The sequence below is a fragment of the Leptodactylus fuscus genome, chromosome 5 (assembly GCF_031893055.1).
Source record: "Leptodactylus fuscus isolate aLepFus1 chromosome 5, aLepFus1.hap2, whole genome shotgun sequence".
NCBI lineage: Eukaryota > Metazoa > Chordata > Amphibia > Anura > Leptodactylidae > Leptodactylus > Leptodactylus fuscus.
In genome coordinates this window covers 150,290,342-150,434,520 of record NC_134269.1, presented here as the reverse complement: position 1 = coordinate 150,434,520, position 144,179 = coordinate 150,290,342, and the positions used below count along the sequence as shown (strand labels likewise).

At 41.5% G+C, this 144,179-nt stretch overlaps 2 protein-coding genes across 4 annotated transcripts; both read right to left on the bottom strand.

Annotated features, from left to right (window-relative positions):
* Positions 1-81,803: 81,803 nt before the first annotated feature.
* Positions 81,804-109,246, bottom strand: EPYC (epiphycan). 2 transcript variants are annotated; one of them, XM_075274495.1, is made up of 7 exons: positions 109,156-109,246; positions 107,171-107,332; positions 91,076-91,241; positions 88,302-88,460; positions 85,417-85,619; positions 83,298-83,393; positions 81,804-82,483 (listed from the first exon to the last, which is right to left on the bottom strand). In XM_075274495.1, exons 2-7 carry the CDS (start codon positions 107,321-107,323, stop codon positions 82,313-82,315), a joined length of 948 nt encoding a protein of 315 aa, XP_075130596.1. In that variant the 5' UTR covers positions 107,324-107,332; positions 109,156-109,246; the 3' UTR covers positions 81,804-82,312. The 2 variants fall into 2 exon arrangements, with proteins under 2 accessions (XP_075130596.1, XP_075130598.1); XM_075274497.1 differs by lacking the exon at positions 109,156-109,246 and adding an exon at positions 107,502-107,522.
* Positions 109,247-118,803: 9,557 nt separating this feature from the next.
* Positions 118,804-133,008, bottom strand: KERA (keratocan). 2 transcript variants are annotated; one of them, XM_075274473.1, is made up of 3 exons: positions 132,925-133,008; positions 130,644-131,536; positions 118,804-119,575 (listed from the first exon to the last, which is right to left on the bottom strand). In XM_075274473.1, the coding sequence occupies exons 2-3, from the start codon at positions 131,527-131,529 to the stop codon at positions 119,406-119,408; spliced, it is 1,056 nt and encodes a 351-aa protein (XP_075130574.1). In that variant the 5' UTR covers positions 131,530-131,536; positions 132,925-133,008; the 3' UTR covers positions 118,804-119,405. The 2 variants fall into 2 exon arrangements, with proteins under 2 accessions (XP_075130574.1, XP_075130576.1); XM_075274475.1 differs by lacking the exon at positions 132,925-133,008 and adding an exon at positions 132,688-132,903.
* Between the last annotated feature and the right edge of the window lie 11,171 nt (positions 133,009-144,179).

Sequence of the window (144,179 nt, the reverse complement as noted above, 5' to 3'; positions counted from 1 at the left end):
GAATTTGATGCGGAAGCTGCCTCAGAATCCGCCTCCAAAAAACGCTTCCCGCGGCATCCAGCAGCAGTATTCCGCTCCGGATTAAGGCCAAATGAATGGGAGGGAGTCTTGTGCCGCGGACACCACTGTGGATTCAGTCACCGAATCTGCGTCAAGATAGGGCAGCTCGCTTCTTTTTTCCGCAAGCAGGAAAAACCACTAGCATAAAAAAAGAAGTGAACAGCACCCATTAAAGTCAATGGGAGGCATTTTTTGGAAGTGAATTCTGAGGTGGATTCCGTGTCAAAATCTGGTCCAAAAACTGTGTGAACTCAGCATAACAGTTATCAAATGTTCTCCTTCAGTAACCTAGAATGGACTATAAATTTCAATACAATGGATCCAGTCATAGCTTACTTATTTCAATTAGAATATTTGTTTTATTCAATTAAATACCCAATAAATATCCTAATTTGAAGATGTTTGATATCCTATTTGTCAATTTTAACCCCTTAGAGCAAATTGCCAGGGATTTTCTATTTATGTATTTCTATACTATGCCCCGACTGCCTTTATATTTCTGCATTAAATAATTAGTAGCTATTTACATCATGTTTTGTCTCCTTTTAAGCATCAGCTTGTACAATGCATTTTAAATCCTGAAAAAATTCATTCATTGATATCCCCAACCGATCAGTAGGTTTTAGTAGACGTACCAAAAGCCAAAAGTATTCACATGTGGTGTCTGTTATGCCCGGTTTCCATTTGTGTAAGGTTGTATTTCCGAAGAGACAAAAGCTTGGTATACTATGCTTTTGTGTCTGAAAAAAATATACAAGTGGTCACCAGGCAAAACGGACACCAAAAGTGAAACTTATGGTTCTGTTTCTTTATTAAAGTCAATAGATCCATTTTAATATATACCACAATTGTAGGCTGGTAAGGAGAACGAATGCAAGATGAACAGTGTCTAAGACACCATGCAGGTGTGTTAATGTATTCTAACCCTATCAAGGACTAACATGGCCTGACGTTTGATTTTTCATTGTGGTCAGGTGACTTATTTCCAGGTTTGGTAAGAACAGAAGTTATATAAAGGCAGCTTATGAATGGTTACTGTTATTCAAGGAAAAGGAGAAAAGAAAGTTGGAAAGTTCTTTCTAGATAGTCACGTGTACCAAAGTTTTCTACTGCAAACATCCCCTAATGTGTGTTCTTTCCATTATGTTACTGTAATTAGATCATTTATTGTTAATGAACAAGAGCAGATGTTACACTGATATGAAGAAAAAACATCTGCAATTAATCTTCGGGAACTGAACTTTATAACGTTGGAAACGATCCACTTAAAACAACTAGATAATGTTGGATTAAAAGACTTCAGTACTTAAAAAGTTGTCAAACAAAAATCTAAAGATCCCATTTGTTTCAAGATTTAAAGTTTGTTACCATCTGTTTACTTAATTCTTAATAAAATATCGGAGTCCATAAAAGTCTCTTATAAGAACTCAAAGGTTACATTGGAAAAACCATGTTATTGTAGCCTGCACAGGCTTAATGTATAAAGGTACAAATACAGTAAGTGTGAAGACAAGGCAAGATGATGTTATTTTATTTTATTAGTTTTACTTCATATCAAAGCTTTTGGTTTATTATAAACATCAAAAATACATGCGAAAAAAGATGGCAGCGCTCAGTTCTTTCCATGACTCTCATAGACCTCAATAAAGAGGGCTGCAAGAAAGTATGGCCACGTCTCCTTTGAAGTATATGGGATGTAAGGAGATTGGTCAAACTTTAAACACATATTTCTCAACCAATTATATGCACAGTATATGGATAATAAAATTGAAATTTGGTATGGGTAATAAAAGCTTATTTGTCACTTATTTCCATTCATTATAATTGAGAACTTGAGTCAATTTATTAGGATCAAATGGGTTGTTTAGCACCCCACCGTTTCATAAAAAACAATACAGTACATATATAAAAATATAGTTTAACATCTTGTGGTTCTCAAGCCCCTATCTACAGTATATTTGTCAAATATAAAACATTCATCTCTTGTTTTCTAAGCAATGGGAAGAAACTTTAGAACATATTTAATTATAATACACATTTCTTACATATCCTAACTACTGGTCTTGTTGACAATATGACCAATGTGTGAAAAGTATTATAAAGAATTTTGTTTCATCTTCATATATTAATACAGACATATTTAATAAGGCAAAATAGATCAAGTATCTTATGGTTATTAGTTTTGGTCTACGAGGGGAGTTCAATGTATTCTCGGTATCAGGGCGATTTAGTAATGATTAGAGATGAGTGAATATACTCGATCGAATACCTCTGCTGCATCGCTCCCGGTGCAAAAACACTTCCAGGACATTGAATTTTTACTGCCCCTCCTACCTTCCCTGGCACCGGGAGCTATGTGGCGGAGGTATTAGAATGAGTATATTCGCTCATCTCTAGTAATGATGAAGGTTTTTAAATTATCTCAATGTCAAAAGACACTCCCTAAGGGTATAAGTACAAATTTTTAATTCATTATGATTAGAGATGAGCCAACACTATTCAGAACAGCCGTTCTGAATAGCATGCTCCCATAGAAATGAATGGAAGAGGCCAGCACACAGACTTTGCCGGCGGCCGGTCGCTTAACCCCCCGAGTGCCGGCTACGTCCATTCATTTCTATGGGAGCGTGCTATTCGAAACGGCTGTTTCGCTCATCTCTAGTTATGATCATTAATTTTCGAGATATCCTTGTAGAAAGATGACCAGAATGACTGAAGTAACAATATTGCGAAAAATCGAGCATCGCGTTGTGATAAAATTCCTTACAAAACAAGGAAAACCCCTAAAAATCATCCACAAAGAGATGGTGGTTGTTTATTAAGATTCTGCTCCTTCATTATCCACCTTTCAAAAGTGGTCAAGTGAGTTTAAACAGGTAGAGAAAGCATTGAAGGTGACCCACATGCTGGCAGGCCGGTTAGTGCCACTACTGAGGAAAACATGAAATTTGTTGAGATACTTGTACTTGAAGATACCCCTATAAAGGTCAAAATGTTGGCAGAACTGATAAGCTATCCGTGGCTACCATTCACACTATCCTTCATGACCATCTTAACCTGTCAAAGGTCAGTGCACAATGGATGCCGTGAATGCTTTACTGCGCCTCAGAAACAAATGTGAGTCGAATGCTGTAGGGAGTTTTTGGAGCTCTGTGGTGAAAATCTGCAGACTATTATCAACTGGATTGTTACCGGTAGAGATGAGCGAACACTGTTCGGGTCAGCCGTTCTGAACAGCATGCTCCCATAGAAATGAATGGAAGCACCTGGCACGGCAACCGGCAAAGTGTACGTGCCAGGTGCTTCCATTCATTTCTATGGGAGCGTGCTGTTCGGAACGGCTGATCTGACAGTGTTCGCTCATCTCTAGTTACCGGAGATGAATCGTGGGTTCATCATTATGATCCTGAGAGCAAGCAGGAGTCCAAGCAGTGGCACAGACACCAAAGACGTTCAAAATCACTCCATTGGCTGGAAAACTCATGGCCACATTGTTTTGGGACTCAAAGGCAATTTTACTGAGTGAGTACACAGAAAAAGGTCATAGTACTACTGCCGCATCTTACATAAACACTCTACATAATTTGAAAAAAGCAATTAAAGAGAAAAGGCGTGGAAAAATGACTGCAAGTGTGTTGTTTCTCCATGACAATGCACCAATTCACAGAGGGTGTGTTGCCAAGGCTGCTGTGCAAGACTGTGGTTTTGAAGAAATCAACCATCCACTGTTAGGAGTATTTTGGTTCATTGCTTTCTATTTTTCTTACCTGGGGAGTTTTTGGCTGCGCGGTGTCTGGGGTGGCATCCTGGCCCTGCGGGGTTGTCCTGTCGTGGGTATTGGTGCACACCTTCTGACTTGCACGCGCGCACTGCTGGTAGGCAGCTTTATTTCCTGGTTGATTAGTCTGTCCTCCCATTTGCACCTGGGAGGAGTGGTCTCTACTCTGTATTTAAACCCATGCCTCCCATGGTTCTGTGCTGAGTGTCTCTTTTACACTGCTAGGCCTTAGCAGGAGGAGTAGGTGGTTATCTTGGATAGAGGAAGTTCCGTGGTTGGTTTTTGGGAGGTTTGGGTGAACTAGTTGGTGTGTGAGTTTTCCCTTCTGTGTTCACCAATCCTACCTCTGTGTGTATTGACTGTTAGTGAATTGCCTTATCCTTTGATTTCTACTCAGTTTCCCTGTGTTTATTTCCTAGTGTAAGGTACCTTCCCATATTAGTTTGGGGAAATCCTTTCCCACATTTTTCCTGTGTGCTGCTTGTGTTGTTAGTCAGCGCACACCCTTGTTAGTCCCTGTCAGTAGCAGCTTCACTTGTTCGTTAGGGGTGACCCCCTTTAGTCTCCAGTCCCTAGAGATCTTATAGGGCATTCCTTCTCCCACTTCCCTCTAGGCCTACGGTATCAGTGAGAGAGGAGCTGTCGGGGTCAGGCTTAGCCTGAGTACAGCCGACCCACACCGGTGAGGCAGGGACCGGGATAGCTAGTGGGAGTAGTGCAGGGCGAGATTTCCTACTGCTATTCCTTAGCCCCGTTGCAGCTACCTGGACTGACATAACATCCACCCTACAGCCCAGACCTGGCCCCCAGCGATTGCTTTCTGTTCCCCATCCTCAAGAAAGATCTTCGTGGAAAGTATTTTTCCGCTGATGAAGAGCTGAAGACGGCAATTAACGCACATTTTTTGGACAAAGAGGAAAAGTTAGTTTCCAGATAAAACAAGTGTATTGAGGTTATGGGACATTGAAAAATAAAATTTATTCAGAACTTTTGACTTTTTCCTTCATTCCTATACCGAGAATACATTGAGCTCCCCTCGTACATGCAGTCACTCAGTGTTTTCAATGTCATACTGTGGTTACATTCAAAACAGAAAACTTTATAGAATTTTTTGCTTTTTATTGATATAAATAGTATATAGTAATAATATATAGTAAGTCTCATTCTATGAAAAAGTTGCTTTTATGAGCCATTAGATTTTTTTTCCCATGCACACCTACTAAGAAAATTTTGAAAGAATTTGTATACTGGTTAAACTGGAAAATAATTTTACATTTTCAAATGAAATTGTGCATGACAAATAGAGGAAAGTTGAGATGAATAATAGTAATACTAATTATAATTATAATAATAATAATAGAAGCTGTGATACCAAGTGTCAGATTATGACCATTTTAACTATTTTAGATTTAAGAAACACAGTGAGGAATGTAATTTAAGAAGGTCTATCTGCAAGCTTCAATTATTATTGTTAATACTTTAGAACACCACGGAAGCCTTAGAAGAATAGATAAATAATACATTGCATATCTTAGACATATGTATAAATTTTTAAAATATCTTTATATATTAAATCGTATACATTTTATATTCAGGTCATTTCTTCACACCTCTTCAAGGGATAACTAAATGTCTAAGATACATTTTATTCTACTACAATTGTAGGCTGAAAACCTACACACACCTGGCCCTGGCACCTGGCCCTGTCCTAAACCTATATTATCATGATGTCAATAACTGTTATGATTTCCTGAATGTATTTCAGAATTTGGACATAAATAAATATACAATAAATAAACACCAGCTCTGGTCAGTTTTTTTGTACCATTTTGCTACCTTCATATTACCACCGAACTGTAAATGCAATATCAGATCTCAAAAATAGAATCTCAAAATATATTTTGATGGCGTTGATAACAGTTCAACAGGAGATCAATATTAAAATAGTGAGTATGAGCACTGTGTACACATCTGTGGGAGCTACTTTGATGCAGCTCCACTTCCAGCCCAACGGTCACATGAATAAAAGGGGCCAGGAACTGGAAGAGTTGCTGAGTCCTAAAGGATTCAGATCAGTTCGTAGCAACAGATGGGAATCTGCATTCATCCTCTAACGGAGGCTAGTGTATCAGCCCCAGTTATAGGAGAAATCACCAAAAAAAATAAATAAACAAAAGGAAAGTTAAAATGCCACCAAAAGGTCTATTATGACCTGATGGGTGGCACAATGTGTAAATAAAAAAAACTACCCCCTCCCCAAAAGAAAAAAAACATCGCTACAACACACATCACAGGTTCGATTAACACACCTAACACAATAACAATAGTCCTCATCTACATAAAAATTACCATAGTGGAGAGGGAAAAATATTTAAGGCAAAGGCCCCACGTAGTAAGCCGCAGCAAAAAAGCACTGCAGGAAAACTGTCAGAAACACATTTCGGTTTTTCCGCAGTTTGCAGACTTTTCCTCTGCGGACTTTCTGCTTCAATTATACCTATACAGAAACCAACAGCATTTACATATAAGGACAAGAAAAATTGTTATAGCCCTCAGAACTGCATGTATGATAAAATCCGAAACCAAGGAACCAAGGAAAACGGCCCTGTCCTAAAATGGTTATGGAGCTTTGCTCAATATCTCTAAAGAAAATAAGCAAATTGGCTATACTTGCAATTTACATGCCTCAGTATGTTTATTCTGTCAATTTCCACTTGTTGTTTACCTTCTAGCCAATTGAAGCCTGTTGGCTGGCACAACCACATGACCACTGGATTAGTAGATACAACACAACATATGTCTTCCAATTAAAGTTTATCTATGACAAATTTTTATATCTAGCGGTGATAGTTATTTACTATGCATGGGCACGAGCAATACAAACAGCTAGTCTATTTCTAATAGACCTTCATATACATTGATTAAACGGAAAGTAGCATTATTATATGTGACAGAGGAAATAGATCAGCAAGCCTTGCACATAGCTGCCATAGTTCTGATAAATTTAGACAGCAATGCCTTCGAGAATTTTACAGCAACACTAAAGTACATAAACATAAACCAGAGATAGATGCATAATTCAGATCCCATGCAAATGTCCTAAATTTCATTTCCTATTACATATTTATATTTGCAAATTTAGAAATTAAGATGACTTTCTTGCTGTCCAGCAAAATGCTTCCATTGATTTCAAGGAAACGTCAATGTCAAGTCTAGTCCCTATGTAATGGAATCCCAGTGCGCTCGCTTGTTCGTCTCTCTGGCATGGATCTGTCATGTTCAAACACCTGAAAATAGAAACAAGTTTAAATGTCACATATTCTTCTGTGCATAATGAAGAGTACTGACATTGGTAAAGATATTTAATACAGTGTTAAAGGAAAAACTTTTAGTATGAATGATGACATGTCAGACAAATAAAGCAAACACACTCTAAGAATTACATCCAGGAAGAGGATCACTTAGTAAAGGAGGCTCTATTTACATCAGGGGTGTCCTGAGGAATTGCAATTATGACCTAGAATAGCATGGCTCTAATCTAAAGTGTAATCCAATGAACGAAGTAAAGATCCATGATACTGTATGATACTCATAGTCTGCAATGAGGCCCATACTGTACATAAACAGCCAAAAATTTAAATACATTTTTTGCAAAACAAATCAAGAGCATTTGACATTTTGCAAAATATTAGCTTTGTGTGATATGTAAGCATGGGGTTAAAGGGGTCTACTGTCTTGAGGGTTCAACTTCCCTTGTGTCTCATCCCCTTTCCATTTCCTGGTTTTGATTTGTAAAGTGCTGCAGTTATCTCTGGATTAACATACATAGATTATAGAGGCATTGCTCAAATTCTACCCCTACTAGAGCTCAGTAGCTAAGAGAGAGAAAGAAGTCAGTATAGGTGGAAAGGAAAAGGGACTGAGTCATCAGCACAACCACTAGAGCTAGATAAAGAGAGGTCATCTGAAACCTAGAGTAACGTCTCTGCTTATTTGAGTCTCTGCACCACCCTCTGTTTGCTTGCTGTGGCTCAGGAGACGTTCGGTTATGATTCCTTACTTTTGATTTTGTTGCTCTTTCTGAACACTGCTCCATTCCCTCATCTCTGTAATTGATTTTCCACCACACCCATCTCCTTCTCCTTGGTTTTCCTCTGCTCCTCTAATAGGTAATCTTAGCCTTACCTGTGTGATTGACAGCCTCTCTGCCAATCAAGTCTGGGGCGGGTTCTGGACTACCTATATAGAGGACATCAGCCTACACAGATTTGCTGGCTATTGTGACTCTGTACTGTGACTTGTCCTTGCTAAGCTGTTCTCTTTATTGTATTGTATTACTGACTTCTGACCTTTGACTTCCTTCGTGACTTCTCTTTTGGATTGCGATTTGGTACTGCTTTGTCTCTCTGGCTGACTCCTCTTCTGTGTTGTTTATCCTGTCCTGTTTTTTGTAACACTTATTCAGAGAAGGGACTGTCACCCAGTTGCCTTGTTACCGCCTAGGGCAAGTAGGTAGGGACAGGGGCTGAGTCAAGTTTAGGACTCACTGTCTCTGTCTTTCCCTTCCTCCATAGTTTCAGCATCATTAGGGAATTTCATAACTAGCAATTCCCTTGTATAAGGGCAATGAACTGAGGAAGAATATTGAGCAGTGTCTGACAAATTGAGCAAAATAGACATTTCATATTGCATAAAACACTTCATTTAGCTTAAAGGGAATGTCTGGGGATTTAAATTTACCTGACTTCCTTTGGTGGTTTCTTCCAGCTGTACTCTGGCTCAAATGATCAAAACCAGCCTCTGATCCCCAGGTCGTTCTCCTCCCTTCTTCTCTCCTCTCCTGATTTCACAGGCAATTGCCTGGCAGGTGAGGAGAGATGGGGTACAATGTAGCAGGGTTCAGGGGCTGGTTCTGGTCATGTGACCAGAACCCCTGGATAAAGCTGCGTTTTGGCTATCTCTGGAGCTCCTATTGAAATCAATGAAATTGTGTGGGTGGTGCCTGACCAACACTCCATTCCAAATGCGAGACATAAGTACCTCATTGTCCTGATTACTGGAGGTCTAAGCTGCTAGTCTCCCCCCACTGATCTACAAGTTATTCACATTATATTGATAGGTAATAGCTTGCTTTGTGGGAAACCCCTTTTAATGAATTATTTTTTGGACTATAAGACGCACAGGACCATAACACGCTTATAGGTTTTAGAGAAGGAAAATAGGGAAAATAATTCTGAAGAAAAAAAGTAGTAAAGTATTTAATATATAGAAGTTCCAGTTTTGCAGCAGCTCTAAGACCACATTGACAGGTGGCCCTGCAGCTGTACTGGAAGGCATAGGGCATCTTTTTTATTGCTGTTTTATTGCTGTTTCTGGCCAAGTGTTTACTTGGATCCACACTGCCAGTCTCCTAATGTGTCACAGTTTGTAGATTAATTAGTTAACGACTAGAGATGAGCGAACACTAAAATGTTCGAGGTTCGAAATTCGATTCGAACAGCCGCTCAATGTTCGTGTGTTCGAACGGGTTTCGAACCCCATTATAGTCTATGGGGAACAGATACTCGTTAAGGGGGAAACCCAAATCCGTGTCTGGAGGGTCACCAAGTCCACTATGACACCCCAGGAAATGATGCCAACACCTCTGGAATGACACTGGGACAGCAGGTGAAGCATGTCTGGGGGCATCTAACACACCAAAGACCCTCTATTACCCCAACATCACAGCCTAACAACTACACACTTTACACACTCAATACCACCTCTCTGACAGTAGGAAAACACCTTGAAACATGTGTATTTGGCACTTGCAGTGAGGAGAGCTTGTCACCAGCAGTGAATTTGGCCCTTGTAGTAAGTTGAGGTTGGCACCAACATTTGTTTTGAAAATCAGGGTGGATTGAGCCTCTAACCAGCAGAGTTTGGGCAAATTCATGGTGGAGGGAGCCTCTAAAAACCCCAGTTTGGACCAATTCATGGTGGAGGAAGCCTCTAAAAACCCCAGTTTGGACCAATTCATGGTGGAGGGAGCCTCTAAAAACCCCAGTTTGGACCAATTCATGATGGAGGGAGCCTCTAAACAGCCCAGTTTGGGCAAATTCATGGTGGAGGGAGCCTCTAAAACCCCCCAGTTTGGACCAATTCATGGTGGAGGGAGCCTCTAAAAACCCCAGTTTGGACCAATTCATGGTGGAGGGAGCCTCTAAACAGCCCAGTTTGGGCAAATTCATGGTGGAGGGAGCCTCTAAACAGCCCAGTTTGGGCAAATTCATGGTGGAGGGAGCCTCTAAAAACCCAAGTTTGGACCAATTCATGGTGGAGGGAGCCTCTAAAACCCCCAGTTTGGACCAATTCATGGTGGAGGGAGCCTCTAAACAGCCCAGTTTGGACCAATTCATGGTGGAGGGAGCCTCTAAAAACCCCAGTTTGGACCAATTCATGGTGGAGGGAGCCTCTAAACAGCCCAGTTTGGGCAAATTCATGGTGGAGGGAGCCTCTAAACAGCCCAGTTTGGGCAAATTCATGGTGGAGGGAGCCTCTAACCAGCCCAGTTTGGACCAATTCATGGTGGAGGGAGCCTCTAAAAACCCCAGTTTGGACCAATTCATGGTGGAGGGAGCCTCTAAACAGCCCAGTTTGGACCAATTCATGGTGGCGGGAGCCTCTAAAAACCCCAGTTTGGACCAATTCATGGTGGAGGGAGCCTCTAAACAGCCCAGTTTGGACCAATTCATGGTGGAGGGAGCCTCTAACCAGCAGAGTTGGTGGAAATCAGGGTGGAGGGAGCCTCTAACCAGCAGAGTTGTGGGAAAGCAGGGTGGAGGGAGCCTCTAACCAGCAGAGTTGGTGGAAATCAGGGTGGAGGGAGCCTCTAACCAGCAGAGTTGTGGGAAAGCAGGGTGGAGGGAGCCTCTAACCAGCAGAGTTGGTGGAAATCAGGGTGGAGGGAGCCTCTAACCAGCAGAGTTGTGGGAAAGCAGGGTGGAGGGAGCCTCTAACCAGCAGAGTTGTGGGAAAGCAGGGTGGAGGGAGCCTCTAACCAGCAGAGTTGTGGGAAAGCAGGGTGGAGGGAGCCTCTAACCAGCAGAGTTGGTGGAAATCAGGGTGGAGGGAGCCTCTAACCAGCAGAGTTGGGGGAAATCAGGGTGGAGGGAGCCTAGTATTAGCAGAATTGTGCAACGCTTATGGTGGATGAGTATGAGGATGCAGAGGAATTGGAGAGGTTGAGTACTGACATGGAGTTTCATGTTGGGGTGCTTTACACAGGTGGGCACAAAAATGAAGGCTCTATCCAGTGGTGGTTCATTTTTATCAAAGTGAGCCGGTCGGCACTCTCAGCTGACAGACGGGTGCGCTTGTCAGTGATGATGCCACCGGCTGCACTGAACACCCTCTCAGATAGGACGCTGGCGGCAGGACAGGACAGCACCTCCAAGGCATATAGGGCAAGTTCAAGCCACAGGTCCAACTTCGACACCCAATACGTGTAGGGCGCAGAGGGGTCAGAGAGGACAGGGCTGTGGTCGGAAAGGTATTCCCGCAACATGCGCCTATACTTCTCACGCCTGGTGACACTAGGACCCTCCGTGGTGGCACTTTGGCGAGGGGATGCCATCAAGGTGTCCCAGACCTTAGACAGTGTGCCCCTCGTTTGTGTGGACCGGTGAAAACTTGGTTGCCTACTGGAGGAACTGCCCTCCCTGCCGCCAACGTCACATGCTGGAAACATCTCCATCATATTCTGCACCAATTGCCTGTGGCAAGCATTGATGCGATTGGCCCTCCCCTCTACCGGAATAAAAGACGAGATGTTGTTTTTATACCGGGGGTCAAGGATAGCAAAGATCCAGTACTGGTTGTCCTCCATGATTTTGACAATACGCTTGTCGGTTGTAAAGCACCCCAACATGAACTCAGCCATGTCTGCCACAGTGTTAGTTGGCATGACTCCTCTGGCCCCACCGGAAAGTTCAATCTCCATTTCCTCCTCATCCTCCATGTCTACCCATCCGCGCTGCAACAATGGGACGATTCGAAGTTGCCCGGAAGCCTCCTGTATCACCATCACATCATCGGACAACTCTTCTTCCTCCTCCTCCTCGTCCTCCTCCTCCATTAAACGCAGTGAAGCGGACAGATGTGTGGACCTACTCTCCAGCTGTGACGGATCGGATGCTATCCCTAACTCCTCTGTGTGATCTGAGTTATCCCTGATGTCAATCAGGGATTCTCTCAGAACACACAAGAGCGGGATTGTAAGGCTCACCATTGCATCCTCAGAGCTCACCCTCCTTGTGGACTCCTCAAAGACCCGTAGGATATCACAAAGGTCTCTCATCCATGGCCACTCATGGATGTGAAACTGAGGCAGCTGACTTTGTGGCACCCTAGGGTTTTGTAGCTGGTATTCCATCAAAGGTCTCTGCTGCTCAACCACTCTATTCAACATCTGAAACGTTGAGTTCCAGCGTGTGGGGACGTCGCACAAAAGCCAGTGTTGTGGCACATGCAGGTGTTGCTGGAGAGATTTTAAGCTAGCAGCGGCTACTGTCGACTTGCGAAAGTGGGCGCACATGCGCCGCACTTTCACCAGTAGCTCTGGAACATTGGGGTAGCTCTTTAGGAAACGTTGCACCACTAGGTTGAAGACGTGGGCCAGGCATGGAACATGTTGGAGTCCGGCAAGCTCCAGAGCTGCTACCAGGTTCCGGCCGTTATCACAAACGACCATGCCTGGGCCCAGGTGCAGCGGCTCAAACCATATTGCCGTCTCATCGAGGAGGGCATCCCTCACCTCGGAGGCAGTGTGCTGTCTGTCCCCCAAGCTGATCAGCTTCAGCACAGCCTGCTGACGTCTACCAACGCCAGTGCTGCAATGTTTCCAACTCGTAGCTGGGGTCAATCTAACAGCGGAGGAGGAGGCGGTGGCGGAGGAGGAGGCGGTGGCGGAGGAGGAGGCGGTAGAGGAGGAGGAGGAGGGGGGTGTTCTTCTCGTGTCCCTGCCAGGAATGTTAGGCGGGGAGACGAGGTACACCGGGCCAGTTTGGGAAGCAGTCCCAGCCTCAACTACATTCACCCAGTGTGCCGTCAGTAAAATGTAGCGTCCCTGTCCGCATGCACTTGTCCACGCGTCGGTGGTCAAGTGGACCTTTGTGCAAAGCGCGGAACTAAGGGCCCGCCTGATGTTGAGTGACACGTGCTGGTGCAAGGCGGGGACGGCACACCGGAAGAAGTAGTGACGGCTAGGGACGGCATAGCGAGGTGCCGCAGTTGCCATCAGGTCCAGGAAGGCGGGAGTTTCAACAAGCCGGAACGCCAACATCTCCTGGGCCAGCAGTTTAGCGATGTTGGCGTTCAAGGCTTGCGCGTGTGGGTGGTTAGCAGTGTATTTCTGCCGCCGCTCCAATGTCTGAGAGATGGTGGGTTGTTGTAAAGAAGCGCCTGATGGTGCCTTTGATGGTGCAGGAGAAGGAGATAAGACAGGAACAGGGGAGGATGAGGGAGAAGTCAACAAAGTGGTGGAGGCAGATGAAGTGGTGTCCTGGCTCTTCCTCTGGAGTGCATCGCCAGCACAGTCAGCAGTGGCAGTGGCAGAGGCAGAGGCAGTGGCAGAGGCAGTGGCAGTGGCGTGAACGGCAGGCGGCCTTTGTCCTGCCGTTGCTGCCTGCCACGGATTCCAGTGCTTGGATTCCAAATGACGGCGCATTGAAGTGGTGGACAGGTTGCTCTTCTCAGAGCCCCTAATCAATTTCGAGAGGCAAATTGTGCAGACAACACTATATCTGTCCTCGGCGCATTCCTTGAAAAAACTCCACACCTTCGAGAAACGTGCCCTGGCACGAACTGGGCTGGGTACGAACTGGAACATCTTGGGAGATTCCGGGTGTGGCCTGGCTTCGCCTAAGCTGCTGACCTCTGCCTCTGCCTCTAGCTACCCTTTTTGGTGCTGCACCTGCCTCAACATCCACACTACTTTCCCCGCTTGACATCCCCCCTGTCCAGGTCGGGTCAGTGTCCTCATCATCCACCACTTCCTCTTCCAACTCCTGTCTCATCTCCTCCTCCCGCACAATGCGCCGGTCAACTGGATGCCCTGACGGCAACTGCGTCACATCATCGTCGATGAGGGTGAGTTGCTGGTCATCCACCACCAAATCGAACGGAGATGGAGGAGACTCTAGTGTTTGAGCATCTGGACACAGATGCTCCTCTGTTAGGTTCGTGGAATTGTGACGTGGAGAGGCAGGTTGAGGGACAATGAAAGGAGCGGAGAACAGCTCTGGGGAGCAGGGACAGTTGGGGTTATTGTTCTGTGAAGCTTGGGAATTTTGGGAGGAAGGAGGACAAGACTGTTGGGTAATAGGAGGAGAGGAGGCAGAGTCTGACTGGCTGCTGGACAATGTGCTGTAAGCGTTCTCTGACAGCCATTGCAAGACCTGTTCCTGGTTCTCGGGCCTACTAAGGTTTGTACCCTGCAGTTTAGTTATTGTGGCAAGCAACCCTGGCACTGTGGAGTGGCGCAATGCTTGCTGCCCCACAGGAGTAGGCACAGGACGCCCTGTGGCTTCACTGCTACCTTGCTCCCCAGAACCATTCCCCCGACCTCGCCCACGGCCTCGTCCACGTCTCTTTCCGGGAGCCTTGCGCATTTTGAATTCCCAGTTAGAAATTGGCACTATATACCAGTAGCAAAAATTGTGGGTGCACGGAACTCCAATATATTCTTTGAATTACCAGTCAGAAACTGGCACTATATACCAGTAGCAAGAAATGAGGGTATTTATAACCCCAATATATTCTTTGAATTCCCAGTCAGACAATGGCACTATATACCAGTAGCAAAAATTGTGGGTGCACGTAACCCCAATATATTCTTTGAATTCCCAGTCAGACAATGGCACTATATACCAGTAGCAAGAAATGAGGGTATTTATAACCCCAATATATTCTTTGAATTCCCAGTCAGACAATGGCACTATATACCAGTAGCAAAAATTGTGGGTGCACGTAACCCCAATATATTCTTTGAATTCCCAGTCAGACAATGGCACTATATACCAGTAGCAAAAATTGTGGGTGCACGTAACCCCAATATATTCTTTGAATTACCAGTCAGACAATGGCACTATATGGCAGTAGCAAGAAATGAGGGTATTTATAACCCCAATATATTCTTTGAATTACCAGTCAGACAATGGCACTATATACCAGTAGCAAAAATTGTGGGTGCACGTAACCCCAATATATTCTTTGAATTACCAGTCAGACAATGGCACTATATGGCAGTAGCAAGAAATGAGGGTATTTATAACCCCAATATATTCTTTGAATTCCCAGTCAGACAATGGCACTATATACCAGTAGCAAAAATTGTGGGTGCACGTAACCCCAATATATTCTTTGAATTACCAGTCAGACAATGGCACTATATGGCAGTAGCAAGAAATGAGGGTATTTATAACCCCAATATATTCTTTGAATTACCAGTCAGAAACTGGCACTATATGGCAGTAGCAAGAAATGAGGGTATTTATAACCCCAATATATTCTTTGAATTTCCAGTCAGACAATGGCACTATATACCAGTAGCAAGAAATGAGGGTATTTGTAACCCCAATATATTCTTTGAATTCCCAGTCAGACAATGGCACTATATACCAGTAGCAAGAAATGAGGGTATTTATAACCCCAATATATTCTTTGAATTCCCAGTCAGACAATGGCACTATATACCAGTAGCAAGAAATGAGGGTATTTATAACCCCAATATATTATTTGAATTCCCAGTCAGACAATGGCACTATATACCAGTAGCAAGAAATGAGGGTATTTATAACCCCAATATATTCTTTGAATTACCAGTCAGAAACTGGCACTATATGGCAGTAGCAAGAAATGAGGGTATTTGTAACCCCAATATATTCTTTGAATTCCCAGTCAGACAATGGCACTATATACCAGTAGCAAGAAATTAGGGTATTTGTAAACCCAATATATTCTTTGAATTCCCAGTCAGACAATGGCACTATATACCAGTAGCAAGAAATGAGGGTATTTATAACCCCAATATATTCTTTGAATTCCCAGTCAGAAACTGGCACTATATGGCAGTAGCAAGAAATTAGGGTATTTGTAACCCCAATATATTCTTTGAATTCCCAGTCAGACAATGGCACTATATACCAGTAGCAAAAATTGTGGGTGCACGTAACCCCAATATATTCTTTGAATTACCAGTCAGAAACTGGCACTATATGGCAGTAGCAAGAAATGAGGGTATTTGTAAACCCAATATATTCTTTGAATTCCCAGTCAGACAATGGCACTATATACCAGTAGCAAGAAATGAGGGTATTTATAACCCCAATATATTCTTTGAATTCCCAGTCAGACAATGGCACTATATACCAGTAGCAAAAATTGTGGGTGCACGTAACCCCAATATATTCTTTGAATTCCCAGTCAGACAATGGCACTATATGGCAGTAGCAAAAATAGTGGGTGTATATAGCCCCAATTCTATTGCTAGGGGACTTGCAGTGTATTTCTGGGGTGAAGGTGGGGGGGAACACCGTTGGAACGGATATTGGGGGTATATATCGGGTATACGGGAATACACTGTCAGTGTATTCCATTCAGGATCCTGGGAAAGCTGGGTTGCGGCGATTGAGCCCGTCAGTGCCACGTTACACTGACAAGCTTCTCCCTGGAATTGAAGTTATATGTAAGCCCAATATATTCTTTGAATTCCCAGTGAGACAATGGCACTATATGGCAGTAGCAAAAATAGTGGGTGTGTATAGCCCCAATTCTATTGCTAGGGGACTTGCAGTGTATTTCTGGGGTGAAGGTGAGGGGGCACACCGTTGGAACGGGTATCGGGGGTATATATCGGGTATACGGGAATACACTGACAGTGTATTCCATTCAGGATCCGCGGAAAGCTGGGTTGCGGCGATTGAGCCCGTCAGTGCCACGTTACACTGACAAGCTTCTCCCTGGAATTTAGCTCTTATAAGAGCTGTTGGTTGTCTTCTCCTTCCTATCCTAGCCTGTCCCTGCCTACCCAGAATCTAACCCCTAGCTAACTGGACGGACACCTCTGTCCCCGGTGAATTGCAAGCTCAGAATGACGCGAAGCTGGGCGTCGCTGTTCTTTTAAATTAGAGGTCACATGTTTTCGGCAGCCAATGGGTTTTGCCTACTTTTTTCAACGTCACCGGTGTCGTAGTTCCTGTCCCACCTACCCTGCGCTGTTATTGGAGCAAAAAAGGCGCCAGGGAAGGTGGGAGGGGAATCGAGTAATGGCGCACTTTACCACGCGGTGTTCGATTCGATTCGAACATGCCGAACAGCCTAATATCCGATCGAACATGAGTTCGATAGAACACTGTTCGCTCATCTCTATTAACGACTTAAATTAGTGCTAGTCTGAAGCTGTGCTTTCCTATATAAGTAGATATAGCTTATGGGGTGCATCTCATATGCGGGGGCATCTCATCTGCAGCATGCATCTTAACCAAATTGCATCTTAACCGAAGTGCAGATTAACCAAAGTGCACTTATACATGGCACTTAAACAGGGCACGAAACAGGCTAACCATGGCAGAACACCAGGTAAATTTCAACCTAAAACAACAAGTTTTACCTCATGGTATCCTGTAGCTGCACTGTCTCTTACTATCTTAGCCATTGGCTTCCTGCAGATCTCTCCTCCACCTCCACCACACGCCATCCATATCAGTCCCTCTCTTCTTCCTTCTCCCATGTACAGCTCTCACACACTTTTCACACTCTGTAATCATCCCTTTATTTCTTTTAGCAGTGACACTAAACATAAGCGCCCACATAAATCCCTGAACCACCTTCTGTCTCTGTCCATTCTGCTCCTCCTAGCTGCTGGGGACATCTCTCCTAACCCCGGCCCTCCTTTCTTCACTAACTCTTCTTCCTGCACACATAGAAGGCCTACAAACCTCATCAATATTTACCGTGTTCCTTCCCCTCATCTCTCCCCTGTCTCTTTTAACTGCTCTCTCTGGAACGCCCGCTCAGTGTGTAACAAACTAGAATACATTAATGACTTATTCCTTAGTAAATCCCTCAGCCTGCTCGCCCTTACTGAAACTTGGATCCAGCAGGCAGATGCGGCCTCCCCTGCTGCTCTGTGTCATGGTGGCCTACAATTCGCACACACCTCTAGGCCTGATAATAGGCAGGGTGGTGGGGTATGATTACTTCTGTCACCGCAGTGCATTTTTCAGTCCATTCCCCCGGTCCCCTCACTCACATTCTCCTCATTTGAAGTCCATGCTATCAGACTTTTCCGCCCACTCTCCTTACGTGTAGCTGTGATCTACCGCCCACCTGGCTCACCCTACCAATTTTTGGACCACTTTGCTTCTTGGCTTCCCTACTTTTTATCCAGTGACATTCCTACCCTCATCATGGGTGACTTTAACATCCCTATTGCCCCCCCTCACTCCCCAGCTGCCTCACAGTTTCTCTCATTAACCACTTCTCTTGGTCTCTCACAATGTTCTTCTTCTGCCACACATATAGATGGTAACACGATTGATCTAGTCTTCCATCGACTCCTCACAGTCTCTAAATTTTCTAACTCTTCTCTGCCGCTTTCTGACCACAACCTTCTATCTCTCACCATCAGTGCTCTCTCCCCTTCACAAGACGCCCCTACCCATCACACATATAGGAACTTGCGTGCTATTGACACCCAGCACCTCTCAGATACTCTACAGTCCTCCCTGTCCCCCATCTTTTCAATCTCCTGTCCCAATCTGGCCACCAGTCACTATAATGAAACCCTCAAAAATGCATTGGATGAGGTTGCTCCCCCCTCCACTCGTAAAGTCCCACATAGGAGGCAGCAGCCCTGGCACACACCACAGACACGATTTCTTCAGCGCTGCTCTAGGTGTGCCGAACGTCTCTGGAGAAAATCACGCTCACCTGCAGATTTCCTCCACTTCAAGTTTATGCTTAAAACATATAGCTCTGCCCTTTACCTCGCCAAACAAGACTATTTCACCGCCCTCATCTCTTCTCTCTCCAGCAACCCTAAAAGGCTTTTTGAAACCTTTCACTCCTTACTCACACCCAAGGTGCAGACGCCATTCACAGACCTTAGTGCTGATGACCTGGCCATGTACTTCCATGATAAAATTGATAAGATCCGTCAGGAAATTACTGCCCAAGCCCCAGGTGGCATTGACTCCCACACCTACGATAGTACTGATCCCCTCACCAGCCGCACTTCAGACTGTCCATTCTCATCTTTTGAACCTGTCACAGAAGAGGAAGTCTCCCAGCTACTTTCTTCATCTCGCCCCACAACCTGCAGTAGTGACCCCTTCCCCTCACACCTTCTCCAATCTCTGTCCCTTGCTGTCACTACTTACCTTACTAAAATATTTAACCTCTCTCTCTCTTCTGGAATCTTCCCATCCTCCTTCAAGCATGCTGTTATAACCCCGCTACTGAAAAAACCCTCCCTGGACCCATCCTGTGCTGCTAACTATCAACCCGTCTCTAACCTCCCCTTCATCTCTAAACTTTTGGAACGCCTGGTTTATTCTCGGTTAATCCGTTATCTCTCTGCTAACTCTCTGCTTGACCCCTTACAATCTGGTTTCCGCACTCTGCACTCTACTGAAACAGCTCTCACAAAAGTCTCTAATGATCTACTAAAGGCTAAATCCAATGGTGACTTCTCTCTTCTTATTCTTTTGGACCTCTCTGCAGCTTTTGACACTGTTGACCATCAACTTCTCCTCACTATGCTCCGCTCAGTCGGCCTCAATGACACTGCGCTCTCCTGGTTCTCCTCTTATCTCTCAGACCGCACTTTCAGTGTATCATTCGCGGGCTCTGTTTCCTCCCCTCTTTCCCTTGCTGTTGGGGTTCCTCAGGGCTCGGTCCTCGGCCCCCTGCTCTTTTCTCCCTACACAGCCCCCATTGAACAAACCATCGCCAGATTTGGCTTCAGGTACCATCTTTATGCTGATGACACCCAATTATACACATCTTCCCGTGACATCACCCCTGCACTCATACAGAACACCAGCAACTGTCTCTCTGCTGTCTCTAATATCATGTCCTCGCTCTATCTGAAACTAAATCTTTCTAAGACTGAACTACTACTGTTTCTACCATCTAACAGATCTGTCCCTGATATATCCATTGCAGTCTCAGGCCTTACTATAACTCCTAGGCAGCATGCCTGCTGCCTCGGGGTCATATTTGACGCAGACCTTTCCTTCACCCCTCATATTGAATCACTCGCACGTTCATGTCACCTCCACCTCAAAAACATCTCCAGAATACGCCCTTTCCTTACCAGAGATACACTAAATGTTAGGAGTATTTTGTGTCGTGGGTATTGGTGCACACCTTCTGACTTGCTCGCACGCACTGTTGGTAGGCAGCTTGATTTCCTGGTTCATTAGTCTGTCCTCCCATTTGCACCTGGGAGGAGTGGTCTCTACTCTGTATATAAACCCATGCCTCCCATGGTTCTGTGCTGAGTGTCGCTTTTACAGAGCTAGGCCTTAGCAGGAGGAGTAGGTGGTTATCTTGGATAGAGGAAGTTCCGTGGTTGGTTTTTGGGAGGTTTTGGGTGAACAAGTTGGTTTGTGTGTTTTCCCTTCTGTGTTCACCAATCCTCCCTCCGTGTATAATTGACTGTGTGAGTGAATTGCCTTATCCTTTGATTTCTACTCAGTTTCCCTGTGTTTGTTTCCTAGTGTACGGTTCCTTCCCATATTGGTTTGGGGAATTCCTTTCCTACATGTTTCCTGTGTGCTGCTTGTGTTGTTAGTCAGCGCACACCCTTGTCAGTCCCTGTCAGTAGCAGCTTCACTTGTTCGTTAGGGGTGACCCCCTTTAGTCTCCAGTCCCTAGAGATCTTATAGGGCATTCCTTCTCCCACTTCCCTCTAGGCCTACGGTGTCAGTGAGAGAGGAGCTGTCGGGGTCAGGTTTAGCCTGAGAACAGCCGACCTACACCCGTGAGGCAGGGACCGGGTTAGCTAGTGGGAGTAGTGCAGGGCGAGATTCCCTACTGCAATCCCTTAGCCCCGTTGCAGCTACCTGGACTGACATAACAGTACACTCAGCCGGTAAAAAAAAAAAAAAAAAAGGGTTCGTTTGCATTATGACGGACCTGAAACAGTTGTACCAGGCGGTGCAGCAGATCTCCACTGAGATGGAGGGGATCAAGCTACGAATGGATGCCATCCAAGCTTCTGGCGTATCTCAAGTACAGCAGTTGGCTCAACACACAGCCTCTCAGGTGGAGGGCATACAGAGGCAGGTGAGTAGCGCCCCTGTGGGTCGGCCTCTGGAGCCAAAAGTCAGCTTACCTGAACCCTTCCGAGGTAAGAGGTCAGATTTTTTCCGATTTCAAAAGGACTGTCTTTTGTATTTCCGGCTACGGCCGTTTTCCTCCGGTTCTGAGGTACAGAGAGTTGGGATTATTATTACTTTATTGAGAGATGATCCCCTCATCTGGGCACATTCGTTACCAGCCGACTCAGCTTGCTTACTAACTGTAGAGGCGTTTTTCTCCACAATGGGGTTACTGTATGACGACCCAGACAGGGTACGCACGGCTGAGTATAACCTACGACGTGTGGTGCAAGGGGATCACGCTATAGAGAAATATTGCACAGAGTTTCGTAGGTGGGCAGCAGAAGTACACTGGAATGACCCCGCTCTACTTAGTCAGTTTGAGACAGGGCTCTCGGACCAGGTTAAAGATCATCTAGTTTCTCACCCTGTTCCTGGAGATCTAGATGAGGCCATGCAGCTGGCAATTAGAGTTGGACGGCGCCTCCGGGAGCGTGGAGACAAGAGTCCTGGGGGGGTTAGCCCTCCTCAATTCTCTGTTTTTGGAGAGGACCCGGGGGACCAACCCATGCAGATTGGGGCCACTGTGCGAAGTGCTAGACCCAAGAGTGAAGGGTCCCGCACAGTACGCTGTTTTGTGTGTGGAGGAATGGGACATTTAGCAAGGGTATGCCCCTCCAGAGAATGGTTCGCCAAGGAGGGTAATAACCCCAGGTCTATTGAGAGTAAGGGGAGAAAACCTACTAAGGAGGGAGGTGTGCATATTTCCTGTACTCAGACTGCCGGGTTGACCCTTGATGGATGGGTAAATGGGCAGAAGTGCCGGATTTTGGTTGATTGTGGTTCGGCAGTCAACCTTATTGACTCAGAGTTTTGCGAGCAACTAAGGGTGAGTCCTTTGGTCTTGAAGTCTCAGATACCGGTGTGGGCTATTGATAAGACCCCTCTACAGCAATCTGTCATCTCCAAACAGGTGGAGGGTCTGGAGTTTATTGTGGGTGGCTACAGGGAAGAGATTGACTTGTTCTTGTTGTCTAAATTACCAGCACAAGTAGTGTTGGGGTGGCCCTGGCTGAAGCAGCATAACCCTATTATCAACTGGGAGACCGAGACAGTAGTTTCTTGGGGGCAGGGGTGTAATGGTCGATGTCTGCCCATATCCGTGATGTCTTTGTCTATAGATAATTTGCCTCAAGAAATATGTGAGTTCAGGGAGGTCTTTGAGGAAAGGGCAGCCAAGACATTACCACCACATCGCACCTATGATTGCTCGATTAAATTTATACCAAATGCTGTGCTACCCAAGACAAGGTTGTACAATCTCACTATTCCGGAGAGGGAGGCGCTCAAAGAGTATATTGAGGGGAGTCTAGAGGTGGGGCATATTCGCCCATCTAAGTCCCCAGTAGCAGTGGGGTTTTTCTTTGTTAAGAAGAAAGATGGAGGGTTGCGCCCTTGTTTGGATTTTAGGGAGATTAATAAAATCACGGTGCGGAATCCCTATCCCATCCCGTTGATCTCGGATCTTTTCAGCCAGATTACGGGAGCTCGCTGGTTTAGTAAAATAGATTTACGTGGGGCGTATAACTTGCTGAGAATCAAGAAGGGGGATGAGTGGAAAACAGCGTTTAACACACCCCTAGGACACTTTGAGAATCTGGTGATGCCTTTCGGTCTAACCAATGCGCCCGCGTTTTTTCAGAATTTTATTAATGATGTACTAAGTGCCGTCATAGGGAGGGGGGTTGTGGTCTATCTGGACGATATACTCATTTACACCCCGGATTTGGAGACTCATTGGGAGAGAGTGAGAGAGGTTTTAAATCTCCTGAGGGTTAACCAATTAAGTGCTAAGCTGGAGAAATGTGTGTTCGCGGTCAATAAATTATGTTTCCTTGGCTATATCCTATCGGACAAGGGGTTCGAGATGGATCCTGAGAAGGTCAGGGCAGTCTTGGAGTGGCCGCGACCTGAGAACCTAAAGGCGGTCCAACGGTTCTTGGGATTCTCCAACTATTATCGCCAGTTTATTAAGGGATTTTCTGAGGTTGTGAAACCCATCTCGGACTTGACTAAGAAGGGGGCTGACTGTGCTAAGTGGTCGCCAGAGGCGCTAGCCGCGTTTGAAGAATTGAAGAAGCGATTCTCCTCCGCTCCCATTTTGAGACAGCCGGATGAGAGGTTGGCCTTCCGAGTGGAGGTGGATGCCTCCTCGGTGGGGGTGGGTGCAGTACTTTCTCAGGAGTTCGAGGAGGGTACGCATCCCTGTGCCTTCTTTTCTAAGAAATTCTCTGCCTCTGAACGGAATTATGACATCGGAGATAGAGAACTACTGGCAATAAAACTAGCGTTCGAACATTGGCGTCATTTCCTGGAGGGGGCCAGAAGGCCAGTCCAGGTATTTACCGATCACAAGAATTTGGTTTATCTTGGGTCGGCGAAGAGATTAAATGCACGGCAGGCCAGATGGGCTCTATTTTTTGCGCGGTTCCATTTTACCGTGACTTATGTGCCGGGTTCAAAGAATGTTAAGGCTGATGCTTTATCCCGGTATATGTCGACTGAGGAGGAACGAGAGGCGCCGGCCACTATTCTTGGGGATGGAGTGGTGGTAGCAGTATTGGGCACGAAATTGGAGAAAGCCTTGATCGAAGCGCAACACGCTGCACCTTCCAAGATACCTAGAAACAAGCTGTTTGTCCCAACTACTCTCCGACAAAGTCTACTGAGGGAGTGTCACGAGTCGGTTCTTGCTGGTCACCCGGGGGTTTCAGAGACCATGAGATTGGTGTCTAGGAATTTTTGGTGGCCAGGGTGGAGTAAGGATGTCTTGCAGTTTGTTCAAAATTGTTCGGTCTGTGCAAGAGCCAAGGCGTCGCATACCCGTCCCCACGGTCTTCTACATCCGTTAGAACCTCCTAAGGCACCTTGGACTCATCTGTCTATGGATTTCATCACGGGCCTTCCAGTGTCTAAGGGTTTCACGGTCATTTGGGTAGTCGTTGACCGCTTCACGAAAATGTGCCATTTGATCCCGTTTTCCAGGCTGCCATGTGCCAAGACACTATCAGGGTCATTTATTAAAGAAATTGTAAGGTTGCATGGTCTTCCTGAGGAGATCGTTTCGGACAGGGGTCCGCAATTTGTGGCTAAATTCTGGCGGGCTTTTTGCAGCAGGTTGGGAGTTACACTGTCGTTTTCCTCCGGGTTTCACCCGGAGTCTAACGGGCAAACAGAGAGGAAGAATCAGGATGTGGAACAGTTTTTGAGGTGTTTTGTTCGAGAGAATCAGAATAATTGGGCTGACTTTCTTCCCCTGGCAGAATTTTCCTTAAACAACCATGATTCCAACGCCACAGGTACCACACCTTTTTTTTGCTCCGGTGGTAGACATCCTGTTTTCGGAGTATTTTCTTCCATTTCGTCCCCAGTTCCGGAGGAGGAGCTATTTTCTAAAAAGCTGCAAGGGGTATGGTCCCGTATCCGAGAGAATCTGGTGCGGGCGTCGCACCAGGCTAAGGTCCAGGCGGATAGGAAGAGAGGGGAGTTGCAGTTCTTCCCTGGTGAGATGGTTTGGTTGTCCACCAAGAATATCAGGTTGAAGGTTCCTAGCAAGAAGCTGAGTCCCAGGTTTGTGGGTCCTTTTAAGATCATCAAGATGGTAAATGAAGTGGCGGCGCAGCTGCAACTACCTAAAAGGTGGAAGATAAACCGGGTGTTTCATGTCTCCTTGTTAAAGAAGGCCAAGAAGGGAACGTCTCCAGTTAAAGTTCCACCAGTTTCTGAGTCCAGGGAGTATGAGATATCCCGAGTTCTGGATAGCAAATATGTTCGGGGGAAGCTACGGTATCTGGTGGCATGGAAGGGATACGGTCCTGAAGATAATTCTTGGGTTCTGGAGTCGGATATGTCAGCCCCCAGACTCGTGGAGAAATTCCACAAGGAGTTCCCGAAGAAGGATGCTCCTAGAGAATCCGGAGTCTTCTCCTTGAGGGGAGGATCCTGTTAGGAGTATTTTGTGTCGTGGGTATTGGTGCACACCTTCTGACTTGCTCGCACGCACTGTTGGTAGGCAGCTTGATTTCCTGGTTCATTAGTCTGTCCTCCCATTTGCACCTGGGAGGAGTGGTCTCTACTCTGTATATAAACCCATGCCTCCCATGGTTCTGTGCTGAGTGTCGCTTTTACAGAGCTAGGCCTTAGCAGGAGGAGTAGGTGGTTATCTTGGATAGAGGAAGTTCCGTGGTTGGTTTTTGGGAGGTTTTGGGTGAACAAGTTGGTTTGTGTGTTTTCCCTTCTGTGTTCACCAATCCTCCCTCCGTGTATAATTGACTGTGTGAGTGAATTGCCTTATCCTTTGATTTCTACTCAGTTTCCCTGTGTTTGTTTCCTAGTGTACGGTTCCTTCCCATATTGGTTTGGGGAATTCCTTTCCTACATGTTTCCTGTGTGCTGCTTGTGTTGTTAGTCAGCGCACACCCTTGTCAGTCCCTGTCAGTAGCAGCTTCACTTGTTCGTTAGGGGTGACCCCCTTTAGTCTCCAGTCCCTAGAGATCTTATAGGGCATTCCTTCTCCCACTTCCCTCTAGGCCTACGGTGTCAGTGAGAGAGGAGCTGTCGGGGTCAGGTTTAGCCTGAGAACAGCCGACCTACACCCGTGAGGCAGGGACCGGGTTAGCTAGTGGGAGTAGTGCAGGGCGAGATTCCCTACTGCAATCCCTTAGCCCCGTTGCAGCTACCTGGACTGACATAACACTAAAGACACTTATTGTCTCTCTGATTCATTCTCGCCTTGATTACTGTAACTCCTTACTAATTGGTCTTCCCCTCACTAAACTCTCCCCTCTACAATCTATTCTGAATGCACGGCCAGGCTCATCTATCAGGCTAGACGCTACAGCGATGCCTCCGGTCTGTGCCAGTCACTACATTGGCTGCCTATTCATTATAGAATAAAATATAAAGTTATTACTCTCATCCACAAGGCTCTCCATAATGCCGCACCTCCCTACATTTCTTCCCTCATCTCTGTCTACCGCCCAACCCGTGTTCTCCGCTCACTCAATGATCTAACACTTACATCCTCTATTATCAGAACCTCCCACGCTCGTATACAAGACTTCTCCCGAGCTGCACCACTTCTCTGGAATGCTCTACCCTGGACAATTAGATTAACTCCCAACTTCTACAGTTTCAAACGCAAACTAAAGACGCATCTTTTCAGACAAGCCTATCACAATTCCTAATGCACAAAATTGTCTGAACACTGTATAAGCAATGCCGCCTCTGATACCTCTTGTGTCACCCCTCTACCTCATAGATTGTAAGCTCTTTTGAGCAGGGCCCTCAGTCCCATTGTGTGAAATGACGTTCTTTGTTATGTATGTCTGTATCTGAACCCTATAAATTGTACAGTGCTGCGGAATATGTTGGCGCTATATAAATAAAATGTATTATATAAAATATATTATTATTATTATTTTTTTTTTGCTGGGCCAGGTGTACTTTTTAGTGTTACCATTATGGGGAATGTTTATTGCTTTATACAAAAAGAGTGAGGTGGCACTAATTAATGCAGATTTGAAGTAGCAAGTTAGGATAGGGGAAATATACTATTGAGTAATCCTCTGGTGGTGCTCTCAGTAAAAAACATAGTCCATATTGAATATAAAGAAGAAGAAAAAAACTGGGCACTCACCAACAGGAGGATACGGTAAAACCTTACAACTTTGTTTTCAAAAATCCATTAAAAATCCATTAAGTATAGACGGGAGGAGGCATGCCTGAGAAGAGGGAGCGACAGCCGTTTCGTGCTGTTTTAGCACTTTTTCAAGCTCAAAGTTTTTTTCTTCTTCTTTATATTCAATGTTTATTGCTTTGATCACTTTTTATTCAAATCAGAGGCAAAGCAGTGAAAAAAAACCCAGCAGTTTGGCACTTTTGATTCTTTTTTCTGCTACAACGTTCACCCTACGGGAAAAATATTTTGTATCCTGGACATTGTATTTAAGTTTGTAGACCAGGCATTTTTGAACACAGGGAAATCTAATGTATATGCGTTTCACAGTAATATTCTACTTTTATATGTATTCTAGGGAAAGTGATAATTTAAATTTTTTTATATTTTTTAAAAACTTTTTATAGACCAGCTTCAGTAGTAATATTATTATGACATGCCTGGGAGCCTTCATTAGGTTCCTGGCTGTGACAGGAACAGGTCAGCTACTGCGATCTCGCTGAACAAGAGTCGGCCTGCAACAAACAAGGTAGCCACCAGTCCGGGGCAGATTGGGCGGATATTACAGTTAGTAATGCCTGCGATTAGGGTGGACTCTGATCATGGGCATTAGCTCCAGGTTTCTGCTGTACATTACAGCGGAGACCCGGTAACTATGATGACTGCTCTGCAGCAGACGGGTCGCCATTACCTTTATAGACCCGACATCTGTCGTAATAGCTGTCTTCGCACCCAGGGTCCACAGCATCACCCTACTTCTGACGCTGCAGGAAGCCGGCGGTGGAAGGGGTGGGGAGATGCATTGGAACTATAAGATGCACCCCTGATTTTTATCCTAAATTTGGCGGAAAAAATGCATCTTATAGTCTGAAAAATTTGGTATATTACATAAATGCTCAGAAAACTCCTCCCTACACCATAGCAAATAAAAAGTTAAATGGCGCTTACACGTAATGTCTGACAGAATAGGATGTTTCATCTATTATTAGTTCTATGTAGAAGAATCTGCTCACTAGATAATTGTACATGCAATATACAGCAGCAAATTCTAATAGCAACTGTTACCATTTGTCTCTTTTGCTATTGCTATTTTAAAAACCTGTTCACATGCAAATCTGCAAATGATACAGCAAACATTATTTTGGCCACATAGTTATGGAAAGAAAGAATATCAATTTTCCTATATATGCGCAGCTATGCTCTCTTTTGTTCTGTACGCCATACCGAGGTATTCTATAATTTATTGTATTATAATTTGCTTGGAAAATTAAAGTAATAAACTCCAGTTTGTTGTTAGTCTGAGTACTGGCTGTGATTGTCACAGTGGGTGGTTGTAAACTTGGAGGAAAAAAGTATTGTCAAAACCATATGCAGACAACATAAATGCTATTTACTAAAGCCTATTATCAAAGTAGTATTTTTAGACACAGCACTACGTTTAAAAATTCACCCCATGTGATAGAAACTATAGTTAGTGTCACTGTAGTCTGAAGAGTCTCTGTTATTTCCATTGTAAATCGCCCTTTATACATCTATATAGTGTGTATACTGTGTGTGTAGGTGCGCATGTGTGTGTATATATATAAACCAGATATATATTACACATACATATAACAACGAGAGAGAGAGAATGGGAGAAAAAAAATAGAAAGACAGCAGATTTTTCTACCTCCGTGGACAGCTTGTTCAAGGGGTTGACCAGGCAAAACTTTAAATTTAAATCTGTTGGGGGAAGTGAAAATCTTTTTTTTAAAAAAAAATGCATACTCATATGTCCCCATTACTCCAGTGTCGTCCTACTCTCCTCAATCAGTGGCCTCAGCAGGCCTCAGGAAGAGGACCTGTGATGTCATAGGTAGAGACATTCAGGCCCTTCTCTGATTGGTCTCACCAGTCATGTGAAGACCTCACTCGGTATGTGGCGACCCTCCTTTTTTGGCGCCCCTACTGAAACTGACTCCATTTCGTATGCCCCCCCCCCATAGTATAGCATAACAGGTGACGTCCAAGGAAAAAAACAAATCTAAATGCATTTAAACAGGTTTCCACCGTGTTGTTGAGGGTGGCAGTTAAGAATTCCAAGCTACAGACATCTTTTATACGATCAACAAGAGGGCTACAAGCATTTTAAAAGCAGTGCATAAGAATAGAAATAACTTGGATGTCTTTTTTGCCAAGATGTCTAGGGGGTAAGCGAGCGTTCACACTACGGTCGGTGTCTGACAGGTAGTGTCCGCTGCTAATGTCCGTTCAAAATCTTGCGCGGACATTAGCAGTGGACACTAGCTGTGTCCGTGACATTTTGCATTGATTTAAATGGAGATCGGGTGCGTTCTTTTACAGTCCATGTTTGTCCTTAAAGAGGACCTTTCACCACTTTTGGGCACATGCAGTGTTATATACTGCTGGAAAGCTGACAGTGCGCTGAATTCAGCGCACTGTCGGCTTTCCCGATCTGTGCCCGGTGTAAAGAGCTTACGGTGCCGGTACCGTAGTGCTCTATGGTCAGAAGGGCGTTTCTGACCATTAGCCAGAGACGTCCTTCTGCCTCGCGGCGCCTATCGCGCTGTGCTGTGGAGCCGGTACCGGTACCGTAGTGCTCTATGGTCAGAAGGGCGTTTTTGACCATTAGCCAGAGACGTCCTTCTGCCTCGCGGTGCCTATCGCGCTGTGCTGTGGAGCCGGTGCCGGTACCGTAGTGCTTTATGGTCAGAAGGGCGTTTCTGACCATTAGCCAGAGACGTCCTTCTGCCTCGCGGCGCCTACCGCGCTGTGCTGTGGAGCCGGGAGGAACTCCCCCCTCCCTCTGCTCACACAGATCGTCCATAGACGAGCATTATCAGGAGCGGGAGGGGGGAGTTCCTCCCCGCTCCACAGTACAGCGCGATAGGCGCCGCGAGGCAGAAGGACGTCTCTGGCTAATGATCAGAAACGCCCTTCTGACCATAGAGCACTACGGTACCGGCACCGTAAGCTCTTTACACCGGGCACAGATCGGGAAAGCCGACAGTGCGCTGAATTCAGCGCACTGTCAGCTTTCCAGCAGTATATAACACTGCATGTGCCCAAAAGTGGTGAAAGGTCCTCTTTAACTGTCCATTCACAAAGATGTCCGACTTTTCAAGCGGACAGAAAAAACTTACATGTCGGGTTTTGCTGTCCGCTTGAAAAGTCGGACATCTTTGGGAACGGACAGTTAAGGACAGGCACGGAGTGCAAAAGAACGCACCCAATCTCCATTCAAATCAATGCAAAATGTCACGGACACAGCTAGCTAATGTCTGCACAAGATTTTGAACGGACATTAGCAGCAGACACTAGCTGACGGACACCGACGGTAGTGTGAACGCCCCCTAAGATGAGCAAATGGGTAAGTGGGACTAATGGGAAACCCTGCATAAAGAAAGTATCTGTTTGAACTTTGACTTCTGTCAAAAAAGGGGTGGATTAAGGGGCAATCACAGAAGGTGTGGTACAGCGTACCCATCACTGAAAGACACCTCCAGCAGGTGAAGGGGTCTAAGTTCCAGAGTTGATGGGTCAATGAAGTCAGCGACATCATATAGGCCTAGTCTACTCCAGGGGTGCACTATAGCAGCTGTCAGTCCCCCAGGAGGAGCAGGTTAAAGAGGAAAGAGACCATAGAGGAAGAGTTTTGTGAGGCAAGTTTATGACAGAAACAGATTCCAGAAGGAGGTTAGCATGTGGGGGGGGGGGGGGGGGAATAGGACAACAAATAAGCATTTAGGGTGTACTGATGCTAACCAGAGCTTTTTGATTTCAACCCATTTTGTATAAGCCTGTGGGGCTGCCCACAATGGGATACAGTGTAAGTGGGTCGCCCAGTAGTAGTGAAGGATATGCGGTAATGCTAGTCCACCATCTGCCTTACAAACCAGCATGGCAAAGCATAGAATGCAGAGAATGCTTTCCATATAAAGTGGATGATAGCCTTTTGAAGGAAATGTAACGGCCATACGGCCATACATCAGTGCCACTGGGGAGCGGGAGGGATAAGAATTACTGACATATTGCTAATGGTCAGACCACCTCCCAAATTTGTCCTGTCCAATGCCTCTGATGATGTATGTTGGCGTGGGGAGATAGCCAACATATTGAAACGCGTCAGACAAAAAATACTCAATTAGACTAGTGTATGCTGTCTATAGCAGCAGGCAGGGCTTAGGGAAGCTGTGTATGTAGTACTTAGCCAATGAATATATTCAGGTGAGGCAGCTGTGCATATCGTTGCAAATGCTATTGCTATAGCTTTACCATCTGGTAGATAAATTGGAGGAAACTTTATAGCAAGGTAGTCACTAGTTTGATACATTAGGGCCAGTTCACATGGAGTTAACGCGCTCGCATTCTGGCACGTATACACGTGTCAGAATGTGAGAGCTCAAAACATCACATTCATTTCAATGGGTCGTTATAGGCGTATAACGCGCATAATTTTGTGGACGCAAAATTACATGCGCAAAATTACGCGCGTTATACGCCCGTAATGACCCATTGAAATGAATGTGATCTGTTTTGAGCGCTCACATTCTGACACGTGTATACGTGCCAGAATGTGAGTGTGTTAACTCCGTGTGAACTGGCCCTAAGAGTGACAGTCACCTCTATTTCCTCTACTAATTGCTCCCTAGCCCCTGACATTTTCTAGCCTTTCATTCAGGGGACTTACTATCAGCTGTTTAAGGGGTGGTGAATGTGGTATGCCTTGCTATAATCTATAGGGCAAAATGGCACATTCCCCCAGGGCTTGTTAATAATTATCCCAGAGGGAGTGATATAGAATTGTTGAATAACTTACGCTCATTCTGTTGATTTAGGAACTAGTAGATGGTCCTACCTAGTTCAATTGTTTTGTACTGTCTGACACTCTGCCCTTAGTGTTGCACGGTTTTTAATCGGTTTAATAAAGATTTATTTTTTTAAAACGTCCCTTTATAGTATACTCACCTATTTTTTCTTTTTTTGGTTTATTTTGGGCACATTATACCTTGTAACCTACACCTAATTCTTCCAGTTGTAGGAAAGGATCAGAATAGGAAACAACTATGTAAACAAATGAAGAAGATGACAGGAGCTCCTAGAGAACTGAGAAATCACTCAAAAACACTGCTAAAGATATTTGGGTGCACTTATTAACCTATTAATAGCATTCACATACTGTTTTGAGAATTCAATTTTTGCCTGGAAAACTCCTTTAATAGTTTATTAATGGTATGGGTCTACAATATATAAAGTGTCAGGATGCTTATATAGAAGACAAATAGAGAGAGGCAAACTCCCCAAGCTTCATTTAGTTTTGGTTTCAGGTCGCTTGGAACCCTGTTTCATTTCAGAGTATGGAGTTTCTTCAGACCCCATAGTGTAATGGAGGACCAGTATAGATGACAAAAATTTTAAAAAATTCATACTCACCTTTCATATCCTTTTTGGACCTCCTCATGGCGTCTAGCATTTTCTCTCCATTTGATTGCTAATGACCACCAAGAGAGTGCCGGATGATGTGAGGAAGCCCAAAAGAGGTAACAGTAGGTGAGTATGAATGTTTTTTTATTTATTTTTATGACCTCCCCTGGGCCTCTCAGACCTTTTACTTCTGTAGTATAATGCATCAACCATTTTATCTGGCCCGAGACAAATCTCCAGGTATTCAGTTTCATAAAAATACAAACAATTTGGAATATTTGAGTCAAACCCAACTCAGCAAGAGTCAATTCACATATCTCTAATAATCAATATATTAAAATATGATAGAAATAAAAAAAAAATTCAAGGGAGATGATCAACTCATGCATGGTGAGAGCTCAAGGAAGAGCTGTTTGATATGCAGGTTTATATGATAGAAGAAGGATTTCTAAGTAAATGTGAGTATCTTCTCTACCAAGACTGCCAGGAATGACAGGGAGATTCCAGATTACTCTGCCCACACATAGGCTGAATGATAGCTTTCCCTGTATCAGACTGTGTACAGACAAGACTGTAGATCATCTTGTGTGGGTGACTCAGGACTTCACCATCCATCATCCTGTTCAGTTATGTTGGTTATCGATAGAACATTCTTTGCTGTAGGTAATGTCAAGGAGAAACATTGTAGACTCTGGTACAATCCCAGTAGATGTGACCAGATGTGAGTATTACTATACTGACTGATGTAAATACGTGCACTAAATAAACTGAAGGGTTCAGATATGGGTCGGATAATTATAATACTAATAATATCTATTTGTAAAGCACCATTAATTACATAGATAATGCAGACCATAATTGCAGACAATGTTATATAACATATGTGTGAAAAACAAATAAGAGCAGAGCGAAGAAGGAGGATTTATGAGGATTTGAGATTATGCATGGGAGAAGTAACAGGAGATTGGGCAGAAATGTATGAAGACGACATGATGTGATGTGGATGACCTTATGTGTCAGGGTTAAAATTTTATTCATTGGGCAATGGGTAGCCACACTAGTGAAGGAATTAGCAGATGGGAGAGACAGATGAGAAATAAGGGGAGAGATGGATTAACAGGGCAGCAGAGTTGAGGATAGAGGGGAGTAAGAGAGAGGATTGCAGTAGTCTAGATGAGAGATGATGAGGGCATGAGCAAACATTTTTGTAAAGGTTTTCCAATGAATGAAACTGTATTTAAATTTGTAAACAATTATAAGCTAAATGTTTTTTGTAATATGGAGGGAGATGCAGTGGAAGCTGATTTCCCAAAAATACAGAGCATTTTATGTTCCTCTAGGGAAGAACCACCCAAATGTTAAGTTCGAAAGTCTTAAGTGTGGATGGAAAAATGCAGATCTGCAGGTCCTTTTAGATATGGCCAGGAATAAGGAATTATTAACCACAGATTGTGTCATATGTGGATGGATTAACTGAAGTGAATATGGAACATGAAGAGTAGTCTTGCCTTATTCTTAACATTTTGAATATTATGAAAATCTGGTTTAAGCGAATTCCTAGAGGATCAATTCCCCAGTAGCTGCTTGTGAACCCTGGGGGAAGGGGCATAACAAGACAGTCCTCAGCTGAATGCCCTCTTCCCCCTGTCCCTTCCTACTTGCCTGTCCTGTTCTAAGACACAGGCAACAAAACCCTATCTAGGTGATGACATAGAATGCAGACAAGACAAACCACAACAAAAGGGAGGTCAGCTAGCCAAGGGTTCGGAAACTGTTGAATAATGCATTACAGAAACAAGATCCAAAAGAATAGTCAAAGGTAAAGTCAGAGGTCAGCAATATGAATACAGGTAACAAACAGCAAAAGAAAAAATAGCCAGTATGCACAAGGCAATAACAAACACCTCATTTTATCAATGTTTATTCTCCTATATATTTATCCTTAATATAACACCCTTTTATGGTATACTAAAGGCATTGTTTTTTTGGTCGGACATGCAGGACTTTGTGTCCATCCAAAAAAAATTGTTCCCTGCAGAGAGGTTGCATACAGACACCAGCAGCTTGCTGACCACCAGGAAGCTGTCCCCTATGCAGTTTCCCCAGTGAATAGGATGGAGACCCGGAGGGCGGGCACAGTCGCAATTGTGAATGCCCCCTGAGAAGCAAAAACACCAAATAGTCTTTTGGATCGAGTAATAAGGATTAATTACCATTAGAAATAGGGAAAACTTCCAATGTTCATTTAGTTTTGGGTTCAGGTGGATCGGGTCCCTGATTCATTTTGGGTCAAACAAATTTGGTACAAACTCCAAGTTCAATTATTATACTCTGGGGTCTGCGACTTGCTTTGCAGTAAAATATTATACTCTGGTGTCTCTTCAAACCCTAGAGTATAATAGGTGAAGTCCCAGGTCAGGTTTAAAAAATAAAAAAAAACATTTATTTCACCTTCCCTCACCTCTTTTAGGCCTTCTTGTGGTATGCTCTTTCTCAGTCTCATCAGTGACATCAGGCTGACATGGTCACCCAGAGGACAATGATGTCATGTCACTCGGTATGTTCATGTCACAGATGATGCATGATGTCATCAAGTATAATGAGAAAGCACAATGGATGCTACGAGGAGGCCCAAATGTTTTTTATTTTCTACACCTGACCTGGGCAAGTCACAACAGCCATTTAAGTTCATCTGAGATGATTCCACAATTGTATGGTTTTTTTAAAAACCCTAAAAATGTCACCAAATCTGGATTGGAACAAATCGGTTGGACCATATCTAATTAAAATACATTTGTTGTCATAAGACAAATTGCCATACATGTACATATTAGACAAGGTCAGATTGATCAATATATTTGCAGTAGTTGGCATTCAGCTCTAATGTCATCATTGCAAAGCTCTTGTGCCACTTATTTTAATACATAAAATTGTGTTAGAAAAGTCATTTCCTAGTCATACTGAGTTAAGGCGGGTTCACACCTGGGCCCGGTCTCCGCTTTGCAGGTTTCCGTCTTCTTCCTGAGAAACTGGACAGGAGATGGAAACCAGCAGTTAGTTATCAAACCCATTCACTTGAATGGGTTTGCAAAGTGACCACCCGTGAGCATCTTCTGCCTCTCCGGCAAAAGCGTTTTTTTTAACCGGACACAAAGTCGGACATGCAGGACTTTGTGTCCGGCTTAAAAAACCGGTTTCCCCGCTGAGACCAGAATACGCTCATGAGCGGACACTGACTGCAGTTTTCATCTCCTGTCCAGTTTCTCGGGCAAAAGACGGAAACCTACAAAGCAGAGAGCGGGCGCAGATGTGAACCCGCCCTTAGAAGACAATTATCCGGAGTAGCTCCTCAGCCATGTCATATTTATCAATAATGTGTGTGCCCTGTTGATGAATCTGCAATACATTTATTATAGAGACTGGAACACCTTATACACAATGTGTCAATATTAATGCATTTCCTTGCTGTACGGGTTTATGCTCTCACAGATAATCTTGAGAACACTGATCAGTCTAGTAAAGGTTATGTGCGACACATCCATAGGCTGTAGAAAATAATTTGGAGAACAGCTGCTCGGTGTTTATTACTTGTTCTCTGATCCATTATAATGAGGCTGATTAATACTCAGCACAGCGAGATCATTAATCTTCTTCTAGTACTTTAGGGAGAAAGCAGTTTTCCTTTGCTTTCAGTACAGAACTAAAGCATTCTATGAGCAACAACAAGTCATTAATAAATGTCAATAATATTGCGAGTCTTGTTTTTCAAAAAAATGTAAATATGAAGGTTTGAGTTTATTTCCTATGATAATTGAATTCCCTGTTTTAAACATCAGTATAATTTCTTTAGTCCAATACAAATGGTTTTTATATTTATTTTACATAATCCAAATTGTTTTATTACACAGTTCAAATTTTTACATTTTATTTTAAAGGATTAGTTATTGGCAAAGAATAATGTTACATGTTTCTAAAACATTGAAAGGACTGTAAAATATAATTTATATGTATTTATTTTCTTACTTATATAGCACCATCATACGCCGCAGCGCTTTACACATATCATCAACACTGTCCCATATAGGGCTCACACGCTACATTCTCGATCAGTATATCTTTGGAGTGTGGAGGAAACCGGAGTACAAGAAGGAAGCTCACACAATAATGGGGAGAACATACAAACTCCTTGTAGATATTGTCCGTGGCTGTATTGCTTCCAGATTTAAGAATGGTTTTATTTTGTTCAGATATAGCTTCAACCTCTAAAAATATTACCCTGTTATGCCTCAAACATCATTGAACATGAAGCAATACTAGGTTATGATGGATGATATATCGAATATAATGTAAGCACTATTACAAAGGATAGAGTAATAATAGTGCCTATAAGCTCTACTAATAGAGCCTGCCTTCTAGGAACCACTGAAAGACCACTACATCAAATCTGGCTAAGATTTCCAATTTGTCACAAAGAAAAATTCAAGACAATATTGTAACATGCTAGCAAAATTCCTGTCAGTCTGTAATCCACAACATGACCACTAGGTGGCTGCACATAGATAAGATGGAAATCTTATGGCAGAAAAATAATGTTTTTAATTTATTTATTTTTAAAGATGATAATCTTGCAACATATGAATTTATATATCTTGAAATAGAAAGGGGACAGATTTATAGGAGTACATTTGTAAGATCCGTTCTGTTTTATTCAGTTTAGAGAAAAGAAGTCTACGGGGAGATCTAGGAACAATGTCCAAATATATGAAGGGACAATAAAAAGAACTTTCTAATGACCTTTTTATTCCAAGGCCAGTGACAAGGGGACATCCACTACGTCTGTAGGAGAGAAAGTTTCACCAGAAAGATAGAAGGGGATTCTTCACAGTAAGAACAGCGAGGCTCTGGAAGTCTCTGCCCCAGGAAGTGGTGATGGTGGATTCATTGAACTAGTTCAAAGAAGGCCTGGATGCCTTTCTCTTTTTTTTTTTTTTTTTTAACTCAAATTTTATTGAACATTTTTGTAAGGTTATACAAAACAGAGATAAATCGAAAATATTAATTAGAGAACAAGACATAATACAATCATGAAAATGAAGACATTAGATATTAGAGCGAACAAAGCGGGGGGACCTGATGGTATAAGCGCAAGAGTTCTTAAAATGTGCAGTGACCACCTGTGTGGTATTATAACGCACAAGTACAATATGAGCCTGAAGCTGGGAGTAGTACCTCAACTGTGGAAAACATCTTGCGTGGTACCAGTCCCAAAGAAACCCAACCCGATGGGCTACAATGACTACCGACCTGTAGCACTGACATCACACCTGATGAAGGTCCAAGAGAGACTGGTCCTGACACACCTACGCCCCCTAGTGAGCTCCGCTCTGGACCCCCTCCAGTTTGCCTACCGGCCAGGCATTGGGGTAGATGATGCCATCATCCACCTTCTTCATAGAGCTCTCTCTCACCTGGAGATACCCGGGAACACTGTGAGAATAATGTTCTTTGATTTCTCCAGTGCGTTCAACACCATTCAGCCAGAGCTACTGAGGGAGAAGCTGGACCTTGGTGGTGTGGACCATCACCTGTCCAACTGGATCCTAGACTACCTGACAAACTGCCCTCAGTATGTGAGAGCCCAGGACTGTGTGTCCGACACTGTGATCTGTAGTACGGGGGCACCACAAGGTACAGTTCTTGCCCCATTCCTCTTCACACTGTACACTGCTGACTTCAGGCACAACTCATCCAGCTGTTACTTACAGAAGTACTCCGATGACTCTGCTATAGTCGGCCTTATCACTGATGGCGACGATAGGGAATACAGAGACTTAAACCGGGATTTTGTTGAATGGTGCCAGCAGAACCAGCTCAGGATTAATGCTGGGAAGACCAAGGAGATGGTGGTGGACTTTAGTAAACGGAGAGGTGCTCCGACCCCGGTGGAGATCCAAGGAACATGTATTGAGATAGTCAGGACCTATAAGTACCTGGGCGTGCTCCTCAATAATAAACTAGACTGGGCTGATCACCTGGAGGCGCTGCACAGAAAGGGCCACAGCAGACTCTACCTGCTCAGGAGGCTGAGGGCCTTCGGAGTCCGGGGGACACTTCTTAGGGCCTTCGTCAACTCTGTGGTTGCCTCAGCCATCTTTTTCGGTGTGGCCTGCTGGGGAAGCAGTATATCAACCAGGGACAGAAATAGACTTGACAGGCTGATCAGGAGGGCCAGCTCTGTCCTGGGGAGCCCCTTGGACCCAGTACAGGTGGTGGGTGACAGAAGGATACTGTCTGTGGTGACCTCCATGTGGGAGAACAAATCCCACCCCATGTATGGGACCCTGATGGGACTTGGCAGCACTGTAAGCGACCGTCTGCTTCACCCCAAGTGTGAGAAGGAGCGCTATCGCAGGTCCTTTCTTCCAACCGCGACCAGGCTGTATAATCTACATCAGACCAAACGAAGAGCTCTCCGCACAGAGAACTAATGATTATGAGGATGACCATGAGGTCTTCCTCTTTCTCTTCTGTTTTTCCTTAGCTGCCATGGACTCCTAGTATATCTTCTCTTCTCAGCTTATCTGTGTCTACGTCTGTAATATATTACTCTGTATTATCCTGTATCTGTATTACTATGCTGCTGTAACACGCTGAAATTTCCCCAATGTGGGACTATTAAAGGATTATCTTATCTTATTAGGGCCTGGATTCCTTTCTTGAACTGAACAATATTCAGAGTTATGGACTTTATGATATGATATGATATGTTTGCTCAGTATACAGTATATATATATATATATATATATATATATATATTCAGGGTCTGGGGTTGCTAGGTGGGGTGGCATAGACACACAAGTCCAGTTTCTTTAGTCCAAGACAAAAGTAGAATTTATTTTCACTCAAAAAAGGTAAGTGCAGCAACAAAAGGAAACAATACCAAAATAAATACCAGCCCGGCTAGGCTCTAACTAAATATAGAATAGGTTACCTCATCTAGAATAACAGAAATCAAAAGCCAGTTGAATCATTCAGGACACAGCTCCAAAAAATGACCTCTCTGTTTTGCACTCCAGCCAAGCTCTGCCAAAGTGTTGCTGCTGGAGCTGACTTCTTAAGCCTCCTTGACGAGGAGACTCTCTGCAGCTGCGTCACTGCCAGAACATCCCTAAAGTGTGGACTGGATGTGGTGGAATGGCAGGTCCCATTACCAACCTACCTGCCATTCCTAAAAATCCAGTCCAATACTGAGCATTTACCAAAATGCTCAGCAGACGAAAGTTGTCTGCTGAGAACAAACATTTCTTCTGGAGTTTTCTCATCTCACCCACCTGAGTAGTCTGGGTGAGATGTACACCCCCTCCATTACCTGACCAGCCATCGGCTTACAATATATATATATATATATATATATATATATATATATATATATATATATACCTACACTGTATACTGAGCCAATATATCAAGTTGTGCTGTTCAAAAATGAAAAATGATAAACACATCAGTCTTGGCCTTAGTCCCTATCAGAATCCCTATCTCTATTTTATTCCCTATCAGAAATATATATTTTGGGACAATTTTATAGGTTGACTTAAGTAACTAAACTAAAGTGTGAGAGGGAACCAGGGCATATATTGTCCTTGACTCATCTTGAATCCAGGACCTCAGTGTCGCTTATATTGGAGTAAAATGAGCGAGATTTTTAAAAGGTGCACATCTCTTAAGAAATTTGCAAAATGCAATCTATACTAGCAATGGTACAATTTATAGTAAATCTGATAAATTCCCCCAAATATATTCCCTTCTTTTTAACACAGTAACTAATTTACATTATGTACTAGAGGAGAGAATTACTGGCCTTTCTAATTGGATTTTGCCATCTGGGTTCTGGACTCTGACAATATGGCCTTTTCTTCTTGTTAGTAAAAGTTTTGCTTCCTTCCTACTATTTTGATATACTGCAGATATAGCTTTCTTTCACATATATATATATATATATATATATATATATATATATATATACACTCACCGGCCACTTTATTAGGTACACCATGCTAGTAACGGGTTGGACCCCCTTTTGCCTTCAGAACTGCCTCAATTCTTTGTGGCATAGATTCAACAAGGTGCTGGAAGCATTCCTCAGAGATTTCGGTCCATATTGACATGATGGCATCACACAGTTGCCGCAGATTTGTCGGCTGCACATCCATGATGCGAATCTCCCGTTCCACCACATCCCAAAGATGCTCTATTAGATTGAGATCTGGTGACTGTGGAGGCCATTGGAGTACAGTGAACTCATTGTCATGTTCAAGAAACCAGTCTGAGATGATTCCAGCTTTATGACATGGCGCATTATCCTGCTGAAAGTAGCCATCAGATGTTGGGTACATTGTGGTCATAAAGGGATGGACATGGTCAGCAACAATACTCAGGTAGGCTTTGGCGTTGCAACGATGCTCAATTGGTACTAAGGGGCCCAAAGAGTGCCAAGAAAATATTCCCCACACCATGACACCACCACCACTAGCCTGAACCGTTGATACAAGGCAGGATGGATCCATGCTTTCATGTTGTTGATGCCAAATTCTGACCCTACCATCCGAATGTCGCAGCAGAAATCGAGACTCATCAGACCAGGCAACGTTTTTCCAATCTTCAATTGTCCAATTTCGATGAGCTTGTGCAAATTGTAGCCTCAGTTTCCTGTTCTTAGCTGAAAGGAGTGGCACCCGGTGTGGTCTTCTGCTGCTGTAGCCCATCTGCCTCAAAGTTCGACGTACTGTGCGTTCAGAGATGCTCTTCTGGCTACCTTGGTTGTAACGGGTGGCTATTTGAGTCACTGTTGCCTTTCTATCAGCTCAAACCAGTCTGGCCATTCTCCTCTGACCTCTGGCATCAACAACGCATTTCCGCCCACAGAACTGCCGCTCACTGGATGTTTTTTCTTTTTCGGACCATTCTCTGTAAACCCTAGAGATGGTTGTGCGTGAAAATCCCAGTAGATCAGCAGTTTCTGAAATACTCAGACCAGCCCTTCTGGCACCAACAACCATGCCACGTTCAAAGGCACTCAAATCACCTTTCTTCCCCATACTGATGCTCGGTTTGAACTGCAGGAGATTGTCTTGACCATGTCTACATGCCTAAATGCACTGAGTTGCCGCCATGTGATTGGCTGATTAGAAATTAAGTGTTAACGAGCAGTTGGACAGGTGTACCTAATAAAGTGGCCGGTGAGTGTATATGTGTGTATATATATATATATATATATATATATATATATATATATGTTACATTCTTCCGCATAAACTCATATTTTATAATATGGAATATTTTTTTAAGTCCTCATGTTCAGGTACGTTGTTTTAAACCATTTGGGATTTCAAGCTGCTTTCTAATAATACATTTTTATTAGACAGATACTTCAATGTCAGCGCATAGCTATACATTACACCACTGAAAGGAGATATTACCTTAGCTAAATTACATATAGATAGATATAGATATACGCTCTCTCGATATACACCTTTATGTATTTAAAATGTATAAGTTAAACAAAAATGACAATACTATAATAATTATATAATACAGCAATTATACACAAATGAGATTTGTTTATATAGATTTTTGGGGGGTTTCACAGTGCCTTGCTTCCTCCTTGAAATCATCCTCATTTTCAGGACATGAATGTAATTTTTCTTTTTAAATAATTCTACATATTTACAGAGTGTCTAAAGAAATGGTTTGATGCTAGGGTCCATTTGCACGGAGTAAACACACGCTCATTATGGCAACATACACATGTAAAAAATACACATGTAAAAATAAGACTCCCATTGACTTCAATGACATTTTTTTACACATGTAAATAAACACGGCAAAATACACGTCAAAATGCATGTGTAAAATGTCATTGAAGTCAATGGGAGTCTTATTTTTACACGTGTATTCTTTACACGTGTATTTTGCCAAAATGAGTTTACTCTCTGTGAATGGACCCTTAAAATGTAAATGTTATTTCACTTTTTTTTGTACCATTTTGAATGGGGTGATAAGTCCTAGTTAAAGTATAGAGGGATGCAGTTGGAGACTTTCGTGTGAACGTAGGGTCCCAACCCACAATATCTTATAAGAAGTGAACGTCACACTTGAGTTGTGCTGTGAAATTTTCTTTGTTTATTCATATATACAAGTAGAGTTACTCTACTTGTATATACGAATAAACAAAGAAAATTTCACAGCACAACTCAAGTGTGACGTTCACTTCTTATAAGTCCTAGTTAAAAACACAGTAGGGATTATGTGCTTTATATGCAACATTACAAGCTGTATATAAAATTACATATTGTGATAGTAGCTGGTGATTCTGTTTTAGTTTTATACTAGAACAGCAGTATTGGTGACCTATGAAATCTGAGACTTTCAGTTTTCATATAACTTAAGATGTACTTTTAAAGAGGTATAAAACTGTATAGACAACTATTTGAAATGACGCGAACTCGTTTTGTACCTGCTACATCTGTACTTACAATATAAAGTGAATACTGGATCGATCTCCCATGTCAACACTTGAGTCAATGGATTCCCTGTCAAGTATTGCTAGGGATAACTTTAGAGCCTGTGTTCTACTAAAAGGAAGTAAAATAAGTTAATAAAGTATATTAAAAAATGTTCAAACCCCTCCTTATAGAATAGTTAAAAAAAAGTGAAACAGCAGTTACATATGAAGATTTCCTGGCTGAAGATCTTCACAGTGGAAAATAACATTCATAGCAAGTTGGGAGAAGAGGACATGTAGCAATATTTCAAGCCACAGATGTTTTAAATAGTTAAAGATTGGACGCTTACAGTAGGTATCAATTTAATTGTATTTCAATAAAACATTAAAAATGAATATTTATGGTAGAAATAGCCTTAAATCTTAAAAAGATATACAGGTTTCAGATAAATATGATAAATATGTAGTTAGGAATAATCCCTTCAAAATGCAGAACTATGGGAAATATTGGTGATATTGGTGAAATCAGACAGAAAAGTGTAAAACGCTGAAAAGCAGGGGGAGAAAATACAACTATAGCTTTAGGGATATACTCCAATAGTCATGAAAGATCGTGCTACTCTCCATTGAAAAAAATGGTAAAATATTTTTCATTTTTACACCAATGACTGCACTTTTGGAAAGTAAATGCTAAAGTGGGAATTATTAGTCTGGCAAGATAATGTAGAAAATGTCTAATGTGATTTTTTTACACATCAGAAAAATTGTTGCATCCTTACACTCACCCTCTCTACCCCCATAGTAAGATAGCAGCACAGAGTAATATTGTAACATCAGGTAACACATGATACAGTTGGTGCAAATTATGGCAAATTCCAGCAATAGTGACTTTAATAATTCTCCCCATGATAAATCTTCACAAATGAATTTTCAGATATTGGTAATTAATATAATTGCTATGGGATGTAACTCAGAGAACAATTCCTACAGGAAATTTTCCTACTTGCAGGGAGTGTAAAATAAGATAACCATTGAAAATGTGATCTTTTTGGTGACTTCCTGGGCAATGCCACAGTGTAGTCATTATTCAAATGTATTCTGTGTGAATACACCCCGACTGCAATATAGCTTTATATTTCTTCTCTCTAGTCTCAAGCTATTTCAAGGACAAATCTATTAAATGATTCTGGCCTCAGAAAAGTATGATCGGGACAGTATTTTTTTCTCCACCGAGCAGAGTCACCTCTGAAATTCCCTTTCACCCATATGATGCTGTAGAGCGATTGGATTGCTCCATTTTGGTCTGATATATTCACCACTTACTGAATGAGGTCTCAGATAAACCATTATGAGAACACTCTCTGCGGCACTTAAAGGGAGTCAGTTAATATCAAACCAATCACAGTATTGCATTGCCGAGCACCATCATAATTTTAGATGCACCATTTATTTGAAAAAGCCATTTTAAGAATTATGCAAATGGTTCCTATGACGCACTACATGCCACTTTTTACAAATTACATTTGATGCCCATAGGAACCCATTATGCAACTTTTTTTGTGGTTGCATATGCATAGCGCAGTCTATTATGATACTATATTTCATACAGTAAAAAAATATATACTCCATTGGCATATGCCTGGCAGATGGACCCTATGGATATTTTAGGTATATCACAACCTATAATGAGATTCAAATTATGAAATTATCTGCAATCGTCCAATTTATCTGACTTGACCTTGCTAAAATCTGTGTGCTTGCTGCCAAAACAACCATATTCAGATGAATGAAACTGGTTTACAGTCACAGAAAATGTAGCAAAAATCTCCCAAATGTAAAGGCCCCCTTTCAGTTAATGGAAGATTATGCAGGGACATAGTGGAAGGTGCTAAAAGTTGGTCAGTTCAAGATAATTTGGCAATATTAATGGCTGACAAGCTGCACTCTAGCAACTAGTTCCTGGTACCGACTGTTTAATTACATAAAATTCTGGGATGAATTAAAAAGGACATAGACACCAATGATAACGGAACAGTTTTATCGTCATATAAATCACTTTTTATAAAGAAAAAAAAAAAAAGAAAATCACATACGAAAACCAAAGCAATTTTACTGCTAGAGATGGGCAAAACAATTAGTTCTTAGCCAGATTTGACCAAGTTCCAAACCAAAAACTTAGCAATTTTTCTCAGACAAACTAAAATGACCATCACATTCTACTATACCACACTGTTGGTGCCACAGTATTGGCATAAAACAATTATGTGTAAAACCCACGTCATTGCATTTTTCAATGCCTACACCATATTGATTTCACATCTGCTCCCATGAGGGAATCATTTTGTTTTAGTAAGCCACTTTCTAATCCAGTGGTTCTTAACCGGGGTTCAATTGAACCCTAGGCCCTGTGTATGGATCATTTTGTATACCAGTAAAAATACGTATACCTATCTCTTGAATTCGGAAAAAAAATCATATTTGATTTATCACTAAAAAAGGGTTTGGTGAGTGTGCATATGAAACTGGTGGGTTTGGTACCTCAAACAAGGTTAAGAACCACTGTCCTAATCACTTTTCATCTAGGCACACAGCCACAAACATTTCTGCAAAGTAAAACCACCTATGTCTTTAAATACCACTGGCAAGCTCCTTTCTTCAAAAAGGGGAATTTTTTTGCGCGTTTTAAATGTTAAAATTCTTAAAATTGAGTGTCAGCGCAGTGTATGGTTACATTCTGAGTTTGTATCCACTGCTGCTTAGCATCTGTTTTTTTTAAATAAACGTACGTCACTGTCACTTTCATACAACTTCAGCTGTGTTTGCCTTAGAGAGGTAGATATTGACTAGATAGAGCCCTAGGGGCCCTGATAGTGTCATACACTAGGTTTTAAGCTTATTTAAAGACTGTTTTATACTGTACTCAACCAGAAATAAATTGTTGGTCTGAACCACCTGATCCTGAACCAAAACTAATCTTGAGAGGTTTGGCCATCGCCACTCACTGCCAAACCATGTACATCACAAGGGAATGTATGTAACTTAGAAAAATCAAATATATAGATTCAGGGTACCCTTTCTGCCTCCAATTTATAGGAAGACCAGTCAATGGTGTTTAATAAGGATAGTAATTGCACATATTGCTGGTTGTTAGAGTGGATTGTCAGATCTGGGTACTAGCTGATATCCCAGGATATACACTGGTAGGGAGATTCTCCTTTTCCATTTCCCATTGTATCAATCCTTGTCACATTAACATATACCTTAAAACTGCAATAAGATTAATTTCTACAAATGACTTACATGCCATCTTAGGCATTGCTTTTGCACTGTATATAATTGTTTAATGTGATGCTTTCCAAAAATCCAGTCTGTGATATTTCTGCAGACATTAATAGGTATATAAAATTTATTGTAGAAATACGCAACCAAGTTTTTAGAAAATAATTTTTACTTTGCCACATTATTGCAGTCTAAAAGAGAATTGAAAATACCATGGCTTTCAGCTGAATCACAAGCATTAGCTTTTATGGATATAGGAAAGATTTGTTAATAATGTAACAAGTAAAAATACCATTGTCCCTAATGAAACATTACAAGCCGTGTTGACATCAACATATGCTCAACCCGGATTGTTTATTACGTTTTTCATTAGACTAACCATGAGTAGCATCAGCCTGAATATCTCAGAGCTGCAATTATGTTGCGTTACATTATTCCAAGTGATTTTAATAAAACCATATGTCAACTTATTGTCACCAGGGACCTGGTAATATAGCAGGGAACTCTTAAGCAAAGAAACTAGAAATAAAGATATGCCATTTTTGTGTATTAAAAAACGGAAGTTTTTAAAGGAGTTATTTTATCACATCCACTTTAATATAAGCTCCACTATTATGTAACCACCGAGCCAATGGTTCCCAAGCTTTCTAAAAGTAGGACTCCCTTGTTGGTGAGACTTTCATTTAAAACACTCCCCCACTACCATACTTATTCATTTTTTTTAAGCTAGCTATATTTAGAATCTATTATGGTTTTCAGCAATACTGCCTCGGCACTTCTCCCTTTACTCACAGAACTCTGCTACCCCCATGCTCTCCCCTACACAGCTCTGCTACATCCATGTTCTCCTCCACACACAAATCTGCTGTCTCTATACTCTCCTCCATACACAGCTCTATTCTCATTATGTTCTTCTCCACATATAGCCCATATTCAGCTCTTCTACATCTACCTGTCTGTAAAATTCCTACAAATAATATTAATGGCAGTGTGGAGAAGAAATTTCTCAAGTTGGCTTCAGGCCTCCCACATTTTAGGAAACTGTGCTATAGAGAAAGCTATATGTGTACAGAGCTTTCTGTATAAGGGAACAGATGGAATCAATGGAATGGAATGAATCCTTGCCATAGTTTTTATATTTAAAATAATTATCCAGATTTTTTTTTTCTAAATATGGGCCAAATACTTGGTTTGTCAGGACATAAACCCAAGGACTTCAGTGTTCCAGGCTGTAGCTCTTCCACTTGAGCTACTCCATCTCCTGAACAGCTCCTGTGCTGATCTGAAGCCTAGTTTCCAGTGCCTCTAGCTTCAGTTCCCGCCTCTCTGGTTTGCTCCTCCCTGTTCCTTGATTGAACTTCCTATTTAAACCCGGCCTTGCACTTCCTGCCTTGTGAGATTATTGAGCTCTCAGCCTGTAATCTAGCTTGTCTCTCCTGTTCTGCTGCTAATACTCACATCATCTTGTGCATCGACCACTGACTTCCTCTGACTACATTATCAGCCTAGCAATTACCCCATGTAGTTGCACTAAAAGACTCTGAACCAGACCTGGACGTTACAAGGTTTCATGAATACAAAACTCTTCCTATGATATATCTTATTTAATTTTGGCACTGCTTATCTGATTTATTTTCAGGTCATTGACCTTAGCTGTGACATTTTGCTTGCAACTTCACTCCCTGCTCTAAGAGCAGGGCAGTCAGCAAATGAAACATCACAGCAGCATGTGACCTCAGATGTGGGAGTGATTCATTACCTTTTATTACCTAGTGATTTCATTGCAGTGGTGGTGGTGGTGGTGGTGGTGGGGGGGTGTTACACAGAAAGTGAGAGCAGTCAAATGAACCATGGGAAATGTAGTTTGTCCACAGATTCACTGCATGTAAATAACAGTAATACATGGAGCAGAAAGTCAAATAAAGCCAAGCAAACGACGAAGAATTGGCGAAACGTACATCGGGGCTCAGAGTGGAGGTTGCAGTTGGTGAGCTACTTATGTGTTTATTACCATGCCTTATATCTGGCTGTTTGTGCCAAGTAGATGTATATATGTATACCACTATGCTGTATTTATTTGCTAATGCATGTTTATGATGATGTGGGTGCTAATATATTTTAAGACATTGTGAATACTTTAAGGTTGACTTCCAGTGGAAAACTCAGATTTCTATGCCTTTGCCCTCACTACAGTGTCTATCACACTCTGTATATCTTTAATCCTTACTGGACTAAACAACCTCCATCTTTATTTTTAGATTTCTTATGCTGTTTCTTTCTGTTTGCTGCTATCAATCCTATGATGTCTCATTCCAGCCTCATATGGGCGCCCAATGACACTACCATCTGCACCTTCTGGGAGTTCACTGTGAACTAAAACTAAGACCATATATCTACAGTCAGGGAGGATTCACTGCAATCTCCTTCATTATAAGAGGAGCTGTTTTTACCTTCTCCTATGGACAGCCTGTGTGCTACAGGCCATGTAGTTCAATCATACAGGAAGTTCGGGTGTTCTTAATGGGGGACACATAGCTCTCCATAAATGTAATTAGAAAAGTGTGTCATTGGAGCCTGGTTCACACTGTTCCTTAGTAAAGGTTCCAGGCTGATATGAAAGAGCAGCAAGAAAAAGAACAAGTGAGAAACTGATACAGAGAATACCATAATAGACTACGCGAGAAAGTAAAGATTTAGTGAGATATGTATGATTGTTATAAGAGGTTATAGGTATTGAAGACTATGGCAAGCAATGTTTCAGACTTTGAATGCTAGTCATCTCCTTATTATTTATTGTTTCAGTAATGGTATCTGCAGCAACAGCCATCATATTAGTAGACTATGGCTTAATATACTCACAAAACAGCAGTTGTCTGGTGTACAAGATGACATATGTGACATGTAGTTCTGTGCATAGCATAGTAGATGTATGTGGGAACTTCCCATGCTGTAACCACCAACCTCTTACCTTTCAATTGCCTGGCATGAGCTTGTGACATTACCTCTAACCTCTCTGTGTTTAGATCAAGTCTCTCTCTGTCTCTACTTGAGTCTCCCCGAGACCCTGTATTGTAAGTCACTAGAATTCACCCCATTGTTAAGTCCATTGTATTTCTGTGAGTCTCAGGGAAGGTTACATCTGTCATTGAACAATGAACCCCATTTAGCACTAGTTATGTGATTGGCACCAAAATTGTTGGTCTCTGTTTTCCTCCACTTTTTCAGACACAGTTGTCAAACAATAAACCTAAAAATATCAAAAACACAATGCCTGTCCTTACTTCCTCCAAGTGGATGCAATAGTGTAATAATTAGAGATGAGCGAGTAGTACTCGATCAAGTAGGTATTCGATCGAATATTACGGTATTCGAAATACTCGTACTCGATCAAGTAGCACTCACTATTCGAATGTAAAAGTTCGATGCAGAACCAGCATTGATTGGCCGAATGCTATACAGTCGGCCAATCAACGCTGGTTCTTCTCCTACCTTTAGAAGTCTTCTCCGTGCAGCTTCCCTGCGGTTGACTCTGATGCCTGGCAGAGTGAATGAAGAGCCGGAAGACGCCGCGGGGACGCTGCAAGGAGAAGACTTCTCGGAGGATCCAGCCCGACCCTCACTCGTGGACTTGGTAAGCATAATTTGATCGAACGTTGCCTACCCCTGAAACGAGCATTTTCCCCCCCATAGACTATAATAGGGTTCAATATTCGAGTAGTCGAATATTGAGGGACTACTCGAAATGAATATCGAACCTCGAACATTTTACTGTTCGCTCATCTCTAGTAATAATGCCTAATGTCCTTAAGCCTCCATAATATCAGGGCCAGCTTACTATACAAGGTACCCAGAGGCTCCACACCCATGCAAGATGTCAAATATTTTGGTGGACAGCAAGCTTACCTTTAGTGACCAGTGTCAGGCAGCTGCTGCCAAGACAAATAAAATTATGGGATGCATCAAAAGAGGTCTAGATTCTCATGACAAGGACATAGTTATGCCTGTATACAAATCACTGGTATGGCCACACTTAGAATATTGTGCGCAATTTTGGGCCCCGATATACAAGAAAGACATAAGTGAACTTGAAAAAGTGCAAAGACGGCAAATGATTAGGGGAATGGGTGGACTGGAGTACAATGATAGATTAACAAACTTGGGATTATTCAGCTTAGAGAAAAGACATCTACGGGGAGATCTAATAACAATGTACAAATACATGAAGGGACAATACAAAGAACTTTCTAAGGATAATAATAATAATAATAATAATAATAATAATAATAATACATCTTATTTATATAGCGCCAACATATTCCGCAGCACTGTACAATTTGTAGGGTTGTACAGACAGAAAGATACATTACAAAGAAAGTCATTTAACACAATGGGACTGATGGCCCTGCTCGCAAGAGCTTACAATCTATGAGGTAGACGGGGTGACACAAGAGGTAGCAGGGGCGGCATTGCTTATACAGAGGTCAGACACTTTTGTAATAGAGGTGACTGTCATTACACAAACATAAAACTTTATGAGCCGTCACTAGTCGTGTCCTTTAACATGTGGATGGAGCTTGGACCTATAAAGTTAGCCTGAAATGGCATCATATCATATGGGGAAATGTGGGAGCAGGGACAGAGGAGGGTAAAATTTTGGGGATTCTAATTATAGTACGGAAAGGTTTACGTTAAAAATTGTGATAGGCCTGTCTGAAAAAATGCATCTTTAGTTTACGTTTGAAACTGTAGAAATTGGGAGTTAATCTGATTGTCCGGGGTAGAGCATTCCAGAGAAGTGGTGCAACTTGGGAGAAGTCTTTTATACGAGTGTGGGAGGTTCTGATAATAGAGGATGTAAGTGTTAGGTCATTGAGTGAACGGAGAACACGGATTGGGCAGTAGACAGAGATAAGGGAGGAAATGTAGGGAGGTGCAGCATTATGGATCTTTTTACTCCTAGGCCAGTGATAGTGACAAGAGGACATCCTCTACGTCTGGAGGAGAGAAAGTTTCACCAGCAACACAGAAGGGGATTCTTCACAGTAAGAACAGCGAGGCTATGGGAGTCTCTGCCCCAGGAAGTGGTGATGGTGGATTCACTGAACAAGTTCAAAGTGGGCCTGGATGCTTTTCTTGAAGAGAAAAATATAACAGGTTATGGACTGTAGATTTTAAGGACACGTTGATCCAGGGTTTTTATACTGACTTCCTGATTTGGAGTCGGGAAGGAATTTTTTCCCCTGAAATAGGGCAATTGGCATGAGCCTTATGGCTTTTTTTGCCTTCCCCTGGATCAACACTGTAGGGATTGTAGGGTTATAGGTTGGACTTGATGGACTAATGTGTTTATCCAACCTCATCTACTATGTAACTACTGTATGTAACTATGTAAATATGAACAGCACTTCTGGTATGCCAACCTATATTAAAAACCACTTAAGGTGATCAGTACACCCCTTTAACTTTAACTCCCTGCCTACTTCCTCCTGTGCCATACTAGTACCTTGTTTCAGTATATAATTTACAGTACAATATTCTAGACAATAAATAATTCTAACAAATGATTCTATTACTTTACAATTGGCTGAACTATATTCTAATAACATTGTGATAATGATGTAAAATGTACACATTCCCAGAGGTTGTGAATATGCCCTCTACTAGCATTTAATATCCAAATGAAAGATACTGGATGGGATTTAAAAATAAGCGCTTAAAGCACGATTTGGATATTACCATATGAATTAAATATTTAATCTTATTAAGCAGCCATCTGCCATGCAACACTTTGTTACTTGTTTTAAGGTCATATTAAAAAAAAAAATCAATAAATAAGGGTAAAGGTTCACTGTCTGAACATAGCAAATAACTAATCTGTAACACTGTTGCTGACAATTGTTGAAGTAGACCTTTCTGTTTGACATACTTGATGCTGTATATGGCGTACACTTGGATAAGGATTAGATGAGCGGTGTTTGGTGATTTGATTCTTTTGTGACTCCAATATCATGTTTTCATTTAGTTCTCCTTCAGGCTCTGATGTTCGCATTCATCCCATTTTTCACATAAAGATGAAGATGGTGATATAAAGGTTTAAAAATCATAAAGAAAAGTATTTCATTATTTTTTTCAAAGCTATAATTTTAGGTACCAAGATGAAGAGATGATTGCTAGGTAGACATGTGCATTTGCACATCACCTAATATGAGAAATACTATCCTTAATCCATAGAAGTATAGAAAGCGACATGAAGTCATTACATGCCTGCCAAGCTTTAACTAGGACACATTCAAAAATGTTGACATCATCAAGATGATTTTCTATTGAAACTTTGCAGGTATCCTCATGTTTAATTGACCAATATCCTAAAATGTTCAGATCTGCAAAAACCAAGTATTAAGCCTTATTCACACATCAGTGTTTTGCATCAATGATTGTAAGCCAAAATCAGAGTGGAAACTACACAGAGATAACGTATAATTGCACCGGTTCTATGTTTGCAACCTGTTCCTGATTTTGACACAAAATCACTGATGGAAAACACTGACCAAAACATTGACATGGGAATTTTTGCTAATAGAATAATGACACTCAACTACAATATGCTGTAATTTATAGAGCAGAATATTCAGATGACAGATGGTTATTAAACCTTCCCTACCACGTTAACCAGGTCTTGGGGTACGCCTACCCTAAGACCTATCTACTCAACCTCTCCTTATGGGATCTCGGGATACCTTTTGGCTGTTTCATGATTTGGAAGCTCTGGAGTGGGGTGTTCTTTGCCTTTTCCACCTTTCTGACCCAACCATACCATAGCATTGCATCTCCCTCTCTCCCTTTGTAATTCGTGTCTTGTGTCTCCCTCTATATTTCTTTATTATTATCTAGATATTTAGCCTTGATACATTTGTAACAATGTCTATAATAAAAGTTAAAATGATTCATTAGTGTAGTGAAAAACAGGTAAAAAATTCCCCAAAATGGTGCAATTACATTTTTCATTACCCCCTAAATATTCAGTTTTATGTACAGTACCCCAAAATATTATTATTGAAACTGAGGATGAGTAATTGGAGTGGGAGTTGATATTGGAGTTGGGACCAATTTTGGCTTCATAAAAATATTACCAACTTCAAAATAAAATGTTTAATAATTTTATTCAATTATATTATATAATTATTATGTTTAATTTGATGCATATTTACTTTAATAGAAATTAATTCACTAGCCATTTATTGAATTAGATGAACTCTACTTCTTCTGACTGACCATGGAGTTGGAGCAGGAGTCGGACTTGGTGGTGTGGCCTACAACTTCACACCCCCAATACAATTTAGCCTGCAAAAAACTAGCCCCTGTAAAGTTACATCAACAAAAGAGTTATGTCTCAAAGAATGTTTCACAGTAAAAATATTTCTTTCTATGATGTTATGCTAATATCTGGTATCAGTGTCAACTTAATGAACAGTAGACAAAAGGTACAGTTAGATTAGGGCCAAACAGCAACATTGACTGTGACTCCTGTTGTGTGACAAAAGATCACTGTGTCGACCTGCAACTCACTCACTCATGTTAGCGAAAAGAGTCACATTACACCCCTGAGATTCCTGGGACTTCTATCAGCAAAAAAGTCGAACACTGACTTTTTGCAGCTGTTGCTGCACTTTCAAGCCCCTCTCCTATGGAGAATTTGGATGAGACCACAGAGGGGGATTGGGGGTACTCTATAAGAAAGTTTGAACTTTTCAGTATCGCCCTCCAGCAATCTATCTTGTCTCTGCAGATCAAAGACCTTTTCATTTTGAGAGGCATTCAGTGAGGCTTGGGATAATGCACTAGGTTCCCACAGAAAACAAATCTTCCCTCTAGAGCAGGCTGAATAATAGCTTGACGTGAATCAGAGAGATGGTGGGAAAGACAGATGAAGTTATATAGCCTAATATTGGGTGCATTAAAAACACCATTCTCCCATGAGGTCATGAGATTTTATACTGTAGGTGATATGGCGTATATTCCTCTGTCTAACGACATGTAAAAACAACCTGTTGTTCATTTGTGTATTGGGTATAGTCTGCTAGGTGTTGCATCCCAATAATGCCAAGGGCAGAATATGCCATCTGAGTAATTCCTAAACTATTTTGGAAATAATTGAGGGCAATTAAGTCTGGAGTGCTCCTTATACTAATACTCAAATATCTTGGTTCTGGAAATTGGTATTCCCAATAACTGTAGTTGAGTGTGCCCAAAGAGGAGATGCCTGACCAAAAAATAGTTCCTTACATTTCAACATCACAGACTGAATTTAAAGGGGTTTTCTGGGATAAAATTATAATCTAATTCTAAATTAAACACCATACCCCCACTTAACTTCTAACTAACTTAATTTATCAAAGATGTATATTTACCTAGATTGGTTGATCATGTGACTTCCCCAGGCATATTTTCTGATTTCCTAGTGACGTTCTGTTTCTGAACGTCACCAGTATTCCCCACCACCACATTATACTTACCTGTCTTCATGTCTTGATCTTCTGGGCTTGAATTGTCACTTCTTTCACTTCTGCCAGCACCTGCAGCCGGCTCTATAGCAGACATGAAGAGGAATAAGGAATCTGCCTCTCACGCCTGTCCAAAAAATCCTGAGCATTTCGGCTCTATTGCGCAGGTACATGGCACATGATAAGAGGAGAAGGACAGAAGGATCTCCTTCCTTTTTGGATCTTCTGTGCATGGGAAATCCTGCTGTCCTTCTCCTCTTCTCGTCTGTTGGTGCCTGCGCAATAGACCCGGAGTGCTCAGGCTCTATCCAGTAGGCATGGGAGGCTGGTTCCTTCTCCTCTTAGTAATTCTTAGGAATCAGAATTGGAGAAAAATTGGGGAAAAATCTTAGGAATCAGTGTTAACACTCATGTCTTTACTGCCAATAATCCATAGATCCACATTTTATGCTACTTGTCAATGTCCTTCCTGCTCTTATAAGTTGATCCCCTGTAAGAGCCCATTGGCAGTCCTCATTTTCAATATCTGAAGACCATTTGGTTGGTGACTGCAGCCTTTGGGCATATACGTGGACATGTCACTACTGCAACTTGAAGATGAAGTCATCGCTATACAACTGGAGCACGGCACAGGAATGTGACAAGGAAAATGCTAGTAAGTAAATTCATTTTAATTTAATTTAATTTACTAATGCTGGTTGTTTGAAAAAAATAACACGGAAAACCCCTTTAATTAATGTGAAATGAGATTTATTACATGTACAATGACTCAGTCTTTAATATTGCTTCTTTCCTACATTAAATGTCAGCCAGGATGTTTATCCAGTATGACTACTGATATGTGATTCACCATGGGAGGTGATTACTCCATATGTACAGCTACAATACTGATATCTGTATACAATATAGCATAATTATACAGTTATTAAACAATATATTAAATAGAATCAGTGAAGTTATTGCAGTGTTGATTAAGTAGATTAAAGAGAATTTCTTGCCTATAGGCAGAGTTGCAATGTAGGACTGTCTCTACTTACATTTACTATAGTTATGGCCAATATACACTCACCGGCCACTTTATTAGGTACACCTGTCCAACTGCTCGTTAACACTTAATTTCTAATCAGCCAATCACATGGCGGCAACTCAGTGCATTTAGGCATGTAGACATGGTCAAGACAATCTTCTGCAGTTCAAACCGAGCATCAGTATGGGGAAGAAAGGTGATTTGAGTGCCTTTGAACGTGGCATGGTTGTTGGTGCCAGAAGGGCTGGTCTGAGTATTTCAGAAACTGCTGATCTACTGGGATTTTCACGCACAACCATCTCTAGGGTTTACAGAGAATGGTCCGAAAAAGAAAAAACATCCAGTGAGCGGCAGTTCTGTGGACGGAAATGCGTTGTTGATGCCAGAGGTCAGAGGAGAATGGCCAGACTGGTTCGAGCTGATAGAAAGGCAACAGTGACTCAAATAGCCACCCGTTACAACCAAGGTAGCCAGAAGAGCATCTCTGAACGCACAGTACGTCGAACTTTGAGGCAGATGGGCTACAGCAGCAGAAGACCACACCGGGTGCCACTCCTTTCAGCTAAGAACAGGAAACTGAGGCTACAATTTGCACAAGCTCATCGAAATTGGACAATTGAAGATTGGAAAAACGTTGCCTGGTCTGATGAGTCTCGATTTCTGCTGCGACATTCGGATGGTAGGGTCAGAATTTGGCATCAACAACATGAAAGCATGGATCCATCCTGCCTTGTATCAACGGTTCAGGCTGGTGGTGGTGGTGTCATGGTGTGGGGAATATTTTCTTGGCACTCTTTGGGCCCCTTGGTACCAATTGAGCATTGTTGCAACGCCAAAGCCTACCTGAGTATTGTTGCTGACCATGTCCATCCCTTTATGACCACAATGTACCCAACATCTGATGGCTACTTTCAGCAGGATAATGCGCCATGTCATAAAGCTGGAATCATCTCAGACTGGTTTCTTGAACATGACAATGAGTTCACTGTACTCCAATGGCCTCCACAGTCACCAGATCTCAATCCAATAGAGCATCTTTGGGATGTGGTGGAACGGGAGATTCGCATCATGGATGTGCAGTCGACAAATCTGCGGCAACTGTGTGATGCCATCATGTCAATATGGACCAAAATCTCTGAGGAATACTTCCAGCACCTTGTTGAATCTATGCCACAAAGAATTGAGGCAGTTCTGAAGGCAAAAGGGGGTCCAACCCGTTACTAGCATGGTGTACCTAATAAAGTGGCCGGTGAGTGTATTTTATAGTACAGCAAAGGAATAGTACAATTGGTACTTTAACAACATAGATCACAAAACTGTAAATTTGGCATAGATTCAGAATAGTTCTGGGCTTTCTGGTGCTTCCCTTAAAGAGAACTTTTTATGTCCTCTAGCTGTAAGGAACATCCCCTCTGACAGTACAATACTATGGAAGAGTACGGTCATGGGGGCGTTCCTTACCGCACAGTGATGATAGTGGGAAGATATCGTTACTGAAATGGTACCGAAACTAATGGCAATGATATCTCCAGTACAGGGCCCATATCGGGAAAACTTTCTAGCGGTATATTATACTGTAAGTGCCAAAGGATGTGAAAGGTCGTCTTTAAAACATTGTGAAATTTTTACACTGCCCACCCAATGTCATTTACTATATTTAGCAAAACTGATCTTACAATAAAACTAAAATAAAATGTATCCTGCATAGTCATACAATGGTATAACACAACTGAAATGTTCAAAAAAAAAACTGCCAAAAAAAGGTTTTCCTTGAAAGTTGAGTTAACCCCTTTCTGATGAAAGTGTATCTTCAAGGAGTTAAAGGGGTTGTCCACTTTCAGACCACAATTGAGAGACAAGTGTTATTGTTTGTATAATAAAAAAGATATAGAATTTTCCAATATACTTTCTGTACAAATTTCTCACAGTTTTCTAGATCCCTGCTCGCTATCATTCATTCTGTTATTTCTAGTGAAATTGAAATTCTGACCATGGTCATGTGATTTACAATCCATGGTCATGTGATGAGCCAGCTCTTTACCAGGCAGTAGTCTAATTACTGTGCTGTACCGAGCGGTGCACCTATGTGTTCATCACATGACCATGGACTGTATGTCCCAAGAATAGCCATCCAAGTGGAGACTACTACCCCCATCGGGAAGCTGCTTGATTTGAGAGTTATAATATCTTCAGAGTAAAGTTCACCTTGGATAAAATGCACCACTGCCTCCTGAGTTGATCCAGTGCTTACCATCAGGGCCCTTCCAAACACCACCAAATGGCTCAGGGTGATAGAGTACCCTTCTCCAAGTGTAAATGCCCCAGAGGGGAGCAACTACCACCACTATCAGGTTACACACAAGACCCCCTTGTCAATGTCCGGCTTGGGAGGTGGGCTGGAAGAGTTCAGTTGAGTGTACTCGGCCTACCCTGTGACTTCACCACTACTACTCCCATCCTCCGGTTCCCTCCGCTACCAAATCCATAAACCTTGATTTGGAAATAAAGGAGAAAAAAATTAGATGATACTGGACACAGGCCTGACGTTTAGGCCACATAAACTTTTTTTTGTCAGTGATGACAGTCTGTTGTCTTGATAGGTTGCCAATGAATACGACCAGGAATGCGCGAACTTACTATCTTCTGGCAGCAAACTAGCCATGGTTTCCTTATTGTGTCTGGTTTATCAGACGGGGACACTAAATGTATAAGAAGACAATCTGCCACAATAAAGTAAATCATAACTGGTTTTCTGACAAGTGCCAGATCATAGCATGTTCCCACACTCATATCCACTGGCAATGGATGAAGACAACAGCCTGTCCCCACTAAGACAGAAAATCTCTTTTTAAAATGATTTTTATTTGAAAAAATATTTATTTAAATTTTAATTGTATATAAATATGCTTATGTTCATGGGAAAACCCATTTAAAGCAATATGTAAGGTATTGAGAATTTTGTCTCAAAGTGATAAAATCCCATGATTTTTGACTTATCCTCTTCATAATTGAAAGTAAATAATGAAGGTTTCTACTAAATGACAACAACCAGAGATCTTAAAATATGTAAAGAATATTGAAAACTTGTATAACTTTTTACTATATAAAAAAGAATATCAACATTTATTTGCAGAAAACGTAAAACCATTATAAGGGGGCGTTCACACTACCGTCATTATCTGACAGGTAGTGTCCGCTCCTAGTGTCCGTTCAAAATCTGGCACAGACATTAGGAGCAGACACTAGCTGTGTCCGTGACACTTTTCATTCATTTAAATGGCTATCGGGTGCGTTCTTTTGCACTCCGTGCCTGTCCTTAGCTGTCTGTTTGTAAAGATGCCTGACTTTTCAAGCGGACAGAAAAACCCGACATGTAGGTTTTTGCTGTCCGCTTGAAAAGTTGGACATCTTTACAAACGGACAACTAAGGACAGGCACGGAGTGCAAAAGAACGCACCCGATAGCCATTTAAATGAATGAAAAGTGTCACGGACACAGCTAGTGTCCACTGCTAATGTCCATGCGAGATTTTGAACAGACACTAGGAGCAGACACTACCTGTCGGACAATGACAGTAGTGTGAACGCCCCCTAACACTATTGTGTGGACCTGGCCTTAGACATCTTAGTGTATATACAGTGTGTAACATCTTAGAGATTTGCAGAGGCTTTTATAATAGGGATTTTAATCATGTATTTCTAAACTTACACTGAAGCTAGTGTTTTTCTCATGGGATTAACTACTTTGGCTTTTATAGCAGCTTGAGAAGTTACTTTGCATATGTCATTACTATTTTTTGTGTTCAACATAGAGATTAAATAGAATTATTACAAATATGGAAATAGGTTATATACCCATCTATCTGTATTTCACTACAAAATGCCTAATATTGCTTACAGATTCAATAGCAAGAAATCCAAAATATAAAAAGCAGAAAGCTGGGCAGCACACCAAATAGGATAAAAAACACATTAGGCACATATGGACTAATGCAGTCCTTTTTTCATCCTAATTGATGCATTACCAAGATTTCTATTTTTGGATCTACCTATCTAACAGACCTAATAAAAAAAAGGTCCTAAACAACCACCAAAAAAACCACAACAGTTCAACCCCTCGTTCAACCCCACATCTGTGTTTGGTAATTCATTCGGGGGGTATGAATGGGGACCCCCAGAACGGACTACCAAATGCACTGGCAAGCGATGTTGTAATATCTCTGCTAGAGATGAGTGAATACTGTTCGGAACAGCCGTTCCGAACAGCACGCTCACAGCACGCTCCCATAGAAATGAATGGAAGCGGCCGGCACGCGGGGGGTTAAGCGGCCGGCCGCCGGCAAAGTCTGTGTGCCAGGTGCTTCCATTCATGTCTATGGGAGCGTGCTGTTCGGATTGGCTGATCCAAACAATGTTCGCTCATCTCTAATCTCTGCCAGTTCAGGTCACTGCGCCACCCTCTGCTCGCATGTGGTGGTGCAGGAGGCATGTGAAGTTTAGTTCCTTGCTTAGAGTTTTTGGTTGCACTATGTGAACACGGCTCTAGTTCTTTAATTGAATTTGCAATACACCCGTCTTCTGCCCTTGTCTGCCTCTGTCCATGAAGTAGTTAAATTTGGTCTTGCCCTGTGATTGACAGCCTGCCTTCCTGTCAGGTCCAGGGCGGGTTCATCCTCCCCTATTTAGTCTTGGCTCACATTCACACTGGTGCCTGTTATTGCCTCGTGCTTGCTGGCTTTCTCTTGCTGTTAATTTACTTGTATTCTTAATCCTGACCTTGGCTTTTCCTATTGACTATTCTTTTTCACCTTGATTTGGCCCTGCATTGCTCGACTGTTACCGAACCCTGGCCAGCTGACCTCCCTTTATTGTTGTTTGTCTTGTCTGCGTTTTGTGTGTCACATATATAGGAAGGGGTTGTCTCCAAGTTGCTGCCTATTACATAGGATAGGGCCTGGCAAGAGGAAGATACAGTGGGGGGCTTCAGCTTAGGTCTCACTGTCTCTTGTGCCCCTTCCTCCAGGGTTCTCCAGCAGTTACTGGGGAATTGTCATCTAAGCAATTCCCTAACAGGTATGCAGTGAAAGCACATGGACCACATAGACTATAACGGGGTCTGAGTACTTTCCACATGCTGCCCGCACAAATCATGCGGATATGAAAGTAGATCAGGAAGTACTTTTCTGTCCGCCTGTTCCGTGCGGACACCGTGCAGAGAGCACATGGATCCCGTTATAGCCTATGGGGTCCGTGTGCTTTCACTGTACACCACTTGTCAATGTGTTTAGTATTCTGTTCGGGGGTCCCCATGTGGACTTCCCAAACGGATTACCAAACACAGATGTGAACGAGGGGTAACATCTTCAACTTACTGGTATTCAGGCACATGTTTTTAAGTCTATCTATGGAACAAAATCAATTAAGGAGACAGACACTTCACCATGAATCTTAGGTTATAAAGTGTCTAAGGATAAAGCCCCACATAGCGAGCCTCAGTCAAAAAGCTTTTCACAGAAAGTCCGCAGTTTTCCTCCTGAGACTTTCTGTTCCTATTATATATGCCCGGGCTATGGAATTTTTTTTTTTTTTCTTTAAATGTAGATTTAAGAGCTGTAGAGCTCACAATGTACATTTTTCCCTATCAGTATGTCTTTGAAATATGGGATGGAAATCCATGCAAACACGGGGAGAACATACAAACTCCTTGCAGATGGTTTTATGCCCTTGGCGGGATTTGAACACCAGGACTCCAGTGCTGCAAGGCTGCAGTGCTAACCACTGAGCTACCGTGTGGCCCCGGAAAATGCCAGCATTTCTGTAGGTAAAATTGACATGCTGTAATTTGCACAACACACAAATGTTTTTGAAATTAGAGCTTTTTTTTCCTGAAATGTATAGATGCAGAGTCCCATCCACTCTGCAAGTAGTGTAAAATGCAGCGTTTTTTTTTGTCGCAGCATTTCCGTGGGCCCTCCTAGCCTAAGGCTCCGTTCCCACAGAGTAACGCACCGCGCATTCAGACACGTATACACGTGTCAGAGTGTGAGCGCTCAAAACAGATCCCATTCACTTCAATGTGTGCTGGCTTACGGGCGCTACACATTGAAATCAATGGGAGGCTTTTTAACCCATTGATTACAATGAGTTGTGCGCATGAGCCGGCACACATTGAAGTGAATGGGATCTTTTTTGAGCACTCGCACTCTGACACGTGTATACATGTCTGAATGCGTGGCACGTTACTCCGTGGGAACGGAGCCTAAGGGTGAGTTCACACAAAGTCTTTGCAGGTGGATTTTGAGGCTGATTAAAAAACTTTTGTTCATTTATTAACTGAAGCAAGCATTATTACTCAGGTCTGCAGTCCAGTTATGGGAAATCAATAACGTTTTTGATTAGTGTAAAGAGGGCACGTACACACACACAAATACACTCACACACACACACATACATTTATATGTATTCCATTTCCATACTTTCACATCTTCTTCAGAAGTCAAAAAGTGAATGTGTTATTTCTATTTAATATGAGCAGAGGTATCACTGCGACGAGTAGCTGAACACTGTGCATATTCATTACGAATCATCAGCTTGAAGCTCCATTATTTGGTTCATATTAAAAGGCCTTTCTACAGGAAGAGCAAGCTGTGATCAAATAGAAAAGATAATGTATAATAAATTCAGCCTCCAGAAAGATCACAAAGTAAGTAAAGCAGAAACGGAACGTATTGTGTGTGCATACTGTGAAATAGGATTTACAACAATTTCAGGAATAACTGCTAGAGATTTCATTTTGCTTTAGAAAAAAGTAGTGACAGTGTAATATAGAAGCAGTTACAGAGAATAGATTGAAAGGTGACTGGTATGTATAAATGTAAGGGGCCCATGGGATTATAGCACTATATATTTAAAGGTACATACCTATTGCTTAAGGTTTCTCAGGGTCCATTCACATGGAGTAAACACACGCTCATTTTGGCAAAATACACGTGTAAAAAAATACACGTGTAAAATGTCATTAAAGTCAATGGGAGTCTTATTTTTACACCTGTATTCTTTACACGTGTATTTTGCCAAAATGAGCGCACGTTTACTCCGTGTGAATGGACCCTAAGAGTTACCTATGCCGAGCTAAGTATGACGACATGTCTGCTGGTGATCATGTGGCTGAATCTATGACTAGTATTATTTTATTATGTTACCCATAATAAAGCATGCACCCTATTAACCCAATAAGTGCTTTTTATTGTTATTTATTATTTGGTTGTGCTTTTTTAAGTAAACAATTGAGCCTATAATCCCATGTGGGAGATTAAACCAAGTTTAGAAAATATGGCTGCTTTAATTCATAATAGAGGATAGGTCATGTATATAAAAATTCCAGGCCAGCCCATATAAAGGGATATTCCCATGAGTATAATCTATATTTGTAGAAAAGTAAAAGTTAAATATTTTTGCAAATATAAGTAGTAAAAATTTCTGCAGAGTTTTAAAGATTTTCTCTAACCCATCTTTAAAATTCTGCAACACATTTAATTACTTATATTTGCAAAAATGCAAAACTTTTAAGTATCTACCCCTTGAGCTGACACCTCACATTGCAGAAATGCAGCTTCTTTTGTTGCAGATTTTGCTGTGTTTTTTTGAACCAAAGTCAAAAAAGGCTACAAAAGGAATGGAAAGTATAAGAAGTTCTTATACTTCTACCTTCTGCTCAATACATTTATGACTTTGGCTCAAAACTTCCACAATGTGGGGCCTCAGCCTAAGGGGTCATTCACAATGAGTAACGCGGTGCTGATTCTGGCACGATAACTTCAATGGGTTCCGTTTAACACGCAGGTTAAAAAGCAGGTTAAAAAGCCTCCCATTGATTACAATGTGTTACATGCGTTAAACTGAACCCACTGAAGTCAATGGGATTCTATTTTACAGTGCTGATTCTTACGTGAGTTATCGTGCCAGAATCAGCGCCGCGTTACTCCTTGTCAATGCCCCACTAAGTTTACCCATTTCCTTAATCATCTCAGTTGCCCCCTCAGCTCTCGCCCTGCAACAGCTATTGTTATTTTTATACACAGTTATGTCCTGGTAAGCAATTTTCTGTGTATGGTCTGAATAGTAACTGATATAGAATTATGTTCTATATCCTTCTATGGCTATAATTCAGGGGTGCCCAATATGTCGATCGCGATCTACCGGTCGATCGCAAAGGAAGTATGGGTTGATCACAGACATTCTCACTATTAGACTGCTCCCCGCTCTCCATGTCCACCAGGCAGCGCTGCACCTCTAATGAGGTGAGGTGAGGCACCCGCCTTGGGCGGCGCACAGGAGGGGGGCGGAAGCCCGAGCAATTTTTACTTTTTTTTTTTACTTTTTTTCTTTGAACCATCGCAGGAGACCTACCGTATCAGCGTAGGCGGCGTAATTATGCTGCCTACGCTGATAAGTAGATGTCTGATTGCCGAGAGAAGAGGATCGTGGAGGGCAGCGGAAGCAGCAGCAGCGAGATCGGTAAGTATATTTTTTTTTGTTTTATAATAGGCCGCTACCTGCTGGAATATCTTCAGCAGGTAGCAGTCTATTTACCAACTTCCCCGGACCTGCTCACTGCCGCCCCCGCTTCCCCTTGTGCTATAGTCCGCGGAGGCCAGCAGTGAATAGGCCCAGGACAGGTCGCGATCCCACTGCCGCTATTATTATACTCAGGGGTATTTTCAGACCGCCTAGTATAATAATCGGAGCCCCAGGGGAGGGGAGGAAACATAATAAACAATGTTACTCACCTCTCCGGGAAACAATGTTAATCCTATCAGGCTTTGGGCCTATATGGAAATATCCCAGACCACGTGATGTCTGGGCATTACCATATAGGCCCGAAGCCTGCTAGGATTAAAGAGGACCTTTCATGGGTTTGCTTTCACGATCTGTGCCCCAGGTCAATCCGGGGAGGGGGGGCATCTTTCGATTGTCCGCCTCAGGCAGCAGAGAGGCTAGGACTTATCTTGTCAACTCGGCAGTGGGTAGTAGATCATTTTGACTTGGTCATTTTATAAGTAGCTCCCATGCTGAAAAAGTGTGAGCACCCCTGGTCTATACACTTCTTTTGATGCAGCCCTCAGCTGAAAGTGGATAAACCTCAGCGGTTTTGTGTGACCTCAGCCTCATTACAATGAACTCCTTTAATATTTAGCCTACATGCTATTATAGATATGCTTTATTTGCCTAGTACGATATTATTCGGCACTAGTTGTTACTGCTGCAGGACGTTTTCTTTGGCTTTCTATGATTAGAGTAGCTGCTGATATCTTGTATAAACCTGGTGAGCGTGAAAGATACAGAGCTGGTAAATCTGAAATCAATGCTTATACCATGCTGCTCTTAAAGTGATTTATTTCCCCTTGGAATCTGACATGGGAACCAAAGCGTAACAAACATAGAAGCAGAAGCTTCTGTAAATGTCAGTACTCAAACTTGTGTATTGAAGGAAAAAATTGTAGTACTGCAAGTTAGCTGATTGCATAGGTGCTCTCTCTTTTTTTTTCATGTTACGAACATTATTTCCTGTGATGTACAAAAAATTCTCACAACTATAAGTCATTGTCTCATTACTCAAAGCTGAATTTGCCAATTTTACAAAGTTATGCCGCCTTCAGATCTGTGCTAAGAAATCGATTCTACCGGTTTGCAGAAGAAAAGAACAAGAAAAATGGACTGCAAAAATATCAGAGCCTGTGGGACCCTATTGACTGAAGTGGGGTTTTTTACCGAAATTGCCAGATGAAAGGTCAGGCTTACAGGACTTTGTTGTCTGGCAATTTCTGACAAAAACTGCGACAGAGACTCCATGCAAATATGAACATAGAACTTGCTAGTGAAATAATTTTTTTGGTGTTAAACTGTGTTAGTAATAGAGAAAAACAAAAAAAATTAATACAAAAACAGGCACTAAAATATCAAAATCCTGACCAAAATACCTTGTGTGAACTCAGCCCTTATGCTACTTGTGATAGGAGTAAGTAGGGGGTCTCCACTGGTTTTATGCAATTATTCAGCAGAATATAAGACATATAATGACCAGAAATAGTTGTTAGGGGTCTAGTCTGGGCTGACAAAGATTAACCGTTGTCTGTTTAGAGTCTGTGATTTGGGAGGGGTTTTTCCCTGTGGTTCTGCCCCACCCTTTGGTGTGCTATTTAATTTGGGGGTTTGTTCCAGTCCTGTACTGGTTATACTCTTGTGATCAGCTTATATCCTTTGACCTGAACTTGTCTTGATTTTGTTCTGTTACTTGGCCTTGTTTGTCTACCTTCTTGCTTACCTGTGTGTTGGTGTCTTTGTTCTTTATCCCTGAGTCTCTGTTAGGGTTTGTTCACATTTGCGTTTTTATTCAGTCCGGGGGAGTCCGCATGGGGACCCCCTGAACGGAATACCAAACACAATTGCAAGCGCAGTGCAGCACACAGACTCCATAGACTATAATGGGGTCCATGTGCTTGTCGCGCCCTGCCCGCACGAAACATGTGGACAGGAAATTAGATTGTGAACTACTTTCCTGTCTGCATGTTCCTTGCATAGATCTGGTGGCAAGCACACAGACCCCATTATAGTCTATGGGGTCCGTGTGCTTTTACTGCGTTTGATAGTCTGTTCGGGGGGTCCCAACGGAATACAAACGCAGATGTGAATCAACCCTTGGGGTGTATACCAAGAGATTCTTTAACTTCTTGTGAGGTGTCCTCTTAGTAGAAGAAAATTCTGGAACGAGGCAGGCTTAGTCAGGGTGAGGGATAGGAATAGCTCCCCTGCTATTGTTCTCCTGCCAACTTTGAATTGCAGATTACTTATTTTTGTCTGCTTTGGTTTATTTTGCATTGTTAATAAACCAATTTATTTCATATGCCTGTTTGATACTGTTTGAGATAGAGATAACTTATCCTGAAATGTCATATGAAATAACAGGTAGATTTAAATCTTACACAGAAAAATAAAGTACAGTAAGTTTCCTGAATAATTTAAAGGGGTTTTCTGAGCTGGGGGCTGGTTTTTTTTATACTGATGTTTTATAAATGTCATCAGTCTTAGAACAGTGGCCTGACACCAGCTATATAGTAGATGGGATGTACTGTTTGGACCTGTATAAGGTTTGGTGCCACAGGCTGCCTGGAACTGCTGATCGATGCAGGTTCTGGGTTTTATACTCTGGTTGATCTGATACTGATGTCCTATCTTGACAATAGGTCATCAGTATAAAAAAAACAACAGCCCCTGAAAACCCCATCAAAACATATAGTCTTCTTCAATGTAAAACATTTAGTAAATAAAAGCACTTACTAATGCACTTTCTTTTAAAATTATGTATTTAGAACCCTACCTGGAAACAAGGAAAAAATTGATACCAGTGTCATGTGGTTATTATGAGCCACTGTAGTAGTGTATGATGCTGTTCTATCATTATTAAAAATACACCTTAGGACATATACAAATGTTCATAGTTGATAGTTATAGTTCATGTATAAGTTCAAACGTGGCTAGAAGGAAAAGGCCCTTGGTACTTTCAAAATCAGATCAAAGGCCTGTGATTACATCTTGAAGAGTAACAGGGTGGTGTCATGTAGCAAATATAACATCTTGAGAACAGTGGCGTAACTAAGGTCTTGTGGTTCCTGGTGCTATCTTTTGTCCGGCGCCTCCTACCTCATCCCTACAGCGAATTCATGATAGTGATCGATATGGGTGCTGAGGAGTTTAATCAACCTTAGTGTGGTTAGGGTAATCTGTGGGTCTCTTTGGCTTTTGCGCCAATTTGAATCTACAATGTCATTACTGATGCCAGTGTTTATGGGCCCCAGTGCAACTGCACCCTCTGAACCCCTTCAAGTTATCTCCCTGCTTCAGTAGTTTGCCCACTTCGTACCCATGCATGGGAAAACCATAGTGGAGATCCAGCCTGTCTGAATTTCAAGGGATAGAGAGTATATGATCATCTGTAAGGACTATATATAAAAAGAGGCACAGTGGATTTTTAGATTCAAGAGTGTCAAGCCTGGGGGTCTGAGTGATGCCATCTCATTCGCCGCTTTCATATAATTGCTAAATTCAAGGGAAATATTTTATGGTTAACACTCTGTGACCAAACATTGTTTATAGATGATTCACAATCTAATAACGTTACCATTATGTGTTCAAGCAAGAGATAGATGATGGAATGTTGATAAGATTTTTGACACATGGGGTCATTTATAGGACTACAATTGGTACATGGAATGGTTAGATATTCCTTATTCATTAAATCTGGATGATGAGAAGCGAGAGAGGACTGTAATCTCTTTTTAAAGGTTTAGATATAAGATGGGTTTTAAGGAGCCCCTTCTTTGAACAGAGTATGGATAACCTACATCAAAAAGGACCTTTCATGGGTTTGGGCACAGGCAGTTCTATATACTGCTGGAAAACTGACAGTGCGATGAATTCAGCTCACTGTCGGCTTTCCTGATCTGTGCCCCGGGTAAAGAGCTAGCGGTGCCAGTATCGTAGCTCTTTACAGTCAGAAGGGTGTTCCTGACAGTCTGTCAGGAACGTCCTTGTTCCCAGCAGCGATGTCGTGCTGTACAGTGTGAGCGGGGAGGAACGCCACCTCCCCTCCATTTTTCTGTGTGCTGAACAGGAGAGGAGCAGTTGGTGCTTTTGGACCCAGAGAAGAGGAGCCGCACAAGAAGGAGGCGGTGAAAAACAGGCCGTCACTGGAGAGTTTTCAAGCAGCTTTCTTAAGGCTATTCCTACATTTTTTTTTATTTAAAAAGGGTATTCTAGTGATAGAATCTCTTTAAATCAGGATCAGGCCATTGAAAAACCTACTACAGATCTATGACTAGATGAAAGGTTATTTTTCAGTATGTGATCTGGATCAGCCCCAGTCTCTTGATCCTGACAGTGATTGTTTACAGCTTTAACCCCTTCCCGCCGATGGCATTTTTTGATTTTCGTTTTTCGTTTTTGACTCCCCTCCTTCTAAACCCCATAACTTTTTTATTTATCCGCTCCCAGAGCCATATGAGGTCTTAATTTTTGCGGGACAAATTTTTCTTCATGATGCCGCCATTAATTATTCTATATAATGTACTGGGAAGCAGGAAAAAAATTCAGAATGGGGTGGATTTGAAGAAAAAATGGATTTCTGCAACTTTCTTACGGGCTTTGGTTTTACGGCGTTCACTGTGCAGCCAAAATGACATGTCCCCTATATTCTGTGTTTCGGTACGGTTCCAGGGATACCAAATTTATATGGTTTTATTTACATTTTGACCCCTAAAAAAAATTCCAAAACTGTGTTAAAAAATTTTTTTTATAAAAGTCGCCATATTCCGACGGCCGTAACTTTTTTATACGTAAGTGTACGGGGATGCATAGGGCATCTTTTTTTGTGGGGCCGGGTGTACTTTTTAGTTCTACCATTTTCGGGAAATGTTATTGCTTTGATCACTTTTTATTCAAATTTTTATCAGAATCAAAACAGTGAAAAAACAGCGGTTTGGCACTTTCGACTATTTTTCCCACTACGGCGTTTACCGAACAGGAAAAATATTTTTATAGATTTGTAGAGCGGGCGATTTCGGACGCGGGGATACCTAACATGTATATGTTTCACAGTTTTTAACTACTTTTATATGTGTTCTAGGGAAAGGGGGGTGATTTGAACTTTTAATTCTTTTTATATTTTTTTATATTTTTTTAACTTTTTTATTTTTATTTTTTTTTGCATTTATTAGACCCCCTAGGGGTGTTGAACCCCAGGGGGTCTGATCACTAATGCAATTCATTACAATGCTAATGCATTGCAATGCATTGCAAAAAAGCATCCTTTCTTTTGCAGGCTGCATAGACCAGCCTGCAAAAGAGAGGCTTTGCAGACAAGCCTGGGAGCCTGTACAAGGCTCCCGGCTGTCATGGCAACGGGACGTCAGCCCTGGAGCATGCTCCAGGAGCCGGCGATCCCGGCCAAAATGGCGGCGCCCATGCGCCGCTGGGAAAATGGCGCCTCCGGCGCCTTTGACAGCGGCGCCGGAGGGGTTAATGCCTCCGATCGGTCCAGGACCGATCGGAGGCATTAGAGCCGGTTGTCTACTGCTTAAAGCAGTAGACACCCGGCGGCTATGGCGGCCGCCCGGATCCCGGGCGGTCGCCATAGTTACAGACCCGACATGCGCCGTACTATTACGGCACATGTCGGGAAGGGGTTAAATAAGGCCCAATTTTTTTTCTGTGAATGCGTAATATTTGTGGAGCCGAACCCCTGTGAGTTTATATATCACTATTGTACTTACAGTCCTATGAAAAAGTTTGGGCACCCCTATTAATCTTAATCATTTTTTGTTCTAAATATTTTGGTGTTTGCAACAGCCATTTCAGTTTGATATATCTAATAACTGATGGACACAGTAATATTTCAGGATTGAAATGAGGTTTATTGTACTAACAGAAAATGTGCAATATGCATTAAACCAAAATTTGACCGGTGCAAAAGTATGGGCACCCTTATCATTTTATTGATTTGAATTCCCCTAACTACTTTTTACTGACTTACTGAAGCACAAAATTGGTTTTGTAACCTCAGTGAGCTTTGAACTTCATAGCCAGATGTATCCAATCATAAGAAAAGGTATTTAAGGTGGCCAATTGCAAGTTGATCTCCTATTTGAATCTCCTCTGAAGAGTGGCATCATGGGCTACTCAAAACAACTCTCAAATGATCTGAAAACAAAGATTGTTCAACATAGTTGTTCAGCGGAAGGATACAAAAAGCTGTCTCAGAGATTTAACCTGTCAGTTTCCACTGTGAGGAACATAGTAAGGAAATGGAAGACCACAGGGACAGTTCTTGTTAAGCCCAGAAGTGGCAGGCCAAGAAAAATATCAGAAAGGCAGAGAAGAAGAATAGTGAGAACAGTCAAGGACAATCCACAGACCACCTCCAAAGAGCTGCAGCATCATCTTGCTGCAGATGGTGTCACTGTGCATCGGTCAACTATACAGCGCACTTTGCACAAATAGAAGCTGTATGGGAGAGTGATGAGAAAGAAGCCGTTTCTGCACGTACGCCACAAATAGAGTTGCCTGAGGTATGAAAAAGCACATTTGGACAAGGCAGCTTCATTTTGGAAACAAAAATTGAGTTGTTTGGTTATAAAAAAAGGCGTTATGCATGGCGTCCAAAAAGAAACAGCATTCCAAGAAAAACACATGCTACCCACTGTAAAATTTGGTGGAGGTTCCATCATGCTTTGGGGCTGTGTGGCCAATGCCGGCATCGGGAATCTTGTTAAAGTTGAGAGTCGCATGGATTCCACTCAGTATCAGCAGATTCTTGAGAATAATGTTCAAGAATCAGTGACGAAGTTGAAGTTACGCCGGGGATGGAGATTTCAGCAAGACAATGATTCAAAACACCGCTCCAAATCCTCAGGCATTCATGCAGAGGAACAATTACAATGTTCTGGAATGGCCATCCCAGTCCCCAGACCTGAATATCATTGAACATCTGTGGGATGATTTGAAGCGGGCTGTCCATGCTCGGCGACCATCTAACTTAACTGAACTTGAATTGTTTGTCCAAAATACCTTTATCCAGGATCCAGGAACTGATTAAAAGCTACAGGAAGCGACTAGAGGCTGTTATCTTTGCAAAAGGAGGATCTACTAAATATTAATGTCACTTTTCTGTTGAGGTGCCCATACTTTTGCACCGGTCAAATTTTGGTTTAATGCATATTGCACATTTTCTGTTAGTACAATAAACCTCATTTCAATCCTGAAATATTACTGTGTCCATCAGTTATTAGATATATCAAACTGAAATGGCTGTTATAAACACCAAAATATTTAGAACTAAAAATGATTAAGATTAATAGGGGTGCCCAAACTTTTTCATAGGACTGTATATATTACAGATCATGAGAAAAAGCACAAGCAATATATAGCCATACATTAATATTTTATAACCCTTAATAGAAATATAATATAATATGCAACAACAGTTAATGAAAGGTCCTTTCTAAGTTTAGCAGAACACTGAAATCTTATGAAATACAGGACAGCACTTTTAAGGGGCCTGAAATAGCTCCCAAACAGGTTATTCCTATAATGTAGTTCCTTGGGGCAGTGGTGACTGAAGACTTCTATTCACACTGGGTTTATTCTATCTGGAAAGAGGCTCATGTTCATGTAGGTCACTTGTTCCAACAAAGACAGTGAATACAAACTTTTTCCTAGTTAATCCCAGTTCTCATGGTTTAGTATCCTTCATTTACATAGCTGTGTGCTATGTTTATTTCCACTGAACGGAAAGATTACGATCACCCCTAGATTCCTATCACCCCTAGAAGCTTTGCTTCCTAATACAGAAATGTATTAATTACAAGTAGGAAAAAGGCATTGCTCAGTCCATGCCAGCATTGAATTGCAGACTCCTCTATTCGATTCAACACATACTAATGAGAATGAGATCATGGAACTCAATTTTAGTTAAAATAAGAATGCTGACACTTCTGTTATCTGAACGTCTGGACTTATACAAAAGGCCATAGTGCAAAAGGATGATTGTGCTTATTATTCCGCCTCGGAGACACTGCTACAACTGTCATTAAGTGCTTTTCCAGTTGCCTTGCCAGGTTTCTCATCTGAGGATATCATAAGATAAAAGCTTATGATTCTCTTTATGGCATATTGTCTTTCAAGACTGCTAACCAATGTGAGCCGAATTCTCAAAATCCACCATTTACTCATGTCACGTTTTGTAAGGAATATCTCCATGATCAATTCAAAGATATTGAATTTATCGAAAATGTTACAAAAAAATAACAGCATTTACAACATCTTTTATTCAGTATTACACATCCGGATAATGACTGTGTCAATAAGTCATCATACCCATACTGTCTCAGGCCTTGGAAACAGCGCCACCTAGTGAACAAACACATACTCTGTAGCCTGAGCACATCTACAGCATGATATTAGTAAAAAAAAAAAAAAAAAAAAAAAATGCAATGAAATTTACGGTTATACAATGGAATATTTATAGTATATTATTATATCTACTTTATTTCTCTATTAACAAGGGTGTACTTAAATGAATGTTCCATTATGTGACATGTAGTTCTGTTTTTTGGGGGGTTTTTTTGTCTATATTTAACATTTGGTGTCTCAGCTCTGCACATCATTAAATTGCAAACCATCAAGCAGTGATGAAAAGGAGGATCCTCTAAAAGCTTCAAAAAGAGGTTTTGCAGCAGCTGAGGCTAAGTCCACATCTGCGCAGGAGTCTTTGTTGGAGACTCCACTGCGGTAACCACCAAAATGTGGCAGAGAGTAAAGTCCTGCATGGAAGTTTCAGTATAAAAATGTTGGCAGACCTCATTATAGTCTATGGGGTATGCTGGTGACTACTGTTTTAGTGATCCTGGTCTCCGTCGTTTGGGTCCCCCAGTGATCCCGAACAACAGAGAGCCATGTACAGATGTGAACCTATCCTGAGGTGTGTTTTATGTGCATTAATTCAGTTTAATGAATATGATATATTTTATACATAATGGATAGAGATGAGCGAACACTGTTTGGAACAGCCGTTCCGAACAGCACGCTCACAGCACGCTCTCATAGAAATGAATGGAAGCGGCCGGCACGCGGGGGGTTAAGTGGCCGGCCGCCGGCAAAGTCTGCGTGCCAGGTGCTTCCATTCATTTCTATGGGAGCGTGCTGTTCGGATCGGCTGATCCGAACAGTGTTCGCTCATCTCTAATAATGTAACATGCATAGGGTCATGGGATTCCATAGTGGTTTCTTAAAATACAGAGGCAATACATTAGGATAACAGCTTTTAATTAGAGATGGGTGAATCAGTCGACTTGAATATTCCAAATTGTTGGGTTTTTTTTGCCAACTGTACATTTGTCTCAGACAAACTAAAATGGCCATCGCATTATACTCTGGGGTCTCTTCAGACCCCAGAGTATAGTAGGTAGAGGGGAGGTAAATTTTTTTTTTTTTAATCTATTCATACTCATCTTCCTCTTCCTGTTTTGGGTCTCCTGGTGACATCCAGTGCTTTTCTGTGACCTCTACAGTCTGAGCTCAGTGCTGAGGCCTGTGATTGGGCCGCAGTGGTGACCTAGGCACACCAAGAGTTCTGACGTCACGGCACCTGACATTCTCATGCGACTGCTTGTCAGGGGTGACCCTAACCTCTTTGCTGCCTGAGGTGGACAATAGAAAGATGTCCCCCCCCCCAAAAAAAAAAAAAAAGAGTTTACACGCTACTAGCTTCACACACTGATATTGTTGCACAATATACACAATGCACAAAGTTATAAAACAATTTTTAAGAATTCTTCTTACTGTATTACTTCAGAGTCAGAGATCGACAATGCAGCATTAACAATGAAAGTTACTTCAGACATATTCTGTTCGGTGGATGATAAGCCCACATTACCCCCATTCAGGAAAGGGCTGCTGCAAATGTAGTGAGCGCAGGCCCTGCATGACTGGGATTCCAGAGTCATGCATGTGTCTGCGCTGCAGCACCTCGGGTTAATCCCTGGGATGTATTGTTTACAGTTCATGATTTGGTCTCAGGTGGTGAACGGGCCATGACCCTCCATGGGGAGATATATGTATTCCCTTTCCCTGGCCTCACTCCTTTACATCCCTGCATGCTGAACTTTCTACAGTCTCACCTGCAAATATGTCCAGCCCATCTGATTACTCCATCCTACAAGACTCCATTCGCCGGATGGCTTCCATACATGGTGCTGCGTGGCTTCAGGACAATCTCCTCTCTGCCCTGGCTTCACTGGATGCTGAAAGCTCTACTGCTGCTGCTACGACACCTCCAGCTCCTGTTCTGCCTGCTGCAGCTACAGAGGTGCCGCCTGCTTGTAGGAGCCATGCCCGGTCCTCCCGGCCTCCGCAAAGACTCAGTCCTTCCTCCTCTCCTAAGCGCCGCTGTGGGGACCCTCCGGAACCTGCTCCTTTTTTCGCTGTAACTCACATGACGGTGGGGACTGTGCAGGCCCGGAGGAATCTCTCCTCACAGCGCTCCTCTGGACGTCCACAGGCCTCCACTCCCTGCTCGGCCCTGCCCACTTCCTGCTCAGACCCGCCCACTTCCCGATCGGCCCCGCCCACTTCAGGCACTGTGCCAATGACGTCATCGGGCAACCAAGATGGCGCCACCGGAGAACAAGGCCTCACCATCCAAAACACAGGCCTCACTGCTCTGCCACTGCTGGGATTGCTGCTGACAGCGTCAGGGGGCTTATTCCTGCCTCTCCACCACCTCCTGCTGCCGTGGTTCCCCTGGTCAGCACCTCCAGGAATGAAGACAGCCTCCCATCCTCTAGGTCACGGCGTTCTTCAAGGACTGCCCCTGCTCCATGCTGGATTGCCCTGCTCCAGGAGGAAGACATCTGCAGAGAGTCTCCCAGACCTGTCCGGAGCGGCCGCCCTGCATCACACTGCAGGGCTGGGGACCTGGACATCGCCATCCTTCCAGCTCTTGATCGTGCCCTATCCTCAGCCAGTGATGCCATCAGCTCTGGGGATGAAGACGGTGTCACGGAGGGATCTACCGTAGCGGCTGCCCTGGTGCTTTATCGGTGCCAGCCTGGTGAGTTAATTTTTTCCCTCCCTTCTGTTCATTCTTCTACACGGTTAGGGACTCTCCCCTCCCTGAACCCCTCTGGTCACTCAGCTAATGTCCCCCATCCCCCTGATTCATTAGCTAGTCTTATTTCTAGTGTTCGTTTGCTTTTAGATCATTTAGCTCCTAAGTTTGATTCCCCTTCTCCCGCTGCTGCTTGGGTTGACACTTTCCTCTACCTGCGGCGCCGCTTTGCACCCTTTCTTTGCCGGTTCCTGTGGAAGAGTCTGGCGTATCGCTTCAGGTGGAGGCTTCCGTTGATCCGTTTCGCCTAGATTATGCAGCACGGGCTGAAGTTTATGTGTGTTTTGATTGACCCTTAGAGGTTCACTTGAAATAGGAGGTTCATGAAAAAATATGGAAAGATGAGTATGTTGAAATTTTTTCATTGTTGCCTTTAGAAAAATTTAACTTAGATAAGGGTTAAACTCACGGAATCTAAGAAGGAGGAGGAGGAGAGGTGCAGGTATCGTCTGATACCTCGCACCTTTGCAGATTGGCTTCAGGCTTTCAGCATTTTGGCTTGTACCATTTGTGAGAAGGCCCCCCAGCATTCCACTGGTTTATTTGGTTATCAGGATTCTATCAGCGAGGCTCACTGGGTTTATGGCGGGACCGCTTGGCTTTGTTATGATGAGCAATTTCGCCAGAGGAGGGCAGTCCGGCCATCAATCCGGTGGGATCATAAGGACATCAGTCTTTGGATGCACCTTATGGTGGTGGTTCGTCTGCTTCCTCAGCCTTTTCGTACTGGTGCTGGGGCTGCCTCTCGGGGACAAGCATCCTCCTCAGTGGTCCGTCACGGTTGTTGCTGGCAGTACAATGAAAGGACAGTGCCGATTTGTTGGCACCTTTCGCTTCAAGCATGAGTGCTCCTACTGTTGGGCCTCACTGCTTTAAGAAACAGCAAGCTAAGCAGGGTGAGTCAGCTGCAAAGCGGACGTGGAGGCGGCCTTTTGTTTGCTTCCTATCCACCCTGATAGTTTGCACCTATTGGGTTTTTGTTGGAATGATAGCTATTTCATTGACAGATGCCTTCCCATGGGCTGTGCCATCTCTTGTGCGTTTTTTGAATGTTTTGCAACTTTTGTGGAATGGGTTGTCAAGGATGATTCTGGTTTGAGGATGATATTGTCATGATATGGGGTCCATGCGCTTTAACTGCGCAGGGCTTGCAGTTGCGCTGATATTCTGTTTGGGGGGTCCTCCCGTGGACTCCTTCCAGACAGGAGGCAAGCACTAATGTGAACCAGCCCTTACTCATCCTGCAGAACCAGCATTGATTGGCTGAATGCTATACACTGTGTGATGATTGGCCCAGAGTTATGGGTTTTTTTCACTGCCTTCTCGGATATATTTCCCTTTTGCCCTGTTAATTTACTCAATCTGATTAGCAAGATGCCAGAGATAGTGTCCAATTGTCCAAGCCTAATTCCTCCTGGAGGTAGCTTGGCTCATCCCTTTGTCTCAACCTGGGCACAGCATTGTCATGATTGTGCTAACTTCATTATTCTTAGCAGGGAGTGTCTGGGATCAGTGGACTAGAGCCTTGCTATCACCTTTTAGCAAACAAGCTGACTCCATAGGAGACTTTCAAAGAGTTATGACTGTATATAGTCATACTGGTACAAGGTGAGGGGGAGAGCTGCCCACCTTGCTGACCTCATCGTGGGAGGGGGCTAAGTGGAGATATATTGTCACACATGACAAGACCCTGGCTCTTGTTCTTCCTGGACTGCTGGGATGTGTCACGAAGTGCTGTGATGCTGTGGAAGCTAATCCCTTGAACTAAGGTCTATTGCCTATGGAGATACTATGCACCCTGGACTATTCTGCTAATGGGGATAAAAAACCCTTACCACTTAAGGATTACTTATGGACTCTAACTACTTATGGACTCTAAAGGACTGTGCCCTGGATTTCATGAGGTGAACTCCGGAGACCCAACTGGGTATTATAATTCTGTTTCTAATCTTTTATTCGTTTTATCTTACTGCACTGTAATATACCTTTCTGTAACCATATAAGCTTGTATCCGCTAGCATATATCTCTATGCATGTTGGTTGTCTAGTATCAACCCTCTTGGGTTAATAAATATAAAACTTTAAAAAGCTCGTCTCACTCATATTATCCTATAAGACCCAGTCCCTCTCTCAGGGTGAGAGTGGACGGTAAAGGTAAGAAGGTGATCGCAGTTTTACCCGTGGCAAGGTCAGGTAGGTAAGTGGCTTTGGCGAGGCGAGATCCTTCACACACTGTATAGCATTCGGCAAATCAACGCTGGTTCTGCAGCAGGCTCATCGTTGCCAGTCAGAAGAGCTAGCAGCTTGCGTTTATGCAGGAGCTGACTTTTTCTCATAGGAATGCATTGACTAGCGTTGATTGGCCAGTGTACAGCATTTGGACCACAATCTCCATTGTGGTCCGATCTTAGACTCCGCCTCCTCACATATGAGCCTCCGGCAGAACCAGCTTTGATTGGCCGAATGCTGTACACTGGCCAATCAACGCTGGTCAATGCATTCCTATGATAAAAAGTCAGCTCCCACATAAATGCAAGCTACCAGCTCTCCCGATTAGCAAGGACGAGCCTGCTGCAGAACCAGCATTGATTTGCCGAATGCTATACAGTGTATAGCATTCGGCAAATCAACGCTGGTTCTGAATCGAATCTTTACTGCGAATAGCAGTAGTATTCAAACGAGTACGAGTATTTCGAATACCATAGTATTCGTTCGAATACCTACTCGATCGAATACTACTCGCTCATCTCTAGTCATCAATAAAAGATCAGTGGGGTCCAAAACCCAGGATCCCTGCTGATCAACTGTTTGAAGGGATCAGGGTGCTTTTTGCAAGTTCTTTTATTCTTTCAGAATTTACAACTCACAGTATCTGTTTTTATAGCAGCCGTGCAATGTAATTACAGCCTATAAAACAGATGACGTGCAATGTAAATAGTGAAGGGGTCATGTCGCTTGCACAAGCGCCAAGGTCCCTTCGGACAGCAGATCATTCAGATTCCCTGTTATTGAACCCCACTTGTCTTATATCTTTTATTATACCTTGGGTAGCTCAGGTAGTTCTGTCCAATGTCCTCCATAGGCAGAAGAGGTGATTTCTGCAGCTGCAGATGTATAACGTATGATAGTCGGGAATCATGGTGCTGCAGGGCCCCAGCCATCTGAAGCTACCCCTCCGGGCCCTCCGACTGTGATTGTTACACCACTGCTAGAAGTGATGATGCCACCATCATTAATGTCATTTTCAGTAACACAATAATAGTCTACATGTTCAGTGTGTTTCTGCAGGTAAGCGAGCATGGTCTCCGTAGTTCGGGTCCCCATGTGGACCTGAACGATGGAGACCTGAATGCTAATGTGAACCTAGCGTCAACCAAGTATTAAAGTTCCAAACCTTTTCACCATTACATTACATTTCTTAGGTGCATGTTGTGAAAGTGAACTCTGGTCTTTTACTTTGAAAAAAGTAAAACATCCATGCAGTCCATCCATTACTGATACTGTCACATACATAAAATACACTCACACACTATATACTTTCACTGACTACTAGTTAAGCATGAGTGTACAAAAAATAAAATTAGAACATAAGTAGGTTTGAGCGATCAGGATTGGAAAAGATAGGATTCTGATCGTCGATCGAGTAAATTTCACGATCGCGATCGGAATTCCGACCCGATCTTTTCCAGTGGGATCGAGATCGGAGGTTATCTCAAGATCAGCTCAACCCTAAAAGTGACTTTTCCCATAGAAAAGCATTGACTAGGGTTGAAGATCGGGATCGGAAAAGATCGGATTCCGATCGGCGATCGAGCAAATTTCACGATCGAGATCGGCTGGAAAATGATCGGAAATCGGATTTTAAAATCGATCTTAAAATCTCAAGATCGGCTCAACCCAAAACATAAGTAAAAAAAATATAAAATCACCAAAAGAAATAGAAACCTGCAGGACAATTGATGAGTTAGCACAAATGTTTTTTAAGATTGTATGGGGAATGGACACATGGTGGCAGCAAAGTCATGCAACAATTTTATATGTGCAAGCAGGATATAGTACATGCAACCAACTGTTACTAGAAGTTCCATGGAAGCAGACCTCAAATTATAAAGCAACTTTTCTTAATTGAATAGTAAATGTGAATAGAAGAAACTTTAATAAGATATATATCAATGAAATATGTTTTCTTCTTCATTTATTAGACTGTTCTCCTATTCTCATACTCACTCACTCATACTATATATATAGGGTCCATCTCCATATTCACCTCACACACAAGCCTATGGAGAGGTGAAGGGGAGAAGGAGACTGTTAATTAATTTATCGTCATATTCTGCCTCCTCCTTCCCCTCCCCTCTCCATAAATTTCTATGTTAACCATACGGCACAGAGTGGGAAGCAGTTAAAGGGCTTTCCCATTAAGATAACTATGTCTAACTATGTAAATAATTCAACTCTGTATTATTGTTGTAAGATTTTCTCTAGCCATCTTAACAGAGACAGTATTTTGTCTTGATAGGATGCCAATAGATATGACCAAGAACTTTCTACTGTCTTGCTTGCACTGGCACCGCCTAATAACCGCACCACAATAAGGAAATCATGGCTGGATTTCTGACAAGTGCCAGACCACAGGAGATTCCTACATCGATTGGCAACCTACTAGAGATGAGCGAGTAGTGTTCGATCAAATATCAAATACATCATAGTCTATGGGAGAAAACGGGAATGTTGTTCCGGTTTCCATAGAAACCAAAGTTCAACACATTGGATCCTCCAAGTTCAAGAAGTAGCAGGACGAGGAGGTTTTTGAATTGAATTTAATGGAATTTTCCTGCGTGGTATTCGACCGATACGAGTATTCGATCAAATAGTAGTATTCGATTGAATACTATTCGCTCATCTCTACAACCTACAGATTCCTACCACTAAGATAGGTAGAGAAAATCTTTGAAAGTCGGCAAAATTTTTAGCTACTTATATTTGCAACAATGTTTAACTTGTAATTGTCTAAAAATGTAAATATGGTTATAATTTAAGGGAAATCCCTTTAAAGAGAAACTGTCCATAGCATTTGAAGTCCGCTATTCTTTCATTCTGCACTAGGACTGGCAGCGTTGTGAAGTTGGTAGGCCAAACCACCGCCGCTAACACCTCTATTTTTACACAATGGCTCCAGCTCCAATTGTGTCTCCTTTATGTTCAGACAGGAGCAGTAAATCTCTATCTCAGGAAAAACACCAGTAATGATAATGCCAGACTGGAAATCACATAATACAGACAAATCACAAAAAAAGAGACATCAGTGCCCTGAGACAGAACAGGGAGAGGCAGAAGCTTCGTATGAGAGCCTTCAACAAGTGACCAAGAAAAAGAAGAAAGCTCTGGAAGAATGGTCGTATATACCAGTTTTATATTTAGGGGCATTGGATTCATAGAACATGAAATATATTTACATGAGTAGCATTTATAAACTTTCCTGAATTCCTATGAAAGTGAATATGTAACAAGCTCTGCATCTAATTATACAATATTAATAAGTGTATAATATGTAATAATTAATCATTATAGTCAGAGTTTTACTTTTTTCCAAAAGTGACTCAGACTTTACGACTCCAACTCCTCAATTCTGGTGACTGGTTGGTATAGGCAAGAAAAACCATTTGTAACAACAGTTTTAGGGCTAGTTCACATGGGGTTCTGCGTGAAAACATTCCGTCGCAGCTGCTGCACTGGCATCCAGTCGCAGCTTTCCGCTCCAGATTAAGCCCAAATGAATGGGTCTAGTCCGGAGGGTGTTGTGGCGAGACTGAATCAGCCACGGAATCCGCCTGAAGAAAAGGCAGTTTGCTTCTTTTTTCCGTGAGCGGGAACAAACCGCTCACGGAAAAAGGAAATGACCAGCTCTCATTGACTTCAATGGAAGGCGGCAGGTCAAAATCCTGACCATTTTGCCCTGTGTGAACTAGCCCTTATGACTCTGCACTAGAGTTTTACCAGATGCAGGCAGAGCATGATCATGGCACAATATGTAGGGTGTATTCAGGTATTCTCTCTTAGAACCATTTCCCTAAAAAAGTGTAACTATTGCCCATACCAGCCAGGTTAAGTTATCATTGATGTGGCAACACGATGGCTCAGTGGTTAACACTACAGCCTTGCAGAGCTGGAGTCCTGGGTTCGAATCTGTCCAGGAACAACATCTGCAAGGAGTTTTTATGTTCTCCCCGTGTTTGCGTGGATTTCCTTCCATTCTACAAAAGACATAGTGATAGGAAAAATTAAATGTACATTGTGATCCCTATATGGGGCTCACAATCTACATTTAAAAAAATAATTCATTGATTATTTCCGAATTAAAGCCGTAGTCACTGTAGTTTGACATGTGTGCAGAGGACAGGGGCAAATAGTTTAGGTCAACTAAGCTGGGGCTTGGACTGTATGTTAGGACAGTGTGTCACACTTTACCTCCATGAAATAATGTTTTAAGAGAAGGCAAACATGGTTGTATTGAGACAAAAGAGAGCGGTATCACAGTACAATAAAATAACACACAACCTTTATGTACAGTATTAGTCCAGCTGTTACATGTTTCACATTTACTTCACGTAAAATGAAGCAATTTAGCTAGAAATTGTTAGGTAGTATATACCAAAAAATAGACTAATTCAGGATTACGTGTTTTAGTTACAAGGTTACTCAGAGAGTACTTTATGTACATTCTTGTGCATATTATTTTCCAGTTTTTAGTACATTTAATATCAGACTTCTTTAAGATTGCAATTTATTTAGGTAACACTGTAGAAATTGTAGTAGAAGATGTCATGTGATGTTACATATTATTTTATGTGTTTAATAAAGCCATGTAAATATTTTAATTGTGGATGATTTATGAAGTTAGTGTGTGGCCTTCTGACTTAAATAAGCCTGCCAACTGGAATACGAGGTAGACAAAGAAAGGCCTGTGGTGTTCTACTCAGGTTAATAGGGTTTCCATCTAGTCTAATGTCTTCAAGAGATCTTCTGGAGTATTGCAAATCTTTCATTTTACAGAAGGTATCTTCATGCATTTCCTGAATGTTGTTATCCTAAAACAAAATAGAAAGACAATTAATATCCTTCGATTAAGAGTAAGAAAATAACAACAAGTATACAATTTTCAACAACTAACACCAGTTGCAGCAGAACTTATGTTCAAAGAGCAATGAGAAGCATCTTATGCGCCAACGACTGATGGGATCTTCAGCCTCTGAGATGTATACTATGTGCATCACAGTAGCCTCAGAACTGTATACTACATACTGCAGCTACAATACTAAACAGCTTCTAGTTCAATCTCTTGGTAGCAAGTTTTAGCCTTCTTGACAGTTTTTTATTGTTTTTTTTTTTTTTTAGTCCCCACTCTCCAAGGGTCATACTATTTTAGTTTTAGTTTACTATCACCATATATCCGTGCCGGGTTTTCGAAATTGCAGCATGTCTGCTGTGCGGTTTTTACTGCAAAGTAGCCATGGGATTCGCTACATTACTAGTATTTGCAAGTGTTACATGGCTTTGGGTTGTCCTGGCAAGTTTATACATAATGACTTGCAGACAGCCCTCTCTCTAGCACAGCCAGTCATGAATGACTATAAGTGTGAATCAATGAACAGTCAGAGTCACAGTAATATATGTCACTGTCATGTTGACCAAATGAAATCTGACAATCCATTTGATTGAATTGGACTCAAAACTAATTTTGTGAAATTCACTCTTCTCTATTTCCACTTTTATTATCCATAAGAATTAGATAAGTAATCTCTAACGCCATACTTAATGTATCAAAGTCTAAAAAATGCTTTATTGTTTCTTCTTCTAACAGATTTACACTGATCAACTTAAATTGCAAACTTATTTAGTTACCTGAAGATGAAGAGCCTGCAAGCTATCAGGAAGAGGTATTGGGATATGGTCTAAGTTGTTGTCATTCAAATACAAAATACGAAGATCACTCAGGTCCTGAAATCAAAAGAAACAACTTTCCTAAATACATGATATCTTTTATTAAATTAATTGTCCAAATATTATTAAACTAACAGATGTCAAATACAAAATGGCTGTCAGCCAATAATTGTGTAAAAGTGTTAATTATTGTAAGAAAAGAGACAAAATTCATTTCTGAAAAGAACACAATGGGGTTGACCAAGGCTGACAAGTAATGATCAATCCTTAGGATGAGCCATTATTTTATGATCCATTGATTTATCATCTGACAATGGGGCCATTCATTTGAATAGGAGCTGAGCTGTACTCGCACAGCTAGATCACTATATTATATATGGAACAATCTGTTTCTGGATTCATATACTATTCTAAAAATAACTGATCAGATTGGATTCCGGATATCAAACTTCCACCAATCTCACATTAATACCCTATCCTAAGAGTAGGTTATTAACTGTTTGTCTTGGACAACTCCTTTAAAGAATTCCTAAAAATTACATTTTCACTCAAAGCCACTTTTGTATCTTGAGAAGTTTATGCCTGGTTCACATCTGTGTTTGGTAATCCGTTCAGGGAGTCCACATGCCCCCCTCCCCCCGAACAGAATACCCAACGCTTTGGCAAGCGGTGTGCAGTGAAAGCACACGAACCCCATAGACTATAAAGGAACATGCGAACAGAAAAGTAGTTCGTGATCTACTTTCATATTCGTATGATTCGAGCGGGCAGTGCACAGAAAGCACACAGACATCATTAGTCTATGGGGTCCAGGTGCTTTCACTGCCAGTGCTTTCGGATTACCAAACGCAGATGTGAACCAGGGATTACATGGATATACAATATAATCTTCAGGATAAAAAAAGTATAGCAGTAATTCTGGTACCTTTTTCTACAAAACAAACTCCTCTGATGATTATTGCTAATAGGGGAATTAATGAATTCCTACACTCATAGGTGTAACTACCAGGATAGCACGCTTTACAGCTCCTACAACCAAGCGGGCCACTAAGATCTATGGTTCTAATAGTGATAACTATGGATGATGGAAAAATACATGTATATTGAATGTGTCTCAATTATTTTACTGGGAGGTTATAGTACCTACATTTGACACCACTATGTACACTGTGATATCATAGCATATGAAATAAGTAATTATAATAATCATTTTGTGTGTGCATTATCCCTGTTCTATCATGTCATAGTCGGCATTATCCTTGCACTGTGATAACATTGTGTGCATTATCTCTATAGTGTAAAATCACTGTGTGCAATACTGTATAATGACTTTATGCATTATTCCTGTGTGTAAATATGACCAAAATAATCGTACACTTTTCAAGCTCTGAACTTTCTGCTTAATGTGAACATGGTAGAATGGAGCCCCATTACAAGTTTTTTTTTGTTTGTTTGTTTTTTTAGCTATGGAACCCCATGGTTACTTGCTACACTGCTGCCTACACTCCTGAGTTCTGGCATCAACAATGTGATGGAACCTATATGGGTGATAGAGCAGAAGGATCAGTTCACTGTATAGTGGCTAAGCTGGAGTACTGCAGTGCTGCTCCTATGCACTTAAATAAACTACAGTACTCTGGCATAGATACTATATAGTGAATAAAATGCTCCTGGTTCCATCCGCTGTAAAAGTCCTGCCCTCCTCATGCATATTTGTGCTCCTATTAAAGGTCCCTACAGGGCACTATTACTGGCTTGGGAGGCATTTTGGCGACAGACGCCCTTTAAAGAACTTGTATAAGAAGTATAATACCAAATCCATAGATTTTTCTTTTTTTTTTTCAAACAACTTCCATATTTTATCATACAAAAGCTTCAATTGATGCCATGTTAAAGAAGTGCTGGATATCAGCCAAATGTATGGCAAAGAAACACTGTTTTGGTATACATCTTGCTAATGCAAGTGTATGGGCACAATACCTACATATACACATGGACACGCACACACATATGCACTCTGAAGATTCACTCCAAATAAGTTGTGAACCTAGCCTTGTCTTGGTTGGCTTTATCTACATACTTTAAATGCCTCCTGTTTAATTCCTTTGCGTCCAAGTCTATTCTTGCTGACATCAAGGAAGCTCAGAGCGTGTGGCAATTCTGGAAGCTGTCTTATCCTGTTATCCAAAAGTGACAGCTCATTCAGCTGCTGCAAACTCCTAAATGCATCTTCATCAATTTCTGATATGATATTTGACGTCAGATCAATCTTCTGTAATTTGTCTGAAGGAAAGAAAATACTCAAAGTTATTACTTAAAGTAAAATGCAAGTAAAATGAAAAACAACTTCTGTGCTCCATAGTTAGGAATACATTTATGACATAAAACCCAATAAAAATGGTCAACTGTAATAGATGGAGTGGCCTACATTTACTAACTAGTAATTCTAAGTTGATCATGCCAATTTAGTGGAGTAGTTTGTGCCTCAATTTTGGAGCATGACATTGTAGATAAACTGGGGAAGATTTGCTATTATTGTCTAAAAGTTAGAAAGTGCAAAGTTAAGTTAGACTGTCTTAAAATGTGCCATATTTTTTAGGTTTTGATGCTTTAAATGATAAAATTGTTGCCTTCTTAGACTGTCTAGTCAAACTGTATACCTCTTACTAGTTGGGTACGTTTACTCCAGAAAATAGCAAAATGCTGTTACGTTTTTTGGTGTACAGTGTGGTAACTTAGGTTATGCCCATTTTCAGCAGAGCCACGTCCCATTTTTGGCACAAGGTACACATATTACTTATAATGAATCTGCTCTATCTCCTCAACACATTTATCTCCGAAATAGACAACTCTTGCACAAAAAAAGTGGGGAAGATTAGACCAAATTTATATTTTTGTGGACAGAAATGAAGCTAACAAATATATGGTATAAAGTTATACGATACTCCATATTTATCATAAAGGAACAAATACTGTGATAAGGCTAGCCATTGTTAGACTGGGTAGGCTAAGTTAGCACTGCCTAACTGTTACGCTAGGTTCACAAATGCATTTCGTTTCCGTTCTTCAGGTCCACTTGGGGACTTAAAAAATGGAAACCAAATCCACTTAAGGCTATGGCCCCACGGGAGTTTGAAAGTTTGAACATTGCATTAAAGAGATGTTCAGGCCAATGGAATTTACAGTAAACCTTTATTATATCAAAAAATCTGAAAAGAAATATTAAGTTTAAAGAACCCCGTCACCAGGATTTTCACCACTAAATTCACAGTCAAATAGGGTATGAAATATAATTTCTAGATTTTCCCTTATTATGCCAAAAATTGCCTATTACCTATAAAAATGAACACAGAAGCTTGTGTTTGAGAGGCAGCAGGGAGAGATCAATTCAGATGGTGATGTTAGCTCTGTAGGACCTTGCTCTGTCATTCTAAAACAGGGACTATTGGCTCTAAATGTGAAACTGGATTGTGCTTTTATATGCTACAGAAGAAGAGATACAGGCGGTTAAAGTATCTTCCATCCTCAAGTGTATCTTTTGTGAGGAGAAAATATTGTGACACACGGTTGTCCGTGTCATCCATTTTAGTTTTACAAAAGTATTAGCACAAAACATCAAAATGGATGCTCTTGTCCTTCATCTTTAAAATTTATTTAGACTGATCTAATGTCTAATGCACATTCTGTATTTGTTTTGAGAACCTAAGTAACAGTTATGAGAAACCGAGGAACATTCCAACCTTTTCCTAAATATGATAAGAAAGCACAATTGCAAGTCTAAAGACAAAAGAGCAGAACTGCAAATCTCAAGGTTCAAGCAAGCTACATGACAGGGAGAATGGAGATTTTCAGATCAAGATGGCGGAATGAATGCTAATCTCTCTCTTTACACAAATATTTTCCCCTCACACTTTACTTACCAATAACTCCATTTCTATAGAACATAGAACCGCAAGCTGAGATTCTAAGCTCTAAAATAGCATCAGAACTATGGTTCTAGATGTCACAGAGTCCTGGATATCGGCATCAGATGTGATCAATGGCACTAAACTCTCAGTGTGACTCATTTCTTCTCAACTATCACCAGGGAAACAAACAGGGAAAGCTAAAAAGGATATTTCATAACCTATCTAAAGTGATGTTCGTTTAATGGTGAATATCCTGGTGGCAGTAACCCATTCTAATATAAGGAGAACAATCGACAATCCTTCCTCCCAACCAAGGTCAGGCTGTATGATCAGCATCAGGCTAAGCGAAGATCACTCCGCACAAAGAACTAATTGATCCTGAGTCCTTCTTTTTTCTTAGTTGCTATGAGACCTAGTATCTTTTTCTATCTGCTATTCTGAGCTTGTATGTGTTCCTTCTTGTAATATATTACTGTATTATCCATGTTGCTATAACACACTATATTTCTCTATAGTGGGACTATTAAAGGATTATTTTATTAAGTCATTAATATCACACAGTGCATGTCGTGGAAACAAAACCTAATGCATAATTGTGAAATTGCTAGTCCCCACTCCCCCGAAAAAAAAACCCACCCAAATGGTGTAATAAAAACAACTTGTCCTGAAAAAAGCAAGCCCTCATAAGGTTACATTGAAAGATAAACTATGGTTTTTGTAATTCAGAGATAAAAAAAAATCTGTATGTCCACAAGGGATTAAAAAGCAATAAAAACGTAATAATGTGCATCTCCAGCCGTAAAGAAATAACTAATTGGTGTGACTTTTACCTTATTGGTTTTAGTCATTACGACGGTGATGTAATAATAGATTACTGATATGGTTTCAGTAATGCTATGACATGCTATGTGCCTCTAATTGGGACAGCACTAGGCAATTATTGTGTTTCTAACTCAATATACACCTCTGTTTCATGTTACATAAGAAAGGCATTCTCTTAAGTGGACAACCTCATTAAGTACATTATCAATAACTAACATTTATCAAGAATACATACTTAGGTATGAGAAATCATTCTTGTTTATCTTGCTTATCTTATTGAAACGTAGGTAGACGTGAGTAGTGTCTTTAGGAAGTGGTGGAACTGAATCAAGGTTGTGGTCATCGCAGTAAACGGTAGTGCGAATACATGCGCAGAGGATACAAGTGGAGATTCCTAAAAGGCAATGACAGTCATAAAGCAGATCGTTGTAAATACAGTGCTAGACCTTCAGAATAAATTCAGCAAATTCCAGATGTCACATATCTCAACAAACATGTAATAATACATGACTTCTATAATACCAGTTCTGCTCGTCCAGATACAGAATCAATAAATATAGAAATTTATCAGAGAAATAAAATGATATCCCAGAAATCTCTTTCTTAGGCCATTGCCCCATGTTGCAAAAATGCTGCATTTTTTTGTCAAATCATATCCACACGTAGAAAAAAAATATACAGCAAAAAAGCTGCGTTTTCAAAAACATTTGTGTTTTTGAAAATCGCAGCATGTGAATTATGCCAACAGAAATGCTGGAGTATAATAGGGGCAGAAACTCCACAGAGGAAAACTCTGCAGACTTTCTGTGAAGAAAATTGTCAATAACAGTCAATAATGGAGGTATTACATGCCTAATGAAACTACAAAAAGAAAGATAGGTGAGAGATTCCTATCTAAAGGGACGTATTAAAATACAATTCTTTATTAATGTCATCAAAAGAATATAAATAGACACAGGGCACGAAAGTGTCAGACTGTATGAGCAGAGAAAACTGGGCTACAGAGGATAGAGAACTTACACCCAAATACTGGTCTGGAAAAGCCCTAGATTGATAATACCTGGGACCCAATACCCAAAAGGGAAGGTGCCTAAAAAATTGCACTCATCCCAAAATAGAGTATCACACACTGTACCTGATGCTATATAAGTTTCCACTAACTATGAACCACCTACATCCACTGCATGAGGACTAACAGCTAAGGGCCTCCAGGTTCAGGGCTGTCAGTAGGGGGTAGTCAAGGCTAACTAGTTGTCTAGATAAATACCCACTAAGAATAGCAACTACCTTACAAACTCTAACAGTAGCCCTGCCACCAACAAGGACTAATGTAAACACCTTACCATGAGTGCAGTGTTATCGTCATAGGGATTTTCTGGGCATATTATATTGATTGCCTACGATTAAGGGATGTAGCTTATTTGTGTCATGGGCTTTCAACAGGGGCGTAACTACCATGGTAGCCGCTGCCACAGGGTTCGGAACACTAGGGAGTCCGGCAGGCCTCTTATGTTTTTTTGTTTTTTAATAGGCTGTTACCTACTGAAGTAACCCCAGCAGGTAACACGCCCTTTTTACTTACCGATCCTCGCTCCTGCTCACAACTGCCTTTGCTTCTCCTTTTGTTGTGATCAGGAGCGGGGATCTGTAAGTAAGGTCGCGGATCAGTGAACCCCAACACACACTGCTATTATTATACTCCGGGGTCTAATCCCAAGTATAATGATCACTGGGCCAGGAGACGTGACGGAACATAACATAATAGTCTTCGGACCTGTTTAATGATGTCACAGACTTCTTGTGGGCCAGCTCTGTGTCATTATGCATCGCGATCTAGGCCCGCCTCACATGGCATCTGGGGGGTCAGGAGGCCCCATGTCAAATGTTCCCCCTGGGGCCCTGCCATTCCTAGTTATGTCAAGATGGCTGTGTCTCACTAGTATGAAAGCAGCTATTGCAAATTGTTTAGGAAATGTTTGTAATAAGTTCTTTAGTACATTATTGACTTAAACATACACTTTTTTTTACATGTAATATGTGAGTAACATGTTCAGTATGCATGTGATAGGTGAATGATGTCTGCTGTATGTCAGTTTCTAATGCATGTGAGCACTGCTTGCAGTACTATACTGTTTGCCATACTTAACAGTCTGGCGGTAACTGTGCATGAATTCTGGCAAATTTCTGTGCACCAGAATGGAAATGTACACCAGCAAAAAATGGTAATTATTCCCTATATAAGTCATTTGAGTTTGGTGAGTTGTAGTAAATATATTGGGCCAAGGTGTTCCCACCTCTGGAATTGGTGCATAAAATAAAAGACCCCGTGCCAAAGATGCACCTACCTAGAACCCAACAGCCCTAAATAGCCCATGAGAGGGGCTCACACTTTTAAGTTAATGGCATGTGGACAATGGGAGGGGGTTAATAATGGCTGGATGCCTTGTCTGTGAAGGGTTTATGCTTTGATTTTTACTATAATATATTATTATAGTACATTACTACATATATATAATATATATATATATATATATATATATATATATATATATATATATATATATATATATATATATATATATTCTCACTGCTCTTTAAGGACCAAAAAATATAGGACACATGGGAATATGGGACGCATGCTATATGATAAAAATGCTCTCTCTACCTTATCACAAGTAAGTATTGCGAAATAAAATTTGGAGAGAAAAAACAAAACAAATAAAACTAGCATAAAAATCTGATTGCAATTAAAATAGATGAAACAGAATCATTGCATATTAGAAAGACTGAAATTACCAGCCAAAAATGAAGATACCAAATTAAACAAAACAGAGCATAAAAATGTATAGTAAAATAACTAAAATATTGAAATAAAATATTAAACAAAACAAAATATATAAAATATTAATATGCAATTTAAATAGTTTTAAATTACTTAGAGATCTTTCATTGACAACTATATTGCATCTGTGGGATCAGCTCATGTAACTGAGTACTTATGACACAAACCTCCACTAGCTTCCGGGATTTGGACTCCAGGAGACAAGGGTCCCTGTGGTGAAGATCCATCAATTAACTTTGGTGTAGATTCCTCTTCTTCTTCAATTTCTTCTTGAACTGGTTCTGGAGATAGAATGGGCCTATTCACTATTGGCAGTACAGTTCCAATTTCTATCTAAGGGAGGAAAAAGTACATTTATTGATCAGAAAAGAATTAGTACAATGCATTTATTATTAGAAGATATGGGTTTAGCAGTATAAAGTTAGTCACTAGGTGTCGCTCTACAACAAATCCTTATTTACTTACATGATGGGTTAGACATAAAGTATAATAGGCTGAAGCTAGCGCTACACAAGAACCTAAGAAACTTGCACTCCTTCAAGCAAAAATATTGCATAAGTGCCCAAAAATGTATACTAGTGATTACATTGTCTCAGAAGCAGACTTATAAGGATGTTGCTGTGTTGTAATTCTTTGTCCACGTGAAGAACTTCAGTAACAAAATGTAAGATATTCATTTACTTATTACTTTTTAGAATTTATTTCTGCAGAGTACCAAATTTAAGTCAAGTCTCAAAACCTTTATCTAAAGTGTAACATCTTAGCAAACCTTTGTGATAAGAGGGTTTCATTGGAGCACCCATTTTCTTTAGAGTCACTCCCAAATCATAAAGGCTGACTTGTCCCATGGACAGTGGTTTGCAACAGTGACAAAAGAAAATGGTGCCCCAGTAGATGTGGCCACATCCTAAGTGCACCAACAGTTAATTTACATATAGAATAGAAGTTGAATTTCTCAGTAATGTCCCATATTGGCCCCTCCACACAGTGTGATAGCGCCTGCACACACACTATTATGACCTACCGTGGTCACTGCACACACACTATTATGGCCTATGCACACAGTATTGTGCTCCATAGTGGCCTCTGAACACAGTATTATGTCCCACAGTGGCCCACCCATGATCAATTCTTATACTCTGGGGTCTTCTAGACCCACAGGAGGATACAAGCATAAATAATACTTTCTACCTCTCCTAGGCTCCAGTGCTCTCCTAGCTGCTTTCAGATCTCTTCAATGTTGGTACAGACCAGAGTATAATGATAGCAGTGTTTGTTGGGGTTCGCGGACATACGCCTCACCTACCAATCCCTGCTCCTGCTGCCGCCTCTGCTTCCCGTCAGCAGGAGCAGGGACCGGTAAGTAAATAGGGCCCATTACCTTCTGGGGTAACTCCAGCAGGTAACGGCCTCTTAAAAAAAATGCATCGGAGCCCGCCAGGCCTCCTAATGTCCCGAGCCCTGTGGCAGCCGACCTGGTATTTCCACCACTGGTATAAGTGGTTTAAAAGTGGTTTGGTGGTTTGATATTACAAATGTTTAATGTTCAGTCAATGAACTATAAATGTCTCTCATTGACGGTCCAAAAAGTTTAGTCTGGAAAGGCTAAAAGAAGTACATACAGTATCTGTATTGTAGAAAATTGGAATATCATGAAAGGTTTTTTTTTTTTTTTGTAATTCAATTTAAAAAGTGAAACCCATATATTATATTGAGTCATTACAAACAGAGTGAACATTTTCAAATGTTTCTTTCTGTTAATGCTGATGATTATGGCTTACAGCCAAGGAAAACCCAAAAGTCATTATCTCAGAAAATTAGAATATTATAGAAGACCAACTGTAAAAGAATTATTTAACACCGAAATGTTCGCCAAATGAAAAATATGTCCAGTAAATGTCCTCAAGACTTGGTCAGGGCTCCTTTTGCATGAATGAAGGCATCAATGCGGCAATGTTGCATGGAGGCGATCAGCCTGTGACACTGCAGAGGTGTTATGGAAGCCCAGGTTGTATGATAGCAGCCTTCAGCTCATCTGCATTGTTGGGTCTGGTGTTTCTCATCTTCCTCTTGACAATAAGATTAAGGTCAGGTGAGTCTGCTGGCTAAGCAAGCCCAGTGATACTGTGGTTATTAAACTCCATATTGGTACTTTTGGCAGTGTGGACAGATGCCAAGTCCTGTTGGAAAACGAAATTTCAATCTCCAGAAAGCTTGTCAGCAGAAGGAAGCATGAAGTGCTGTAGAATTTCCTGGTAAACGGCTGCGCTGACTTTGGTCTTGATAAAACACAGTGGACCTACACCAGCAGGTGACATAGCTGCCCAAACCATTACTGATAGTGGAAACTTCACACTAGACCTCAAGCAGCTTGGATTATGTACAGCAACCTCTCCACTCTTCCTCCAGACTCTGGGACCTTGATTTCCAAATGAAATGCTAAATTTACTTTCCTCTGAAAGCAACACCTTTTACCACTGAGTAACAGTCTATAACTTTTTGATGATATTCTAATTTATCAAGATGCACTGGTAATTATATTAGAAAATTGTAGAACTTTATTTTAATTGGGCAATGTCTAACTTTCTCTAAGACTGGACACCTTTAACCATTTGCAGTAGTTCATTGGAGAGGCCAGTGACGCTGCCGGTGAGCGTTTTATGCTCTCCGTTGCGAAACTGTTTTCACACAAAGTCCTGCATGTCCGACTTTGTGTCAGGTTAAAAAAACGATTTCGCCGAGGAGAGCATAAAATGCTCATGGGCGCTCATGGTCGGACACTTTTCAAACCCATTCAAATGAATGAGTTTGAAAAATGCCTGCAGGTTTCCATTTCCTGCCCAGTTTCATGCAGGAAACGGAAACCTGTACAACGGAGACCCTGGGTGCAGATGTGAGAGAGCCCTAAGCTGTGAGCAGTAGCATTTACTGTGGTCACAGTGGCAAGGCTCTCAGCCAGATCCTCCAGCTCTCTTTCTAGGTTGGTGCTGTGGTGAAGGGAGCTTTAGGTTGTCTGATGGTGGTAGTAGTATTTCTCACAGGGCACATATTCATTTTTAAAAGCCATATTAATGGTTTACTTGAGATAGAACAAGAGGACTCCAACAACTATAACAGCTTCCAGATACTGGAGTTACAGTTCTTACTGAGCATCCACTAAGGGTTGAGCTAGTTGATTTTATTCCCATTAATAGTCTGCCTTCTCCTTTCCTGGGGCAGACTTTCACTTTAATAGTGTATTAATCTCTTCAGAATCTACAAATTTATACAATTTGAAGGCTGCGGGCGTAAATTCTCAGGGTTTTCTTTTCTGACTTGAGGCTAGAGGCAGGGTCATAGCTATGAGGCTCATATAACGTTGTCTTCATATACTATCCTTGCACACTTTCACTTACAAAAGGTGAAAGGGATAAATCCCATCTCCAGACTGCAGAACAACACAGGACTTTCTGAGCTGTTATCGTCCAGCCTAATCTGGCTCAGTTTCCTTCCTTCTCCACACTCTTCTGGCTTGGAGAGCTCTACCTAGCTGAGAAAAAAGGGGACTCATTGTCTCCTCCACTACCCAGAAACCTCTAAGTCAAAGACGTATCATTAACTTAGCACCTGTTCTCCAGTAGTTTGGTCTGTTAAAATCACATACAGAAGTAGTCTGTGTATGCAAACACACCGTAGTTCTCTTAAAAAGTGATCAGTTTTTCATTACATTATATTGTACACCTTCACCATGTTACTGAATAATGTTTTTTTTTAATTATTTTCTTAAGCACATTGTGAAAGTGTGGGCCGGAGCCTCCACTGCGATGCGTGGAGGCTGCCAGCCCACTGTGCTTGAAGCGCTATGTCCTTCCTGGAGGAGGATGGCCAGAAACTCCACAATAGTCTGCAGGGAATTCTGATCTCCTTCTGGTAACAGAACCGGCGCTTCTGGGGATGGGGGGGTCAGCGGCAGGCCGGAGGCTATTTAGGTCTCATTCTGGTTCCAGCCCACCGCTGGTTATTCAGTTTCTTCTGGGAATCAGCTCACCTGCACTTCTACCCATGTCTTTCTGCCTTTTCCCTGCCTTGTTCCTGTTTATGGCCTCTGTGTATGACCCTGCTTGCCTCCTTGACCACCTCTTCTTGACCTGTGATTCGGATACCTCATGACTTCCAGAGTATGACCCGGCTCTTCTGATTACTCTTCTGCTGCGCCCTCTATTACCTCGTGACCTCCTGTGTACCGACCCGGCTTGTTTGACAATGTCCTGACTACCCCTGGATACTTTGTGATCTCCTGTGTACGGACCCGGACTGTACGACTTTCCTGTGGCTCTTCCGCCATCCCTTGACGATCATCCATACTGCACTCAACTTGGCTGACCAGCTTCTCCTGTTTCTTCACCCACTTACTTGGGACATGGCACAAAAAGGTGTGCTCAGAATTTTAGATACATATATATTAATAATTTAAAGGGATAAGTGGGGGTGCAAAAGGTGTATCATCTCAATAGTCACTTCATGGTTACCTTTGTGTAGTAAGTGGCTACTTTATTAGGTATAGCATCACATGGCAACTGCCACCACAGCAATGCAGAGCCCACAAGAGAAGAACCCAGCAGCCGCCCAACAACATTCCTGCTGCCATGCTAAGCCCTCAGACTCAAACTGCCCAAAAGCACAGCGCCCAAGCAATGGCTGTTCACATGGTGTGGTGCAGGCTGCCCTTGCTGTGGTACTCTGCCTAGTCTAGAGGCACCCAATAGAGTAAGGACCTACTATACAGAGGTTACTTTGAAGTGGCTTATACACCTTGATGAAAATGTACATAATAGTATGGGGACATCAGAGAACATGCGAAGGATATTCTGTGGGTAATAGGAGGAATATTGTAGGTACCATTATTGGGAGAATATAATGTCTAGTCCAGTGAGTGTCATGACTTTGCTGATGAAAGTCCTGCACCACATGTGTCTGATGAGGACAATCAGTGGTCTCAATGGCCACAGGAAAGGGTTAGTGACATCCTTTGCTGTGACTGCTGAGGCTGCTGATTGGCCTCAGTGGTCACATGTGGGACAGGACTTTCACTGGCAAAGGCATGACGCAGTGGACCAGAGAGCTGCAGCAGACAAAGGAATGCTGGGGACAGATGAGCATATATTTTTTTGTTTCATCCCCTCCCTCCTCCCTGACATCTGAAATTCCTGGACAACCCCTATAATGACGATAAGTGTGACTTGTTCAAAGTTCTATCCCAATCCATGACCTCCTTTCAGGAAAGTGGTGATAGCTGTGTGAAAACAGTATTTGCATCAAATTATGTATGGCACAGGATTTGTATGACAAATTTTATATCGCATAGGAGATTGTAAACTTCTCCCAATGTGTGAGAACCAGAGTACATTGAGCTTATTGGGTACAAGTATGGTATAGTAATATTTGGGACACTACACCATTGATTCATACAAACTTGCTGGCAATTTATGTAATAGATTCCCTTTAAGATTTGGGGAAGTTGGTGGTAAAATCAGCATGTTGAATTTCTTTTTCTTTTTTTCGTGGATTGTGAGCCCCACAATGTACATTATTCCCTATCAGTATGTCTTTTTTTGGAATATGGGATGGAAATCCATGCAAACATGGGGAGAACATACAAACTCCTTGCAAATGTTTTTTTTTCCCTTGGTGGGATTTGAACACCAGGACACCAGCGCTGCAGGGCTAACCACTGAGCCACCGTGTGGCCCCAGCATGTTGAATTTCTTGTCATGTTCTTGAAACCAGTGTTGAAATTTTTTTGCAGTGTGACAAGTTATATTATCCTCCTGAAAAAATTAGGAAATATCATTGACATGAAGGGCTGAACTTATTTCCTCATATCCCCATCAAAAAACCGACAAGCAAATTAGATTGGGACAGAGACAGACAATGTCTATAAAGTATTTAAAAATATGCCCGTTTTTGCATCTGTTTTTTGGATCAATGAAACTGTATAGAATATGATCTGACTAGAGACTTAGAGAAATAAATAAATACAAAAAATAAATAAATGAGAAATAATAACATAGGGTCACCGATTACCATTAAAAGAAGTGCAATTTTACGACAAAGTTTGAAAGCTTTATTTTATTGTCTAAACTATAGAGTTATGGAACATATTCTCATAGAATTTAATAAAGGCTTGTTTATTTTTTTCCAATGAAAAAATAATATAAGGGCTTGTTTTTTATGAGACAAGTTGTATTTTTAAATGCCACCATTTTGAGATCCATACGGGTATTTGAGAAGGCAGGATGATCTAAAACCAGCAATTATTGCATTGTTTTCTTCAAGTTATAACATGAGAGAGGGGATTCCATTGTCAGCTGTGGTGTCGAAGGGGGTTAAACATCTAGGATCCCAGTTATCTCCAATCTTGGTCCTTAGCATGTAGAATCAATGGACCCATCTACAGCAATTTTCACAGTGATTTTTGTGCTGGCAGAAACATTGCAGCCACAGAGATATCCAGGGAGGTGGCCATTGCCAAAGCAGATTGTGCCAGCGCAGCCTTCATCTCAAAGAGGGGGCTTGATGAGATCCCGTGGATGCAAATCTGAACAAATGTGGGCCATGTTCCAGTTAGTTAATGGAGCTGTGTTTTAGAGAACTGAACAAAGATGACTCCATTATCTTCTTTGCCATGTCTGTGGAGTGCAGGGAAAGGCCGAATAGGGTGTTGTCTTGGTTTGGGGAGCATGGACTGAAGCTGAACCCTCAGAAGTGCCACTTCCTCCTTAAAAGCATGAGTGTCTTTAGCATGTTGTGTCCAAAGAGGGTGTACAAAAAATGGATATGAAGGATCAAGCCATCCAGCAATAGCCCATATATATCAACATTAGCAAGCGCCGCTCCTTCTTGAAACTGGTGAACTACTATAGCCTCTTTATTAAGGATTTTGCCAAGACTGCAGCCCAGATATACAATTTATTGCTTGAGGATATCAAAAAGAAGAATCTGGCCTGGATGAAGGAAGCAGGTCATACCTGTAGGAAACTAAAGGAAATGCTCTCAAGTCAACATTGGCTTACACAGACAACAAGACATTTGTACTTCAGACACACATGGATTCATAACTATAGCTCATTCAAGCTGAAACTGCTGGTGGTGTGAATAGTGACTGAATAGTTTTCAGATATTGGCATACACAGAGGTTACACGGGTAACAGTAACCCTCTGGTGCAGCTCTTGATCACTAAAGTGAGAGCACTAGAAATGCATGGGATGGCATGGCTCAACAAGCACTATTGGACTGGGTGAGACAATCACTATAAGGACACCCTGTTCTGGAAACCAAGAGAGGTGCTTAATTGGGATACAGACAAGGACCATGAAGAGGATGAAATCTCAGATTTTGGCCAGGCAGCGTGAGTGGTGCAACAGGCCTTGCTACCCATAAGCAGGGACTTCTTGGAGGATGAGGAATGCTAAATACAGTAAGCTCAGGACTCCCATGTGGTTGAGGTGACACAATAAATACTGCATCACCAAATGCTGCATATACACACACAGGAGGCTCTGTTGTGTGTCGGGAGGAGGCTGTTGCAGCAACACAACTGTGGTTTTGCATAACAGGGTCCTTCACTGCAGGTACAGCTGGCGACAGAAATGGAGCCTGCATGAGAGGTGGTGTTGCCTACTAGGGAGGTGTATCAGTTCGTAAGATGGCATACTTTGTGTTTGAGAATTTTGCGTGACTACGGAGGCACTATTATCATCCAGAATTGCAGAGGGATGCCTTACTGACCTGCAGAAGCTTCTGAAATTGTAACCTTGTGAGTGGACTGGAGCAGAAAGCTTTTGAGGTGCCGATCTGGATGAGCACAATCCAGTTGGTCTGTATGGACTACCTTTTTGCTACTTATTTATTATTTATTACAGTGTGTCTTGATTACTAATAATCATTTCACTAAATTTGCGGTAGTGGTCCTCACCAAAGCCCAGGCAGCTGAATCAGTGACTCTGGCAGAAGGCAGGAGACTGAAGCAGGACACATTAGGGAAGTATAAAGTGTATACAGGGCCCACCTCCCTTCAGACCGGGAGACTGCTTTGAAGGGCGGGTAATAGAGGAGTTATGTAGGCTGTAATAGAAACAAAAGATATGCACCACCCCATACCACCCCAGTGGAACAGGGCTTGCAAAAGGATAAATCCAACCCTTTAGCAGGTGCCACAGGAGAAGGAAAAATGGCCAAATTACATAGCTGAACTCTTTATTTTCTGTAATATGTGTTACCAATACAAAGCAAACTGTTAACCATAACTGGTTGTCCTTATCTGTGTCTATAAGTTCTTGCATATTACATACATATATGTGTATATTTACTTTATTGTGAATCTATTTGTGTGTGCAATATAGTGATATATGGTATAAAAAAAGGTGGTACAATTATTGTGTATAGTAAAGCAGGACTATAACAGTATGCAGGCTATTGCCCTACTTGTTATGTGTTGATCACAATCTAAGTAGTAACTGTAACCCATTTTAAGACCTTATTTTATTGTCCATCAAAAAAAATGGACATGTGAATATGCCCATTCATTCACATGGTTTTTAAAATGGCTGTGACATCACATGGGCATTTCTCACTTTCATGTGAATAAGGCCTTTAGGATCCTGAGACCTTTGATGTGTGGAGTTACTTTTCATCCAAAGGAGTGGGTTCACTTACACTGCCATGAATAAAGAATGATATCTGAATATCCTCCAAAGGCAACTTTTTCCAATGATCCAGGATCAATTAGGTGATGAACAATGCTTTTTCCAGGATGATGGCACAACAAAAGTAATATTTAAGTACCTCAGTGAACAAAACATTGAAATTTTGGGTCTAGAACCTCACTAGATCTCAATCCCACTGAGAACCTGTGGATACTCCTCACAAAGGGGGTAGAAAAAAAAAAACTGAAACTGTAATCATCTCCAGGCTTTGGTTAAGAAGAATTGGCTGTCAACAGTCAGGATTTGGCACAAAAAATGACATCCAGCATGCCAGGGTGAATTGTAGAAGTCTTGAAAAATAAGGATCAACACTGTAAATAATGAGTCTTTATATAAATTTGATGTATTTGTTAACCAAAGTTTAACCAAAGTTTTAAAACAATTCAGTAAGAAATCATTAATTTGGCCACTGCCATTTAGAATAGTGATATATTTTAGGTGACAGAGGGACTTTTAGCCCCCCCGCCCTCAGAGTGAAGGCTACCTCTGTAGCCCCTATAGTTAATCCCCCGGGAGCAAACATTCTGAAGACCAAAATGTGCCGGTCTCAAACTGTTTGCCCGTGACTGTATGCAAATCATTTTTTGTGATAGGAACATATGCCTTGGTGATTTCTCCTTCTGAATATTTTGCTCAGGACCAGACTATATCCAAAATTATCCCTGAATGTGGAAAGATAAGAAGGAAGATAAAATCCATTACATTTTACCTTACGGTAATTTGGAAACAAATAGGTTATTTACTGTGGATGAAAGAGTGATCTGCTTCTCATTTATCAGGAGTAGAAAGTGCTATAGCTTGGAAATGAGGAATCCATTAGGTTTGGTAGATATAACAAGGCATTTGAGTGCAAAGTGTACAGCAATGTAACAATAGTATGTCCTTCTGTACTATGTCAAGTATAACCAGATGTACCAGTGCATTTGCCAGTACATTATCTTTACCAGTACAAAATGTAGCAATAAGACAACATCTCTAGGATCTCTAGGTGCAGATAAGTGCTACTTTCAAATGTATCCCAATTCTCATGACATTGATATTATTACTTGTTACTATGTATGGTTGTGTAAATTCTCTGTCCTGTTTTCAATAGTAGAGTTACATGTGAGTGTCTTAGTGCTCAGTCACTTCCCCAAGACATAATGGCAGTGTATGTATCCTGAGATGCACTGAGCATGTACAGTATGGAGGTTTATGGAAGAAGCAAGCAGGTGTAGTATTGTGGGACAGAACAGTGGGGGTAGCACTGTAAGTACAGTGTTTGAGAATAGCAGGCAGGGTATTAAAAGAATCACAATGTTGGGAGAAGGCATGATGGCGGTGGAGGTGGTCTCCCCTTTGGTGGGAGCCTTATTTGCTTCTAGGTAAGGATGATGACAATGACCATGTTGGCCAAGACCAACCATGGGTTTGTACACACATTTGAAAGTATGACAGGATACATGCTTTGTTACTTACATAATGAAAAGCGTATTGCTAGCGCAAAGTAAAGGGATGCTTACTGGATCATTGTGCTTTTAGACCCTCGCTATAAAGCTAAAATAGGGGAATTTCTCTCTCACTCCCAAAAAGAGGAAAATTGGCATATTATCAGGATATGCTGTACACCCAGTTTGCCACTGCTTTTAGGGAAACCGCTGCCAGTGCCAGCTGCATGTCTGCCTAGGAGGTTTCTGCCAAATCCCAGTACTCTTCCTCACTCAGTCTGCGCTCTCTGTCAGTGACACAGTTACAAGAAGCAAGAGGACAGTATCCGGAACATGATGAACCAGAAATGTTTTTACGGTACTAACTAGACATAAAGACATTAACTGACACCCATTGGTTACACAAGTAGGTGCAGTCATACCTAAAGTGTTCCTTTACCCTGGCAGATGACCATGACCTCATGGAATCCTGGGCTAGCAAATAAGACCATTGGCATATGCTGACCAAATTTGACATGGGAGTTATACTTAAGGCTGGACTATATAAAAGGACTGAGATGTTGTGTATTTCTGCTGGTTGCATTGTAAATCATTGTTTTTGTGTATCTATGAGGATTTTCACACACCTCTGATCAATATCAATGAATAGCATCATCCATTTGTCCCCCTGCGTTATGTTCCATTTACTCTACTGCTCTGTACTGCTGATGCTACCTACTGCCTTTACACAGCCATACATCATCTCCAGCAGCACGTTCTATTCCATACTGTAATGCCACCGCTACCAACACTCATCCAGGCAAACACCTGTGGCCTGGTCCCATCATGCTCTATTATTTCATACTGCTGGTGCCACAGTGTTGGAATAATAACAAAAAAATACACTTAAAAAGGCCTCCCCCCAAAAAAACAAAAAACAAAAACAAAACACATGCCATTGTTTCTTCCAATACCAACACCATTCTGGTGCAACATCTACTCACATAAAGAAATAATTTTTAGCAACTAATTTCAAAAAGCCTTTTCTTCTCTTTACAACAGGCAAACATCTTATTGCCCTCAAAAAGCTACTGTTTAGAACATTTTTAATGTCAAAATGTGTGTTTAAAAAAAAAAGTGACATTGCAGTGTATGTTTAATAAGCTACTGTCTGAACTTACTGAGCTGCACAAATATAAGAGAAATTCAAATTACTCTCCTAAATCATCTTAAGCATTGATAGAGATAACATAGCATTTACCAATAGGACACAAAAAGCACAACACTGAATTTTTCAAAATCACATTTTGCTTATCTTTTTGCTGTACATTGAATTTTATAGCCACAAATCTCATATATAAATACACACATTATATGCTGTACACCAATACTACCTATGTAAAAACAGAATCACAAGCATATATACATATTCACTTTATATACACAAACATTTTATATACATATTATGGATGGCATATCATGGGAGGTCTCATGCGCCAGAAATTAAATCTGCACCAATCTGGGACAGGCCTACATGTCATGCATAGCTCACATCAGTTTTCTGGCATGATATAAAGTAATTATGTTGGGCTGTGGAATCCTTGCCCAGACCCTCCTTGGTGCCTACTGAGCTCTGCTCACCTTTCTCAAAAGTGGCGAGCAGGTCAGAAAATGGACAAAGCCATGCACCATAAATGCATCACTTTTCACCAGAAATCTGGCATGAACACATTAGTAAAATACCCCTATATGAATCATTACTCCTGCTCTGTGGGTTATATACATTTGTATTTAGTACAGTAGCGTAACTAAAATCCTGAGGGCCCTGAAGCAAACTTTAAACTCAATCCTCTACCCATCCCTACAACATATTCTTGGTACTAGTGGTTACGGGTGTTGCAGGGGTATCTCCTAGACTCAAAAGAGCTACAGTTGTAGTATCCACAGCCTTTATTGTCAAGAATAAAGTAAGTAAGCAGCACAGAGCCTTCTTGGAAGAGGGTATTTGTTGGACGAACCTTGCAAGATTCATCTCACAAATGGCTGTTTACTTTGGACCAAACATGTCCAAACTGGATCTGCTATCATACCCGGGGGTCTCTTCAGACCTCAGAGTATAGTTTGTGGAGGCTCAGGGGAAATAATAGAACATAAAAAATGGTGTTACTAACCTCCACTGGGCTCAAAAATTGGTACTTGTCTTCTTTGAGCCTCTTCTTGCCACCTGAATAACGTCAAAGACAGATAAAGCCTGTAACTGGGCTGCAGCAGTCACATGGATCACTCAGCATAAAGATCCTGATGTGACCCATGTGATTGCTGATGCCCAATTACAGGCCTTATCTGTCTTTGACATTATTCAGGAGGCCAGAACTGGCCCGTAGAGGATTGTCCCACGTCTGAGCCCAGGAGAGATGAGTAACACTGTTATGTTTACTGAAATTCCCTTGCTCGCTGCTTATTATACTCTGGGGTCAGAAAATAACTCACAGCATAATAATAGTCTGTAGGTGGCAAATCCCAAAAATTCATCACAAGAAAAGAGCCACTATGGGGCATTATACTTTACAGGGGCTATTATGGAACATTATACTGTATGGAGGAAGCACTATGGGACATTATACTACAGGGGGACCAGTATGAAACATTATGGTGTGTGGGGGTCACTATAGGATAATATTCTGTCACTGGGATCTTTTATATGAATGGGAGGGCTGCACTTTCTGACCAGCCCGGGCCCATGGTACACTTAATCTGCCAGTGCTGGTGATATTTTGTCGTTCCTACTCCTCTGGGCCACATCATAGTCACACCCTCTGTGACTGTGATTGATACTTCTCAGGCTTTGTAACCCACAAAGGCAGTTATGGTATTTATAGTTTCCATATGATATGTACATACATTGAAGAAAGCCTGGGATTTCTAGGATATTCCATGCACTCTGTGGCAGGAGTGTAACTAGCAAAGACTGGGCGCTTAGCAGCCACAAAGCCCCCATACAGCATAGTGCCCCCTTTCCTGGTCCCCACATGGTATAATGTCCCATTTACACACAGTATAATGTCCCACAGTGGCCCCTACACACAGTATAATGTACCATACCAGCCCCACCACACAATATAGTGTCCCATAGCGGCCCGTTTGCACAGTATAATGTCCCTTGGCAGCCCCTTCATAGGGTATAATGTCCCATAGTAGCCCTTCCACACTGTATAATGTCCTATAGTGCCCCCAACAGGGTTTGGTGCAAATATTAGAAACATTTTGGATTTGACTCACCACCCAAAAACTATTAAAGTACTCTGGGTCTCTTCAGACCCCATAGTATAATGATCAGAGGCCAAGGGGAGGTGAATGGGCTATAAAATGTGGTGCTATGGAAGATTAAGGGTCCATTCACATGGAGGAAAATGGTGAGGAATTTGGTGTGGAATTTCAGTGCTGAAAAAAAAGCCTCCCATTGACTTCAATGGGTTCTGCTAGCTTTTTATTCCGCATGAATAGACCCTAAGTTTCCCTGAAGAAGGTTTCATAAACCTTTCCTTGTCCTAAGTTAACCATATAGAGAAATATTTATGATTACAAATAAGCAAAAATTTTATTGCATGCAGAGGTAAGTAGAAGCCTAGGCAGGGAATAACCTGTGGATATATGGACTGATTTATTAAAACTGTCTAAAAGCAAAACTGTCTTAGTTGTCTATAGCAACCAATCATAGAGCAGCTCCCATTTTGTATTCTCCTCCTGAAAAATGAAAGCTGGATTGTGATTGGTTGCTATACAGCAACTAAGAGTTTTGTTTATAGTTTTGTTTTTATCTGCTCCTTTGTGTTCTTGGACTTTTCCAAGGTGTTTGACACTGATTCTTACAGGCATGTAATAGGTACAACCAGGTCTATTGGGTTACACTAGGTTCACACTAGAGTTTCAGTCTCTGTATGAGATTCTGTCCTACATTCTGCTTAAAATTGGTGGAAGATATAGTCCTGCAAGGTGTGTAAGGGAAGATATAATAAACCTTTATAAAATATATAAATGGTCCATACAAAAAAAGAGGGAGGAAATCCCTTCAAAAACAACAGGGAACTCCCCCCCCCCCTCCTGAAGTTAAAACAGGTGTAATCCCCGAAGGTGACAAGGCTTGTTCACTGTAACAACTGTGAATCTGAGGAATAGCCTACCCAGGAGCTACTCATAGCAGTGACAGCTGACAGCTTCAATAACAGCTTTGATGCCTTTTTACAGCTAAATAGAATTGATGCTTTTGGAAATTTATAGAATACGTATTTTTCCTAAACACAGCCCTTTTGTTGAACTTGATGGACATCAGCCTTTTTTCAACCATTCTATGTAACAATTGTTCTAAACCAACTCAAACATAGACAATGCACAAAACACACAAAATGGGATCTTATCACTTTCTTTCTTAACCCTCCTCCTTGTTCTAAACAATCCTGTGACTTGATGTAAGGATGATGGCTGCAGATCAGAAGAACTAACCCCTGTGTACTCCGCAGACTAACAAGACATAAAAGCCATGCTGGAAAATGTATCTTTTATCATTTGGCAAGCAATAGTAGCAATAAACATTCATAAATACCATAATTCAGAATAATGAAGGATTCAAGGGATGGCACAGAAACAAAACTGATCTGCTATATTTTCTATAGCAGCACCATATCACTAGCTCTTTTAGTTGCAGAATTTGATCTATTTATCTGAGCTAAAACCAAGACTGGCTACAGAAGGAATGGGAAATATAAAGGAAGCTCCTATACTTCTCCCTTCTGCTAAATCCTCTCCTGGATTTGGCTCAAGAAATCTGCAACAAAGAAATAGTATTTCGGCAACATTTGCCCTGAGCTTATGTCTGGTATTGCACTTGACATATGGATATGGATATGAGCTATAACAGCAGACATAGCCTATGGGCACATGCATGGAAAAGCTGCAGACTTGGCTGTCATGTCTCTGGTCAACCCTTTTCACTATGGTAAACTATTTGACTCAGGTGTCTTATAAAATATCTTTAGGATTTCTCCTAGCCATACCATGATTTTCTACATGTATCCCTCATGAATGTTAAAAAATATATATTAAGGTAATAGTTGTTATCATTTACTCATTGACCTTTATTTTGTAGAATAGTTTATCTCATATTATGTGGCCAACCAGATGTTAATACTAGTATATACTAATATATTATGAATTATTTATCTTTTTGCCACAAACTCTATTCTTATAAGCTTATTTTAATATTACATTAATTATCTCACTTATATTCTTATCATTTTAGGTCTTACAACCTATTAGAGCTCCCTTTTCTGATGCAGAGCTCAAAATCCACTACAAAACGATAACATTTTGTCTGCCTGCAGCCAGGACTATGGGAATTAAAAACTTGCATTCTGCTTATACAGTACATTGACTTATTTATACAACTGTATCCAGCGAGCTCTCCAGCTCCATCTAGTGGTTAACTGCAATCAGAAAGATTTTCATTATTTAAAGTGAACTAGTCACACTGATGAATATGCAGACAGCATGATATAAAGCAGTATGAGGATAGTGTTGTGGGAAAAGATTAAGTATACCTCTTCTCATTTTGTGTTTAGGAGTCTAGTGGTGATGCTTCTGAGTGACTGACAGCCCTCCCTGTATGAGTGTGCGTACTGAGATAGCTGTCAGTCACTGAGTAGGACTGCCCACTCCTACACTATAAAAATTTACTTAAATAAATGACAAGTTATACTAAAATTTATCTGATAAAACTACGTATCAGCATGGGCAACACGGCGGCTCTGTGGTTAGCACTGCAGCCTTGCAGCACTGGAGTCCGGGCTCAAATCCTGCCAGAAACAACATTTGCAAGGAGTTTGTATGTTCTCCCTGTGTTTGCGTGGATTTCTTCCCATGCTCTAAAGACATACTGATTTGCCACATTGAGTTTAGAACCATTAACTTAGACATTTAAACATGCAGTATATAATACCATATTGTATGTTAGAATACTATACTATACACACACTCTACTTTCTCATATAAAATTCCACTTACAGTATAATAAGTTCAAGCAATTGCAAAATGAAAATAATTATCAAAAGCAAATACCTCTCCAGTATTACTGTTATCATCATAGTCGTAATTGCTATACAGATCGACTTCATATGTATCTGTATCATAGTTAATGGCAGATGTTGGTGGAGCAGCTACTGCTGCTTTAAGTATAAAAAGTCCCAAGAAAATATTTGCAAACGTCTTCATTCTTCAAAGCTTTAAAGGGAAACATAAATATGGAAAAAATTATCTGACTGGTATTATGATAACAGCTGCATAATTGTAAAATAAAGCTAAATTATGACATTTCATGACCAAGTAGCATAACATGAGGAGAGCTATTCATCCGAGTCTAATGAGTACAAAAATATTGCAAGGATCCCACCATCACACAGTAGCATTAATTCAATGACTTTCCTCTCTGCATATAAATGGGAGTACACATAGATTTTGGATGAATGCCATATAGTCTACAAGTCAACATCACCAAGCCAGGCAGCTGACATTTATGGATACATTTAAGGATACATAATATCACTTAGCCTAATATTTCTGCTGCTCAAAGGTTGAGGTTGGTTTAACCCTTAAGTAGTATCATGGTGTCTATCATAATGCTATGTGTATGACAGTGGTGTATGATAGATACCATGATAGTACTTAAGGGTTAATGGAACAGTGTATGATACAAGTAGAGAACTATCAAAACATGATTTGTAAACGTTCAATGATTCCATTTATCTATGGACACTGATATCCTAAAGAGTTTGGTTACTTTATGGAACATGGTATCCAACTTTTCAAGATATTTATGTATCAAAGTGACTTTTGTGCAGTAGCTGAATTGGCCCATTGAAGAACTATATTGTTCATATTTTAAGGAGCTGCCATACTTTTTAGAGGTTACTTGGAACATTTTCATCAAATTGTTTGCAATTATGTTGGATTGAAGCATTACAGATGTATTGTCATAAGTTCATAACCTTAAGATTAGAACCTTATTAGTGCAATACATATATTCCTTTTTGAAATATTTTATGTTGCAGTTTACTACTTCTTTAGTCAGATTTTAGTGATCGTCCACTCTGGATAAACAGAGAGCATATTTGCCACATATACACTCCCCCTGTTTGAGTAAATAAGCATGTGACATGTGGTGTCTACTAGAATGACAGTTCTCTTTAAGATGCTAAGTGTTGCATAGTCCCATACACTTGTTCTATTCATCTACCATTTCTAATACCTCCAGTCTAGAAACATTACCAATTCATGCGCTGGAGTGAACTGACACACAAACTAAATTTCAGTGAGTTAAAAGAAAGAAAGCTTTTATGAAGCAGCTTTACGCACGAGGATATGAAATTCCACTGGGAATAGAGAGCAGTACAAAGCTCTCATTTATGTCAGATTCTCAAAGATACTCTATGCAGTGCACCCATCTTGAGAACTCTGCTTGAATTACCTATTTCCATTGCAAAGCAACTAAGGCTAAAATAACAGCTTCAGTATGAAATCTGCACACATTGCAAAAATATAGCCAACCAGATAGGAAAAAAAGAAGATTAAACACTATATTAGATAGATGATAGATAGATAGATAGATAGATAGATGATAGATAGATAGATAGATAGATAGATAGATAGATAGATAGATAGTAGATAGATAGATAGATAGATAGATAGATAGATAGATAGGATATTACTAAATCCAAATTTCTTTTTCCATATTGGTTGCCAAAAAATAAACAGTTCCTTGAATAATTATTAACCAAAATCAAATTTACCAAATCAATTTACAATTGCAGAAAATAAAAAACAAAACAAAATGTAAGTTAATGTCAGAAATATTATCGTAACTTGGTTTCCATTTCAAATGTCATAGAAATTGACTTATCCACGTGTCCTGTTTAAAATGATATTTTAAAGGTTTTGGGATTTTATTAGTTATTATAACTTTTAGGGGGCTTTAAGATGTACTAAATAAAAAAATATATATTGTATGAAACCAATTTATATAAGGAGACAGTGAGAAGGAAACTTACCTTGGCTCCTGTTCTTTGGAATGGCAGCAGGTTAGATAGAGTACAGTGCAAGTGGGATGTGACCTGACCAATTGCAAATCATATCTGAGCCTGAAGAAGGAGGGTGGTACACTGACTGCTAAGCATCAGCTTGAAATTCACACCATAAGATCTCCTTCTGTTTGTGTATGTTAGAATTAGCAATATTAATGGTTTAAATGTCTAAATGTAATGTCCGCTATGTATTGATATTGATATTGGTTTATAAAAACACAAGTTTAAGTCAAGAAGTCTATTTTGTTATATGAATACCTTCATTGTGGCTACCTTGCTTTGGAACTTTGTATTGATGTCATTAGGTTACAGCAACAAACAGCATGGAATCAGCAAGATCCTGAATCTTCAGGTTACAATCAGTGTTTCAGTTTGAAGAGTTCTACACATAAATCCAGATAGATTGCTAAAAAATAAAAATAGAAATACTTAATTTTAAAGTCATCTGGATTATGTGGGTTTGTATTACCTTGTAAGACTAATTCTATAAAAGTAACTGTGCAGTGGTATTGCAAGTGAGGTATTAGAAGATTTCTTGACATTCACCTAAATAAGCAGGCCAGTTTTACCAATCTCCCCTGACTGTAGTTCATTCAGAGTCAGAGTCTCTGTTATTGCAGAGAGAGCCATAGAGTAAATGCAAGGTTTTCCTTAAAGAGGATGTCATAAGGTCTGAAAATTCCAATGGCATACAAATCTGATAGATGTCATCATCCAGAGCATTTTGGTGTTTTGTTTATCCAAATCTGTTCAGCCTTTCAAAGCCCTTAGTTTTGATGCAAATTAGGGTATATTAGCTAAGTGGGCAGTAACACTGTGCATCAGGAATGCATCAGGTATGTTATTGAGTTTTTTTAGAACTGGTGAATGGTCCTCTTTAAATGCCACCATGGAAAAAAACAAAGTTTTGCTGACACCCATTGCATCAAGGGATTTCACTTGATAAGAATGGCACCTTAAGGCTCTGTTCACATGATGGAATCTGCCAATGATTCTACCTTAAAAATCAGCGACCGATTCTGCCTCCCATTGTTTTCAATTGGAAGCAGAAATTGCATTATGACATTAAAAAACTAAGCAAACTGCTCAATCTTTCTGAGGATTCCACAGATGATCCAGTCGCTCTGTCTGTGGCTGGAGACTGCCACTGATTAAGCTCATTCATCTGGGCCAAATCAGTGGCAGAATGTGGCCGGTGGGAGTTGGGACCAAAAAATGAAGAAGAATCTGAGGCAGATGTCTACTTCAAATTCTAATTTATTTTGCTTCCATGTCATATTCTGCAGTGATTTACAGACATTGTCAATCACTGTCCCATACTGAATTTCCCCATTGTGGGACTATTAAAGGATTATCTTATCTTAAAGGGCTCACAATCCACATTCCCTATCAGTATGTCTTTGGAGAGTGGGAGGAAACTGGAATACCCATGTAAACACAGGGAGGACATGCAAACTCCTTGCAGATGCTGTCTTTGGTTGGATTTGAACCCAGGACTCCAGCACTGCAAGGCTGCACTGCTACATTTGCCAACGTCTGAACAGGGAATAATAGTCCCACTCAGAAAGAATTTTATACAAAAATCCCGATAATAATCCTTAAAAAATTCATGTTACTGTAGGTGACACATGATCTGGACCGCATGGTTTAGATCAGATTCATAATACGGGATAATGGACAATCATAGCATCTTTTGGAGGGGGAGCAAAGAAGAGTTTTATAGTAAGAACAGTATAACCATCACGCAATGGCAAGCAAATTTTCTTCTACCATTATGTACCTTTTACCCAAATATAGATAAAATTCACCTAGTATTTACCATATGTAGACATTTTCTTCCTACTTTAAAATTCATAGGATCCTTCTTTTTAGTTGTGTCATATGATCTCATTCTGCTCAGTGTAAAAGTCATATTACTAAGAAAGTGCATAATTAACAAAATACATATCACATAAAAAAGACCACACTTACCCAATACCAGATGAAACATAGCTGTGTAGGATGCTCACAGCCCCATTGCAGTACAGGTGAGAAATTCTAATAGAGCACCCATCATCATAAGATTGACAGCGGAGCATAAAGAAAGAGAAATTATAAAACCAAGATGGTGTCTTATCAGGAGCAGAGAACAAGGGAACAAGTTAGTTTGAGGGATATGAGTGCAGTACCAAAAAAAAGAAGTTCAGGGCATGGAAGACAATGGGGCAGATATATTAAGATTGATGTGTCATATGCCAGTCTTAAAGGGATTTTCCCATCTCAATGTCTAAGCAGATTTGCCTGCTGTTTTTTTTTTTCACTTCCTATATTCCTGAAAGCTGGGTGACGTGGCTTTGACTGTTTGATGAGCAAGATACTATCAAGTATCACAATATAGACCTTGCCTTTACCATGAGAGATTATTTATTATGTTTACTAGAAATATAATATAAATTCAGATTAAATAATATGCGCTGTAAATGTACATTACATTACACAAATTTGTATAGAACACTTACCATGCTTCCAGAGGGTGGTCTCAATGGGACCACTTAAGTATATTGGATGATAGTCATATTGAAAGATGAGTCGAGTCAATGATGCGTTCAACACAGAAACAAACTGAACCTGGGTAGAAGCATCATTGACTCGAGTCAATCTTTAAATTTGACTATCGTCCAATATACTTAAGTGGTCCCATTGAGACCACCCCTGACAGTAAATGGCACCCAACGTGGGGCTGGCAAAGGCAAAAGACCTCAATATCTTGAGACACGGCAATAACAGAGTTAAAGATCAAAGTACACACAGATAATCACCGGTGAGGTAAAAACCTTTGCTTCTTACAATATCTCTGTGTTTCACGGTCTTCTAAATCTAGAGCCGGGTCTTGCGGTATGCTGTAGTCAGTCTTTTTGTACAGTACTTCCAGCTCATATTATTTGGCAAAGAACCATAGAATATCATTGTGATACTTAATGGTATATTGGATTGGATAGTTCTATGTATTACTCTTTTGTTATGTCTAATGTAAAGACCAACTCTTTTGTTATGTCTAATATAAAGACCAACTCTTCCCGGCATCAGACTTGGGCTTGTCCGCTTGGTCTGGAAAGAGCGCCCCTGACGGGTGGTCATACATGCCAGATACCTCCTCTTGGGGACAATTAGAGATATGGTGTACAAAATACATCAAATGACTGATAGATCCTCTGTAATTCTCTCCAGTAACCAAAGGGAGACGCCCAGAGTCAGAGGATAAGTCTTGTCTATGTCTGTGGTCCGATCTCAGATGTAGCAGAGTTGACACAGCTCTGTACTGTGTGAGCGGGGAGGCGTTCCTCCCTGCTCACACTGTACAGCGCTATAGGCGCTGCTAGGAAGAAGGACGTTCCTGACAGACTGTCAGGAACGCCCTTCTGACTGTGAAGAGCTACAGTACCGGCACCAATAGCTCTTCACCCGGGGCACAGATCAGGAAAGTCGAAAGTGCGCTGAATTCAGCGCACTGTCAGCTTTCCAGCAGTATATAGAACTGCCTTTTCCCAAACCCATGAAAGGTCCTCTTTAACATCGGATCCCAGAGAGGTGAGTAACAGTGTTTATTATGTTCTCTCATCTCCCCTGGGGCTCTGATTATTATACTCGGGGGGGGGGGGGGGGAGGGGGGGTCTGAAAACCCTGAGTATAATAATAGAGCTTGAAGGGTCCACTGTGGCCGCTGTAACCTCTATTATGCCCCACAGCCTATTGTACCACTGTGGGGCATAATATAGGCTGCAGAGGCCGCTGTGGGATATATATATATAGGGGTTGGGTGCGTGGAGAAGTGAGGAGTCAAAGATGTCTGTGTTTCAAACTTTAAAGAGTCAAGTCACAGCTGAAAGAAGTGGTCATGGCAGTCCAAAGGGAAGAGATGGGAAATGTGCAGAGACGTCTCCTGTGAGTATTACTCCTTTTTATTCATCGTTAATGACTCAATCCGGGGGGGGTCTTTCGATCGTTCGCCTCAGGCAGCAGAGAAGCTAGGTTCACCACTGGTTGTAATAAACAGAAAGATGGTACTTAAAGACAAATCTGTTGATGGTTTGTCTAGTAGGGGCTGTGTATAGAGAAGAGGAGAGGGCCTAGGACCAAGCCCAGAGGAACCCTAACAGCAAGGGGAAGAGAAGAATAAATACCACTGGAAAGATACACTAAATAAACGGTCAGAATGATCGAAAGAAGACTAAGAGAGTGCAGTGTACTTGAGACCAATAGAATGATGGATAGTGAGGAAGAGTTGGTGGTCAGTGGTGTCAAACGCTGCTGAGAAATCCAGAATCATCAGGGCTCGTTCACATCTGCGCCTGGGAGTCCGTTCTGCAGGTTTCCATTTCCTGCCCACATTTGAATGGGTTTGAAAAGTGTCCGGCCATGTGCGCCGGTGAGCGTTTTATGCTCTCCGCGGTGAAACCGTTTTTTATAAACCGGACACAGAATTGGACATGCAGTACTCTGTGTCCGGTTTAAAAAAATCAGTTTAGCCACGGAGAGCATAAAATGCTCACCGGCGCTCACAGTCGGACTCGACATAACAGGTTTCCGTCTTCTCCATGCAGAAGACGGAAACCTGAGAATGGAGTGCCGAACGCTGGTGTGAACCCAGCGTAAGTAGTGAATAGTTCCCTTTAGATGTAGCCATCAGGAGATCATTGGAGACTTTGTAAGGATTGTTTCTGTAGAGTGTAGTGCACGAAAACCCAATTGTAAGGGGTCCAGAAGAGAGTTATCAGAGAGATAGCGGATTAGGTGGGAATAGACCAAGCATTCCAGGAGTTTAGAGATGAAAGGTAGGTTAGAGATGGGTTGATAGTTCACAGTACAGCATGGGTCAAGGAAGGTTTTTTTTTTCAATAGTGGAGTTATAACAACATGTTTGAAGTAGGAGGGAAAGATTCCAGGAGAGAGAGAGGTAAAATATTTTAGTAAGGTGAGTTGTCACATCAGAGGAGACCAAAGAAGGTGTCAGTGGCGTAACTACCATAGAGGCAGCGGAGGCGGCTGCCACAGGGCCCGGGCCATTAGGGGGCCCGGTGACAGCCACTACCGCTGCGTTTTTTTTTTTTAAAATAGTCCGTTACGGGCCCTATTCACTTGCCGATCCTAGCTGGGCCGGGATCGGCAAGTGACACCACGGGCCCCACAAATACTATCATTATACTCGGGGGTCTTTGCAGACCCCCGAGTATAATGATCAGCAGATCGGGAGAGGTAAGGGAACATAACAAACATGTTACTTACCTGTCCACGATCCTGCCAGGCCTCCGTCATTCGTGTCTGACGTCTCTGACGTCACATGACCCGGGTCTGCTTCCCGGGTCATATAACGTCCGACGTCATTAAAGCAGGGCAAGAGCGGCGGCCGACAGCCTAGGAGCCGGGGGACAGGTAAGCAACTGTTTCTGTTTTTTTAATGTTTTTATTCCCCCGGGTCTCCGATTATTATACTCTGGGGTCTGAAAAGACCCCAGAGTATAACAATTGTTTATGGATGTCCACAGTGGGACATAATACTGTGTGCAGGGGCGACTATTGGGGTTAATACTGTGCACTGAGGACACTATTGGGGTTAATACTGTGTGCAGGGGACACTATTGGGGTTAATACTGTGCTCTGGGAACACTATTGGGGTTAATACTGTGTGCAGGGTACACTATTGGGGTTAATACTGTGTGCAGGGGACACTATTGGGGATAATACTGTGTGTGCAGGGGACAATATTGGGGATAATACTGTGTACAGGGGCCACTAAGGGACATAATACTGTGTGCAGGGGCCACTAATGGGCATAATACTGTGTGCAGGGCTTACTAAGGGACATAATAGAGTCTGGAGGAGGGGGTCGGTCGAGGTCTTCGGCGTCGGTTGGGGGAGGGGGGGCCATGTCAAAAGTTTGCCAAGGGGCACCACCATTCCTAGTTACGCTACTGGAAGGTGTCATGGGATAGGCTCACTTGTGCAAGTAGTAGGGTGAGAAGAAGAATGGAGCTGGGACTGAGTAACAGAAAAAAAAGTGAGTTTATAAGTAGGAACCATGGAGGGAAGGGGACTGATACTGCTTGGAGATTGTTTTTTTTTTTCTTGTTGGATGTTGTTGATTTTTTTTATTAACGTACGTGACCATGTCTAGAGCTCAGAGATCTGTTATAGGCGCCTACACCTTTGGTATTAGGTACTATAAAAGTAAATTAAATAAAGAAATACAATAAAGAGAGGCAAAATGATATACTTGTGTGCATCTATCCCTCTCCTAATGCAGCCCATGATATTATTTGCTTTGGCGGCAGCTACCTGACACTGGTTACTAACATTAAGCTTGCTGCCCACTAATAACCCTAAGTCTTTTTCAGCTCTATTCCTACACATTGTTTAACTATTTAATACATAATTGTGATACTTATTTCCATTCTCATCAGCCATTTCTCTGTCTAAGCTTCTAGTTTGCCTAAATCCCTCTGTAATATTACACTAGCCTTCTTTGTGTTGATTACTTTACAGAGCTTATTATCATCTGGAAATATTGAGATTCTACAGTATAAACCTGTGCCAGAAGAGGGTCGAGTACTGTAAACTGCGAAACCAAACTGGTGCCTGTGACCCAATCAGAGTATTTAACACTAACCACTCAGTTTCCTATTTGTGAGATAGTTATTAACCAGTTACAAATATTTTCCCCTAGTCCAAGTATCGTCATTTTACATACCAACCTTTTTTGTTGTACGGTATCAAATGCCTTTGTAAAGCCCAGAAATACTGCATCTACAGCATTACCAAGGCCCAGTGTAGAACTGACTTCATAAAAGGTGATCAGATTAGTCTAATTTACTGATTCCTCATAAAACACATGCTGGCACTGGGTTATACGAGGAGGAGGCATCTAAGTGCCCAACATTGACCCAATATAATGGTAGCATCATTTGCCAAGCCTATTTTGTAGTGTCCAGCCTAGAAATTAATAGCTGAAAGAAAGACTCTGGCTGAGGTTCCTTAGTGTGGAAACTTTGCTTTTTTTTCTTGCAGATTTTGCTGTGGTTATTTAGGCCAAAGCCAGGAGTGAATAGAGCCAAAGGGAGAAGTATAACTGTTTCCTAGATATTTCCCATTCCTTCTGTAGCCACTACTAGGCATAGCAAAGTCTGCAACAAAAAAAAGCTGATTTTTCGCAACGTGCGGCCTTAGCCTAAGCCCCCTTGCAAACTAGTGAATCCTAGGTTAGTGTGCTATCTTTTCCTGGATAGTCTCAAAATATGGAACAGGTCCTATTGCTTATTCCGATTTTGTGGCCCTGCTTCCATGGCTCCTATTCATTAAATGAAAGGGGCCAAGGAAACACGGGGTGACATTTGTATTTCGCCCGCGACGCCCATCCATTCGTTTATGGCAACTGGTTCATATATGGTCGTGTGAAACCAGCTTAAAACTGATATGTTTGAGCTTACAGAGATCCTTTCTCCTTTCTCTGCATTAATTTTTGTAGAAAATTTTTTGAATGCATCTGGTTACTGAAGTGAGAAAAAGACTAATGGATCCCAACCTTATTTTATAGCCAAAAAATCCATGACTTACCTGTCTATGAAGTTCAGTTATGTGCCGCCTGTGAAAGTTTTTTTTACATACGGGGCAGATTTGGCCATAATGCATCCCAGTTTTGTGGGGCCCCTGTAGGGATGTGTTTTATTACGACCTGCTTTTGAAAAATTGTCTGTTACCTATTGGATTATTACAACAGGTTGCAGGTGATATTTTACTAACCCATCCTCACTCATGTCGAGGCCTGCCCTGCTTCAGCCTCAAGGGGGCCGAAATGGAGGTGGCCCTGACCAGAAATGAAAATGGGTAAGTGGATATTAGCCATTACCTGTCGGAATAATCCCACAGATAATGGTTTAATATGGGTGCCTTTAAAAAGGACAATGTACTGTGTGGGGACCTTAAAAGGGAACAATGTTTTGTGTTTCATTATAAAAATGGACATTGTATTGTGTGGGGGCCATATACTGTGTGAGGACCAAATAAGGATGTAATTTACCAGGTGACATCATTGCTAAGGCCTATGTTTGGACCTCAGCAGTCACATGGGGCACACCAACATCATGATGCCCTTCTATAATAACTGGTATGCTGGGTAAATCATGTGGCACGTCATGCTTGCGTCTTTCCTACGTCCTGTACAGTCTATACCTAGAAATCTCTTTGCATCCTGCACTTTTCTGCCAGTAGATGCCCACGTTCATGCTGGCCATACCAGTTGCATATATCACCCCAGGCTCATACTTAACTACATTTACATTGGTAAATTAGGGATGTTTAAGTCTTGCCCACAGACAGCCCCTGGAAATAACTCGAATCTTGCAGCAACCAATGCCAATTATCACAGTCACAATGCTTCATAAGTAATACCTGGAACTTTATACGATTGGTATGATATGTTGGGGCATGTAGTACCACGGAGACTAAAGGTAGGATTAAATCTTTTGACTTTATCAAAGCATCATAGCTGTCATATTTTGTCTTGCAGAAGCAGGGACACAATAATTGTCAATATGTAGAGCTTATTTCTTATATCTCTCCCACATTCCATTGTGAACAAGTTTACATCACCTTCCGATGTCAGCTTTTCACCAAACACCCTGCAGTGCCCCCACCTCCCTAAGACTATGGGGACTGAGGTGATGTCATAAACAAAAGTTTTGTAAACCAGTTGTGGACTTCACCAGGGAGATAGAAGAGCAATGGGGTAGGGAGGTGTTGTTATTAAGGTTGGTGGAAGTTGGTAAGTGAAACAACTGGACAGGGGAATCAGAGAATGATCCTAGGTGTAAGCTAATTGTGAACATTCATGTTGGGGAAAGCATGATGCTCAGAGTAAGACACTGTGGTTACGTACATGCGTGGTAATCAGGCAAAGCAAAGCTGGGAAACATTGACTATAAAAACATTAAAACTCTACAGGGTATTACGCCTTTCTATATTGGATCAACCCCTTTTCCCCTAGTATAGGTTCAGAACTCTACCAACTTCTTAATATGGTCTTTCTCAGTGGCGTAACTAAAGTCTTGTGGGCCCGGGTGCAATCTTTTGTCCGTGGCCCCCTACCTCGTCCCTATAGCGAATTCTTGATAGTGATGGTTACAGGTGCTAAGGAGTTTAATCAACCTTAGTGTGGTTAGAGTAATCTGTGGGTCTCCTTGGCTTATGGGCTGATGGAAGCTGCAACCTCAATACTGATGCCAGTGCTTATGAGCCCCATAAGGCTTCTGAGCCCTGGTGCAACTCCACCCTCTGCACCCCCTCAAATTAAGCCCCCCGTCTTTCTTAGCTTCACTATCCTTTTTTTTCACATTCATCTATACTCTTTTTGGACACTCTCAAATGAGTAAAATTTCTTTATTTTGCGTAATTATACTAGGCACTTTCTAAAATCTTGTTCTGCTTTTTAGTGGTGGACTTTCATGACCCTTATATGTTACCCATGCAGTATTGTACTGTATATGTGGTAAATTCTTTGATAGGCCACTGTATCTATATATAATTTCATTTTGTGCAGACTGCCTTTTGTATTACAATGTTTAAAATTCATTTAAATATACAATGTTTATTTTGTTAACTTTAATGTTTTTAAGACTTACATTAGAATTGTCACCATTTTCACAAACAAAACAGAGAGCAGAAATACATGATTATTATTCTATTAAATTACTGTGGTGCATACTTTCCATGTATAATACAGCATGGTAAAACACCTAGTCGGTCAGATCTATTTAGCCTTGCTACTAACACCAGTATTTAATTCATGTTTTTAATGCATGAATATTGTAAACATAGTTTTAATACATTTAAAATCACTAATATTTATTTGTAGACATACCAAGACTACCATTGTTATATCTAATATAATGTTCAATAGTACACAATAACACAATATGGCCTATACTCTTGGAACCCCACTGTCTATAGTATAAAATTACAAAGCTCACACTTTTTAGAAATACCTGGAACATTTGGACCCAGGAAGGTTGATAATTCTGCTGGTTTAGATGTGCAAACTATGAATATGCTGCAAACAGAAGCAATAATAAAAAAAAATGTGAACCCCCACCCCATAAATTCAGAAATTCCATGAGAGATGATTATGAACTTAAAATGATCTATATTAATCTTGCCAACTTGAATTAGTTTCATACAGTTGTAGAAACTTAAATAACTATTGCCTGGAGAAGTCTAAAGCAAATAATAACATCTAATGGTATTGGTGGTTTAATTTCATTTCCATCCAGGCGTAAATAACGAAGACGTGGTCCGTGTGGAAAATGTGGATCATGTTCTTCTTTGACTACATCAGGACATATTATTGATCCACTTATATCTGAAAAACAAAAGAGAGTTTATCAAGTATATTTTTCCTTCTAATATATTGTAATGTCCTTTTTCAAAATTTTATATATTTGACAATTTCACCCTACAGTTCACGTAACTCGAGAATCTACAAGGAAAGAAAATGAGAAACAATGCAGTATACAGATGAGGATGATTTTTAGGTTTTTTATGGAGAAAAAAGGCAATGCCATGATTGGAAGAATAACTAAAGGAGCCATTTATGGATTTAAGGCGTACCTCCAGTAATAAATAACTTTTCATAAATAAATAGTACAGGTCAATATATGAAACATTGTAGTATATTTTATAGGTTTCTTGTTCTGGATGCTACTGCAAACGAAGGCAATGGTGGCTGACTGTCAAGGTCAGGACACTTAATCGGTGCTGTGACACCTTCTGCTAAGCATTTGGATTTGCCTGGGCAGAGATAGGTGGGTAATAAAGGTGCCACCTATGTCTGGATGGCCAAAGAAATTGTGGTTGCTGGTTGGCTGATCAAACAATTGTCTCTACTGGTGGTCTTTATAGACCATCTAGAGTCTGCATGCCTTCCAGTAATCACTCCCCCCACCACCTTCTAACAGCTAGGTCAGACTGGCATAGATGGCAGGCAATTTGTTGAAATGACTATCTTCTCGTAGTCCGGGGGATGCACCACCTCTCGAAGTCTGTCAACTGAGCAAAATGTCATTGAGTGCATCATAGAAGCATGCCTAGCATCAATCATTTCTAACCAAGAGGTATACTACCCAAAAGTAGCTTCTGAAAATCTGTTTTTAAGGCAGTGAAGAAGCACTTTTACACCCTCTGGTAGCAAGACCCAGTGTCCAGTCAGACCAAATCTATAATCTTTTACATATCTGAATGCCAAATTTTGCTGAAATTTGACATTTTTATATGGGTATGCTACTTTATTTTTTTCAGTGAGTATATATATACAGTGGGGGAAATAAGCATTGAATAAGTCACCAATTTCCTAAGTAAATATATCTGTAAAGGTGCTATTGACATATCATCAGATGTCAGTAAGAAGCCATACAATCCACGCAGGCAAATAAATCAAACTATAGATGTTCATAAATTAGGTTACGTGTAATGATTAGAGATGACGGAGTAGTATTCGAGCAAGTAGGTATTCAATCGAATACTACGGTATTCGAAATATTTCTACTTGATCGAATAATACTAGCTATTCACAGTAAATATTCGATTCAGAACCAGCGTTGATTGACCGAATGCTATATGTATAGCATTCGGCAAATCAACGCTGGTTCTGCAGCAGGTTCGTCCTTACTAGTCGGGAGAGCTGGCAGCTTGCTGTTACGAGGGAACTGACATTTTCTCAAAGGAATGAATTGACCAGCCTTGATTGGCCAGCGTACAGCATTCGGCCAATCAACGCTGGTTCTGCCAGAGGCTCGTCTGTGAGGAAGCGGAGTCTAAGATCGGACCACAGCAGTCTCCATTGTGGTCTGAGTTTTGACTCCGCCTCCTCACACACGAGCCTCCGGCAGAACCAGCGTTGATTGGCCCAATGCTGTACACTAGCAGATCAAAGCTGGTCAATTCATTCCTATGAGAAAAATTCAGCTCCCTTGTAACAGCAAGCTGCCAGCTCTCCTGACTAGCAAGGACGAGCATACTGCAGAACCAGTGTTGATTCGCCGCAGGCTCATCTTTGCCAGTCGGGAGAGCTGGCAGCTTGCTGTTATGAGGGAGCTGACATTTTATCAGAGCAACTGCAAGCGCTGTGCAGTTAAAGCGCACAGACCCCATAGACTATAATGAGGTCCGTGTGCTTTAACTGTACAGCCTTCCTCTTAAACACTCTCTTCTTGCTACTCGTGGACTTGGTGACTCTCCTTTAGTCGAACAGTGGATTCCCCTGAAACGAGCATTTTTTCCCATAGACTATAATGGGATTCGATATTCGATCGAGTAGTCGAATATTGAGGCTCTAATCAAAACGAATATCAAATCTCGAATATTTCACTGTTCGCTCATCTCTAGTAATAATGAGAAGTGACACAGAAAAACAGTATTAAACACGCTTACTGAAATTTATTTCATACTTCCCACTAAAGCCTTTGTTTGTGATGACAACTTTAAGATGCCTCCTCTATGGAGAAAGTAGTCGCATGCATTTCTGAACTTTGATTTTTGGCCTATTCTTCCACACAGACACTCTTCAAATCCTGAAGGTTCCAATACTTATATCAGCCACTGTATATAGTGAGGGTGTGAACCTAGAGGGAACTGGAGAATCAACCAAAAACAAGACCCAACTTCAGCAAGAGAGCTCCCTGCAAAAGTTATTCATGTCTTGCACAAAGCAGGGAGACTATGGACCAGTTGGAGGCAGATTGTCTGTTTCAAAAGGACCTACAACCAGAAGGGACTTGATTGAGGTCAGTGAGAGCCAGTGTCCGTAGGAAGGACCCCATTAAAGGGAGTCTGTCAGCAGGAATATTGGTATCAAGCTAAGGACAGTACTTTGTAGGGCGGCTTTTCAAAGATATCTTTCTTATTATGCATTGCAGCTCTATTTTCATAAAAAAATTGGTGTTCTGTTCTTATGCAAAGTAGCTAAAATGGCTTTAAAGGTGTTTCTTTTCCTGCCTGGAATTTACTTTCAAATCTAACTAACCACCCCTTATTGAAGAAAAAGTGTGATAAAATGGGACATGTCACTTATGTAGAGGTTATTAGTAGTTAGGGGTTATTACCTAGAGCAGAGAGTGAAGCCCCTGGAGAAGAAACACCCCTAAATGCGCTGTTCACTCACTGTACAAACTGTAGAACCAAGTGTGAGTACTGCAGCATTGTATAAAGCCATTGCTTTTGGATTTTCACAAGCTGCAATGCTACATTTTCTCTTTACTTTGACCATAAAATGGGATCAAGGACCCACATTCTCAAGGTAAGTGAGAGTCTCAATGGTGGAACCCGCATCTATTAGGTATTTATGGCATATTCTGTTGATATAGCCTTGAAGTTTTAAATGGATGGTGTTTAAGAGAGGATCCAAGTGCGAAATAGTCAATGAAAAAGAAACAAATGCAGTGGAACCTCTTTGAGACCACCATCAATAATTGCATGGAAAAATGTATTTTAAAAAGCTTGTTTCTCTGTCAGTATGCATAGTATATGATAGGACTAATATCGGAAGAAATTTGGTCTAGATAAAGTCTTCTTGAGAAGTTTTAATAGATATACTAGTTATTTCAAGTGGGTACCTCTTGTAGAAACTCCATTATCTCTATCATCGTAAGTGCTTGCTGAGCTGACAGAGATTATACATTATAGGGCAACCTATTACTTATAGCATAACCATTATCTAGCTTCACTTTTGAATGACTGACACGTCTATTGAACTAAATGGATGATGATTAATTTGAACTGGTAATATGAATACTCGCTCACAGAGTCCTTATCTCACAATAGGAGCTTATTGGGTTAGTTAAAAGCTGTGTGATAGTAATACAAAGTTCTGATAGGTGGTGAATGGTGACCATCTGGAATGGCAGATTCTGATATAACAGTGTCCATCAGAAAGGCTACATTTATCACTGCCAAGGCTGAACCCTGGTCTTTCTTGAAATCTTGTTTATGAAGTGAGATGAGTCTGCCTGGTGCTCTTTAAGTCTAAAAAGAATACTGATTTCAAGAATGAACATGTCCTGGTACCAATTTAGCTGTGGGCTATTATTGTGTCGACACATGAGATGGCTAGGGGTTATGGAGAGCCAAGAAAGTGTGAACTATATGATTTTGAAACAAGAACCAGGTCAAGATCGAGATCCACCTAATTTTTGAGGTTTGTGAGGGTTTCAGACTATATAAACTGTTCAACTAGTAAGCTTGAATTTCATGTAACATAAGAACTATGGGATGTAATAGTATTGTATGTAGTAAACAATAGAAGTAAAGTAGCAAAACCTAGTATTAAGATAAATGGGACTTATATACATACATATACAATATACTATAAGACTGGTGGTGCATGTGCTATAAAACTATACAGATAATTTATACTTCTCATCACAGGCATACATTTTGTACCATAAATATTCCTGCACACTGGTATTGTTTCTATATCCAAGCCCAGAAGCATAACTAGGAATGGCTGGGCCCCAAGGTGAACATTTGACATGTCCCCCACAAAAAATACCAAACCGCCCTCTCCCCTCTCTGCACAGACTGCATTCCTGCACACACTATTATGCCCCATAGTAGCCCCTGCACACACTATCATGCACCATAAGGGCCCCTGAACACAGTATTATGCCCATAGTGGCCCCTGCACACAGTATTATGCCCCATTGTGGCCCCTGAATATACTATTATGCCCTATTTGTGGACCACCCATGAACAATTATTATACTCTGAGGTTTTTTCTGGTGCACTACCCGCTGATTTCAGCCATCTTCAAAGTTGGTACAGGCAACATAAAACTGCATACTGTATACTGACTCAGGCCTGGCCCATGTGACATCTGGAACGTCACCAATTAGGCCCGAAGCTTGCCAGAGCACAGGAGAGGTAAGCAACACAGTTTTTTTTATGTTTGCTCACCTCCTCTGAGCCTCTGATCATTATACTGTGGGATCTGAAAAGACCCCAGAGTATAATGAGAACAGTGTTTGTGGAGTTTGGAGGCCCGTGGTGCCTTACTTACTGATCCCGGCTCCTGCAAACAGCCGCCTCTGCAGAAGAAGCGCAGGCAGCCGTGAGCAGGAGCGAGGATTGGTAAGTAAACAGGGCCCGTTACCTGCTGGGGTTACTCCAGAGGGTAACGGCTATTTAAAAAAAATGTACTGGGCCCTGTGGCAGCCGCTACCAATGCTACCCCGGTAGTTATGCCACTGTCCAAGCCTATCCATAGCCTTTTTCAAGTAATTTGAAAAAGTAGTCCAAGCCCAACATGTTGTGGGATTACTCATTTTATAATGTGTCTTGGAAAAAGTAGTAAACTGCATAATGTACAAATATACCTTCAACTTGGTTTGAGATATCCTAGGATGAATGGGACACTTGCAGTTTAGCAAAAAAAAAAAAGAGTTTACATTGCTTGTAATGATAAACAAAGTAATCTTTCTTTTTTTTATTCATGGAGCCATAGTCTACTATTGATGTGATGTCCTTGATGCATCAGCAAAACTAAACTCACTTTTATGGAAATGTCCCCTATAGCTTTCTTTAAAAAAAAAAAAAAATTCAATTTGTCCGCTGTACTTCTGACAAAACTTTCCATATCTAGCCATGATTAATGCTTATGTAGAGAATTTGACATTTATACCCATCACAAGTCACATATTCCAGCTAGACCCTAAATGAGTGCCCCTTAGACATACTTTGACCAGGTTTGGGATGGCTATAATTCATTTTACACAATGTAAATGCTATCTCTTAGCTCTCTCTGAACAGGTGGTGTTTTTCTTAAAGAAAGTATGAAACAAAGCCCGGAGGACATGAGTAATCAAAGAGATCTCCCATTCAGCCTTGTCAGACATGAAAAGATGGAGAAAAAATGTCATTTTTCTGTGTCTGAATCTGACAGAGGTTATTCCTGATGGGCTCCTGAAGATATCTTCTTCTCCCCTGGGGTTTGTTTGCAGGTGGTTTGTTAAAGACTTGTTGAAAGGTGTAAATTTAAACAAAAATAAAAGCCTTTACCCTGCAGAAATGCATAGCAGTATCTAAACACCCATCCTATTAAGAGGAATAAGTCCATAAACAGATGATTCTTAGCTAGCAAGTTCGAATATTAATAAACATTCAGAATATTTAACTGCTAATTTAAATGCATCCTTAAATTGCTTTAGGTAAAAAGTTAGTAGTAGAAATGAGCGAACAGTAACATGTTCGAGGTTCGATATTCGTTTCAGGTAGCCCCTCAATATTCGACTACTCGAATCGAATATCGAACCCTATTATAGTCTATGGGGGGGAAATGCTCGTTTCAGGGGTAGGCAACGTTCAATCAAATTTTACTTACCAAGTCCACGAGTGAGGGTCGGGCTGGATCCTCCGTGCAGTCTTCTCCTTGCAGCGTCCCCGCGGCGTCTTCCGGCTCTTCATTCACTACAAGCAGACATGCGCAGTCGGCTCTGCCCAGGCCCGATGCCTGGCAGAGTGAATGAAGAGCCGAAAGACGCCGCAGGGAAGCTGCACGGAGAACACTTCTAAAGGTAGGAGAAGAACCAGCATTGATTGGCCGACTGTATAGCATTCGGACAATCAATGCTGGTTCTGCATCGAACTTTTACATTCGAACAGCGAGTGGTACTCGATCGAGTATGAGTATTTCGAATACCGTAGTATTCGATCGAATACCTACTCAATCGAGTACTACTCGCTCATCTCTAGTTAGTAGGTATACTCCAGAATCTGGAGAAGCCAATGATTTAATACTAGAGGTATATAATGATATTGCAACTTGCAAAGTTCCTGAGCATGGCTGTATCTTGGAGGACTACGATTAGCTGAGTGCAGTAGTCTTCAGATGACACACACTGTATGTCACATATTGTGATGGGAGTAAAAAAGTGCTGAGACCAACAGTGCCTGGGAGAGGGGGGGGGATGCACTAAGGGTCTGCAGTGAGATACAATACACATGGAAATGCTCATTGCATTAGTAACAGCTGGGGAATGAGCAATGAATATAGCTTTCATCATTGCTCCTTCTCTTAGCTCCCCAGACTTCCCAGCCTTCCTTGCTCTGGCTCTCACAGGGTTATGTATTCCAACACTGGAGCAGAGAGAATGGAAGGGGGTCAATGAATGAAACTAAGGGAGCCTTCACACGATGTAACGCTGCACTCATTCTGATCGTAAAAAGACGTTCAGAATGAGCGCATAAAAAGCAGCTCCCATTGACTTGAATGGAAGGTGGCATACGTGCGCTCCCCATTGAAATCAATGGAAGGCTTTTTTCCCTATGCTTTCAATGTGATATGTGCGTAATACATTGAAAGCATAGGGAAAAAAAAGCCTCCCATTGATTTCAATGGGGAGTGCACGTATGCCGGCTCCCATTCAAGTCAATGGGAGCTGCTTTTTACGCGCTCATTCTGAACGTCTTTTTACGATCAGAATCAGCGCAGCGCTACATCATGTGAAGGCTCCCTAACAGCAGTGAGCAATGTTAATATCGTTCATTCCCTGGGGTCACCACCAAAAGAGATGGTGGACAAATGGAGTAATTATATTGTGCAGAATAAAAATGTACCCATTATACTTTGTGGGGGTAAAATGGGCCATTATACTTTGTGTGGACATATGGGGAAATTAAACTGTATGGGGAAAAAGAAGGCATTATAATATGTATGGGTTAAACCAGTCATTATAATGCATGGGAGCGTACGGGGATTATAAATCTGTGTGACCGCAAAAGAAGGCCATTCAACTGTGTGGAGGTAAAAAGGGGGCTATTATTATGCGTGTGAGGATAATAGAATCACTGTGCGATAGCAAAAGGGGACCATTAATTTATGTGGGGCATAAGGGGGATTAGAATTTTGTATGGGGCAAAAGGAGGCTATTAAACTCTGAGGGAGCATCAGAGGGTCAATATACTTTTTATTCTGCATAGTAGAAGCACTGTGGATAATATTTTTACAGATCTCATCTTCATGTTAATTATAGCTGCAGTTCTCATCCACGATTTTCAACCTTTGCAATGCAAGGGTCGGAAGCAATGGAAGATCAACAATGGCTCCAACAGAATTTGTTGTTGCTGAGGACTTTTGGAGGAACACACTGCCCCTGCTTAAGTTGCATTGCAAAGAGTCCAAGGAAGACTTGTCATCCAAAGGCCAACAAAAACATTGAGCCCTGAGAGTAATCATTGTGACTGAAGTTTTTGGAATCTATTTTACATCATTTGTTTTTTTTTCCTTAATCATTGAATAAAGGAGTTGTGCCAAGTTTTAAAGTTATCCTCTATAGATAGGAGAATAACTTCATGTGGGGGTCTGAATGCTGAGACCACCACGATCCCGAGAATGAGAGTCCAGTTTTCCTGTGCTGATGGAGTGGCAGGCTGAGCAGAGGTGAATTCTCAGCCTGTTGCTCCATGAGGATGGAAAGAAACAAATTCTCAGAATTTGGAGGGTCTCAGTGGTCAGACCCCCATTGATCATGAAGTTATGAAATTGCACATGGGACTCTCTGTATGTGGTACAGTTGCCTCCACAGCTGTACAGTATTGCCCCATGTAGACAGTCAGATCATATGGGAAAATTAAAGTGCTGGTATGCCTCAAAAAGAAAGACATTGTTTGTAACAGATTTTTGTGTTGCTCTCAAGACAGAGTGCACATTTCCTTCCAAGCTGTCATGTTATAATGTTAGGATTTTACAACATATGGCCGGTGATGACTTGTTGACATGATTCTCAGAAACCCAGTTGGTCCATCAGTTTGCTATTTTACATCTGCATAAAACAGTCTTTTTCACAGTACTGAATCCTAGATATTTGTACATGTATCCTACCATACATACTCTTAAACAATGTAAAGGAGTAGATAAGCTCAGACACCTTTGACTAGCTTTCCATCAGAATGGAGCACCAAAATTAATTTAGAAGTGCAGTGGAAGGTTATGAATGTAGTTCACCAAAATGGCACTGCTTATTCACCTGTCTGGGCCACAGATAGGAAATAAAAATGTAATGCTGTTAAGCTGAATACCCCAAAATTGCACAAATTACTCAACGTGAAGCATCTCCTGCCTATGTCATAGTAAAATAATACTAAACACCTATTTTACCATGGCCTCTGCTCATACCTAAAAAGTTACACATAATGCCCATGAAATGAGCATTGTTACAAATAAATGTTGTGGTGCGATTGTTTTTTATGAGCAACAAATTTGTTTTTTCTTATAGTCAATTATAATTCTCTCCTATACTGTTCTTAGACAGGGGCAGAAATGTGAGATGTCTTAGAATATGGTTACGGGATACTTGTTTCCTATAGTTAGACATACTCTTCAGATAGCTGTCATTCACTCAAGAGCTATTCCTCCTGACCTTTATCATTCAGTGCATGCTAAGCCATTTCCAGACCCCTGTAGCAGTGGATTATTTCTAGTGTGAATAAAAGGATTAGGCATGTAGAAATAAAACATGTCCAATTCTTCTTCCTCCTGTCATTTTCCGTAAGGGGGGCATCAGGGCAACTCCATAAACATTAGATGGTCAACCAATACTACCTGAATCTGTAATTTTGGTCAATATACTTCTAATGTGCATGTTCTTTGCACAATAGAGTAAAAATCCAATAATGTAGATAAGCTAAGCTAGGAAGAAAAATAGGGTTTTTTTCACAGTTTAAAGGGGTTGTCGAGGAAGTATTCATTCACTTATCTGGTCCCAGCAGAATGCTTTTGATGGACTTGGGGGTTCCAGCAACGTCACAGCCCTGGGTTGCTCACTCCTCCCCCAATCTCACAGGCAATTAAATACCTGTGCTATAGGGACTGAATTTACTATAGTCATCAAGCCCCCATAGGACAGATAATTAATAACATGTGATATTGGGGAGAGGGGGTTGGAGTGACCCAGGAAGCCAAATGTTGCCTTTGATCACATGGAGGTTCCTGCGACGTCACACCTGCCGTGTCCGTCAAAAGCATTTCACCAGAACAGGTAAGTGAATAAATACTCCTAGGACAACCTCCTTAATAGACAGTGTGTACGGGCATTTCCCATTAATAAAGTCCCTAAGTGTGGCAAAGTATGCTTGATTTTTAAGTTACAGAATGAGAGATGTGGCACATGTTTGGCACAATATCTTTATGCAGCAAAGATGCACCATACTATCACCCATCTACACCATAAAACTGACATAGATGGGATAATATATTGCCCTTAGTATGGTCCTCAAAAGGTGTCATGTGATATGTCAGCAGGATAATCATAATAATGACAGTATCTTGTTGTGCTCTTTTCACACTTTCCAAATATGCCTTTGTTATTCAGCATTGTGGCTCCATTACCAAAAAAATTGCTGTTTTACTCATATGCAAAGAGGCAAAGGGCTTTTGGGGCATTGCTTATCATCCCCCTGGGTTTCACTCTTTGCTGCAGATTAACTCCCTAAACTACTGCACAGCTCTCCTGGGGGGGCTATCAATCAAAGAAAGATGGGAGGTACTACAGCATAGAACAAAGAAGGGGGATGATAGGAAATGTCATATCATAAAACATTTGGAAAGTTTGTAAAGAACATGATACAGTATTGTGGTTACTTTATGATTTTCCTGCTGACAGACTGCCTTTGCTCTGACGGAGTTCCAAAAAAGTGGGTTATTTTTCTCCATTCAGCATTTCTGTTCAGAATTTCCATTTTTTACTGAATGGAATAGTACAGCACTCTGTGATATCTCATACATAAGTTGCCAGCATGAAATATGTGTTATGATTCAGTATGCATTGTTTTATCATGGGCACACTCAGCAATATCCTTTCCATTGGTCCCTTTAATATATGTACCAGGACATTGCATTAAACATGCACAAAGAATGTAATGGAAAAAAGTTTGTATAGCTACAGTAACTATGCTACATGTGTGTAGATTCCCAGGGTTGTACCTGGGCTTTCCTTCACTTGGGCCTATGATTCAGTTTCTACCCTAGCTCTGGTGCTTCCCCATTCTGTAAAAATAGTCTGACAGTATAAGTATAGAATTGAGTCTCTAGTGTTTCACATGGGTCATTATTCCATGAGGATTTTTTTTCCATTGCGTATGAATGGACCACTCTAAACACTTACATTGGATGCAGAATTTTAGCAAATTTGATAGAACCCTGAATGTGTGAATAGATTCTCAAAGGGAAAATTACACAAGCTATGAACATAGAAATTATTTTGTAATAAACTTTCAGCATAATGCACCATGTTTGGCTGCTTTTCCAAGTTCCAGTTCCAGAGGCCAAAAGCATTGCACCCGATTCCACATCAATGTACATTGGACACACTGTTTGTTATATCTCATACCATTACAGAGTCATCCTCACTTGTATAATACTAGACAATAAAAAACTGACTTACTTTTAATCTTGTTATGATCAAGGTAGAGTCGCTCCAGATGGCCATTTACCGAGGGCACAGCCGTTAGTTCATTGTGTGACAACTGCAGGTCTAGGAGTGAAGTTACATTAAATACATTTGCTGGTATACCTTTGTCAGATAGCTTGTTGAAGTTTAACCTAATGAAAGAGATTTTTGGTACGTTATTAAAGTAGTCATTAGGTATTGACTCAATGTTATTGTTGTCTAAAAACAATTGCACGGTATTAGAGGGAAGGCCCGTTGGCATTTTCTTGAGGGCATTTTTAGCCACATTGAGCTGCACCAGGTTTTTGAGTCCTGCAAATGCATCAGCTTGAAAGGAGCCATCTGAGAGCTTGTTCTGGTGTAAATCCAGTAACGTGAGGTTTTCTAAGGTGCTAAAAACACCTTCAGGAATCTTTGAGATTTTATTCCTTGCTAAACGAAGTTGTTCCAGGCTGCTTGGTAATGGGAAAGGTACTCCATCTAAATCATTATCCTCTAGAAAGAGGTAAAGTAAATTATTCATCGCGCCAAAGAAATTCTTTTCAATTTTTTGACTTGTGATTTTGTTTTTGCTCAGATTGATCCATCGAAGTTGTGTGGCATTAGAAAATGGCTTTTCATTAAGTGTCTCGATTTCATTATTTTGCAAGTACAAGTACCAAATTCTTGATGGGATGGGAGGAACTTCTTTCAGACCTTTGTTTTCACAGTATAAAGCACGTGGAAAACTAATTGGACAAGTGCACTCTTTTGGACAGTCATTGGAAAGCAAATAAGAAGGTTCCAGGTCAAAATAGTCATAAACTTGACTTTCAACAACAGTAAACATGATAGTGGTCACAAGAAGTATGAACGTTCTACCAATGGTATTTGTGTCCATTGTCAACCTTAAAAAGTGATAAGGAATGATGTTATATACATTGTGACAGTGGTATTTTTCAGCTCTATAATTACATTTCCAGCTTGTAAACTATAACTCCATTTTAAAGTTAGGCCTTACAGTATATACCTTTCATATTGCACTGTAAAGAGTCTACAGTGAATTGTGAACATTAAATCCCTAACAGAGGACCAGATGTTTTAGTCTTTACATCATAGTCAACTCGAGCTAGAGTGAACTCACTACATCATCTAATTTCTTCTTTTCCATAGTCCCCAATGGTTTACAATACAAAGCTCTTTATTGTTTTAAAGTTCCATGAATTTGTGCGATGTGTGGGTAGTGAATTAGTCTAATGGGAACATAGACAACACAGATTAACTTGTTCAAATCAGGTATGATTTCTAAAATGTATTCACATGTTATGACTTTCCATTATCCAGTATGAAAATTCATCTGGATAGCATTTTCAATAAATATGTTATGCTCTAGTATAAAGGATCAAAGGGCATGCAAACAGCTGTTTCTGGTGTATGGCTCTGAAACCTGGAATAAACTATGTGAATCCTTGCCCTCTAGCTATGTGAATACCCTTAGATAAACAATCATTTTTAATCATATCTCTGAACATGTTGTTCCACTTACATTGCAATTGTTAATAAAGTAATATTTTCATTTTAAGGTTAAATACTGTAATTCTATCTATCTATCTAGCTATCTAATATATTTGTATTATATAGTGGTTTCAAGGAGATCCTAAAAACAGATAAATAATGCAATATATTTAAATAAAAATACAATAAAGTGATTTTAGTCAAATACATTTATCAAAATTAACATCCTTTATACATGACTTTTAACCTTCAGACTAAATATCCTATTGTATAAATGAAATTCTGGAAGACAATTTGTTGTTACATACATGATGTATATCCATTAAGCATCAACATCTCATAATGTGACTTCCATAACCATTGTCAGGTGCATGACAGTTCTATATATCATTTGACATTGCAAATATTTCCAAATCTGGACTCTCTCCAAAAATAACTGTAGATGCAATAATAAGAGACTTCAGTTACTATGCTTTGCAATAAGAAAGGATATAATTCAGAAATATACTATATAGTGGAAAATAATTTGTTGTAAAAATTTTACCTTGTATTTGTGTAATGTAGATGTTCCTCCTCACTCTATCTGATGCCTCTTAGGATTCACCTTAAAGTGGGATCTCTTGGCTCTTAACAGAATGTTTTGATCCTGTCCTTTGAGGTTTAACTGCCTCTTACATCAACTCTACTCTTGTTACACTCACAAGCAGCCTCTAAAGTTACTAGTATAATATAATCAGAACCATTAGCCATTGTGTCTAATCAGCTGATGTTTCAGACTTACCTCTTATTTCCTGACTGCTCAGTCCTGTTGTGTCGCTCCCTGGTCAGACTATGACAGAACTAAAATGCCTAAGTTTATGAATGCTGACTGCCTAATATATATGCACCAGTGACTACAACAGTTAACCCATAAAGCAGTCTTAGACATTTCAGCACCTAGGAGGACAGTCTGGGCTCTCAAATAAAATTGCTGCAGGGAACCATATAGTAATCTGTTTTGTCATTCGGAAAATGACACAATATTAAGCAGATTACCATGCTATATTACTTAGAGTGTTAGAAGAGTTAGAATGTATATCTAGATAATAAAAGAACTGGCTATGTACAAATAAACAATGCACACACACTATATGTAATATATATATCTATATATATATATATATATATATATATATATATATATATATATATTTATTTATTTATATTTATATATATATATATAGCTTAGATGTTTTTACAGTCAACAAAATTGTGCAGTGCAAGTTAGATAAAAGGTTATTGAAAGCAAATATGTTTATATAGAGGTTTAACATATTTGGCAGAGAGCCAACCACTGTGCTATGACAGAATAGTATAGGCCCCACATCAATACCAGAAATGCCAGCTAAACCTACTCATATCTTGTAAAATGACTGAAACAATGAAGCATCAATAGTCACTCTTTTAGCATCAAAATATTAGAGGATGTTTCTGGGCTTATTTCTACTGCAGCCTCCTTTAAATGACACTTTGACACTAAAGACACTTTGCATTCTTAGGCTACATATACATGAACATACACATTTACTGGTCTATAGGGAAATGTCACAGATGGCACATGGATGATGTCCATGAGCTGTCCGCGCCCTGCATGGACCCATTGATTTCCTGTATTAATCCCTGGCTGTAAAACAGATAGGAGTAGGGTGTGTTCTGAGTTTTTCCACCAGGCTCATGGCTCTCTACATGGACACATAATATTATAAATACCTTACAGGGATTCAATAATTAAAATGGCGTTTTTTTTGCAAATGAGTTCTCTCGCAGCACAGGGGTGGTCCCCAGCGTTCAAACAGCACTGGGGGCGTCTCCAATGCTGCGAGAGAAATCTCCAGCAACACCTCTATCTTCGTCTGGAACACCTCTCTCTGCCTCTTCTTCCGGCTCTAGGCCTCAAACTTGTAGGCCTGCGCAGTCGGTTCTGTCATCTGGCCTCGGGCAGAGCCGACTGAGCATGCCTGTGGCCATCTTTTGTATAGTACACTTGTGTAAATGGCCACAAAAACTGACAACTACAAACTCATGTTTTGACTAAAGATCTCAAATTTGGATTCATCAGACCAAAGCCCAGATTTCCACTGGTTTAATGTCCAATCCTTGTGTTCTTTAGCCCAAACAAGTCTCTTCTGCTTGTTGCCTGTCCTTAGCAGTGGTTTTCTAGCAGCTATTTTACCATGAAGGTCTGCTGCACAAAGTCTCCGCTTAACAGTTGTTGTAGAGATGTGTCTGCTGCTAGAACTTTGTGGCATTGACCTCTTCTCTAATCTGAACTGCTGTTAACCTGAGATTTCTGAGGCTGGTGACTTGGATGAACTTATCCTCTGCAGCAGAGGTGACTCTTTGTCTTCCTTTTCTGGGGCGATCCTCATGTGAGCCAGTTTCTTTGTTGCGCTTGATGGTTTTTGCAACTGCACTTGGGGACACTTTCAAAGTTTTCCCAATTTTTTGGACTGACTGTCCTGCATTTCTAAAAGTAATGATGGCCACTGCTTTTTTTCTTGCCATAATACATATCCTAACAGTCTATTCAGTAATCAAAGCAAAAGGTGTCTACTTTGAAGAACCTAGAATATAAGACAGATTTTCAGTTGTTTCACACTTTTTTTTAGTTAAGTATATAATTCCACATGTGTTAATTCATAGTTTTGATGCCTTCAGTGTGAATCTACAATTTTCATAGCCATGAAAATACAGAAAACTCTTTGAATGAGAAGGCGTGTCCAAACTTTTGGTCTGTACTGTATAAACCAATGGCTGAATGGGTATTGTCAGAACAGGAGCTGAGGAAGATCACTGAGGTGAGGTGAACTTATTTAAAAACTATTTTATTTACTGCATTGCTCCTTTAATGAGAAAATGTCACATTGAAACCCAGTCTAATCTGTAGTCAGTATGTCGATTTTCCATACTGTCGACCACAGGAATAGCTGTTAGTCACCTAAGCACAGAAAGAGCAGATATTTAAATGAATAAAGCGCATCTCATATACCAATCTACTTCGCTCCTCCTGCTCTAGAATATGCTGCGTGCAAATTGTGAATGGTTTTAGTGACACTGAATATTACACATTTAAAGAGGACCTTTCATCAGATTGGGCATAGGCAGTTCTATATACTGCTGGAAAGCTGTCAGTGCGCTGAATTCAGTGCACTGTCGGCTTTCCCGATCTGTGCCCCGGGTAAAGCGCTATCGGTCCCGGCACCGTAGCGCTTTACAGTCAGAAGGGCGTTTCTGACAGTTAGCCAGGGACGCCCTTCTGCCCAGCAACAGCTATCGCGCTGTGCTGTGGAGCGGGGAGGAACGCCCCCTCCCCCCTGATAATACTCGTCTATGGACGAGCACTGTAAGCAGAGGGAGGGGGCGTTCCTCCCCGCTCACACTGTACAGCGCGATAGGCGCTGCTGGGCAGAAGGGCATCCCTGGGTAACTGTCAGAAACGCCCTTCTGACTGTAAAGCGCTATGGTACCGGGACCGATAGCACTTTACACCGGGCACAGATCGGGAAAGCCGACAGTGTGCTGAATTCAGTGCACTGTCAGCTTTCCAGCAGTATATAGAACTGCCTGTGCCCAATCTGATGAAAGGTCCTCTTTAAATATGTTGCATTCATTTTTTTTTTTACTGTGAACCAATTATACTGACATGACATCTGTAGATGTTTTGAATATATGCGGCTTTTTGTTCAGAATTCCAGCATTGTAACATTGTATGAAATTGCTAAACCTCTTTAGGCGATATTTAAAGAAAGAGAAAACACAAAGCACAAACCAAATGACATAGAAGGGCAAGGGGCCCTGAATATTTAAGACAGATTAAAATATATCAAGTTGACTCTTGTCCCTTCTGACAATTTATCAAACCTGTCAACAAAATGGCTCCTAATAGCTTCCATGCCCTCTGGTGTCTTTCATCTTTGAATTTACTAATAACTGGATATGTTACATTGGAGAGCCAGTTACAGATTAAATTTACTATAAAAACAAAATTATATTTATCAGTGTTATATGGACTGTATTAAAGGAGTTTCCTGGAATTTTTAATTAAGGACCTATTCCTAGGTGTCCAATACCTGAGACCCTTACTAATCAGATGACTGAATCAGCAGTGGACCAAGTGAATGGACTGAACTGTGATACCAAGCACAGCTATTGTGCAAATATATGAGGCTGTGCTTGGTAAGTAATGTAGAGGTTGCACTACTCACCTTAATACTATGGCCTCTTGAAACAGCTGATCAGCCAGGGGTTATTGGAATGCCATGGTTATGCCTTTTAGATCAGTCCTATTCATTTAAATGGAACAGTCATGACGTGGGGGGAAGGGGGGGTGACATGGCCGACAACTGCAGCATTGCTTAAAAAAATGTCAGCCATTGTGCCCTGAAAGCATTGTTTTACTACCTATTTTCAGGAGGTTATCGGCTGCCTTATCTAAGGCTTTGGTACTGGCCATTCTATGATACAGGATGAGGTAGACAAACAACACCTGCACATTTCTAGCCTATGAAACTGTACGTTATATCAGCCGTTTTGTTTAATGGGTAGAAAAAATAGAGAGGGCGCAAAGGAAGATAGAAGTTCTGTACCCGTGTGTAGAGAAGGTTCTTCACTGTGTTGTTTCCCAGGGGTTCTCTGCCTCTCCAGTTGCTTCCATGGTTGCTGTTTCTTGGCAGATGATGTTAATAACCTCTTGGCTGACCTTCTTTAAATCCATATCAAAAACCTGTGATGATAAAACTTGGCAACCCCCCCCCCCCCCCCCCCCGCATTATAATGTCCCTCTCTATCTTCCCCCACAATATAATGTTCCTTTTCAGCTTGCTCCACTGTTTAATATCCCCTTAGTTTATCTTAGTTTAATGACCCATCCAGTCTCCTCAAGTTTAATGTCCCCGTCAAGTTGCTCCCCCAGTTACAAGTCTCCCTGCAGTTGCCCCTACAGTATTGTGTTCCTCTCCTGGTACCAGACAACAATAAAAACCTAATACTCACCTCACCTTTAGAGATGAGCGAGTACTGTTCGGATCAGCCGATCCGAACAGCACGCTCGCATAGAAATGAATGGACGTAACCGACACTCGGGGGGTTAAGCGGCCGGCCGCCGTCAAAGCGGAAGTACCAGGTGTATCCATTCATTTCTATGGAGCGTGCTGTTCGGATCGGCTGATCCGAACAGTACTCGCTCATCTCTACTCACCTTATTTCCATACCATTCTGTCTCATGTCTTTGCTCAGTAAGCTGCAGGAGCTATATAAGTTACGTCACTACATTACGCTTACTACTCCTGTAGCACAGATGGGGCCAAATGGTGAAGCAGGGAGCTGTGGTATGGGTATGTGAAGAGGTTGAAGGGCTAGATTGTCTTATAAAAGGGATATGACTTGCATGAGTAGTAGGAAGACATTTAAAAATAAAGAGACTTAGGACTTGCAACAATTAGACATGAGGAAAGTGAATAATTCTAGAGACGCAATCATGAGGTGATGGAAACGACTATTACATAGTTTCATATTCACTGCCGTGCTTATGGGTTAAATATTTGGATATGTATAAGTTTAAGGTGTCTGGTTTGAAATTATTTGTGTATCTGATAAAGGTCTGAATTTATTTAGTGGTTTATTCTGATGTTTGATTTCATTTAGGTGTCTGGTCTGAATTAATTTTGGGGTCTGTTCTGGAGTCCGAATTACATTTTTGTCTGGAGTTTGAATTCATTTAGGGTTCTGAATTAAAGTGGCACTCCAGTTTTTGGACATAAATGCTAACTAATCATCCATATTCTAGCAATGTTATTTGTTTCAACCCAGCCAAGTTGCATACAGTCCTATGAAAAAGTTTGGGCACCCCTATTAATCTTAATCATTTTTAGTTCTAAATATTTTGGTGTTTGCAACAGCCATTTCAGTTTGATATATCTAATAACTGATGGACACAGTAATATTTCTGGATTGAAATGAGGTTTATTGTACTAACAGAAAATGTGCAATATGCATTAAACCAAAATTTGACCCGTGCAAAAGTATGGGCACCTCAACAGAAAAGTGACATTAATATTTAGTACATCCTCCTTTTGCACAGGTAACAGCCTCTAGTCACTTCCTGTAGCTTTTAATCAGTTCCTGGATCCTGGGTGAAGGTATTTTGGACCATTCCATAAATGCAGGAAACTGTTTAAAGTAAAAAAATTTTTTAAAAAATTCATCCTTTGAATAACCCTCATTCCATTGCTACTGATCCCGTCTCATCCATTTACAGTCTCTGCGAGACTGGGAGTATTTCCATTCTGTTTGTCATCTAATGACTGCTGTAGCCAACCTCAGTAGTCACATTTGTAGGAATAGTACATGGGTACAGTATAAGAATTCTATGGCTATTTGGCTACATATGCATGAATGACATATGTCCAGTGACGTCAGTGCTTGACTACAATGTTCATGTCATGACAAACTAGAAACCATCACTTCCTATCCAGAAGGCACCAGAAATGTTTTTTTTTTTGTTGTTGTTTTAAACATTTTCCTGCATTAACACAATTTCTTTTTTTTTTTTTAATGTAGGTTGTGAGCCCCATATAGGGATCACAATGTACATTTATTTTATCCTATCAGTATGTCTTTGTAGAATGGGAGGAAATCCACACAAACACGGGGAAACCATACAAACTCCTTACAGATGTTGTTCCTGACGAGATTCGAACCCAGGACTCCAGCGCTGCAAGGCTGCAGTGCGAACCACTGAGCCACCGTGTTGCCCATGTGTTTACACAGTTTTATACATGACTAACATTTGCAACAAATTTTACATGGTGTGAACTCTATAATATAACTGACTTCCATACATGTAAATTCTAATATTTTACTATGATTGAACCAAATTGGGATTTAAGAGCATAATGGTTAGAACTAGAGATGAGCGAACACTAAAATGTTCGAGGTTCGAAATTCGATTCGAACAGCCGCTCACTGTTCGAGTGGGTTTCGAACCCCATTATAGTCTATGGGGAACATAAACTCGTTAAGGGGGAAACCCAAATTCGTGTCTGGAGGGTCACCAAGTCCACTATGACACCCCAGGAAATGATACCAACACCCTGGAATGACACTGGGACAGCAGGGGAAGCATGTCTGGGGGCATAAAAGTCACTTTATTTCATGGAAATCCCTGTCAGTTTGCGATTTTCGCAAGCTAACTTTTCCCCATAGAAATGCATTGGCCAGTGCTGATTGGCCAGAGTACGGAACTCGACCAATCAGCGCTGGCTCTGCTGGAGGAGGCGGAGTCTAAGATCGCTCCACACCAGTCTCCATTCAGGTCCGACCTTAGACTCCGCCTCCTCCGGCAGAGCCAGCGCTGATTGGCCGAAGGCTGGCCAATGCATTCCTATGCGAATGCAGAGACTTAGCAGTGCTGAGTCAGTTTTGCTCAACTACACATCTGATGCACACTCGGCACTGCTACATCAGATGTAGCAATCTGATGTAGCAGAGCCGAGGGTGCACTAGAACCCCTGTGCAAACTCAGTTCACGCTAATAGAATGCATTGGCCAGCGCTGATTGGCCAATGCATTCTATTAGCCCGATGAAGTAGAGCTGAATGTGTGTGCTAAGCACACTCATTCAGCACTGCTTCATCACGCCAATACAATGCATTAGCCAGTGCTGATTGGCCAGAGTACGGAATTCGGCCAATCAGCGCTGGCCAATGCATTCTATTAGCCCGATGAAGTAGAGCTGAATGTGTGTGCTAAGCACACACATTCAGCACTGCTTCATCACGCCAATACAATGCATTAGCCAGTGCTGATTGGCCAGAGTACGGAATTCGGCCAATCAGCGCTGGCTCTGCTGGAGGAGGCGGAGTCTAAGATCGCTCCACACCAGTCTCCATTCAGGTCCGACCTCTATTAGCCCGATGAAGTAGAGCTGAATGTGTGTGCTAAGCACACACATTCAGCACTGCTTCATCACGCCAATACAATGCATTAGCCAGTGCTGATTGGCCAGAGTACGGAATTCGGCCAATCAGCGCTGGCTCTGCTGGAGGAGGCGGAGTCTAAGATCGCTCCACACCAGTCTCCATTCAGGTCCGACCTTAGACTCCGCCTCCTCCAGCAGAGCCAGCGCTGATTGGCCGAATTCCATACTCTGGCCAATCAGCACTGGCTAATGCATTGTATTGGCGTGATGAAGCAGTGCTGAATGTGTGTGCTTAGCACACACATTCAGCTCTACTTCATCGGGCTAATAGAATGCATTGGCCAGCGCTGATTGGCCAGAGTACGGAATTCGGCCAATCAGCGCTGGCCAATGCATCCCTATGGGAAAAAGTTTATCTCACAAAAATCACAATTACACACCCGATAGAGCCCCAAAAAGATATTTTTAATAACATTCCCCCCTAAATAAAGGTTATCCCTAGCTATCCCTGCCTGTACAGCTATCCCTGTCTCATAGTCACAAAGTTCACATTCTCATATGACCCGGATTTGAAATCCACTATTCGTCTAAAATGGAGGTCACCTGATTTCGGCAGCCAATGACTTTTTCCAATTTTTTTCAATGCCCCCGGTGTCGTAGTTCCTGTCCCACCTCCCCTGCGCTGTTATTGGTGCAAAAAAGGCGCCAGGGAAGGTGGGAGGGGAATCGAATTTTGGCGCACTTTACCACGCGGTGTTCGATTCGATTCGAACATGGCGAACACCCTGATATCCGATCGAACATGTGTTCGATAGAACACTGTTCGCTCATCTCTAGTTAGAACTTAAAGACCTAAAGGGGTTTTCATGTCACATGTGACAGGATAGGATGTAACTTGCTGTATTTCAGCTATCTCTAGCAATCCCATTGAAATTAACAGAGCAGGGGCAGAAATTGTTCAATTTGATACAAATTATATCCTTATTGACATGGACACAACATATTTTCATTAGGTGTTAGTTTGCAAGTTGATATTTTTCTGGATCATAGTAAATCAACCCATAAAACTGTTAGCAACACAACCTATAAAGTAGCAGTGTTCTGTGATTACCTCACATTTATATCAATGGCTTTCAAATGACTGAAATTCTCTTGTTGATTCTTGAGACATTACACAATCATAAACAATATTTGTCTGGCACTGAAGGAAATGATAAGTCATTGTTGGCATTACCTAATATTCCGTTTTATGAACATGGCTACCAGGGGAAGAACTAAAGGAGGGGGTAAATACTATACTTGCTTTCCTTCACAAATGCATTTGTCAATGTAATTTCGTGTATACAAGTCTATAAATCTCTTTTATGAAAATCTTCTACAGCCTGTCTTCATATGATGTCAGCTATAATGTTTGAAGAAACTGTGTGAAAGTTGCTAGTAAATTCCAAGTAAATTTTTACCAACAGTGAATAAAATTCCCAGAACTGACATGTACATTTACCATAGCTTGAGTGAAAGAAAACCTGTGCATTTTATTAGCAGTACATGAAATGCTTGAGTTTTTTTTATTTTATTTTGCCCGTTAGATATTAAATAACCAAGAAGACGGGAAATACATTTGAGGTTCCCTTCAGAAAGTCTTCATTACATATCATAAATAGAGATTAGAGAACACCGTTCGAGCGAATAGATATTCGATCGAATATCAGGCCGTTCGAGGTATTTCAATTCCAATCAAATACCAAAGGCAAAATCACTAAAAATTCGTATCCCCTCCCACCTTCCCTGGTGCTTTTTTTGCACCAATAACTGTGCAGGGGAGGTGGGACAGGAACTAGGACAACGGAGGCATCGAAAAAAATTGGAAAAAGTAATTGGCTGGCTAAATCAGGTGACCTCCAATTTATACAAATGGTGGATTTAATATTCGGTTCATATGAGACTGTGAACTATGTGACTGTGAGACAGGGATAGATGTACAGGCAGGGTTAGCTAGGGATTACCTTTATTTAGGTGGGAATGTCACTCACCCACCTCTTTGGGGCTCCATCTCGTCAGGATCCCTGTCAGCTTGCGATATGCGCAAGCTGACTTTTTCCCATAGGAATGCATTGACCAGCGTTGATTCGCCGAATGCCATACAGAGTACAGCATTCTGCCAATCAACGCTGGTTCTGTCGGAGGCTCATCTGTGAGGAGGCAGGAGGCCTTTGGCCGAGTGCTGTACCCTGTATGGCATTCGGCTAATCAACGCTGGTCAATGCATTCCTATGCCGAGATGTAGCAGAGCTGGCTGTGCACAGAGCTCTGCTACACCCAACAGTCCCTCCATCTACTCCTCCTGTCACACACACAGCTCTGCACTACACCCAACCATCCCTCCATCTACTCCTCCTGTCACACACACAGCTCTGCTAAACCCAACAATCCCTCCATCTACTCCTGCTGTCACACACACACACAGCTCTGCACTACACCCAACCATCCCTCCATCTACTCCTCCTGTCACACACACAGCTCTGCACTACACCCAACCATCCCTCCATCTACTCCTCCTGTCACACACACAGCTCTGCACTACACCCAACCATCCTTCTATCTACTCCTCCTGTCCCACACACAGCTCTGCACTACATCCAACCATCCCTCTATCTACTCCTCCTGTCCCACACACAGCTCTGCACTACACCCGACCATCCCTCTATCTACTCCTCCTGTCCCACACAGCTCTGCAATACACCCAACCATCCCTCTATCTACTCCTCCTGTCCCACACAGCTCTGCAATACACCCAACCATCCCACTACCTACTCCTCCTGTCACACACAGCTCTGCACTACACCCAACCACCCAGGGCCGGCGTCAGCGCACGGCATAGTCGGGCAAGTGCCGGGGCCCACAGAGCCTCTGGGGGCCCCCCGGCACTTGCCTGTCAAGATTTCAGCTCATCGGCGTCCGTCCGCCGATGAGCTGGAATACATACGTGATTAAAGCAGGAGCTGTGAGTTCAGCTCCTACTTTAAAGCTCCGGCCCGGCTTGCGTGTGTAGATGCGATGACGTCATCACGCATACACACGCAAGCCGGGCCGCAGCTAAGCAGGAGCTGAACTCACAGCTCCTGCATCGCGTATGTGACTGGAGAGAGGAGCGTCGGGGGATCGATGGAAGGTGAGTTATGGAAGGTGAGTGTAAGTGTTTGTTTGTATTAAATATAAAGGTGGAACATAATGAAGGGGGCCCATGAAACTGGGGGGCAAATGAAGGGGAGGGGGGGAACAGCATGACACTGGAGAACATGAAGGTGGTGGGGAGAGAACGGCATGAAACTGGGGACAGAGATGGAGGGGGCCCAATGAAACTGGGGGGCAAATGAAGGGGAGGGGGGAACAGAATGACACTGGGGCAGATGGGGGGGGGAACAGCATGACACTGGGGCAGATGGGGGGGTGGAACAGCATGACACTGGGGCAGATGGGGGGGTGGAACAGCATGACACTGGGGCAGATGGGGGGTGGAACAGCATGACACTGGGGCAGATGGGGGGGTGGAACAGCATGACACTGGGGCAGATGGGGGGGTGGAACAGCATGACACTGGGGCAGAGACGGGGGACATGAAACTGTGGGCAGATGAAGGGGGAAAACGTGATGAAACTGGGGACAGAGATGGAGGGGGGACATAAAATTTAAGGGGGGCTGTAGGAGGATTGTACTGTGTGGGAGCACATGATAAATGAATGAGAATGGGTGGAATGAACAAAAGTGGGTGGAGCCAAATTTGCCGCGGCGCGCAAAGCGCGCCGCACATTTTGCTCCTCTTTCTTCTCTTTAAAAATTGGGAGGTATGGCGTTGGTGACACCACACTCCTGCATGACGTCACTTGCTTCATCTGCGACGCACAGTGTCTCAACTCCCCCGCCTCCTTTACAAGGGGGCCCACTGAGGCTCTGTCGCCCAAGGGCCCATAAAAACCTGGAGCCGGCCCTGCAACCACCCCTCCATCTACTCCTCCTGTCACACAAATATTGGGTGTAGCAGAACTCAGCGCATACTCAGCTCTGCTACATCTCTACTCCAA

Bases quoted from the DNA above. Each gene is read 5' to 3' on its own strand.
- EPYC (XM_075274495.1), bottom strand. From the start codon at position 107,323: ATGAAGACGTTTGCAAATATTTTCTTGGGACTTTTTATACTTAAAGCA. The intron at 91,242-107,170 runs GTATTTGCTTTT...TTCCTCCCTTAG, and splicing joins ATAACAGTAATACTGGAGAG to ATAGAAATTGGAACTGTACT. The intron at 83,394-85,416 runs GTATGTAGATAA...TTTTGATTTCAG, and splicing joins TTAAACAGGAGGCATTTAAA to GACCTGAGTGATCTTCGTAT.
- KERA (XM_075274473.1), bottom strand. From the start codon at position 131,529: ATGGACACAAATACCATTGGTAGAACGTTCATACTTCTTGTGACCACT. The intron at 119,576-130,643 runs GTAAGTCAGTTT...TTTGTTTTTCAG, and splicing joins TGATCATAACAAGATTAAAA to ATATAAGTGGATCAATAATA.